Source organism: Oncorhynchus mykiss, chromosome 3 (assembly GCF_057628025.1).
Source record: "Oncorhynchus mykiss isolate SJ-2025 chromosome 3, ASM5762802v1, whole genome shotgun sequence".
NCBI lineage: Eukaryota > Metazoa > Chordata > Actinopteri > Salmoniformes > Salmonidae > Oncorhynchus > Oncorhynchus mykiss.
This window is the reverse complement of record NC_143024.1, coordinates 45,731,580-45,874,875: the sequence shown is the minus strand read 5'-3', so window position 1 is coordinate 45,874,875 and position 143,296 is coordinate 45,731,580. Positions and strand designations below refer to the sequence as shown.

The 143,296-nt window shown below is 44.3% G+C and overlaps 5 protein-coding genes and 1 pseudogene across 13 annotated transcripts; 2 read left to right on the top strand and 4 right to left on the bottom strand.

Moving 5' to 3' along the window:
* Window positions 1–4,559: 4,559 nt before the first annotated feature.
* On the top strand, window positions 4,560–24,311 carry LOC110519284 (fasciculation and elongation protein zeta-2-like). Its single transcript, XM_090229353.1, has 8 exons — window positions 4,560–5,025; window positions 5,944–6,052; window positions 6,277–6,390; window positions 6,731–6,866; window positions 7,054–7,325; window positions 7,655–7,735; window positions 23,750–23,825; window positions 24,035–24,311. Exons 1-8 carry the CDS (start codon window positions 4,655–4,657, stop codon window positions 24,241–24,243), a joined length of 1,368 nt encoding a protein of 455 aa, XP_090085479.1. The 5' UTR covers window positions 4,560–4,654; the 3' UTR covers window positions 24,244–24,311.
* Window positions 24,312–29,219: 4,908 nt separating this feature from the next.
* On the bottom strand, window positions 29,220–32,907 carry LOC110519270 (calcium homeostasis modulator protein 5). Its single transcript, XM_021596437.3, has 2 exons — window positions 30,747–32,907; window positions 29,220–30,489 (listed from the first exon to the last, which is right to left on the bottom strand). The coding sequence occupies exons 1-2, from the start codon at window positions 31,287–31,289 to the stop codon at window positions 30,145–30,147; spliced, it is 888 nt and encodes a 295-aa protein (XP_021452112.1). The 5' UTR covers window positions 31,290–32,907; the 3' UTR covers window positions 29,220–30,144.
* Window positions 32,908–34,482: 1,575 nt separating this feature from the next.
* Window positions 34,483–40,808, bottom strand: LOC110519256 (calcium homeostasis modulator protein 6-like). The gene is made up of 2 exons (XM_021596433.3): window positions 39,100–40,808; window positions 34,483–37,864 (listed from the first exon to the last, which is right to left on the bottom strand). The coding sequence occupies exons 1-2, from the start codon at window positions 39,640–39,642 to the stop codon at window positions 37,427–37,429; spliced, it is 981 nt and encodes a 326-aa protein (XP_021452108.2). The 5' UTR covers window positions 39,643–40,808; the 3' UTR covers window positions 34,483–37,426.
* A 19,071-nt stretch (window positions 40,809–59,879) lies between these two features.
* klhl32 (kelch-like family member 32) lies at window positions 59,880–97,121 on the top strand. Of its 4 annotated transcripts, XM_036973915.2 has the most exons (11): window positions 59,880–60,139; window positions 73,147–73,244; window positions 74,262–74,442; window positions 87,891–87,998; window positions 89,534–89,632; window positions 91,252–91,467; window positions 93,144–93,870; window positions 93,992–94,050; window positions 95,113–95,305; window positions 95,593–95,687; window positions 95,901–97,121. In XM_036973915.2, exons 2-11 carry the CDS (start codon window positions 73,222–73,224, stop codon window positions 96,060–96,062), a joined length of 1,863 nt encoding a protein of 620 aa, XP_036829810.1. In that variant the 5' UTR covers window positions 59,880–60,139; window positions 73,147–73,221; the 3' UTR covers window positions 96,063–97,121. The 4 variants fall into 4 exon arrangements, with proteins under 4 accessions (XP_036829810.1, XP_036829811.1, XP_036829813.1 ...); XM_036973916.2 differs by lacking the exon at window positions 89,534–89,632 and having other exon boundaries at window positions 59,909–60,139; XM_036973918.2 differs by lacking the exons at window positions 59,880–60,139; window positions 73,147–73,244; window positions 74,262–74,442 and adding an exon at window positions 87,041–87,374.
* Window positions 97,122–99,931: 2,810 nt separating this feature from the next.
* Window positions 99,932–131,334, bottom strand: mms22l (MMS22-like, DNA repair protein). Of its 6 annotated transcripts, none has more exons than XM_090229350.1 (25): window positions 131,030–131,334; window positions 130,522–130,705; window positions 129,218–129,343; window positions 129,041–129,093; window positions 128,765–128,852; window positions 128,390–128,567; window positions 127,319–127,412; window positions 126,956–127,086; window positions 123,685–123,798; window positions 123,320–123,549; window positions 123,061–123,123; window positions 122,843–122,962; window positions 122,447–122,682; window positions 114,526–115,032; window positions 107,814–108,010; window positions 107,349–107,499; window positions 105,190–105,329; window positions 104,488–104,633; window positions 103,743–103,902; window positions 103,304–103,449; window positions 102,906–103,117; window positions 102,512–102,678; window positions 102,252–102,348; window positions 101,767–101,934; window positions 99,932–100,199 (listed from the first exon to the last, which is right to left on the bottom strand). In XM_090229350.1, the coding sequence occupies exons 12-25, from the start codon at window positions 122,933–122,935 to the stop codon at window positions 100,124–100,126; spliced, it is 2,496 nt and encodes an 831-aa protein (XP_090085476.1). In that variant the 5' UTR covers window positions 122,936–122,962; window positions 123,061–123,123; window positions 123,320–123,549; window positions 123,685–123,798; window positions 126,956–127,086; window positions 127,319–127,412; window positions 128,390–128,567; window positions 128,765–128,852; window positions 129,041–129,093; window positions 129,218–129,343; window positions 130,522–130,705; window positions 131,030–131,334; the 3' UTR covers window positions 99,932–100,123. The 6 variants fall into 6 exon arrangements, with proteins under 6 accessions (XP_090085476.1, XP_021452086.3, XP_021452090.3 ...); XM_021596411.3 differs by having other exon boundaries at window positions 123,373–123,549; window positions 131,030–131,312; XM_021596415.3 differs by having other exon boundaries at window positions 123,373–123,549; window positions 131,134–131,312.
* Window positions 131,335–139,876: 8,542 nt separating this feature from the next.
* Window positions 139,877–140,756, bottom strand: LOC149984561 (delta-type opioid receptor-like; annotated as a pseudogene).
* Between the last annotated feature and the right edge of the window lie 2,540 nt (window positions 140,757–143,296).

The following is a 143,296-nucleotide window of genomic DNA, read 5'->3' as shown; positions in this document are numbered from 1 at the left end:
AGCAAGGGCATTGAAGATGAAACGTGGCTGGGTCTTTCAGCATGACAATGATCCCAAACACACCGCCCGGGCAATGGAGTGGCTTCGTAAGAAGCATTTCAAGGTCCTGGAGTGGCCTAGCCAGTCTCCAGATCTCAACCCCATAGAAAATCTTTGGAGGGAGTTGAAAGTCCGTGTTGCCCAGCAACAGCCCCAAAACATCACTGCTCTAGAGGAGATGATCTGCATGGAGGAATGGGCCAAAATACCAGCAACAGTGTGTGGAAACCTTGTGAAGACTTACAGAAATGTTTGACCTCTGTCATTGCCAACAAAGGGTATATTACAAAGTATTGAGAAACTTTTGTTATTGACCAAATACTTATTTTCCACCATTTGCAAATAAATTCATAAAAAATCCTACAATGTGATTTTCTGGATTTCTTTTTTCTCATTTTGTCTGTCATAATTTAAGTGTACCTATGATGACAATTACAGGCCTCTCTCATCTTTTTAAGTGGGAGAACTTGCACAATTTGTGGCTGACTAAATACTTTTTTGCCCCACTGTATATGTATATCTCTATATATATAAACTCAGCACAAAAATTAAGGTCCCCTTTTCAGGACCCTGTCTTTCAAAGATAATTTGTAAAAATCCAAATAACTTCACAGATCTTCATTGTAAAGGGTTTAAACACTGTTTCCCATGCTTGTTCAATAAACCATAAACAGTTAATGAACACTCACCAGTGGAACGGTTGTTAAGACACTAACAGCTTAGGCAATTAAGGTCACAGTTATGAAAACTTAGGACACTGAAGAGACCTTTCTACTGACTCTGAAAAACACCAAAAGAAAGATGCCCAGGGTCCCTGCTCATCTGCGTGAACATGCCTTAGGCATGCTGTAAGGAGGCATGAGGACTGCAGATGTGGCCAAATAAATTGCAAATGTCCGTACAGTGAGACGCCTAAGACAGCGCTACAGGGAGACAGAACGGACAGCTGATCGTCCTCGCAGTGTAACAACACCTGCACAGGATCGGTACATCCAAACATCACACCTGCGGGACAGGTACAGGATAGCAACAACAACTGCCCGAGTTACACTAGGAATGCACAATCCCTCCATCAGTGCTCCGACTGAGAGAGGCTGGACTGAGGGCTTGTAGGCCTGTTGTAAAGCAGGTCCTCACCAGACATCACCGGCAACAGCGTTGCCTATGGGGAAAACCCACTGTCGCTGGACCAGACAGGACTAGCAAAAAGTGCTCTTCACTGACGAGTCGCGTTTAAGTTTTTGATGGTCGGATTCACTTTTATCGTCAAAGGAATGAGCGTTATACCATGCATTACTCTGGAGCAGGATCGATATGAAGGTGGAGGGTCCGTCATGGTTTGAGGCGGTGTGTCACAGCATCATCGGACTGAGCCTGTTGTCATTGCAGACAATCTCAACGCTGTGCGTTACAGGGAAGACAACTTCCTCACTCGTGTGGTACCCTTCCTGTAGGCTCATCATGATATGACCCTCCATCATGACAATTCCACCAGCCATACTGTTAATTCTGTGAGTGATTTCCTGCAAGACAGGAATGTCAGTGTTCTGCCATGGCCGCGAAGAGCCCGGATCTCAATCCCATTGAGCATGTCTTGGACCTATTGGATCAGAGGGTGAGGGCTACGGCCATTCCCCCTAGAAATGTCTGGGAACTTGCAGGTGCCTTGGTGGAAGAGTGGGGTAACATCTCACAGCAAGAACTGGCAAATCTGGTGCAGTCCATGAGGAGGAGATGCACTGCAGTACTTAATGCACCTGGTGGCTTCACCAGATACTGACTGTTACTTTTGATTTTGACCCCCCCTTTGTTCAGGGACACATTTTTTCATTTCTGTTAGTCACATGTCTGTGGAACTTGTTCAGTTTATGTCTCAGTTGTTGAATCTTGTTATGTTCATACAAATATTTACACATGTTATGTTTGCTGAAAATAAACGCAGTTGACAGTGAGAGGATGTTTCTTTTTTTGCCAAGTTAACATATCCTAAATATATATCCTAAATATAGTTTCAGCTTTGTGAACAAGGAAAGACAGAGTTTGCTCTCTGAAAGGTTTCTTCAGTCATTACCCGTATATTGGTCTCAAAACACTGGCTGGCCACGCAATCTTTCTATTTCCCACACTCTATCTAGACAAGTCTCTCAGTCATATTGTTTGGCTACTTTTCACTCTCATATGCATCACAAATGCCATTGTAACATTTATATCAACCAACACCTGTCGCAGTAGTACAAATATTAGACCGTGATTGCATTGTTTGATTAAAATGTTTTATTAAGAGAGTGAACGGTGAAACTTCCTGCCCCCACACCCATTCTCTATTACTCTTTAGTGTATTTCGGAGGTCAGAGATTCCATTGCAGAGTAGTATGCAGCCCTGCTTGAGTTACAAAGTAAAGGTGACTTGAGAATAGAAATGACACATAGCACGGCCAAAGTACCAGATATTGGTACTGCTTTGTTTAGTGTTGGCAACTATATGCGTACTGGGGTATAATGTCCAGCTGGCCTTTGCTCTGGGCTCATTCAACCAAAAATCTAATGAGGAGTATCTCTACAAAGTTCTGAGCACACACTGAGCACACAACTTTTGGTTGTATTGTTATATAAATTCTCTAAGGTTCTGCTGTTTGTGTTTTCCATTGGTCACGTTGTAATGACAATGGTTGTCAGGGATCACTGTAACCTACTGTATGTTGTTGTTAATTGTATGATTGTTACTGAACCAGTGAACTTGTTCTTGCCATTACAGATCATCATTGGAAAGGAATTCATCTTGAATGCACGAATCAGACTAACCAATTGCAAAAAGGGAGAGGTGCAGAAAGATAGTCCCTCTGGCACTGATAAAGCAATGGTGAAAACGAAGGTAAAGTGTTTATCACTGCAAAGATTACTCAATTATAATAGCACCAGACTAACACAGTAATAGCCTATAGGACAACATAAATAACAATAGGTAACACTTAACGTGGAACCCAGCCTCATAACACGTTATGACACGGTCATAACCATGTCATAACAGCTGAGTCCTAAACTGTCATAATATGGTCAAAACACTGTCAGGACACATATATTGAAATCTGTTGTGACATATATTGCGTTGTTTCATGGCTGGTTATGACACCTACATAAGAGTGTTAAAACCCACAAAACCTGCCACGGTAGTTATTTTATGGCTGCTTATGACACCTACATAAAGGTTTCAAAACTCACTAAACCTACCACACAAGACAAAACATTCCATTTACATTTGACATTTGAGTCATTTAGCAGATGCTCTTATCCAGAGCGACTTCCTTTACACCATAGCCGACTTTTCAACATGATGTTTATGTTATGAAACATTTACTGAACTTGACCATATTCAATTATTTGTGTAATTGCGCACAAATTGATGTCAGACATGCACCGACCCCAATGCTCTGTTGCTGATGACTGGGATGAATGCCGGAGAAGATTTCAGAAGCAGGACAAGACTTCCTTTTTTTTGACTGATGACTGACATAACGGCATGTATGTGATAGGCCTATATGATTATGATGGTCATAATGCTTCTTGACAGTATCATAAAGTGCATTTTCTTAGTCCAAGTAAAGTTGCACAGGATGGTCATAATGCTTCATGACAGTGTCATAAAGTGTATTTTCTACAAGTTATTTAGAATATGATGAGAAAAAAAACATGACTTTAAAGAATTCATTACAACAACAACGGACTTAAGAAACACATTTTCAAACGAAAGGAAACTTCTTGACAGGGAAAAAAGACATTTGAATAAATGTGGGTTTTCACACTCTTATGTAGGTGTCATAGCCAAACATAAAATAACTCAATATATGTCAAAACAGGTGTAAATATATGGGTCATGACAGTGTTATGACCATAATGACAGGATATGACAAGTTATGTCAGCTGTTATGACATATTATGACAGGGTTATGACTGTCATAACGTGTTATGAAGCTGGGTGTCAAGGAAAGTGTTAGTATGAAAGAATTATGTTTTGTGCAGTTGAACATTCTGTTATTTTTTCTAAGGAAACCTATTTATTCTGTTTCAAATGTTGGGGTGCCGCTTTGTAGTGTTGCTATACAAGAGCAAAATGGTGTTGACCCAGAATGTTTGCAAACCAATGTAAAATGAGTCCCTGAAGCATCAAAATGTCTAGTCATTCTCTGGTGACTGGTCTGAATTTGATTGTAGCCTAGCTAAACTACTATTATTGTGTAAATGTCATTAAATGCCATAGTTTGGGTCTTGGGACTACAAATGATTTAATGTTCTAGATTATTGAAAACAAATCTCTGTGAATACATTTGGTTACGCTTTCTTTTGTGTCAAAGGGTCATTTTGTGAGAGGGGAGCCCAGGCCTGAAAGGAACCCCTGGCACCATTTTGCGTTGACCTTTAGTGTTCAGTGATTGCAGATCTGTAAAACGCAGAAAGGTGTAAGCAATAAGGCGTAGTCTCCCCGAATCTTGTTATATTACCATATTGCTTGCGCCTATCCCGTTTTAATAGATGTGCAAACCTCAAGAGATTAGGACATTGGAAGTGGTGACAAAATAGTGTTCGGACCGGTCCAAAGAGACACAGCTCCCACCGGAGGATGCTGTGTCCTGACATTCCGTCGTCGCATACATCATTCATCAGAGGCACTTTGGGTGCAGCCATGGCGGCGCTCCTTTCACATTTCGATGACGAGTGGCACGATTTTAAGGAATTTGAGCCGGTCTCAGAGCAGGGGACTCGGATGGACCGAGTAAACTTGGTTGCCGAGCAGTTGACAGGCGTTCTGAGGGTCCTTCCAGAGCTCAACAACAGCTTTTCGGGCGAAATAGGCAGCTTCAAGTCCATGGAAGATCTGGTGACTGATTTCGACGAGAAATTGGCAGTGTGTTTCCGAAATGTCAACACCCAAACGGAGAACATTGCCCCTGTAAACATTATCGCCGAGGACACAACGTTGAGGAACGACGAGTGAGTATGCGAAGTGACTCCGGGCCAAAGTTAGTTTGTAACAACACCGTTCCTCCCTTGCAACACACTATCAAATGTCAATGTCGTGCCCTGCACAATAAATAGCGTCCAACTCATAAATGCTGTCACGAGTATTGATGGTTGATGCAAGCTGCCGGCATTCAACATTGTATCAGATAAGCTTATCATATTTACACCTATTCGAGAATATTGCTATAGGCTTACAGTTATGCTACGTTCACTTCACTAGAAGTTTACGTTTATAATGATGCTTTTTCCCCCATGCATTATTGTTGCTCTGCACGTACTGTCAGTTGCGCTGATGACTTGTCAATAAACAATGTTATCAATGGTCATGTGACTGCTCCATCACACTAGATCTTAGAGCTCACATAATCTCAGGTTGACATGTCAGTGCATGGTTTCCCAAATGTGCCTAACAACGACATCCCATTAAACTCTAGATTAGAATGTTGACCCAAATACCCTTCCCTGGAGTTCAGAATAAATCGGACAATTCACATTTATCCCCTCCTAAAAGATGAAAGATTTGGCTCATGTCTTGGGTAGAGATAGTTGATCCCACTAACCTGTTTGTGGTTAATAAATAGTTAGCCCAATACTATTCTGTTTATAAATGATAGATTAGTTATTAATGTCTCGCCCTTCCCCTTTTCACTATTCATAATACCGTTTTAAAGCGGTGCGGCTGTAGCATTATCAACAGCCCAAACGTATCGCACAGCTGGCCGATTAGTTCTCGTTACATCTTACTGCTTCCAAGTGCAGTGTCAATATGACAAATATAACCACTGTTGACCATTATTAGAAGTTAGCTATCACTTATCTACATGAGCTTTTGGTCCTACAGGTGGTTGTGTTCACTTTTATGTGTCTCTCATCTCATTTCCCCCACAGGATCTGGGATGCTCTCGCAGATAATTATGGTAATGTCATGGCAGTGGATTGGAAACAGTCTCGAACGCGCTCCCTCCATCTCCCCACTCTAATCCTCAAAGACGAACCAGTGAGTCAAGTTCTTGCTTCATAGAGGGCTCTTTCTTTGCCCCTTTCATTTCATCCCCAGTCTCTGTCTCTCTCTCTCTTTCTCCCTCTATCCCTATTCCCTACCACTCCCCCTCTCCCTGCCCCTACCGTCCTGTCCAATCTGTTTATCGCTCCAATCTAAAATTCAGAATTCATTGTGCCAGGATTTAGTTTTGATTAAATCCCCTCCCCCTGACCTGTCAGAGGGTGGATGATGTAACACTGGAGCTGTCCGACGATGAGCTGAGGGAACAGATGGACATGCACACCATCATCGTCTCCTGCCTCAATGACGAACCCCTCTTCACCGCAGAACAGGTAGGGCTACCCACCAATTTACCAAAGTTCCAACCCACAGCTCTGCCTGGAATAGCCCAAGACTGACCTGCACTTTATCAAAGATAGAATACAGTGTAGCAGAGCTGGGTATGGGGCTTGTGCCTGTTGCTTGAATGTGCTTCACATAGACAGATGACAGGTGAACTGAGCCGGTGTTTGTGTGTTAACCAGAGTTGGGGTCTATTCGATTGACATTTCCAGTCAATTCAGGAATACAATTTAATTCCAAGGATTGGAATTGCACTACAGGTCCAATGCAACAGACAGGAATAGAAATGGAACTGATCCCAAATGTGTGGTGTTACCGTGTGTATTGTAGGTTATTGAGGAGATAGAGGAGATGATGCAGGACTCTCCTGACTTGGGGGCAGAGAAGAACCACCCCTCTCAGTCAGATCTCTCCATGCTCTCTCTGGACATCCAGCGCCCCAGAACAAACCACAGCTATGAAGAGCGTGAGTATATCTCTGTCAGTTAGGTGTGTGTGTGTGCACGTGTGTGTGTGTGTGTGTGTGTGTAAATAGTGTGAGGGAGGGGAGGTTGAAAGTGTGTTTGCATCGTTATGCTACATTTCTGTGTGGTGTGTGTGTGTGTGTGTGTGTGTGTGTGTGTGTGTGTGTGTGTGTGTGTGTGTGTGTGCAGGAGAGATGACCCTGTGTGTAGCAGAGCTGAATGAGCGACTAGAGGAGGTGGAGATGGCCATCAGACATTACAGTGAGGAGCTGATTCAACACCTGGCCCTCAGGGACGAGCTGGACTTTGAAAAAGAGGTGAAGAACAGCTTCATCTCTATCCTGATAGATGTGCAAAACAGACAGAAGGAACACAGGGAACTACTGAAGAAAAATAAAAAACTCAAGAGTGGTGCCGGGGCCCCGCAGGGCCGACCAGAGAGAACACAAGCACTAGGATCAGTGAGTGACACCATCCATGCTGTGCGTGCACACACACAAACACACACACACAATTCCTGCTGATTCACTGTTTAATGGCATTGCTTAGTAACCTTTTAATGTATTCAAACCTTATCAAACGTATTTCTTGCTTGTACAGATGTCCCCCTGCAAGACTATCTTGATACCTTATTACTTCACTCTTTTTACAAACTAATTTACTGGTTTATTGTTTTGGGAAATATTGACCTTTTAAACCTTGGACATGGTTCCTTCGATTTTCATCTGCTTGTTTCCTGTTTGTGTGCCTCTTACTTCCCATATCTCTACTTCACTTCCTTCCTCTCTAGCGCTTTAGCATGGTGGGGCTCTCCTCTGCCATTCAAAATGGCTTCCGGCAAACTTTTGGGAGTGGTGGGAGTGAAAGACAGGTGCCTATATTTCTCTCTTTCTCTCTGTCTGTTGCCCTCTTCATTGGTGCTGTGTGTGTGTGTTTTTGTTGGTCAACTAGATGGTAATTGTACATGAAGTACAATAGGTGGATATAAAGTATTTGTGTGGTAGTGGTAGAAGTTTAAAACATTTTACTTTACTATTTAAAGCAAAGCAGTTGCATATAGTCAAAGTTTATTGTAGTAAAATAATGATTTTTGATGAACTACTATATCAACCATATTAATTTAGATTATGGGGCAGTTAGATCACAAAAATGTCTCAACTACAGTTGTTGCGTGTGAAAACTAAAAGAAGAAAGACAAAGAACAAAGCAATCTTTTGTTAGAAGATGGGAATAAAAAGCAGGATCAAGTGGACAACACTCTTAGGAAAGCAAAGAAACTCGGAATCAATCACGCTATGGGTTTCAGATAAATAGATGCACGATTTACATTTGTAAAACGTTCAGTGGGAAGGAAGTTTGATTTTAGGTGAATGATGATGTAATGATTAGAAAGTTGTAAGCTATTCTTTTTGGAGAGAAATATCTAGTGGTGACAACTCTTTAAAAGTATTTGTGTGGTAGTTGATGAACTACAGTGCCTTAAGAACGTATTCACACCCCTTGACTTTTTCCATATTTTGTTGTGTTACAGCCTGAATTTCACATGGATTAAATTGAGATTTTGTGTCACTGGTCTACACACAATACTAGTTACTCCACAGTACTAACCTAAACGACAGAGTGAAAAGAAGGAAGCCTGTACAGAATACAAATATTCCAAAACATGAATCATGTTTGCAAATAAGGCACTAAAGTAAACCTGCAAAAAATGTGGCAAAGAAATTAACTTTATGTCCTTAGTACACAGAGTTATGTTTGGGGCATAATTTTTAAGCATCAGGGTGGTGCATCATGTTATGGGTATGCTTGTCATCAGCAAGGACTAGGGAGTTTTTTAGGATAAAAATAAACAGAACAGAGCTAAGCACAGGCAAAATCTTAGAGGAATACCTGGTTCAGTCTGCTTTCCTACAGACACTGGGAGACAAATTCACCTTTCAGCAGGACAAGGCCAAATCTACACTGGAGGTGCTTGCCAAGACGACATTGAATGTTCTTGAGTGGCCTAATTACAATTTTGATTGAAATATTTTTGAAAACCTATGGCAAGACTTGAACATTGCTGTCTAGCAATGATCAACAACCAACTTGACGGAGCTTGAAGAATTTAAAAAATAATAATTGTACAGTCCAGGTGTGCAGAGCTCTTAGAGACTTACTTAGATAGACTTGCAGCTGTAATCTCTGCCAAAGGGGTTCTAACATGTATTGACTCAGGGGTGTGAGTACTTATTTATGTAAATGAGATATGTCTGTATTTCATTTAACATTGTTTTACTAACATTTCCAGAAACATGTTTTCACTTTGTTGTTATGGGGTATTGTGTGTAGAATTCAGAATCCATTTTGAATTCAGGCTGTAACACAACATAATGTGGACTAAGTCAAGGGGTATGAATAACACTGTATATAACTGCCCCTGAACAGGCAGTTAACCCACTGTTCCTAGGCCGTCATTGAAAATAAGAATTTGTTCTTAACTGACTTGCCTAGTTAAATAAAGGTAAAATAAAATAGGGCTGACCCTAGTAAGTCGACTGGTTGATTGTTTGGTTGATAGGCTGTTGGTCGACCGAGATTTACTTAGTCGAGCTGTGGCAAATATACACTACACAACCAAAACTATGTGAATACCTGCTCGTTGAACATCTCTCATTCAAAAATCATGGGTATTAATATGGAGTTGGTCCCCCCTTTGCTGCTATAACAGCCTCTTACACTTCTGGGAAGGCTTAGGGCTGGGTGAAATGGCCTAAAACTCATATCTCGATTTTCTCAGCTTATGGGAGATTCACAATATATACAGTTGAAGTCAGAAGTATGCATACATCTTTGCCAAATACATTTAAACTCAGTTCTAGTAACAATTCCCTTTAAACTAATCCTAGTAACAATTCCCTGTCTTAGGTCAGTTAGGATCACCACTTTATTTTAAGAATGTGAAATGTCGGAATAATAGTAGAGAGAAGGATTTATTTCAGCTTTTATTTCTTTCATCACATTCCCAGTGGGTTAGAAGTTTACATTCACTCAATTAGTATTTGGTAGCATTGCCTTTAAATTGTTTAACTTGGGTCAAACGTTTCGGGTAGCCTTCCACAAGCTTCCCACAATAAGCCAACACATAATTTGGCCGCCTTTCCTTCCAGTTCTCTGCTGCCTATGACTGGAACAAATTGCAAAAATCGTTGAAGTTGGAGACTTTTATCTCCCTCACCAACTTTAAACATCTGCTATCTGAGCAGCTAACCGATCGCTGCAGCTGTACATAGTCCATCGGTAAATAGCCCACCCAATTTACCTACCTCATCCCCATACTGTTTTTATTTATATACTTTTCTGCTCTTTTGCACACCAGTGCAACTACCAGTGCAGTGCACCAGTGCAACCAGTGCTCTACCTGCACATGACCATCTGATCATTTATCACTCCAGTGTTAATCTGCTAAAATTGTAATTATTCGCCTACCTCCTCATGCCTTTTGCACACAATGTAGATAGACTCTTTTTGTCATGTACTGTCATGTTGTGTCTTGTCTCTGTCCTTTCCCTTCACCCTGTCTCCCTTTGCTGGTCGTTGTTAGGTTACCTTTTCTCCCCCGCTTTCCCCCAGCTGTTCCTTGTCTCCTCTTGACTACCTCGTCACCCCTTCTCCCACCTGTTCCCCTTTTCCCTCTGATTAGGTCCCTATATCTCTCTCTGTTTTTGTTCCTGTCCTTGTCGGATTCTTGTTTGTTGTGTTTCATGCCTGAACCAGACTGTCGTCATGTTTGCTGTAACCATGTCTTGTCCTGTCGGAATCTGCCGGTCCGTCTGAGCCTACCTATGTTTGGTAATTAAAGAAGCTCTGTTTAAGTTAATTCGCTTTTGGGTCCTCATTCACGCACCGTAACAGAAGAATCCGACCAAGAATGGACCCAGCGACTTCGGATCCTCTCCACTCAGCCGTCGGGATCCAGGGAGCGATGCTAGGCAGACACGAGCAGGAAGTGTCTGCTGCTCGACATGCCGTTGAGACCCTGGCCACCCAAGTCTCCAACCTCACAGAACAGGTTCACCATCTCCGCCTCGATCCACCGGCCACTTCCAGGGCTTTCGAATCTCCGGAGCCCAGAATCAATAACCCGCCGTGTTACTCTGGGGAGCCCACTGAATGCCGCTCGTTCCTCACCCAGTGTGATATTGTGTTTTCTCTCCAGCCCAACACTTACTCCAGGAGCACTGCTCGTGTCGCCTACGTCATATCTCTCCTTATTGGACGGGCTCGTGAGTGGGGCACGGCAATCTGGGAGGCAAGGGCTGAGTGTACTAACCAGTATCAGGACTTTAAGGAGGAGATGATACGGGTTTTTGATCGATCTGTTTTTGGGGAGGAGGCTTCCAGGGCCCTGTCTTCCCTATGTCAAGGCAATCGATCCATAACAGACTACTCTATTGAGTTTCGCACTCTTGCTGTCTCCAGTGGCTGGAACGAGCCGGCCTTGCTCGCTCGTCTTCTGGAGGGTCTCCGCGCAGAGGTAAAGGATGAGATTCTCTCCCGGGAGGTTCCTTCCAGCGTGGATTCCTTGATTGAACTCGCTATTCGCATTGAGCGACGGGTTGATCTTCGTCACCGAGCTCGTGGAAAGGAGCTCGCGCTCTCCGTCGCCCCCCTCTCCGCATCACTACCATCTTCCTCTGCCGGCTCGGGTGCTGAGCCCATGCAGCTGGGAGGTATCCGCATCTCGACTAAGGAGAGGGAACGGAGAATCACCAACCGCCTCTGTCTCTATTGCGGTTCCGCTGGTCATTTTGTCACTTCATGTCCAGTAAAAGGCCAGAGCTCGTCAGTAAGCGGAGGGCTACTGGTGAGCGCTACTACTCCTGTCTCTCCTTCAAGATCCTGCACTACCTTGTCGGTCCATCTACGCTGGACCGGTTCGTCAGCTTCCTGCAGTGCCTTAATAGACTCTGGGGCGGAGGGCTGTTTTATGGACGAGACCTGGGCTCGGGAACATGACATTCCTCTCAGACAGTTAAAGGAGCCCACGGCCTTGTTCGCCCTGGATGGTAGTCCTCTCCCCAGGATTCAGCGTGAGACGCTACCTTTAACCCTCACTGTTTCTGGTAATCATAGTGAAACCATTTCTTTTTTAATTTTTCGTTCACCTTTTACACCTGTTGTTTTGGGCCATCCCTGGCTAGTTTGTCATAATCCTTCCATTAATTGGTCTAGTAATTCTATCCTCTCCTGGAACGTCTCTTGTCATGTGAAATGTTTAATGTCTGCTATCCCTCCTGTTTCCTCTGTCTCTTCTTCACAGGAGGAGCCTGGTGATTTGACAGGGGTGCCGGAGGAATATCACGATCTGCGCACGGTGTTCAGTCGGTCCAGGGCCACCTCTCTTCCTCCACACCGGTCGTATGATTGTAGTATTGATCTCCTTCCGGGAACCACCCCCCCCCCGGGGTAGACTATACTCTCTGTCGGCTCCCGAACGTAAGGCTCTCGAAGATTATTTGTCTGTAGCTCTTGACGCCGGTACCATAGTCCCCTCCTCCTCTCCCGCCGGAGCGGGGTTTTTTTTTGTCAAGAAGAAGGACGGGTCTCTGCGCCCCTGCATAGATTATCGAGAGCTGAATGACATAACAGTGAAGAATCGTTATCCGCTTCCTCTTATGTCTTCAGCCTTCGAGATCCTGCAGGGAGCCAGGTTTTTCACTAAGTTGGACCTTCGTAACGCTTACCATCTCGTGCGCATCAGGGAGGGGGACGAGTGGAAGACGGCGTTTAACACTCCGTTAGGGCACTTTGAATACCGGGTTCTTCCTTTCGGCCTCGCTAACGCTCCAGCTGTCTTTCAGGCATTAGTCAATGATGTCCTGAGAGACATGCTGAACATCTTTGTTTTCGTTTACCTTGACGATATCCTGATTTTTTCACCGTCACTCCAGATTCATCTTCAGCACGTTCGACGTGTCCTCCAGCGCCTTTTAGAGAATTGTCTTTTTGTGAAGGCTGAGAAGTGCACTTTTCATGCCTCCTCCGTCACATTTCTCGGTTCTGTTATTTCCGCTGAAGGCATTAAGATGGATCCCGCTAAGGTCCAAGCTGTCATTGATTGGCCCGTCCCTAAGTCACGCGTCGAGCTGCAGCGCTTTCTCGGCTTCGCGAACTTCTATCGTCGTTTCATCCGTAATTTCGGTCAGGTGGCAGCTCCTCTCACAGCCCTTACTTCTGTCAAGACGTGCTTTAAGTGGTCCGTTTCCGCCCAGGGAGCTTTTGATCTCCTCAAGAATCGTTTTACATCCGCTCCTATCCTTGTTACACCTGACGTCTCTAGACAGTTCGTTGTCGAGGTTGACGCGTCAGAGGTGGGCGTGGGAGCCATTCTTTCTCAGCGCTCCCTCTCTGACGACAAGGTCCACCCATGCGCGTATTTTTCTCATCGCCTGTCGCCGTCGGAACGTAACTATGATGTGGGTAACCGCGAACTGCTCGCCATCCGGTTAGCCCTAGGCGAATGGCGACAGTGGTTGGAGGGGGCGACCGTTCCTTTTGTCGTTTGGACTGACCATAGGAACCTTGAGTACATCCGTTCTGCCAAACGACTTAATGCGCGTCAGGCGCGTTGGGCGCTGTTTTTCGCTCGTTTCGAGTTCGTGATTTCTTATCGTCCGGGCTCTAAGAACACCAAGCCTGATGCTTTGTCTCGTCTCTTCAGTTCTTCAGTAGCCTCCACTGACCCCGAGGGGATTCTCCCTGAGGGGCGTGTTGTCGGGTTGACTGTCTGGGGAATTGAGAGGCAGGTAAAACAAGCGCTCACTCACACTCCGTCGCCGCACGCTTGTCCTAGGAACCTTCTTTTCGTTCCCGTTCCTACTCGTCTGGCCGTTCTTCAGTGGGCTCACTCTGCCAAGTTAGCCGGCCACCCTGGCGTTCGGGGTACGCTTGCTTCCATTCGCCAGCGTTTTTGGTGGCCCACCCGGGAGCATGACACGCGTCGTTTCGTGGCTGCTTGTTCGGTCTGCGCGCAGACTAAGTCCGGTAACTCTCCTCCTGCCGGCCGTCTCAGGCCGCTTCCTATTCCCTCTCGACCGTGGTCTCACATTGCCTTAGATTTTGTCACCGGACTGCCTTCGTCAGCGGGGAAGACTGTTATTCTTACGGTTGTCGATAGGTTCTCTAAGGCGGCTCATTTCATTCCCCTTGCTAAGCTTCCTTCTGCTAAAGAGACGGCACAAATCATCATCGAGAATGTTTTCAGAATTCATGGCCTTCCGTCAGACGTCGTTTCGGACAGAGGTCCGCAATTCACGTCTCAATTTTGGAGGGAGTTTTGCCGTTTGATTGGGGCTTCAGTCAGTCTCTCTTCCGGCTTTCACCCCCAGTCTAACGGTCAAGCAGAACGGGCCAATCAGACTATTGGTCGCATCTTACGCAGTCTTTCTTTTCGCAACCCTTCGTCTTGGTCAGAACAGCTCCCCTGGGCAGAATACGCCCACAACTCGCTTCCTTCGTCTGCGACCGGGCTATCTCCTTTTCAGAGTAGCCTCGGGTACCAGCCTCCGCTGTTCTCATCTCAGTTCGCCGAGTCCAGCGTCCCCTCCGCTCAGGCTTTTGTCCAACGTTGCGAGCGCACCTGGAAGAGGGTCAGGTCTGCACTTTGCCGTTATAGGACGCAGACTGTGAGGGCTGCTAATAAGCGTAGAACTAAGAGTCCTAGATATTGTCGCGGTCAGAGAGTTTGGCTCTCCACTCAGAACCTTCCCCTTAAGACGGCTTCTCGCAAGTTGACCCCGCGGTTCATTGGTCCGTTCCGTATTTCTCGGGTCATTAATCCTGTCGCAGTTCGACTTCTTCTTCCGCGATACCTTCGTCGCGTCCACCCGGTCTTCCATGTCTCCTGCATCAAGCCCGTCCTTCGCGCCCCCGCTCGTCTTCCCCCCCACCCCCCATCCTTGTCGAGGGCGCACCCATCTACAGGGTCCGTAGAATTTTGGACATGCGTCCTCGGGGCCGTGGTCACCAGTACCTCGTTGATTGGGAGGGGTACGGTCCTGAGGAGAGGAGTTGGGTTCCCTCTCGGGACGTGCTGGACCGTGCGCTGATCGAGGATTTCCTCCGTTGCCGCCAGGTTTCCTCCTCGAGTGCGCCAGGAGGCGCTCGGTGAGTGGGGGGGTACTGTCATGTACTGTCATGTTGTGTCTTGTCTCTGTCCTTTCCCTTCACCCTGTCTCCCTCTGCTGGTCGTTGTTAGGTTACCTTTTCTCCCCCGCTTTCCCCCAGCTGTTCCTTGTCTCCTCTTGACTACCTCGTCACCCCTTCTCCCACCTGTTCCCCTTTTCCCTCTGATTAGGTCCCTATATCTCTCTCTGTTTTTGTTCCTGTCCTTGTCGGATTCTTGTTTGTTGTGTTTCATGCCTGAACCAGACTGTCGTCATGTTTGCTGTAACCATGTCTTGTCCTGTCGGAATCTGCCGGTCCGTCTGAGCCTACCTATGTTTGGTAATTAAAGAAGCTCTGTTTAAGTTAATTCGCTTTTGGGTCCTCATTCACGCACCGTAACACTTTTTTAAATGTTTTTTTTTCTACTGTGTTATTGTCTTGTTTATTGTTTACTCCATTTGTAACTGTGTTGCTGTCTGTTCACACTGCTATGCTTTATCTTGGCCAGGTCGCAGTTGTAAATGAGAACTTGTTCTCAACTAGTCTACCTGGTTAAATAAAGGTGAAATCAAATAAAAAAAAATAAAAAAAACAGGCAACTCAGTGTATGTTAACTTCTGACCCACTGGAATTGTGATATGGTGAATTATAAATTAAATAATCTGTCTGTAAACAATTGTTGGACAAATTACTTGTGTCGTGCACAAAGTAGATGTCCTAACCGACTTGCCAAAACTATAGTTTGTTAACAAGAAATTTGTGGAGTGGTTGAAAAACGAGTTTTAATGACTCCAACCTAAGTGTATGTAAACTTCCGACTTCAACTGTACATATAGATTTTACAAAATGTTTTCTCTAAATAAGCTTTGTTGTACAATTTAAAGAAAAATTACGCTGCATTTAAAACAGTCAGCAATAATCTAATGAATTCAGAGCTTGTGAAATTATACCTAGGCTAAATATATGCCTTCAACAGCCATAAGACCAGACCCACTAATAATTTAATTATTTTATCAAAATACTTGTACCTGCTTTTTTTTGTAATAATCACTGATCTGGCTTTCAGGTCTGTCTATGAAAATGATATTTTTGTTACAAATTTACCAGAACCATGCATAATGCACATCAACTAATAATGTATCAGGCATAGAAAATGAACACCGGTCTCATAAACAATCTCTCAAGCACAAGCACACGTGCTAGTAAGTAGCCAGCTAATGTTTATTTTTTAAGTTTAGCCAACTTGGATCTAGGTATAATTTCACAAGCTCTGAATTCAGTCAGCAAAGCAAAACAGTTGCATTTTACTGAACACATTCTTCTGTCATTCTCCAACTGTTTGAACAGATGTTGAAATCAAGTGGCCTACCTTATTTATCAGAATGAGAACGAGTTGCCAATTCCTTTATATAATTGTTTTATGCTTATTGCACATTTATAAAACACAGCCTAAACAGCTAGTATAACTATCTTTATTCAACAAAAATGCTGCCAACGATACATTGCGTGCACTACAAACTGATCATTCATTTTCCAGAATGAATGTTCATTGGGACATCCGTTTTAGTAGTGTCTGCTCTGCTTGAAATTTGAGGAGTTAAAACATAAACAGGGTATGGTTCGAAAGGTTAACTTCTCCTCTATTACAGTAAAATAATGTCTCCATGTGTTTCGGTGTCCATATGATCAATTCTGTTGGACCAAACCTCAAATGCAAATAGCATATTGAAACCGTTTGTCAGAGAAGAAGAAGTGATCTCTCATCTTTTTTTTGTGAGTTGTAGGGGGAGGGTCTTGGGAGAAAGAGGCGAAGTGCGTTTCTATGTGCTTATTTTGAACCTAAGCTTGTTGCCTGCCTGCCCGCCTTTCGAACAACGACACCCGTTGTTATGGCGAAGACATGAGCACCTTGTCATTATATACAGATCTCTGGTGTAAATGGGAAGGTGCACAGCACAGAAGGAGCGAACGAGACGAGACCAAAAAGACAACATGAGAACAAGCAGACATAAATGCGCATAAAAACAAAAAAAATACAAAAACCTTGATTCTGCGATACAGGCATTTGGAATATTGTTCAAAAACATTCATTCAAATTAATTCTATATATCGCCCAGCCCTACTTTCCACTAGATGTTGGAACATTGCTGCAGGGACTTGCTTCCATTCAGACACAGGAGCATTAGTGAGGTCGGGCACTGATGTTGGGTGATTAGGCCTTGCTCGCAGTCTGCATTCCAATTCATCCCAAAGGTGTTTAATGGGCTTGAGGTCAGGGCTCTGTTCAGACCAGTAAAGCTATTCCAAACCGTTCTTAACCGATTGTTTCTGTGTGGACCTTGGTTTGTGCATAGGGCATTGCCATGCTGAAACAGGGAATTGCCATCCCCAAACTGTTGCCACAAAGTTGGAAGCACATAATCATCTTGAATGGTATTGTATGCTGTAGCGTTAAGATTTCCCTTCACTGGAATTAAGGGGCCATTAAAAACAGCCCCAGACCATTATTCCTCCTCCACTGAACTTTACAGTTGGCACTGCATTCGGGCAGGTAGCATTGTCCTGGCATCAGTCAAAACCAGATTTGTCTGTCAAACTGCCAGATGGTGAAGCATGATTCGTCGCTCCAGAGTCCAATGGCAGCGAGCTTTACACTCTAGCCGATGCTTGGCATTGCGCATGAGGATCTTAAGCTTCTGTGCGGCTGCTCGGCCATGGAAACCCATTTACATGAAGCTCCCGATGAACAGTTCTGGTGCTGATGTTGCTTCCAGAGGCAGTTTGGAACTCGGTAGTGAGTGTTGCAACCCAGGACAGAGGATTTTTACGTGCTACGCACTTCAGAACTCGGCTTTGTTCACGGTTGTTCCTAGACGTTTCCACTTCACTTACAGTTGACCGGGGCAGCTCTAGCAGGGCAGAAATTTGTTGAATTGACTTGTTGGGAAAGTGGCATGCTATAACGGTGCCACGTTGAAAGTCACTGAGCTCTTCATTCTACTGTCAATGTTTATCTATGGAGATTGTATGGCTGTGTGCTCGATTTTATACACCTGTCAGCAACGGGTATGGCTGAAATAGCTGAATCCACTCATTTGAGGGGGTGTCCGCATACTATTGGCCATGTAGCGTGCATTAATAACTTATGTCACACAAGACACCTGTCTGATTCACGCTTGTCTGTGGACTAATCCATTGCGGAGGCCGCAGGGAAGGCACAGCAGTATCTCCAGTAGTACATTTAGTGTTAATTCCCATCATTTCTAATCTTGTTTGTTACGGTAATTTCTGTTAATGCCCTCAATATATTATTATTACAGTCTTACTGTGTCACTGTAGGATCTGACACGTTTGCAGAGCACACAACCTAGGCTGTGAGAAAAAAAAGTTTGGGTTTATTTCATTCCATTTACAAGTTGTCAATTTATGAATTGTCTTTTGTTTGGAGCACTCCTGTCAATCTTGAGTAAAGGACACGCAACTGATTACGCATATAGAAGTAGGACTAGTCTACTTAGTCTGCGAGCAAATGTAGGCCTATAATTGTGCCCATTTGAGGATCTAATACTATTTATTATTGTCTTAATTTACCGTCACTGTGGAATTTCTGAAAGTTATTTTTTCTTCACCTCAAGCAGCGAGTAGACAAAGTCTGTTTTTACATCCATTGAAAATTATAGTTGTTCCTCAACGGAGCCTATTTGAAAAATCTTTACAGCTCGCTCCCTTTTGATTAAACGCTCAGCATGAAAGGGGGAAGGAATGTCATGCTCTGATCCGGTGGAAGCGTCATAAAATAGGTCTACCTGATTGCGTCTTATCCCTTGCAAAATAGCCTGCAGCTGTGTCTGTCTGTCTGTCTAGAGCTCACTGGAGCTGAAAACTCTGAGGATCCAGAATATTTTATACAATGTTGCAAGTTAGCTAGCAGGAGCTTCAGGCCAGACCAAGTTAATATAATAGTTTCTTCCAGACAGGTCATGCATAGACAATGTGATTTAGATTATATTTATTTTCTACCTGCAGGTTGCAATGTTCAAAATGTTTGGCTTTATGTAGTTATGTAGAGACTATTTGTACATATTGGCAATGAAAATAAAAGTTACTTTTAGATTTGTATCATTTTCATTTACATATCATTTAGATTTACCACATAACATTGATTTTGAGATATGAAGGCTTTATTATAAATTAAATTCAACTGTTCCATGAAAATGTGCATATGAAAATCATAACTGACATGCAGATCAGTAGAAATGGTATGATAACATGGCACTCCAAATGGAAAAGGTTGCCATCCGCTGGTTTAGCCTATTACCTGCAAATTCAGGAGCTTAACAGCCGAGGCAAATCTGTGAAAGCCAGCAGCAGCGGGCAGCGGGAGGAGGAAGGTCGGGAGCAGGTGTTTTTCTTCTGGTTAGGCTATATTGATCTCTGGCTCTCTCTTTAGTAATTTATGTGTCTTCATTTTTAATCGCAGTCCTTAAAGCATCAGACAAGCTCAGTAGCCTACATATAGGTGATTTTATTCAAACATAGGACGTGGAAAAATACAAGTACATTTTATTCGACCAATCAGAAGACTCTTGGTCAACTAAGATTAGTTTTATTCGGAGACAGCCCTACACTGTATGTAGAATAGATTTGTTTGTAGACCTACTGATAGCTAGCTTTAAGTCCTAGCTGATAAATGAACTCTTTATTGCTAAAAGTACATTTCCTGAAGTAAATGTGGTTTGTTTGCTAACTTGTTTTAAAGTATGTATGGTTTTGAAATATGTTATAGTAGTGGTAGTGCCTGCAGTATTAATGGTGGTGACTGGTTATAGTTGAAAAAGTAGGTAGTTGAAAAGCTAAGATAGTCTGAAAATATGAAAGTTGGTTTGGAGTATCTAGCTTGAACGGTTCAAGAGTTACAATTATTGTTGGTGGGTATTATATGCTAACTTATGCTCATTTAAGTTTTTCAAATTTATAGTGCAGACCAAAGCTCGTGCGAACCAGAGTACACCCAGGGCCAGAGCTGTACCAGAGCTAGTGCAGACAAGAGCAGTAGTTGTGGTCAGTAGTTGTGTGGTTGTGGTCAGTGTCTAAACTACAGTTGTTGCATGTGAAAACTGAAAGAAGTGCTATGAGAAGCAGGGTTGCCAGGTCTAGCTTAAATTTCTAGCCCAATGACCTCTCAAAACCCGCCCAAAAGGCCTGAAAACTAGCCCAATTGTTTTTTTAAATCAGGCAAGAGAGGAGTTGCCATACATAGACAATAAAAAAAATTCCATAACGTTATCGAGACAAGAAGGAATATCATACTTACTTGTAAAATGCAGGTTTCCTCAAAATAATAATTATTGCAAGCTATGACATGACGTAATAAAGGAATAGGAATTTGTGACAAAAGAAAAGAAAAGTCCGTTAGCTGTGGTATAGTGGCCATATTGTCATTATAAACTGTTTACCAATGTAATTAGAACAGTACAAAGTAATGTTTTGTCATACCGTTGGTATATGGTCTGATATACCACGGCTTTCAGCCAATCAGCATTCAGCCAATCAGCGTTCAGGGCTCAAATCAGGTTTATAATTGTAAATAAATCTCCTTTGTGCATGTGCATAACAATAGATAACTCCTACAGGAGAGTTTGAGTGATGAAAGTTGGACAGAGGATCTCGAAATCTCTGAGCAAGAAACACTTGGACAAACATGAAAAAACTAATGTTAGGCTCTTTTCCGGCAATTGGGCTGTTATTGTGTGACAGATGTTAAGACTACAATCTGTCATTGACTTGTCATTTCAATAGACATAGGCTTTAGACTAAAATCAGGGTTTTTGATTCTAATTCAATTTTACCATAGTTTGCTGAGATAAAGGCAGGTAGCCTATAGCACCTGATAGGCCTACATCTCATTTCAGATAGTCTACAGTATCCTAGACAAGATGTAGGCAAGATGTAAACTGAATGATTGAGCAGCTCGCTTAGTTCAAATTAAGACACATTTATTCAACATGAATAGCGAGGCGATATCGCAATAAGAAGTAACTTGTTTCCCCAATAGCCGACTGGAATAAGGCTACTGAGAATGTGGTCATAATTTCCATCACTGAATTAAATATTCATAATATATATATGAACTTAATATGCTTGTCAACAACAGCCTGTCACGTTCTGACCTTTATTTCTGTTTTGTATTTATTTAGTATGGTCAGGGCGTGAGTTGGGTGGGCAGTCTATGTTTGTTTTTCTATGTTTTGGGGCAGTTCTATGTTTTCGGCCTAGTATGGTTCTCAATCAGAGGCAGGTGTCATTAGTTGTCTCTGATTGAGAATCATACTTAGGTAGCCTGGGTTGCACTGTTTGTTTGTGGGTGATTGTCTATGTTGATGGCTTGTTTCAGCACAGGTCTCATTTTGTAGCTTCACGGTCGAATTTGGTTTATTGTTTTTGTTACTCGTTTGTATAGTGTTCAGTCTTTCTTGATTAAAGATTTGCCATGGACACTTACCACGCCGCGTATTGGTCCTCAGATCCATCTCGTCTCTCCTCTTCAGATGAAGAGGAGGACGGCCGTGACACAGCCAGTGTTTATTTTTTTGAATGGGTTTTTACCTGTAGCCTAATCTGACGATAATAACACAAGGCTACACCAACAAAGTTATAGGCTATTTATTAAATTGGTTTGCCAGCTCCACACGCGGGACAAAGGCTATACAAGGCTACACAAGCGGCACAAATTAATTTGCAATGACTCCAGTGATATCGTCATTTCAACAACAATTATTGTATCAAATGGTAGCCTCCAATGTCATATAAATGAATAGGTTTACTTGATGGCCAACAGAGGCACATGTATAATTCTCCACATTTAGCCTAATGTCAGTTTCATTGAGGACTTTTCCCCGTAAAAAAGAACCAGGCGAGGGAGTTCCATAACTTCCATTTAACATTTCTACTCGGGCAGCTCCTGAGACCCAAGAACTGGGCATGCATGAAGCACTTTGCTTGATACCTAAGCAGTCAACATTAGAATGCAGTTTAAACCACCTCCAAGCAGATTTATGTAATGCGTTCCAGTGCGTTCCCAAAGTCATTTTCCAGTGCTTTGTCAATTATTTATTGATGTGCATCAGTTCTAGAGTATTAATATGTTTTATGGAAAAAAATGTTTGGAAAAAGGTGTCTCCATAATGACATTCTAAATAGCCTACCTACAACTGGTGAAAAGTTGTCACAACGTACCCGTGTGCTGCTCTCGCTCCTCTCGCTCACCTGACTCAGCCAATAACTGTAGTGCTCTCTCAACACACACACACACACACACACACACATACATACACCCCTCTGGCTCTCCCCACTAGTCAATCACTCAGGACCAGTCTGTCTCACTGCCTGACAGTCAGGAACAGGTCACAGTGAAATATATATGTTTTAAGAGAAATGCTATGGCGGTTGCGGTGCAACTTAGAAATAGCCCAAAAACCTGCAACCTGTGACCAGTACATTTTCACCCGCAACATCGTTTTCAAAGTAGCCCGATTTGGCCTGAAAACCGCGAACAGCAGGTGATGGGTTACTAAAACAGCTCTATCAATTGATTGGTAGAAGGTATTCATAATCCGTTGCCAGATTTGAATAGCAGAGAAGTAGACGAATATATCACACCCTTTTAACTTTTTGTCTAAAGTGGTACAAATTTCAGTTTATAAAATGTTACAGAAAATGTTGTTGATGCTGTTACTAAAACAACTTTTCAGAACAAGATATTTTTGTTCCGCATTCAGATTTGAAAAGCAGAGAAGTAGAGGAAGATTTCATATGCTCTTTTTGTGATAGTTGTTGACCAAGTGGTTAAATTAGATGATTTGTGTAAAAAGTTGCATTGTTTCATTTACAGTGAATGGAATGTTGAGAAAATTGCCATGAAAGTGGATGGAGAACAAAAAAACATAATTAAAAAAGGTTGTCTACATGTTGTAATGTTTCCACGGCGTTTCTAGCTTGAACGGTGCTAAATAATAATAATAACAAGTCTGAAGTATGACGAAGATTTAAAGTCTGGACTTTTGCTTCGCAAGTCCCACCTAAAAATGCTGATCCACCCAGCTTCACATTTCCATAAACTGAACAGAATTTACTTGCTGTCTTACCTCTCCATTACCCCCCCCACAGTTTTCTAAATGTTCTGCCGTAAAATGAAATGTAAATGCAAATTACATTAGATTTTTTCCCCCGACCAGTCTACACAACCTGCTACACAATTTCAATGTAAAGGAAAATTCTAGAAAATGTTCTTAATTAATTAGAACACAAAACAAAGATGCCTTGATTGCATATGTCTTCACACACCATAGTTAATACTTGGTGGAAGAACTTTTGACAGCCATTGCATCTGTGAAAGGAGCATTTGTGTAAAGTTGGTAGGATCTCATTCAAAACGATTCACAGCTGTAATGGCTGCCAATGGTGGTTGCACCAGGTATTAACTCTGGGGTGTGAAGACATATGCAATCAAGACTGTTTTTTTTATTAGTATTAATTTGTAAAATGTTCTATATTTCTTCTTTCACTTTGAAAATGTGGGATAGGCTGTGTAGATCAGTAGGAAAACAATATAACGTGTAATTGAATTAAGGCAGACAAATGTGAAAAAGTGTACAAGGGGTGTTTACACTATCACTAGGCACTGTACTTATACTCTCTCTCTTTTTCTCTGTTGTTTCTACCCCATGGTCTCTCTTAGTATCTGACCACAGTCATTCCATATGAGAAGAAAGGAGGCCCTCCATCGGTGGAAGATCTTCAGATCCTTACCCAAAGTAAGTGGCACCTTAGTAAGTGGCACCTCTCAGGTGCAGAGCATTTATCCCCCGCCCATCAAATGAGTCTTGAATAAATAAAAACATTTGTGCTACTTGAAGTACAGGGTACAGTTGTTTATCTGGTGTTATAGATGGTTGACATACCGTGGTCAAATAAATTCCTGGAATAAATATATTTTTCTGATTGGTTTGTGTTTCTGTTGCAGTCCTGCAAGCTATGAGAGACGACAGTGACAAGGTGCCCAGGCTTCTGACAGACTACATTCTCAAAGGTGAATACACTCAGCCTCTCTCTATGTACATTTTAACATTAGTAGGCTATATTACAGGGATGTATGTGTTATTGGCATACTGTTGTCTTTGCATTTTTGTAGAATTCAAGAGCACAACGGTTATTGATAACCGGCTATTTTAGGCTATTTTAAGATAGGCTTTTCTACTGTTTAAGTTGTTGTGCCTTTTCTTTTGTGTGTATGGTACAGGGCAATTTACAGTTGAGTGATCTCCTTTTTCATTTCTTTAAAAACATGTCTCTCCATTCTTCATTTTCTGTTCAATGTCTCGCTGCATTGTACTTGCCAGCTCTGGTGTGAGAGCTGTGGACAGAGAGGTTTGTGGCACACATTCACAGACACTGTACTGTGTAGTGTAGTTCACTCATTGCGGGGAGAGCTTTAGTGTAATGTAACCGTACCCTGCCCTTGTGTCCTGTCACTGCCCCCCCCCCCCCCCTCCCCTCCCCTCCCCTCCCCTCACTGTCACACTGCTGCTGTTTAGGGTATGGTAGACCCCATTGCAGCTCCCGTTGGTGTCACAAAGTTATCCCTGACCCATGACCTTGCATTGCGTATCCCTTCACATCCTCAAGTGATCCCAAATGGACCTGATGGGTTCCCCTGAAACGCTCCCTGGGAATCCCTGCTCTTACAACCATTGGAACCTATCTCTCTTTCTGGGCTCACTGAATACTAAATGGCTGTATTGTCATATTTTTGCCGTTGCTGTTTCAAGTGTGTTTGGATTCCTTGAGACTGTTTTCCTGATCAAACCTAGATAGATACAGGTATTTTATTTTACAGGTATTTTATTTCTCCAGTTTTACTATTTCATTCCTTTTTCTCCACCCAAGCCTGTTCTATTTCTTACTTTGTATTTTCCCGTAGTTGCCTAACTGGCATTCACACATAGTCTCAGCCATACTCATTAATATGTGTTTTTTCCACAGTGCTTTGCCCAACATAGAGACTGGAAGGACGATAATGGACATTTTGGAAACGAGGTGAGGGATCTGGTTTCAATGTCAACAAGCAAAATGAAGAGGACTCGGTGTATAAAAAGTAAAAACATAAGCACACTGAATTGATTCTTTAGGATGCATGGTATTTTACCTCAAGTTGCTCCTTTTTGTGTAACACCCCATAGATGTTTTATACCTCATTCAGTTTTATTTTCTCTGTGTTGAGCATGGTGATTTCAGGTATTGTTTTATTGTTTTTACTTTAAGTGCAGTGTAAAATACAGTACTCAAAGTCATAAGAAAGATACTCATACATTCTAGTGTAGCATCTACTATATGTGGCTGATTTCAACAGACTTTTGGACGATAGGGGAACTTACTTCTTTTGGCCCTGAAGTAAGATCGAAGCTACTCATATCCAAAGGGTTGTGTCTTAATATGATTAACCTAAATCTGAAGGTCTCAGAAACGACTGAGCACGTGTAATATCAGGGATATAGATTTGTTTAAAAGTGCTTCATTAATAAAATAAACCTTGAACTAAATACTAACATTGTTCTACACAACTCAGTCCACCATTTGGCCTCCCTAAAAGCACTGCACATACAGTGCCTTGCGAAAGTATTTGGCCCCCTTGAACTTTGCGACCTTTTGCCACATTTCAGGCTTCAAATATAAAGATATAAAACTGTATTTTTTTGTGAAGAATCAACAACAAGTGGGACACAATCATGAAGTGGAACGACATTTATTGGATATTTCAAACTTTTTTAACAAATCAAAAACTGAAAAATTGGGCGTGCAAAATTATTCAGCCCCTTTACTTTCAGTGCAGCAAACTCTCTCCAGAAGTTCAGTGAGGATCTCTGAATGATCCAATGTTGACCTAAATGACTAATGATGATAAATACAATCCACCTGTGTGTAATCAAGTCTCCGTATAAATGCACCTGCACTGTGATAGTCTCAGAGGTCCGTTAAAAGCGCAGAGAGCATCATGAAGAACAAGGAACACACCAGGCAGGTCCGAGATACTGTTGTGAAGAAGTTTAAACCCGGATTTGGATACAAAAAGATTTCCCAAGCTTTAAACATCCCAATGAGCACTGTGCAAGCGATAATATTGAAATGGAAGGAGTATCAGACCACTGCAAATCTACCAAGACCTGGCCGTCCCTCTAAACTTTCAGCTCATACAAGGAGAAGACTGATCAGAGATGCAGCCAAGAGGCCCATGATCACTCTGGATGAACTGCAGAGATCTACAGCTGAGGTGGGAGACTCTGTCCATAGGACAACAATCAGTCGTATATTGCACAAATCTGGACTTTATGGAAGAGTGGCAAGAAGAAAGCCATTTCTTAAAGATATCCATAAAAAGTGTTGTTTAAAGTTTGCCACAAGCCACCTGGGAGACACACCAAACATGTGGAAGAAGGTGCTCTGGTCAGATTAAACCAAAATGTAACTTTTTGGCAACAATGCAAAACGTTATGTTTGGCGTAAAAGCAACACAGCTGAACACACCATCCCCACTGTCAAACATGGTGGTGGCAGCATCATGGTTTGGGCCTGATTTTCTTCAGCAGGGACAGGGAAGATGGTTAATATTGATGGGAAGATGGATGGAGCCAAATACAGGACCATTCTGGAAGAAAACCTGATGGAGTCTGCAAAAGACCTGAGACTGGGACGGAGATTTGTCTTCCAACAAGACAATGATCCAAAACATAAAGCAAAATCTACAATGGAATGGTTCAAAAATAAACATATCCAGGTGTTAGAATGGCCAAGTCAAAGTCCAGACCTGAATCCAATCGAGAATCTGTGGAAAGAACTGAAAACTGCTGTTCACAAATGTTCTCTATCCAACCTCACTGAGCTCGAGCTGTTTTGCAAGGAGGAATGGGAAAAAATGTCAGTCTCTCGATGTGCAAAACTGATAGAGACATACCCCAAGCGACTTACAGCTGTAATCGCAGCAAAAGGTGGCGCTACAAAGTATTAACTTAAGGGGGCTGAATAATTTTGCACGCCCAATTTTTCAGTTTTTGATTTGTTAAAAAAGTTTGAAATATCCAATAAATGTCATTCCACTTCATGATTGTGTCCCACTTGTTGTTGATTCTTCAAACAAATACAGTTTTATATATTTATGTTTGAAGCCTGAAATGTGGCAAAAGGTCGCAAAGTTCAAGGGGGCCGAATACTTTCGCAAGGCACTGTATATGTTTTAGTCATAGCTAAATACTGTAGTAGTACCATTGTTGTCATACTTAGAAGGAATTGCGAAGGTAATGTGAACAGAACTATAATTAATTACAGAGCACTGATGTGACTACTAGCTATGCATTTGAGTAAACAATGACTCACTGAATCAGAGGCACCATGCAGCCCAGACCTGGCCAGTCTATGAAGGCTGTGCACACAAGCTGGGCATTATTATATTTCTATACACAAGAAATGAAGATGCCTTTTTATTTGCAAAAAACATTTGTACATTTGTAAATTAATTTTTAACCAAATGTTATTATACTGAGCTACTTATCTGCTAAATGTATAAAGTCAATGGTAAACCCAATTGAATCTGTTTTTGTTTCATTACTGAGTCAACTCCCTTTTTTTTCCTCTCCTTGCTCACACAGCATACTCCAGCTATCCGTCAACGACAATGATATGGAACAACAACTTATTTAGTTATGCAAACGCAGCCCTGGTTTTAACAGGCAGCCATGCTCTGTCAATGCCACTTTACTCTAATCCTCATTGGAACATGGGGAAATCATGAAGCTAGTGTTATATTGAACACAAAACATTGACAACTCATTTATCCAACTCCAACTAGGAGAAAAACATTAGAGAGAGGAACAGCTTATATGGATCCAATGGTTTGTGCAAATGTGAGAGAGATGGCTCCTTCAGTACCAGTGCCCTTCACTTCACCAGTAGGCTTATAGATACTTGAGGATAAGAGTAACTCGCACGTGCATATAATACACGTGAAATACAAAAACAAACACTCCAAAACACACTGTTGTTTTATAATCAGCTGACCACGTGTCAGCCGAACCATATCCAGCTAGGTGAGAGGAACCAGATGAACTAAATGAAAGGGTATTTTGGCAGCTAGGCCAAGCCAGTAGGTAGCTACCAGTGGGAACATGATTGCGTGTTGAGTGAGATGAAAAATACCAAATCAGGCCATGTGACAACCAAACCAACACATGGCACCCCATGAAGAACTTAAAGATACCACAAGAATATCACTCTTGTTTGGAATGAGAATGAAACACAAAGATCATGTCTAGAGATAATATCACTGCTTCATATTATATTCAAATGGAGTTACATTTCAAGATAGGAAACTGATATTGATATCTGAGATGATCAAATTCTCATCATGGACACACAACGTAAACTGAGATAAACTCATTCACTATTGCTAAATGGAGTATATAAATAAATGGAGACATGTCAGGACAGAATATCTCATAGCGGCCTCATCTGCAAAAAGCATATGACGAGTTTCATACCAAGATTATATACAGTTGAAGTCGGAAGTTTACATATACATAGGTTGGAGTCATTAAAACTAGTTTTTCAACCACTCCACAAATTTCTTGTTAACAAACTATAGTTTTGGCAAGTCGGTTAGGTTAGGTTATTTTGTGCATGACACAAGTAATTTGTCCAACAATTGTTTACAGACAGATTATTTCATTTATAATTCACTGTAACACAAATCCAGTGGGTCAGAAGTTTACATACACTAAGTTGACTGTGCCTTTAAACAGCTTGGAAAATTTCAGAAAATGATGTCATGGCTTTAGAAGCTTCTGATAGGCTGATAGCTTCTGACATCATCTATCGTTGTCTCTGATTGAGAACCATACTTAGGTACCCTTTTCCCCCACCTGTTTTGTGGGAAGTTAACTTTGACTTTGTTCAGGGCACATAGCCCAAAGCTTCGCGGTTGTTTTTTTGTTCTTCGTTTTGTCGGCGTCATTTTTAAATAAAGTTAAAATGTACGCTCACCATGCTGCACCTTGGTTCAGTCCTTCAGCCAGCCGTGACAGAAGGTTTTCACACACCTTGACTTTTTCCACATTGTTGGTTTACAGCCTGAATTGACCTATACACAATACTCCATCGTGTCAAAGCGGAATAATGTTTTTATTACATTTTTTACAAATCAATTCAAAATGAAAAGCTGAAATGTCTTCGAGTCAATAAATATTCAACCACTTTGTTATGGAAAGCCTAAATAAGTTCAGGAGTGAAAATGTACTTAAACAAGTCACATAAGTTGCATGGACTAATAGATGCAATAATAGAGTTTAACAATACTTTTTAATGACTTCCTCATTTCTGTTCCCCACACACACAATTATCTGTAAGGTCCCTCAGTTGAGCAGTGAATTTCAAACACAGATACAACCACAAACACCAAGGAGATTTCCCAATGCCTCGCAAAGAAGGGCACCTATTGATAGATGGGTACAAAATAATGACAAATATCCCTTTGAGCATGGTGAAGTTGTTAATTACACTTTGTATGGTGTAGAAATACACCCAGTCACTGTGGCTGTGATAGGATAAAACTGAGGATGTATCAACAACATTGTATTTACTCCACAATACTAGCCTAAGTGACAGAGTAAAAAGAAGGAAGCCTCTACAGAAAATAAATATTCTTAACATGCATCCTTGTCCACATCAGACAAGAAGCCCTGCTGTTTCACCACTTCTGCAATGGCTGCATTCTTTGGTAATAACTGCTGTGTCACTGGTAGTAACCTTCTGAATGGTGTTCTGTGTAGATCTCAGTGCTTTGGGGGAAATGCAGGAAACAACGCCTCTCCTCAGTCTGTGAGTTAAACCTATAGTATATACTGCATGTCATTTATAAAAGGTAAAACAAATAGGATATACTATCATTCATACACTGTCAATAGAAAAAGTGTCAAACAATGTCCCAATCTAGTGTTCGTGAAATATGGATATGCATTTATATGCCATTATCCACCGCTCTCTCAGCTCATCTCTGTGCCGTGGTCCAGCTCCATGACTGGTCTTTTGTCAGGGCAGTAGTCTCTGGTCATCACGCTCCACATACCTCTGCAGGGTGCTGTAGTACTGCTCACTCTTGGAGAAGGTGTAGAGGGCTGAGATCTCCTCCCAGGCCTTGTGGTTGGGGAAAGGGAATATTTCCGGTTCACGGTTCTCAAAAAAGCTCTTCAGGTTCCTCTCGGCCAGCTTGGATGCGTACTCCATAGAGAATGTGTCGAACTGCTCCTTCTCCTTTTCTACGTAGTGCTTCCAGAAGGTGAGCTGCAGGTAGCTGACTTTCGAGCGGCAGTTGGTGTAGCAGGTCCCGAGGAGCCCTAGAACGGCTGAAATGATGATGATACACCAGCCCAGTATCTGCGAATGTACAACCAGGAACCAAAACTCACGCTCACATAAAATGAATAAAGAATGCCAACAGTTTTTTTTTAAATAATAATAATAATTGTTTAGAATAAACTTCAATAGTGCTGCTTACAGTCAACTGAATTACAGAGAGTAAAGTATATCAACGACTCGCACCAGCATTTGCAGCTGTACAATATGACATTGAAAAATATGACATTCCACCGTACAAAAGTCACAAACAGGGTCTGACTGCTGCTTGCACTCACCTGTGACTGAGCCCGGAACATAAGCAACAGTTCCATGTTCAAGTCGCTGGGCAGCTTGGACTTGCTGCAGGGCACACGGGCCAGCTCCTCCCGGCACATCAAAGTCCTGTTCTTACAGAACATATCCAGCACCAGGTTATTATCCAGCCCGCTGACGGCACACTCGTAGAAGGTCCCGTTCAACAGTGCCACACACAGCCACATGATAGGGGCCACACAGGCACCGAAGAAGATTTTGACAAACACCTTGAGGCAGGTGAAACAGTTGCCACCGGGGCAGAGCTTAACGGGGTTGAGGCAACAGCCAGTGTAGAGGCGCCACAGCCTGCTGCTGAAGAAAAGACCCAGCACCAGAAGCACCAGGCCTGGGCCCAACAGGAAGGTCAGGCCGTATGCAAAGTTCTGGTCGTGGTTGCAAGGGCACTGGAAGGAGACCATGGAAAAGATCCGCTCTCCCCCGATGGTCAGGAGGGCCATGAAGCTGTAGCCAATGGTGGCCTTCTGGTTCATGAAAAAGCGCAGGACGGTCTGGAAGTTATCCATGGTGTCGACAAGGAGTTTTCACGCACGCTCAGCAAAAACCGAAATAACTCACAGAGAATGAAGATTTAGAAGAGGAAAAATAAGGCAGTGAAATAGTTTTGACGCAAAGGGTTGCGTCTCCAACACTCACTCCACTTCCTGTGCTGTCTGAGCACAAACACACTGAAGCTCTTCAGAGCCTATTTCTGCCCCTCCCTTTCCCTCCCTCCTGTTCTTTCTCTTTCAATCTTCCTCTCTCACCAACTCCTCCCTCTTTTCCTCACTTTATCTCTCTTTCCTACCCTTGTCCGAACTCTTAATCCAATGAGATTGTATTCTCCAACTCTCAAACCCCACCTTGATTCTTCCTTCTAAATTTCCTTCTCTCCCACTCCCCCCTCCTTTCCTAGGCGTAGGTAATAAAACAAAAGTGACTAAACTGGCTGAGATCCTGCAGATCTGGTTTTTTACTTCAGGCCATGCAGCTGCCTTTGTCCTCTCAGAGTGATGTCATATGACAAGCAGCCACAGGGTCATGCAGTCTGTCAAAAAAACAACAACTTCACTTTAACCAGATTCCCTTGGATAGTTATTTGAGCAGTTCAGCATAGAGATTTCAGCACCATGATGTATTGTCTGTATTAAATGCACATACAGCTTGACCCAGTTACAACATTATACAGTATATGAAATCACTCTTTGCTCTCTCTCGCCCTCTTTTTCCCTTTCATGCACAAAACACCACACACGCCACGCAACGTGGTATTTCGGCACAAAAGCTGCAGTGCATTCATAAGCAGTTGCAAAAATTTTCATACTGAGCTATGCAAGCTCACGTAGATGCGTGTCGTGCAATACCCAAAAATATAACACGGAGCACGACAGTTTTATAGGCAATCATATATAGCTAGCTAGACATTACATTAGACTTGCATAAGACCTACTAGTGTTTCAGAAAAAGGAGAAAAGGGCAGATCAAACATGTGTTCTGAGTTAGTGGTTGGTAAAGAGAAGGGTTTCCTCTCCCACTTCCTATAGAAGCCTGTGATGAGTTTCTGTGCTCTACAATTCACACAGGATGAAGCTATAGTCTCCTCACCCTAAAAGGCCTCTGAGTGCTATAAGGGCACAAGGCGAGACCCAAATGCAGGCGCAGGAGGCAAACGGCAGCGCTCCGATTTTTATTACAACAAAGGGTGTAGGCAAAGGCAGGTTGGGGACAGGCGAGAGTTCATAAACCAGGTCAGAGTCCAAACAGTACCAGGCGATAGGCGGTCTCGAGGTCAGGCCAGGCAGTGGTCAGAAACCAGATCCGAGTCCAAAACAGTACAAGGGGATAAGGCAGGCTGGAAGTCAGAACAGGTAGAAGGGTCAGGCAGGCGGGTTCGGAGTCAGGACAGGCTAGGGTCTTAACCAGGAGGACTAGAAACAAACAGCAGGGGGGGGGGGGGGGGGGATTGGAGCAAGGAAAACCACTTGACAAACTTGACAAACAAGACGAACTGGCACAGAGAGACAGGAAACACAGGGATATATACACCAGGGAAAATAAGCGACACCTGGAGGGGTGGTGGAGACAATCACAAGGACAGGTGAACCAGATCAGGAAGTGCATTGATTTCTCCCACAGACAGGCTTGTAACAGGGCTGTACTAGCCACACCAGGCACATCAGGAATATCAGGAATAATATGTCCTCTTCATAGACTGCACCAGATTTGCCAGTTCTTGCTGTGAGATGTTACCCCACTTTTCCACCAAGGCAAGTTCCCAGACATTTCTGGGGGGAATGGCCCTAGCCCTAGCCCTCACCCTTCGATCCAACAGGTCCCAGACGTGCTCAATGGGATTTAGATCCGGGCTCTTCGCTGGCCATGGCAGAACACTGACATTCCTGTCTTGCAGGAAATCACGCACAGAACGAGCAGTGAGGGAGGAGGATGTCTTCCCTGTAACGCACAGCGTTGAGATTGCCTGCAATGACAACAAGCTCAGTCCGATGATGCTGTGACACACCGCACCATGACGGACCCTCCACCTCCAAATCGATCCCGCTCCAGAGTACAGGCCTCGGCGTCACCCTCATTCCTTTGACGATAAACTCTAATCCGACCATCACCCCTGGTGAGACAAAACCGCGACTCGTCAGTGAAGAGCACTTTTTGCCAGTCCTGTCTGGTCCAGCGACAGTGGGTTTGTGCCCATAGGTGATGTTGTCGCCGGTGATGTTTGGTGAGGACCTGCCTTACAACAGGCCTACAAGCCCTCAGTCCAGCCTCTCTCAGCCCATTGCGGACAGTCTGAGCAACAACGGAGAGATTGTGCGTTCCTGGTGTAACTCGGCAGTTGTTGTTGCCATCCTGTACCTGTCCCGCAGGTGTGATGTTCGGATGTACCGATCCTGTGCAGGTGTTGTTACACATGATCTGCCACTGCGAGGACAATCAGCTGTCCGTCCTGTCTCCCTGTAGCGCTGTCTTAAGCATCTCACAGTACAGACATTATAATTCATTGCCCTGGCCACATCTACAGTCCTCATGACTCCTTGCAGCATGCCTAAGGCCCGTTCACGCAGATGAGCAGGGACCCTGGGCATCTTTCTTCTGGTGTTTTTCAGAGTCAGTAGAAAGGCCTCTTTAGTGTCCTAAGTTTCATAACTGTGACCTTAATTGCATACCGTCTGTAAGCTGTTAATGTCTTAACGACCGTTCCACAGGTGCATGTTCATTAATTGTTTATGGGTCATTGAACAAGCATGGGAAACAGTGTTTAAACCCTTTACAATGAAGATCTGTGAAGTTATTTCGATTTTTCCGAATTATCTTCATAGTTTATATGTTTGTCTTCAGAACTTTGTGGCCCCGTTACCTCAAATACTGTGAGCGTGACGTAATCAGATGTGCTGGAGGAGGTGAAAAGGTGTTTGAAAGAAAGTCGAGACACAGGACCCACTTCCTGAATGAGAGTGAGTGCAGTGACAGTGTGGCAATAACATAGTGTGTTTGTTCCCTTTCGAAGTCAAGTTTACTATCCCCTTTTGGACCAAATTCACTGCACTATCCTCATACTTAAAGTGAATACTTGTGCTTCAACTTTCTTTCAAGTTCTTCCACTCATCCAACAAGAGCTCCCATGGTCTCACACCATAAGACTTCTGATACCAATGCAGCAAATTTGGGGTGATATTGGGCCACAAAACTGTGAACCACTACACATTTTTTTTGAAGAAAAAGTATTTTTATTATTTTGAAAATACAAAATACCATTCTATGAAGTATCTTGTTACAAATAAAAATGTATATACAGTGGGGCAAAAAAGTATTTAGTCAGCCACCAATTGTGCAAGTTCTCCAACTTAAAAAGATGAGAGGCCTGTAATTTTCATCATAGTTGAAGTGTACCTATGACAGACAAAATGAGAATGTATTTTCCAGAAATTCACATTGTAGGATTTTTTATGAATTTATTTGCAAATTATGGTGGAAAATAAGTATTTGGTCACCTACAAACAAGCAAGATTTCTGGCTCTCACAGACCTGTAACTTATTCTTTAAGAGGCTGCTCTGTCCTCCACTCGTTACCTGTATTAATGGCACCTGTTTGAACTTGTTATCAGTATAAAAGACACCTGTCCACAACCTCAAACAGTCACACTCCAAACTCCACTATGGCCAAGACCAAAGAGCTGTCAAAGGACACCAGAAACCAAAATTGTAGACCTGCACCAGGCTGGGAAGACTGAATCTGCAATAGGTAAGCAGCTTGGTTTGAAGAAATCAACTGTGGGAGCAATTATTAGGAAATGGAAGACATACAAGACCACTGATAATCTCCCTCAATCTGGGGCTCCACGCAAGATCTCACCCCGTGGGGTCAAAATGATCACAAGAACAGTGAGCAAAAATCCCAAAACCACACAGGGGGAATCTAGTGAATGACCTGCAGAGAGCTGGGACCAAAGTAACAAAGCATACCATCAGTAACACACTTCGCCGCCAGGGACTCAAATCCTGCAGTGCCAGACGTGTCCCCCTGCTTAAGCCAGTACATGTCCAGGCCCGTCTGAAGTTTGCTAGAGAGCATTTGGATGATCCAGAAGAAGATTGGGAGAATGTCATATGGTCAGATGAAACCAAAATAGAACTTTTGGTAAAAACTCAACTCTTCGTGTTTGGAGGACAAAGAATGCTGAGTTGCATACAAAGAACACCATACCTAATGTGAAGCATGGGGGTGGAAACATCATGCTTTGGGGCTGTTTGTCTGCAAAGGGACCAGGACGACTGATCCGTGTAAAGGAAAGAATGAATGGGGCCATGTATCGTGAGATTGAGTGAAAACCTTATCAACAATGGCATTGAAGATTAAACGTGGCTGTCAGGACCCGGTTACGAACCCGGGTCTCCGGTGTGAAAAACAGTCACTTAGCAAACTGAGTCACGAATAGTCGGCAGAACCCAGAAGATGAGGCAGACACAGCAGTACTTGAGACGGTGTTTTAATAGAGTAAAAGGAAAGTTCTTCAGGCAAAAATAAAAATCCACAACATCAAAAGTAATTCCAAGAGAACAAAGGTAATCCTCCAAGTCAAAAAGGTAAATCCACAAGGTGGTAGGCACAGCAGAAAAAAGCCTCAAAAGCTAATCAAAAACAAACAAACACAGAGTACCACAAGAGCGTCCAACTGGCGCAACAAATGATCACAGCATCACTGGGCTGCGTGCTAACATTCAAACACAGAGCAAAGAACTGAGGAAAACTAAGGGTTTAAATACAATCAAGGGAAACGAGGCACAGGTGCAAATAATAACTGGGAACAAGGGGAAAACAAAAGGGTCAAAAAGCACAATGGGGGCATCTAGTGACCAAAACCGGAACAACCCTGGCCAAATCCTGACAGTGGCTGGGTCTTTCAGCATGACAATGATCCCAAACACACTGCCCGGGCAACGAAGGAGTGGCTTCATAAGAAGCATTTCAAGGTCCTGGAGTGGCCTAGCCAGTCTCCTGATCTCAACCCCATAGAAAATCTTTGGAGGGAGTTGAAAGTCCGTGTTGCCCAGCAACAGCCCCAAAACATCATTGCTCTAGAGGAGATCTGCATGGAGGAATGGGCCAAAATACCAGCAACAGTGTGTGAAAACCTTGTGAAGACTTACAGAAAACGTTTGACCTCTGTCATTGCCAACAAAGGGTATATAACAAAGTATTGAGATAAACTTTTGTTATTGACCAAATACTTATTTTCCAACATCATTTGCAAATAAATTACAATGTGATTTTCGGGATTTTTTTTTCTCATTTTGTCTGTCATAGTTGAAGTGTACCTATGATGAAAATTACAGGCCTCTCTCATCTTTTTAAGTGGGAGAACTTGCACAATTGGTGGCTGACTAAATACTTTTTTGCCCCACTGTAATACACAAATCTAATTGAAATATGTATGTCAAATACATGAAACAGAAATACTGCCGATCTCTGACTAGTACTACTTAAGCTTTACACAGAGATACGAATCTAACAATTACGCTAAGTTTGCATTCAATTCAGAGCTGATGTTCATCGCAGTTCACTTGTGGCAACGGTCGGTCTACAGTGCAATAATATAAAGAACAATAACGCATAAATACTTTGGAGACCAAGCTTGTAAGGTCAAACTGAATATTATAGTGGGTTACCGTCATAAAGATGCTACATATACACTGGTAACAGGCTTTTATTGAAAGTATTTTGCAGTGCACAAACTAGCTCCTTATTTAGTAGAACCAGACCATGCGTTTTCTGTTTAATGCCACTACCTGTATGTCGGCCAAGTCTGAGGAGCATAAAAATACTAAACAGAAAAGTAAAAGAGAAAGAAAGTACGATCAACTATTTAAAAAATAAATAAAAATCCCTTCTGAGCACAATATAAAATTGGGAAGCATTTTTATTGAAGCAAAGACCTGAGAGTGGTTAATCAGATGTGATTGGTCTTTCTACTGAAAAATCCCCTGACGCACAGCGATAATCATGATGATGACGACGAAGAGTATAATCATGACAACAATCCTCTATAATGAGTCATAACTTTGACGCTAAAAGTAATGAGGATGTTTACAGATAGGGTCATGATAGTGATGCTGTCACCGCTGTTCCTATGATCATATGCATGCCCATTCACAGCATCATCTTGCCCTCATCCACAAAGGTGAGCACAGACGGATTAGCAGTGTCTGGACCGTCTGACCTGACAGATGACATCCTGTGGTCCCTGGCCTCTGCAGGGTCCTGGCACTTCTCCACGTACTTGTGCAGGATGCTGTAGTAGTGGTCTCTGGTGCTGAACCTGTAGAGGGACGAGATCTTCTCCCAGGCCTGATTAGGTGGGGTCGTGACAGGCTCTGGAGGCATCTGCTGGAAGAAGCTCTTCAGGTTCCTCTCTGCAAGCTTTTCGGCGTGATCTGCCGTGTAGCTTTCCAGCAGGTCGCTCTCCCGCTGGGCATAGACCCTCCAGAACTTCAGCTGCAGGTAGCTGACTGGGGAGTTACACCGGGCAACACAGGTCAGCAGGAGGTTGAAGACCATGATGGAGGCGATCAGTAGCCAACCCAGGACCTGAAATCAAAACCAAAACATTCAACACAATATTCAACTATTCTGCTTAACCCCTTACCTGGAATACCTGAGTAAATGTCACAGTTATAATTGCCCACATACAGTATTCTGCTCAAACTCAAACCATATCAATAAATATAGCAGGAGAATGTATTTGGGAAGCATATTGGGGCGGCAAGGTAGCCTAGTGGTTAGAGTGTTGGACTAGTAACTGGAAGGTTGCAATATATGGGAAACACTGGGAAGTTTTGTACATTAAGGAGAACAAGTCATACAGAAACTGAGTCAGACTGAAGAAGAACTGCTATTTTAGAACAATGGAAGTAGCCTATGCTTTGGGGAACTTTTGCTTTGGGGAATTTTAATGTTGGAATTTCCAAATGAAATGTGATGCAACAAATGCCTTCAAAGCAAAAATGTGTACTTCATAATGTCAGAGGCTCAGTTTAAAAATATACAACTCCCTCGCTGTACTGCAGCGCCAGCTGTGCCATCAGAGACTCTGGGTTCGCGCTCAGGCTCTGTCGTAACCGGCCGCGACTGGGAGGTCCGTGGGGCGACGCACAATTGGCCTAGCGTCGTCCGGGTTAGGGAGGGCTTGGTCGGTAGGGATGTCCTTGTCTCATCGCGCACCAGCGACTCCTGTGGCGGGCCGGGCGCAGTGCGCGCTAACCAAGGTTGCCAGGTGCACGGTGTTTCCTCCGACACATTGGTGCGGCTGGCTTCCGGGTTGGATGCCGCTGTGTTAAGAAGCAGTGCGGCTTGGTTGTGTTGTGTATCGGAGGACGCATGACTTTCAACCTTCGTCTCTCCCGAGCCCGTACGGGAGTTGTAGCGATGAGACAAGATAGTAACTACTACAACAATTGGATACCACGAAATTGGGGAGAAAAAGGGGTAAAATTTAAAAAAAAAAATATATATATATATATATATATATATATATATATATATATATATATATATATATATATATATATATATATATATATATATATATATACATACATACATACAACTCCTTTAGCTGGCAGAACACATCCAGGGGTGTCAATTACTGTTAGCAGAAACCTGATACCTGTCAGTCTAATCACCTACACTCCAACAGGCAGTCGACAAAAACAAATATAGCCCATTAAAACATATTGAAGTGTGTAAAGTGGGGCAAAGAAGATATGATCAAAAATGATAAATCAAACCATAACTTGGCTCTATTAGTGTGAATATTATCTCACCTGCGACTCAGCGTGGAGGGTTGCCAGCACATCATTGCTGTCAGATTGTGGCACGTGGGTGGCTCTCCCACAGGGGAATTTATAAAGTTCATCCTGGCACTGCGGACTCTTCCCATCGCAAAGGTGGTTGGTGAAAACAGTTACATTGATACCAGTTATGGCGCATTCAAAGTAATTGCCATTGAGCAAAGCGACTGCAATCCAACTCACAGGTGCAACGACTGCTGTTGTGGTGATCTGAAAGAAGACCACCCCACAGGCGCAAAAATATTTAAAACGACACAATTTGGATTTGCGTAAACACAAACCTGTAAACAATTTCCATGTTTTATTGCTCATGACGTAACCTAACACCAACAGCGCCAGAGCAGGCACTAAGAGAAACACCATGCCGTATGAAAAGTTCCAGCCACTGCAAGGACATTTGAACACCACTGACGAGAATATCTGTTCCCCGCCTGCAGTTAACAACGCAACTAAACCAAACCCGAGACTAGTCTGCTGTTTCTGAACAATTTTAAGAACAGTTTTGAACATATCCATCTTTCCAGACGCACAGGACTCACAGGCACTTCTGCTGAAAGCAAGTCATGGGAACCATATAAATTGACGTGACAGCTATACTTTCAGTTCCCCTGTCCTCTCTGGCGCGCCCCCAAATCAGAGTGTGGCTCGCTTCACTAGGCTACAGTTTATTGATGGACGATACTGTTGCATCCTAAGATGCTGGGGTATTTTACTGAAGACTCCGAAGCGTACTTAAAATAAACGGAACAGATTTACTTAATGTTCTCCTTAACACATTAGTCGACTACTCTCTACAGTGTCTTCAGCCCAACTCTCCAATACATCATTGAATTTTTACCGCCCTTTCATCTCCTAATCCAAACACTTCAATGCAAGACCGGAAACCCCATTATAATTTGTTCATTCAAATAACTCAACCCCTGCATACAAATCCCATTGACTATTTGCAACCATTTTTACATCTAAACTCATTATTAAGCTATCAAAATAAAGAAATTCGCACACTCCACGTGTCATCTCCCAGCAATTTAATGGATATTTACCATCACTGTGACTTCCTCTAAACTCATTAACACATTTCTCAATACACCACACTTCTCCACAAATTTTCACTTCCTCTGAAAACATCCTTGATGAACATCATGGGTTTTCTAAAACAGTTTTTCACTTATCAACTCATATACAACCTGTTTACAGATCCAAATTGGTCCAGAGGCCTTCTTACTCTTGGCCTCTCGGCGCTCTGGGCCCTCAGGCTCATGGCCTGGCACAATCGGTGTCTCTGTATGTGTGCCTGTCACAGTCGTAGTTCCCAAGTCCCAATCAGAAACATTCCACTCTGACACATTCAGGTCTTCTCTTTCATTGTGTTGCATCATCATTTGACCCACATGCGTCTTACACAGTTTCCCCTCAGTCTGCACTAAGTAGGTTACAGGACCAAGTACCCTTTTCACAACCCCGGGTACCCATTTCTCTCTACTCCCAAGTAATCTCGGACAAGCACTGTTTGTCCCAACGACTGCATGCCAGCTGAAAAACTGTGTTTAACCAGTGATAACCTTGTTCTAACCTGTCGTTTTAGGAACAACTCTGCTGGAATTTTTCCATTTGTGGCATGTGGCGTATTCCTGTAGGCAAACAGAAAGTTGTCCACACTATGCTGTACAGACCGTCCTGATGACTTGTCCTTCTCTAGAGCCTGTTTTAGATTCTGTAAAAGTCTCACTGGGCGCCATCTGAAGCTGCATGATACAGAGCCTACTGGATGTGTTTCACCACATTCAACTGGAAGAATGTCTCCATCTCTTTTGAAACCAGCTGTGGCCCATTGTCTGAAACACACTCCTCAACTAACCCGTAGGCTGAGAACATTCCCTGGAGTGTCTCTGCCGTGGCTGTAGCTGAAGTACCGTAATTTCTGGACTATTAAGTGCACCTGAATATAAGCCGCACCCACTGAATTTTAAAAAATATGTATTTTGTACATAAATAAGCCGCACATGTCTATAAGCCGCAGGTGCCTACTGGTACATTGAAACAAATGAACTTTACACAGCCTTTAAACGAAACACGGCTTGTTACAACAATTAATAGGCCTTTAAACGAAACATGGCTTGTTACAAAAATTAATAGGCCTTTAAACGAAACACGGCTTGTAACAAAAATGAAAAAAAATAGCAGTAAACAGTAGCCTACCAAGAAAGTCATTGGTCACTATCTTCCTCCTCCTGTGCACTGAAACCACTGAAGTCATCTCCTTCGGTGTTGGAGTTGAATAGCCTCAGAATTGAAAATCCACCTCTAAAATCCTCAAACTTCATTGCGGTGGCGATTGTTTTGGCTTTCAGTCGGATCTGCACAGTTGAAACACCTCGGCCGTCACGCTGCTGTTTCTCTGTGTGTTGACCCAGTCTTCAAGCTCACTTTCTAGTTCGGGCCATCTGCTTTTCTTCCCTCTGATAGCTTTTGTTGTCTTTTTGCACTGAGTCAGTTCCTCACGCTGCTGTTTCCAACGTCTTATCATCGACTCATTAAGGCCAAGCTCCCGTGCAGCAGCTCTATTTCCTTTTCCAACAGCCAGATCGATCTCCTTCAACTTGAAAGCTGCATCATATGCATTTCTCTGTGTCTTTGCCATGATGAGGGTGACAAAATTACTACCGTAATCAGAATGATGGGAAGTTTGAGGGCGCGCTCGATTTACGTCACATTATGTGACGGTGCTCAGTTTTTTGGCGGCATGATTTTTGTGAAAGCGGGAAAAATCCATAAATTAGCCGCGTCATTGTATAAGCGTGGGAAAAAGTAGCGGCTTATAGTCCGGAAATTACGGTACTACTCATACACTTTACTTCTGGCCAGCGTGAGCATGCATCCGTAACTACTAAGAACTGGGTGGTTTCCCTTTTGAGAAAATATATATGGATGCGCTGCCAGGGCCCCTCTCAGGCCACTTCCAAGGATGCACTGGTGCAAGGTTCTGCATATGTCCATTAGACTGACACACCTGGCATCCCCTTACCATGTCTTCTATGTCGGAGTCTAACCTGGGCCACCAAAAGTGGCTCCTTGCAGGAGCTTTCATTTTGACCATGCACCAGTGGTTTTCATGTAGCTCCTTCAGTAGCTCCTTCAGTAGCCAGCACCACCGCTCTCATACCCCATAACCCACAATCTCTTTCTACAGTGAGCACATCCCTTCTCACCCAATAATGGTTAGGCCACTCTGTAAGTGCGAAGTGCTTCACTTTTGCCAAACCCTTGTCCTTGGTAGTTTCCCTGGCTATGTCCTTAGCTAAAATGGAAAGTACATCTAAAAATGACACTTGATAGTTTGGATTGGTCTTATGACCATATAGGTAGTCAGGGAACTTCCTTACCCCAAATATGATCCCTAAGGCCTTCTTCTCTATTTGGACACACTTCAACTCTGTGTGTCGTGAACTTAGTGAGTGTCGTGAACATATGCAATAGGCCTCTCACTACCGTCAGGCATTGTGTGTGAGATGACAGCACCCACCCCATATTGTGAGGCACCACAAGCCAATATTACTGGCATGTGTGGGTCGGAGTGCACTAACACTGTGGAGGAAGACAGCCGTGTCTTTGTTCTTTCAAATGCCTGCTGACATTGTTCTGATCACACCCAAGGTCTCTCTTTCTGTAAGAGCTCTGTCATAGGTTTGATGAGAGTAAGAGAGATTCTCCATGAACTTTCCATAGTGGGTAAGTAAAGGCAGATATGCTCTGAGCTGTGTCACGTTAGTTGGCACTAGGGATGAAACAGTTACCGGTTTCTAGATAAACCACAGAAAAATTCCAGACGATTAGTATTACCGTTTCAAATTTTTATTATCATTAAAAGTCATGGTAAAAATACTGTCCAGCAGCAACCAAAGTTAGCAACAGTCTGATGCAGGCGCAGCATGCTACGTGCGTTTTGTTTTGTGTGAAAACATGGCAGTGACAGCGCTCAGGAGATTTTTCAGCCTTCTGAGAGGACCAAATCTGAAGTGTGGTCGTATTTTGGGTTTTACAAGAGTGCTGAGGGAAACTTAATCGAAGATGGTCACCCTGTCTGCAGAACATGCAAAAAATACAAAAATAATTTTCAGAAATCGCTGTGAAAGGGGGCAACACTTCAAATCTCTTGAGTCATCTTTGTGACCACCACCCACTACTTTATAGCGAATGCAAGGTAAGTGCATCATGTGGGAACTTCGGAATGGGGGAAAACGTCATGATTTGACTGTCTTACTTGCTAATAGCTTGTCAGTAATGTAAACTGAGGCTTTCAGTGTTATCTACTCTTGTAAAAACACCACACGTTGTTCTGATGCTGTACTGTGTCTGCAGACTCTATTCGCCCATTGCACACGTTATGTAGTTTAGTCACACAACCAACATATTTTGTGTGTGTGTGTGTGTGTGTGTGTGAGAGAAATTATTCTAATGTAACACCACCAATAATAATAATAATAATAATACATTTGCTATTCCTTTGTTTACAGAGTGGGCGTGCAGCAGGCAAACCCAGTGATGCTACTGGTCCCTCCTCATCTACAGTTGTGACACAGACACTCCAGCAAGCATTTAAAAAGCCAGGCTGCTTATGGACCCACATCAACACAAGCTGATGTAGGGGTGGACAACCCTACATCAGCTTCACTATCCATTTCCTCACCCCAAACTGGCAACTGGAATCAAACTGCTTGGAAACACAGTTCTTCCCAGAAGATCAATCGGCTCACAACATCAGAGAGTTTTTTGAGAATATGCTGGAAGAGTGGGGGATCAACAAGAAAGACCTGGTCTGCATAACCACAGACAACGCAACAAACATGATCAAGGCTTTTGAAGAGTTCCCAGATCTGTGCTTTATCCATAATTTGATGATCGCACGATATCCATTTATGTTTTTTGTATGCTATTTTAATATATGAGAATTAACCAATGATATCAGGCCACACCCGGCCATGATTACAGATACCTGTGTGTGTCTTTGTTAAGGTTTTCTTCCGGTGATGGAGAGGCGGACCAAAATGCAGCGTGGTTATTTTGATACATGTTTAATAAAAGATAAACATGAACAATACAAAACAAATAAACGTAACGTGAAAACCTAAACAGCCTTATCTTGTGCAAACAAACACTGAGACAGGAACAATCACCCACGAAACACTCAAAGAATATGGCTGCCTAAATATGGTTCCCAATCAGAGACAACGATAAACACCTGCCTCTTGATTGAGAACCACTCCAGGCAACCATATACTTTTCTAGACAACCCTACTAACCACAATCCCATAACCTACAACAAACCCCTAGACAAAACACACCACATATATAACCCATGTCACACCCTGGCCTGACCAAAATAATAAAGAAAACACAAAATACTAAGACCAGGGCGTGACAGAACCCCCCCCCCCCCCCTCCAAGGTGCGGACTCCCGGCCGCACACCTAAACCCATAGGGGAGGTTCCGGGTGGGCTCTTGTACGTGGACCCCACTTCAACAAAGTCTTAGTCCGCTTAATACGCGTCCTTAGATATGCGACCCTCGCCGCCAACCTTGGCCTAGTAACCCTCACCAAGGGCCCCACTGGACTGAGGGGTAGCTCGGGACTGACGGGTAGCTCGGGACTGAGAGGAAGCTCAGGCAGGTTGATGGCTCTGGCAGATCCTGGCTGACTGGCGGATCCTGGCTGACTGGTGGCTCTGGCGGATCCTGGCAGACTGGCAGCTCTGGCGGATCCTGGCAGAGTGGTGGATCCTGGCAGACTGGCAGCTCTGGCGGCTCCTTGCAGACTGGCGGCTCTGGCGGCTCCTTGCAGACTGGCGGCTCTGGCGGCTCCTTGCAGACTAGCAGCTCTGGCGGCTCCTTGCAGACTGGCAGCTCTGGCGGCTCCTTGCAGACTGGCAGCTCTGACAGCGCTGGACAGGCGGGAGACTCCGGCAGCGCTGAAGAGGAGGAAGGCTCTGACAGCGCTGGACAGGCGGGAGACTCCGGCAGCGCTGGAGAGGAGGAAGGCTCTGGCAGCCCTGGATAGGCGAAGCGCACTGAAGGCCTGGTGCGTGGTGCTGGCACTGGTGGTACTGGGCCGATGACACGCACAGGAAGCCTGGTGCGGGGAGCTGCCACCGGAGGGCTGGTGCGTGGAGGTGGTACTGGATAGACCGGACCGTGCAGGCGCACTGGAGCTCTTGAGCACCGAGCCTGCCCAACCTTACCTGGTTGAATACTCCCGGTCGCCCTGCCAGTGCGGCGAGGTGGAATAGTCCGCACTGGGCTATGCAGGCGAACCGGGGACACCATGCGCAAGGCTGGTGCCATGTAAGCCGGCCCAAGGAGACGCACTGGAGACCAGATGTGTAGAGCCGGCTTCATGACACTTGGCTCGATGCTTACTCTAGCCCGGCCGATACGAGGAGCTGGTATGTACCGCACCGGGCTATGCACCCGCACTGGAGACACCGTGCGCTCCACAGCATAACACGGTGCCTGCCCGGTCTCTCTAGCCCCCCGGTAAGCATAGCCGATATGTTCGTCAATAGAGAGATTAGGGTCCAGAGTAACGCCGAGGTCCTTCACAGTTTTATTTGAGACGACTGTACAACCATCAAGATTAATTGTCAGATTCAACAGAAGATCTCTTTGTTTCTTGGGACCTAAAACAAGCATCTCTGTTTTGTCCAAGTTTAAAAGTAGAAAGTTTGCAGCCATCCACTTCCTTATGTCTGAAACACAGGCTTCTAGCGAGGGCAATTTTGGGGCTTCACCATGTGTGTTTCATTGAAATGTACAGCTGTGTGTCATCCGCATAGCAGTGAAAGTTAATATTATGTTTTCAAATGACATCTACAAGAGTTAAAATATATAGTGAAAACAATAGTGGTCCTAAAACAGAATCTTGAGGAACACCGAAATTTACAGTTGATTTGTCAGAGGACAAACCATTCACAGAGACAAATTGATATCTTTCCGACAGATGAGATCTAAACCAGGCCAGAACTTGTGTTGTGTAGACCAATTTGAGTTTCCAATCTCTCCAAAAGAATGTGGTGATCGATAGTATCAAAAGCAGCACTAAGGTCTAGGAGCACGAGGACAGATGCAGAGCCTCTGTCTGACGCCATTAAAAGGTAATTTACCACCTTCACAAGTGCAGTCTCAGTGCTATGATGGGGTTTAAAACCAGATGGAAGCATTCCGTATCCATTGTTTAGGGCCCAGTATGCAGCTTGAAGGTTTAGAGGCCATGATTATTTTCATCATTGTGTCAAGAGATATAGTACTAAAACACTTGAGTGTCTCTCTTGATCCTAGGTCCTGGCAGAGTTGTGCAGACTCAGGACAACTGAGCTTTGTAATTTGCTTTTTAATGATCATTATCTTTTCCTAAAAGAAGTTCATGAATTTATTACGGCTGAAATGAAAGCCATCCTCACTTGGGGAATGCTGCTTTTTAGTTAGCTTTGCGACAGTATCAAAAATACATTTCGCATTGTTCTTATTTTCCTCAGCGAAGTTAGAAAAATAGGATGATCGAGCAGCAGTGAGGGCTCTTCGATACTGCACGGTATTGTCTTCCAAGCTAGTTGGAAGACTTCCAGTTTGGTGTGGCGCCATTTCCGTTCCAATTTTCCGGAAGCTTGCTTCAGAGCTCGGGTATTTTCTGTATACCAGGTAGCTAGTTTCTTATGACAAATGTTTTTTGTTTTTTAGGGGGTGCAACTGCATCTAGGGTATTGCGCAAGGTTAAATTCAAATCAAATCAAATCAAATTTTATTTGTCACATACACATGGTTAGCAGATGTTAATGCGAGTGTAGCGAAATGCTTGTGCTGAGTTCCTCAGTTAGGTGGTTAACTGATTTTTGTCCTCTGACTTCCTTGGGTAGGCAGAGGGAGTCTGGAAGGGCATCAAGGAATCTTTGTGTTGCCTGAGAATTTATAGCACTTTTGATGCTCCTTGGTTGGGGTCTGAGCAGATTATTTGTTGCGATTGCAATCGTAATAAAATGGTGGTCCGTAGTCCAGGATTATGAGGAAAAACTTTAAGATCCACAACATTCATTCCATGGGACAAAACTAGGTCCAGAGTATGACTGTGACAGTGTGTAGGTCCAGAGACATGTTGGACAAAACCCACTGAGTCGATGATGGCTCCGAAAGCCTTTTGGAGTGGGTCTGTGGACTTTTCCATGTGAATATTAAAATCACCAAAAATTTGAATATTATCTGCTATGATTACAAGGTCCAATAGGATTTCATGCAACTCAGTGAGGAACGCTGTATATGGCCCAGGAGGCCTGTAAACAGCAGCTATAAAAAGTGATTGAGTAGGCTGCATAGATTTCATGACTAGAAGCTCAAAAGACGGAAACAGCTTTTTTTTTTGTAAATTTAAATTTGCTATCGTAAATGTTAGCAACACCTCCGCTTTTGCGGGTTGCACGGTGGATATGGTCACTAGTGTAACCAGGAGTTGAGGCCTCATTTAACACAGTAAATTCAATCAGGCTTAAGCCATGTTTCAGTCAGGCCAATCACATCAAGATTATGATCAGTGACTATAACTGCCTTTGAAGTGAGGGATCTAACATTAAGTAGCCCTATTTTGAGGTGTGAGGTATCAAGACGGGGGCGGCAGGGTAGCCTAGTGGTTAGAGCGTTGGACTAGTAACCGAGTTCAAACCCCCGAGCTGAGAAGGTACAAATCTGTCGTTCTGCCCCTGAACAGGCAGCTAACCCACTGTTCCTAGGCCGTCATTGAAAATAAGAATTTGTTCTTAACTGACTTGCCTAGTAAAATAAATAAAATAAAAAGATCTCTTTCAATAATGTCAGGAATGGAGGAGGTCTTTATCCTAGTGAGATTGCTAAGGCGAGCACCGCCATGTTTAGTTTTAACCAACCTAGGTAAAAAATAAAATAAAAACATTTACACTGACAGCTGTGTCCAGGAGGCCTTGAAGCTGGTAGCTGCACAAGTCAGGGAAGAACCACAAAGCTCCACCACCAACACCCCCACAGCGGCATCGGAAGGGAAAGGCCTGGCTGGGTTGTTGAGAAAGATGACCTCAACAAGGCAGGTGAAGAGGGTCAGATTCCGACCACCCCAGAAGACAGAGTGAAAGAAGAGACAAGGTCTACCTGTCTCTGCCTCCCATTCCAGCAGAAGAGGATCCACTGGTGTGGTGGAGGGGCCATGCATCAGAGCTGTCTCACCTTGCCAGGGTTGCCAGGAAGCTTTTGTGCATCCCAGCAACCAGCGTGCCATCAAAGAGAGTGTTCAGTGCCAGCGGGCACATTGTCCCACCTTGCAGATCACTACTTAAACCAGACAAAGTAAATATGATGACATTTTTACATTTATATCTCAAGTGAACAAAGATGCATCCATACAGGATGTTAGGCCAGCAGCACCTTGTTTCTTTATGAAGGAGAGAACGGACATACAATCAGTGCTGTTCATTTGATTTGTTTATATATTTAATTGTTGTTACTTTAATGGCAACACCTGCACTTTGGATTTGTTTACATATGGTTGGATTTTATTTAAATGTTTTATTTAATTTTATTTCACCTTTATTTAACCAGGTAGGCTGGTTGAGAACAAGTTTTCATTTGCAACTGCGACCTGGCCAAGACAAAGCAAAGCAGTTTGACACACAACAACACAGAGTTACACATAAACACATAAACAACAAACATACAGTCAATAACAAAAAAAGAAAAAAATAGAAAAATCGATCTACAGTGTGTGCAAATGTATAAGAGCAGGGAGGTAGGCAATAAATAGGCCCTAGAGGCAAAAATAATTACAATTTAGCATTACTACTGGAGTGATGTATGTGCAGATGATGATGTGCAAGTAGAGATACTGGGGTGCAAGAGGGTAAGTAATAATATGGGGATGAGGTTGTGCTATTTACAGATAAGCTGTGTACAGGTACAGTAAGCTGCTCAGACAGCTAATGCTTAAAATTTGAGGGGGAGATATAAGACTCCAGCTTCAGAGATTTTTGCAATTCATTCCAGTCATTGGCAGCAGAGAACTGGAAGGAAAGGAGGACAAAGGAAGTGTTGGCTTTGGGGATGACCAGTGCATTATACCTTTTGGAGTGAGTGCTACGGGTGGGTGTTGCTATGGTGACCAGTGAGCTGAGATAAGGCGGGGCTTTACCTAGCAAAGACATAGATGACCTGGAGCCAGTGGGTTTGGTGACGGACATGTAGTGAGGGCCAGCCAACGAGAGCATACAGGTCGCAGTGGTGGGTAATATATGGGGCTTTGGTGATAAAACAGATGTCACTGTGATAGACTACTTCCAGTTTGCTGAGTAGAGTGTTGGGGGCTATTTTGTAAATGACATTGCCGAAGTCAAGGATAGGTAGGATAGTCAGTTTTACGAGGGTATGTTTGGCAGCATGAGTGAAGGAAACTTTGTTGCAAAATAGGAAACCGATTCTAGATTTAACTTTGGATTGGAGATGCTTAATGTGAGTCTGGAAGGAGAGTTAACAGTCTAACCAGACACCTAGGTATTTGTAGCTGTCCACATATTCTAGGTCAGAACAGTCCAGAGTAGTGATGCTAGTCGGGCGGGAGGGTGTGGGCAGCAATCGGTTGAAGAGCATGCACTTAGTTTTAGCATTTAAAAGCAGTTGGAGGCCACGGAAGGAGTGTTGTATGGTGTTGAAGCTCATTTGGAGGTTTGTTAACACAGTGTCCAAAGAAGGGCCAGATGTATACAGAATGGTGTCGTCTGCATAGAGGTGGATCAGAGAATCACCAGCAGCAAGAGCAACATCATATTTATATACAAAGAAAAGAGTCTGCCCGAGAATTGAAGCCTGTGGCACCTCCATAGAGACTGCTAGAGGCCCGGGCAACAGGCTAGTATTAGGGTTGCAACAATTTTGGCAGATCATTTCAGAAAGAGACGGTCCAGATTGTCTAGCCCAGCTGATTTGTAGGGTCCAGATTTTTTTTTGGGGGGGGGGGGGGGGGGGGTGATGAGATGTTGGCCAGGGTAGCCAGGTGGAAAGCATGGCCGGCCGTGGAAAAATGCTTATTGAAATGATCAATTATCGTAGATTTATCTGTGGTAACAGTGTTTCCTATCCTCAGTGCAGTGGGCAGCTGGGCGGAGGTGCTCTTATTCTCCATGGACTTTACAGTGTCCCAAAACATTTTGGAATTAGTGCTACAGGAAGCAAATTTCTGTTTGAAAAAAGTAGCCTTTGCTTTCCTAACTGACTGAGTATATTGGTTCCTGACTTTCCTGAAAAGTTGCATATCGCGGGGGCTATTCGATGCTAATGCAGAATGCCACAGGATGTTTTTGTGCTGGTCAAGGGCAGTCAAGTCTGGGGTGAACCAAGGGCTATATCCTTTTCCTAGTTCTACATTTTTTTAATGGGGCATGCTTATTTGGGAACCTATCTGAGTTAGCGAAAGCCAACTTCATAAAATTGGTAGGTGACTAGTAGTATTACAGAGAAACAAAACAATATATACAGTGTCTTCGGAAAGTATTCAGACCCCTTGACTTTTTCCACATTTTGTGGGAAAAAATGGACAATTCCTTCGACCTCTTTGTTTGGGTTTTGCTCTGACATGCACTGTCAACTGAGTGACCTTACATAGACAGGTGTGTGCCCTTCAAATCATGTGGACTCATGGACTCATCAGACAAAAGGACATATTCTTCCCCTGTTTAATGTCCATTATTCGTGTTTCTTTGCCCAAGCAAGTCTCTTCTTATTATTGGTGTCCTTTAGTAGTTACTTCTTTGCAGCAATTCTCCCATGAAGGCCTGATTCCCCCTGTCTCCGCCGAACAGTTGATGTTGAGATGTGTCTGTTACTTGAACTCCGTGAAGCATTTATTTGGGCTGCAAATTCTGAGGCTGGTAACTCTAACGGACTTATCCTCTGCACCAGAGGTAACTCGGGGTCTTCCTTTTCCTGTGGTCATCCTCACAAGACGAAGAAGAAACTCGAAGAAACTTTCAAGTTCTTGAAATCTTCCGGATTGACTGACCTTCATGTCTTAAAGTAATGATGGGCTGTCATTTTAATTTGCTTATTTGAGCTGTTCTTGGTATTTTACCAAATAGGGATATCTTCTGTATACCACCCCTACCTTCTCGCAACACAAGTCAAACGCATTAAGAAGGAAAGAAATTCCACAAAATGAACCTTTAACACGGTACACCTGTTAATTCAAATAACATTTTATTTGTCACATGCAAATAGTTAGCAGATGTTATTGTGAGTGGAGTGAAATGCTTATGCTTCAAGATCTGACAGTGCAGCAGTATCTAACAGGTAAGATCCTTATTATTCTCTGTTTGGTTAGATCAGAGTGTGACTCGGGTGGGAAAGTCTATGTGTTCTATTTCTTTGTTTTTGGCCGAGTATGGTTCCCAATCAGAGGCAGCTGCCTATCGTTGTCTCTGATTGGGGATCATATATAGGTTGTCATTTTCTTTTTGGGTTTTTGTGGGATGTTTTTCACCTGACAGAACTGTGCGCTTTCATTTTCACTTTTGTTATTTTGTTTGAGTGTTTTTGGATTTTAAAATTATGAACACTTTCCACGCTGCGCCTTGGTATACTCATTCTACCACCAACGAGAGCCGTTACAGAAGATCCCACCAAAAACGGACCAAGCAGCGTGGCCAGGAGGAGTGGACATGGGAAGAAATCCTGGATGGAGAAGGACCCTGGATGAGGGCCAGGGAGAATAGCCATTCAAGGAAGCAGATGGAGGCAGCGAGAGAGGAACGGCGACGATACGAGGAATTAAGTCATCGACGGAAGCCCAAGAGGCAGCTACAAAAATATTTTTGGGGGGGCCACACGGGAGATTGGCGGAGTCAGGGTTTAGACCTGAGCCAACTCCCCGTGCTTACCGTGGGGAGCGTGTGACCGGTCAGGCACCGTGTTATGCGGTGATGTGCACTGTGTCTCCAGTGCGCATTCACAGCCCGGTGCGCTCTGTGCCAGCTCCCAGCAGTTGCGGTGCTACAGTGGGCATTCAGCCAGGACAGGTTGTGCCAGCTCTACCTCCAGTGCGCCTCCACGGCCCAGTATATCCTGCGCTGGCTCTACGCACTATGCCTCCAGTGCGCCTTCATAGCCCAGTGCGTCCTTTGCCAGCTCTCCACACTCACCGAGCTAAAGTGGATATCCAGCCAGGATGCGTTGTGGCAGCTCCACGTATCAGGCTTCCAGTACGTCTTCTCAGTCCGGTGAGACCTGTTCCGGCTCCACGTACGAAGCCTCCAGTGATGATCCATGGCACGAAGCCTCCAGTGATGATCCATGACCCGGAGCCTGCAGTGATAATCCATGGCACGGAGCCTGCAGTGATGATCCATGGCACGGAGCCTGCAGTGATGAGCCAGGGAAAGAAGCCGCCAGCGACGGTCCCCAGTCCGGAGCCTCCAGCGACGGTCCCCAGTCCGGAGCCTGCAGCGACAGTCCCCAGTCTGGAGCCTCCAGCGACGGTCCCCAGTCAAGAGCCTCCAGCGACGATCTACAGTCCGGAGGTCCCGGAGACGATCACTGCACCAGAACGGGGTCTGCGTCCCGCACCGGAGCCCCCACCGAGAGTAGATGCCCACCCGGACCCTCCCCTACAGGTTCAGGTTTGTGGCCAGAGTTCGCACCTTTGGGGGGGGGGGGGGGTACTGTCACGCCCTGACATTAGAGATCCAACGAGAGCCGTTACACTAACAATTCCACAACAAAACCTGATATCTAGGCCTCCCGGGTGGCGCAGTGGTTAAGGGCGCTGTACTGCAGCGCCAGCTGTGCCATCAGAGTCCCTGGGTTCGCGCCCAGGCTCTGTCGTAACTGGCCGCGACGGGAGGTCCATGGGGCGACGCACAATTGGCCTAGCGTCGTTCGGGTTAGGGAGGGCTTGGTCGGTAGGGATGTCCTTGTCTCATCGCACACCAGCGGCTCCTGTGGCGGGCCGGGCGCAATGCGCGCTAACCAAGGTTGCCAGGTGCACGGTGTAGCCTCCGACACATTGGTGCGGCTGGCTTCCGGGTTGGATGCGCGCTGTGTTAAGAAGCAGTGCGGCTGGTTGGGTTGTGTATCGGAGGACGCATGACTTTCAACCTTCGTCTCTCCCGAGCCAGTACGGGAGTTGTAGAGATGAGACAAGTAGGTAGCTACTACAACAATTGGATACCACGAAATTGGGGAGAAAAGGGGTAAAAATTCACAAAAAAAAATGTACAAAAAATATGACATTAACAAATTCCACAACAAAACCTAATACACACAATCTAGGGAATGGGATGAGAATATATATTGTATAAAATATATGGATGCGCAGTGATAGAGCGGCTAAGATGCAATAGATAGTGAAGGATACAGTATATGCATATGAGATGAGTAATGTGAGATATGTAAATGTTCTTTAAAGTAGCATTATTAAAGTGTCTAGTCATTTATTAAAATGGCCAATGATCTTGTCATATCTGGAATATCATTAAATGTGAAGACTGTATATCACTGTAAATCAATAATCAATGTGTATTTTAATTATGCCATTAAACTAAACATGTAACTTTTATTAACTAGGAAGTCGGGGCACCACGGAAAATTTGTTTATAGTGACAATTTCCCAGAATATAACTCTTCAGATGTTCTTATCTTATCAAAACAGTTGCTTATTAATGAATTGTATTACCTCATCAGTGTCATTACTGAACGTCGCAAACCCTTGGATATCTGCACGAACCCTTGCATAAAATCATGAACCAGCAAAAAACAAATTGGCCTCATTTATTTATTTTCTAACTAACTTAATCAATCACGGATTTACTTAAAACACACACAATTAGTTCATACATGGTTTACTTAACATGACGCAAAGAAAAAGTCCCGTAGCGGACAAAACTGATATGACTGATATGACGACAAAGGAAAGGGGGTGTGGACCACTCTAGAGCGGGAAACTCATAGCCGATACAGTTGAAGTCGGAAGTTTACATACAGTTAGATTGTAGTCATTAAAACTCGTTTTTCAACCACTCCACAAATTTCTTGTTAACAAACTATAGTTTTGGCAGGTTGGTTAGGATGTATACTTTGTGCATGACACAAGTAATTTTTTGAACAATTGTTTACAGACAGATTATTTCACTTACAATTCACTGTATCACAATTCCAGTGGGTCAGAAATGTACATACACTAGGTTGATTGTACCTTTAAACATCTTGGAAAATTCCGGAAAATTATGTCATGGCTTTATAAGCTTCTGATAGGCTAACTGACATCATTTGAGTCAATTGGAGGTGTACCTGTGGATGTATTTCAAGGCCTACCTTCAAACTCAGTGCCTCTTTGCTTGACATCATGGGAAAATCAAAAGAAATCAGCCAAGACCTCAGACAAAAAATTGTAGACCTCCACAAGTCTGGTTCATCCTTGGGAGCAATTTCCAAACGCCTGAAGGTACCACGTTCATCTGTACAAACAATAGTACGCAAGTTTAAACACTATGGGACGACACAGCCATCATAACGCTCAGGAAGGAGATGTGTTCTGTCTCCTAGAGATGAACGTACTTTGGTGCGAAAAGTGCAAATCAATCCCAGAACAACAGCAAAGGACCTTGTGAAGAAGCTGGAGGAAACACCTGATAGCTGGGAAATGTACACATTAAGAGATATAGTTATGTGTGTTTCCTGTCCTTCATGAGATCACCAAATGAAACACACTCGACATGACTGTCCCTTAAGTGTCCACGGACCGTTCCCACATTCTCAAAAATAGAAATAATTCTCCCATTTTTGGGGATTAGGAGACTCTCTCCCTCAATACTGCGACGAGACCCGTAATCATCTGCGCAATACACTTGGCACGAAAGCCAAAACAACACAGCACAGGTACTCACACAACCAACGGGCATTGGAACAATAATCGACAACCCAATGGTGAAACAAAGGGCACATTTATGCAAATACATTCAGTGGGAATGGGGACCAGGTGTGCGTAATGACACAGTTCCGGAGGGATCCGTGATAGACATTTCTAAGTGACCCTAAACTTTTGAATGGTAGTGTATGTAAAGATGTGTAGTAAGCAAGGCTAGTATTACTAAAGCATCGTTTTAGGTGAACAAAAAAAACTCCATACCAGCAGTGTCCAACATGGCTCTACTGATGCCTGATCTACTGGGTGAGCAATCAATCAGTCAAATGTATTTATAAAGCCATTTCTTTAAATTTAACTAGACAAGTCAGTTAAGAACAAATTCTTGTTCACATCAGTAGATGTCACAAAGTGCTTTACAGAATCCCAGCCTAAAACCCAAACAGCAAGCAATGCAGATGTAGAAACACGGTGGCTAGAAAAAACTCTCTAGAAAGACAGGAACCTAGGAAGAAGCCTAGAGAGGAACCAGGCTCTGAGGGGTGGCCAGTCCTCTTCTGGCTGTGCCGGGTAGAGATTTAAAAGAGTACATAGCCATTAATTCCAGATTATTCTTCAATATGTTCAGAAGGTTAATAGATGACCAGCAGGGTCAATTAATAATCACAGTAGTTGTAGAGGATGCAACCTTAGTTGGCTTTTCATAGCCGAGCATTAAAGATGGTCGAGACAGAAGGTACGGTAGAGAGAGGGAGAGCGAGTCGAAAATAGCAGGTCAGGGACAAGGTAGCACGTCTGGTGAACAGGTCAGGGTTCCATAGCCGCAGGCAGACAATTGAAACTGGAGCAGCAGCACAAATGGGTGGACTGGGGACAGCCAGGAGTCATCAGGCCAGGTATTCATGAGGCATGGTCCTAGGTCTCAGGACCTCCGGGAGTGGAGGGAGAGAGGGAGAGAGAGAGAATTCAAGGGAGCATACTTACATTTACACAGGACACCAGATAAGACAGGATAATTACACCAGATATAACAGACTGACTCTAGCCCCGGCACATAAACTATTGCAGCATAGTGGGAGGAGGGGGACACTGTGGCGCTATCCCGACGATACCCCCGGAAAGGGCCAACCAGGCATGATATAACCCCACCCACTTTGCCAAAGCACAGCCCCCATACCACTAGAGCGATATCAACAGACCACCAATTTACTACCTGAGACGAGGCTGAGAATAGCCCACGAAGATCTCCTCCACCGCACGAGCCCGATGGGTTGCAATACCAGACAGGAAGATCACATCAGTGACTCAACCCACTGAAGTGACGCACCCCTCCTAGGGACGGCATGGAAGAGCATTAGTAAGCCAGTGACTATGCACTGTAATAGGGTCAGAGGCAGAGAATCCCAGTGGAGAGAGGGGTGCCAGCCAGTCAGAGACAGCAAGGGTGGTTTGTCACTCCAGTGCCTTGCCCTTCACCTTCGCACCCTAACAGGACAACGAGTCTCTCACATTGATGGGCAGACCATTCCATAAAAATGTAGCTCTATAGGAGAAAGCTCTGCCTCCAACTGTTTGCTTAGAAATTCTAGGGACAATAAGGAGCAGACTTATGTTCCACCCCAGCAATAGCACACTTGATGATAAACTCATTAGGTTTGATGAATTGAATCAGGTGTGTTATTGCTGGTCTAAAACAGAACCCTGCACACCCAGCAGATCTCCAGCAGGATTGGCCTGCTACAACTGTAATAGGTTTATTTATACATTGTGTGATGTTTAACTGTATTTTTGTATACAATATGTGCTAACATGAAAGACTCAATCATGGACACTCTTACTGACAGTTGTGGCTGCTCAGCAAGGAAGAAGCCACTGCTCCAAAACAACCATAAAAAAGCCAGACTACGGTTTGCAACTGCACATGGGGACAAAGATCGTACTTTTTGGAGAAATGTCCTCTGTTCTGACGAAACAAAAATAGAACTGTTTGGCCATAATGACCATGGTTATGTTTGGAGGAAAAAGGGGGATGCTTGCAAGTTGAAGAACACCATTACAACCATGAAGCACAGGGGTGGCAGCATCATGTTGTGGGGGTGCTTTGGTGCAGGAGGGACTGGTGCACTTCACAAAATAGATGGCTGCATGAGGAATTGAAAAATTACGCTGATATATTGAAGCAACATCTCAAGACGTCAGTTAAAGTTAAAGCTTGGTCGCAAATGGGTCTTCCAAATGGACAATGACCCCAAGCATACTTCCAAAGTTGTGGCAAAATGGCTTAAGGACAACAAAGTCAAGGTATTGGAGTGGCCATCACAAAGCGCGTACCTCAAATCCTATAGAAAATATGTGGGCAGAACTGAAAAAGCGTGTGCGAGCAAGGAGGCTTACAAACCTGACTCAGTTACACCAGCTCTGTCAGGAGGAATGGGCCAAAATTCACCCAACTTATTGTAGGAAGCTTCTACCTGAAATCTACCTGAAATGTTTGACCCAAGTTAAACTATTTAAAGGCAATGCTACCAACTACTAATTGAGTGTATGTAAACTTCTGACCCACTGGGAATGTGATGAAATAAATAAAAGCTGAAGTAAATCCTCCTCTCTACTATTATTCTGACATTTCACATTCTTAAAATAAAGTGGTGATCCTAACTGACTTAAGACAGGGAATTTTTAACAGGATTAAATGTCAGGAATTGTGAAAAACTGAGTTTAAATGTATTTGGCTAAGGTGTATGTAAACTTCCGACTTCAACTGCATGTACAAGAAATGTAATTAAATGCATTTCAAATGCAATGGAAAGTGGCAGGTTATGTTAATTAGGTTAGGGTAAAGCTACAATGCACACCGACCAAATCAGGTAGCCTAACCTAATCAGGTCGTGACAAATAATCATGAACATCAAATTGCTACTTACAATGCAGATTCCTTAACTTCCTGTGTCCAGACTCACAAATTGACAGTTACCCTGTGGATAATGCAGAGACAGAGTCAGTAAAACAATTCCACACCAGATGAAGAATAAGGTGTTAATGTTCAGGAACTAGCTAGCTAAATTATTTGAAAGACTAACTTACATTGGCTGGGGTCTGTCCATAGGGAGTTCATATTTTCCCTGCTGTGGATCCTTATTATTTTTTAACTATAAATAATCTAGCTAGCTAGCCTAGCTACAGTGCATTCTAAAAGTATTCAGACCACTTGACGTTTTCCATATTTTGTTAAGTTACAGCCTTATTTTAAAACGGATTAAATTGTTTTTTCCTCGTCAATCTACACACAACACCCCATAATGACAAAGCAAAAACAGTTTTTTAGACATTTTTGCAAATGTATTAAAATAAAAAAAACTGATATCAGTTTACTTTGTTGAAGCACCTTTGGCAGGGATTACAGCCTTGAGTCTTCTTCGGTATGACTCTTCAAGCTTGGCACACCTGTATTTGGGGAGATTCTCCCATTCTTCTCTGCAGATCCTCTCAAGCTCTGTCAGGTTTAATGGGGAGCGTCGCTGCACAGCTATTTTCAGGTCTCTCCAGAGATGTCCAATCGGGTTCAAGTCCAGGCTCTGGCTGGGCCACTCAAGGACATTCAGAGGCTTGTCCCAAAGCCAAAGCCAATCCTGCATTGTCTTGGTTTTGTGCTTAGGGTTGTTATTTCCCCCCCTCTGAGGTCTTGAGCGCTCTGGAAAGGTTTTAATCAATGATCTCTCTGTACTTTGCTCTGTTCATCTTTCCCTCGATCCTGACTAGTCTCCCTGCTGCCACCACCGTGCTTCACTGTAGGAATGGTATTGGCCAGGTGATGAGTGGTGCCTGGTTTTCTCTGGACGTGACGCTTGGCATTTAGGCCAAAGAGTTCAATCTTGGTTTCATCAGACCAGGGAATCTTGTTTCTCATGGTCTGAGAGTCCAATAGGTGCCTTTTGGCAAACTCCAAGCAGGCTTTCATGTGCCTTTTACTGAGGGTGGCTTCCGTCTGGCCACTCTACCATAATGGCCTGATTGGTGGAGTGCTGCAGAGATGGTTGTCCTTCTGGAAGGTTCTTCCAACTCCACAGAGGAGCTTCGGAACTCTGTCAGAGTGACCATCAGGTTCTTGGTTACCTCCCTGACCAAGGCCCTTCTCCCCCGATTTCTCAGTTTCGCCAGGAGGCCAGTGCTAGGTTGGGCTGTCAGCTCATTCTCCAAACACAGAGTTCTAGGCTAAATAAGTAAATGGGTTGACATTATTTTGTAAACTGGTAATTAGCATAGGCCTTACTATTCAAACACACTGCAGTGAATGTTGTATTGGACATAAAGACTTACCAATTTCGATAGGCCCCATTTCTTAGCCTGGTTTCCAGTCTGTTTCTGCTCTCTTGCCAACTCTGTATGGAATGTTTAGCTTCACAATGACAACAGAGTAGGCTAGAGGACCACAATGGAAACAACTTGACTAACCTGTTCCCCGCACATTGACTCGGTACCTGTACCCCCTGTACATAGCCTCCTTACTGTTATGTCATTTTCTTATTTTTTTATTTTTTTTTGTTTATTTAGTAAATATTTTCTTAACTCTATTTCTTGAACTGCATTGTTGGTTAAGGGCTTGTAATGGGCATTCCACGGTAAGCTCTACTACACCTGTTGTATTCGGCACATTTGAAATGCCTGGTTTAACATTTTCATGTATTTTAAATGGTAAAATCAAATTAAAAAATCGATTCAAATCAAGAGCACAAACTGGGACCATTTCTCGATTGGGCCCATAGACTATCACTAGCCTATAAAATATAACGGCTAAGCCCCATAACCTACTAGACGTACTCATACAGCAATTTCACCACTTGATGGCGCTGTATACCACATGACCGAATGCATGTGACCACATCAAGAGGAGGGGTTTGAATGTGACAATTTAGCTAATACAATGTAACCATCTCAAGTGTCCAAGACAACTGACTGTAAAACCGCAGACCAACTTGTTTACCAGCACTCGTTTCAACTGCTCACCACAAATGCAACACGAACGGATATCAAATGGGAGAAAACAGATTGTCAACAAAACGGAACCGCTGAGGGGACAGGGCCAGAGAACAGTCGTATGAGGTGCGTAAGCTCGTTGGGTGTGCATCATCAGGAGAATCTTACTGCATACGTGGTTTGGGTGGTTATTAAATTTGAGAAGTGCATATTTATACCGGGAAATATGTTTTGGGTTCAATTCGGAGACTAGGTTTATGCGGTCAGGACACTTTGGTGAGACCGGGGTTTATCCCAAATACCCCGTGTTTTTTTCTCTCTCGGCCGAACGATCCGCTGCCTTGTTGCTAGGAAACGTTTGACAGCTCTGATATTTAAGAGGGGATGACCAAGGCCTGCGGACTCCTCGGCTGAAACGGGCTCAAGCGGCACTGATTAAATACTCACCACCGCCGGCCTGCTTCTATTTAATCTACCAGCGCGTACTTTTTCATGCGATGTCAATTGTAGGCTACGTTATCCATGTATAAACATGGCCATATCGTGTTAACCATCAAACATCGTTCAATTCGCGAGTCATGTATGGACATTATGTTTGGCAATAAAATATGGTACAGCAAAGTAGGTTAGCATATATCCAACCTAGGCTACTTGTCCAAAGCTTGAAAAACGAGAAGTGGCATTTTCACTGGAGCAGCATAAAAGGCAGGTATTGGACAGGACAGATGTGTAATGTGGTATCCCGTCACTCTCTCTCGTTCTCTTGATTCCTATGGTCATGCATCTGAAGGTCACTCCGTGAACCAGTGGTGTAGACAGAAATCTATTGGTGGCAGGGCCAGCAAAAAAATGTAGGTGGGCCAAAATTGAGGCACTCAGATAATCATTAAATTATCACAAATGCATAGCGTATCCTACCTTAATGTAATCGATCGCACACAACAAGCCATCTGACGTGATTTCACATTACAGGCCAAATAGTATTGTAGGCCTTTGTAAATCCATGACTCTTGCATTTTAACATGATTTATCAATGATTTGATGGCAATGCAAGGACATGTACCTCCTGCAATGCAGCATGTGGCAGCCAAAATTACTATGTCCACCCTGTTGCCACATGGAGATGTGCCCTTCCACATTATTCCGAGCAACAAAGCTGAGCTCTCTTGGACAATGTTTCCCTAAAGAACAATCCCTTTGATATTCACCCCCAGCTGATGTACGACCCAGTACACTTGAAAAAAACAGGTGTCAACATCTTTGCTAGGAAACTGAAAGAAACTGCTCTGGGACAAAGCAAAAACCAAAATAAGAGGAACTCTGCCATATATGCTCCAAGATCATGACCATCAGCCACCCAGAGAGACCAGCACCACTCCACCCTACACCATTGGGCCCCTTCCAGAGTGGACAGCATCCCTTACCTCACTACCCACCCATGCTAACAGGAAAACACCCTAGTCAGAAGAGACCAACAGTCCAGCAAGACATCTATGCAGAAGTGTCACCCTGCTGCAGCTGAACTCAACCAGATAAGGCATCTGCTGAACATTATCTGCAATAAAATCAGAAAAAGAATTTGTTATGAGAAATACAATGATTAGAAATACAGCGTATTATAATGATATCAGTTTTATATAAGCTACCCAGGAAAGGGTTTTATATATATTTATTACTACACAAACAACACAAGAGGATTAAAAAACAAAAGAATAACAAGAAAAATGAGCAAACTGAATAATAAAAATAAATTAAAAAGTACCCTAAGTAAAAGCAAAGCTAAAAAGGTGTCTCTTTTAAATGTGTCCACAGTTTCAGCCCCCATCAGATTCTCTGGCAGGCTAATCCAGAGGCTGGGGGCATAGTAACTAAGGGCTACCTTTCCATGCCTCTTGGTCCTAGGCTTTGGGATAGCTAAAATGCCAGTGCCAGAGGACCTGAGCTACCTACTGGGTACATAACTCAAAAGCATGACTGATATGTATTGGGGTGCACAATTGTGGGATGATTTAAAAACCAATAGAATAATCTTAAAATGTATTCTAAAATGCACAGGCAGCCAGTGCAGAGACTTTGAAACCAGTGTAATGTGTGTAGCATTCTGTATGTTTTGCAGTTAACCAATGGCTTTCTTGGTTAGACCAGACAGGAAAGCATTAACGTACTCAAGCCTGCTTGTAATAAAATCATGATGGGTCAGAAATGGCTCTGGTGATACAGAAATGTAAAGCTGTGTATCGTCTAGGTAGCAGTGAAAATCAATGCCATGCTTTCTGATAACGCTGCCAAGGGGTAACATACAGTTGAAGTTAGAAGTTTACATACAGCTTAGCCAAATACATTTAAACTCAGTTTTTCACAATTCCTGACATTTAATCCTAGTAAAACTTCCCTGTCTTAGGTCAGTTAGGATCACCACTTTATTTTAAGAAAGTGAAATGTCAGAATAATAGCAGATTGAATTATTTATTTCAGCTTTTATTTCTTTCATCACATTCCCAGTGGGTCAGAAGTTTACATACACTCAATTAGTATTTGGTAGAATTGCCTTCAAATAGTTTGACTCAAACGTTTCAGGTAGCCTTCCACAAGCTTCCCACAATAAGTTGGGTGAATTTTGGCCCATTCCTCCTGACAGAGCTGCTGTAACTGAGTCAGGTTTGTAGGCCTCCTTGCTCGCACACACTTTCTCAGTTCTGCCCACATATTTTCTATAGGATTGAGGTATGCGCTTTGTGATGGCCACTCCAATAACTTGACTTTGTTGTCCTTAAGCCATTTTGCCACAACTTTGGAAGTATGCTTGGGGTCATTGTCCATTTGGAAGACCCATTTGCAACCAAGCTTTAACTTCTGTATTGAGATGTTGCTTCAATATATCCGCATAATTTTCCTTCTCATGATGCCATTTATTTTGTGAAGTGCACCAAACCCTCCTGTAGCAAAGCACCCCCACAACATGATGCTGCCAACCCCGTGCTTCACGGTTAGGATGGTGTTATTCGGCTTGCAAGCCTCCGCCTTTTTTCTCAGAACATAACGATGGTCATTATGGCCAAACAGTTCTATTTTTGTTTCGTCAGACCAGAGGACATTTCTCCAAAAAGTACGATCTTTGTCCCCAAACCTTTAAAAGTTTCTTCAGGTATTTGTTTAGAGCAACGAGTCGGCTGAAATGTTCCCGACTCCTTCCGATAGCATGGGAGGGGGCATGTGCCTCCCGAGTGGCGCAGCTGTCTAAGGCACTGCATCGGCATTACTATAGTCCGGGTTCAATCCCAGGCTGTGCCATTACCGACCGGGAGTCCCATAGGGTGGCGCACAATTGGCCCAGCGTCGTCCGAGGGTTTGACAGGGGGAGCTTTACTTGGCTCATCGTGCTCTAGCAACTCCTTGTGGCAAGCCGGGCTTTTGCAGGCTGACCTCGTCGTCAGTTGAACAGTGTTTCCTCCGACACATTGTTGCAGCTGGCTTCTGGGATTAGCGAGCAGGTGTTAAGAAGCTCAGTTTTGCAGGTCATATTTCGGAGGACGCATCACTTGACTTTCGCCTGTCCCGAGCCCATTGGGGAGTTGCAGCGACGAGACCGTAATCACGAAATTCCGATGGCGTCGGAAACACCAGGAAGGTTGAAGATGGCCCAAGACCCTTCTGTATTGAGTCAGCAACCTCCTGAACTGTGGTGGCCATGGGGGAAGGGTGCCACTAGGTGGCCACGGGCTGGTGGTATACTCCCAGGATCCGTGCTGACTCCCAGGGGTGGTAGGTCCGTCTCAAGTGGGCCAAAACTTTGATAGCTAGATTGGATCTTCTCGGATAGATGAAGGGTGGCCAGACTGTCTTTACCTATCTCCTATGCCTTGAGTGTCCAGTCTCACATGAGCTGCAGAGTTGAGCTTAACATCTGTCCGTTGGATTGGGGCAGATCAACTCCACCCGACTCATGCTTGCTTGCTTTTACCCGCAAGCATTTATAACTGAGATTCGGTTTGTCTGGGCTCTCAAGGTTGTGTACTTAGAAAGCAGGTTATCCTTTTCTTGCAGCCCAGCGAGCAGTCGGAGGATCTCTTCCTTAAGCTGCTTGATGGTGGTGCATTTACCATCACCATTAATTTTGCTGATGACACAACAGTGGTAGGCCTGATTACCGACAACGATGAGACGGCCTATAGGGAGGAGGTCAGAGAACTGGCAGTGGGGTGCCAGGACAACAACCTCTCCCTCAACGTGATCAAGACAAAGGAGATGATTATGGACTACAGGAAAAAGAGGACCGAGCACGCCCCCATTCTCATCGACGAGGCTGCAGTGGAGCAGGTTGAGAGCTTCAAGTTCCTTGGTGTCCACATAACCAACAAACTAACATGGTCCAAGCACACCATGACAGTTGTGAAGAGGGCATGACAAAACCTTTTCCCCCTCAGGAGACTGAAAAGATTTGGCATGGGTCCTCAGATCCTCAAAAGAGCATCTGGTTGCATCACCGACTGGTATGGAAACTGCTCGGCCTCAGACTGCAAAGCACCACAGAGGGTAATGTGTATGGCCCAGTACATAACTGGAGCCAAGCTTCCTGTCATCCAGGACCTCTATACCAGGCGGTGTCAGAGAAAGGCCCAAAAAATTGTCAGTCTCGAGCCACCCTAGTTATAGACTGTTCTTTCTGCTACCACACGGCAAGAGGTATCGTAGTGCCAAGTCTAGGTCCAAGAGGCTTCTAAACAGCTTTTACCCGCAAGCAATAAGATTCCTGAACAGCTAATCAAATGGCTACTATTTGCATTTCCCCCCCCCCCCTTCTACGCTGGTGCTACTCTCTGTTATTATCTATGCATAGTCACTTGAATAACTCTACCTACATGTACATATTACCTCAATTACATTGACTTTGTACCGGTACCCCCTGTATATAGCCCCGCTAGTGTTATTTACTGCTGCTCTTTAATTATTTGTTATTCTTATCTCTTACTTTTTTTGTGTTGGTTTTTTCTTAAAACTGCATTGTTGGTTAAGGGCTTGTAAGTAAGCAATTTCACTGTTCACTGTTGTATTCAGCGCATGTGACAAATACAATTTGATTTGATTTAGTGCTGACAAATCCCTGTCCAGTTTTCAGTTACACCTCATCTCCATCTTGTGATTGTGTGGAAATCATCTCACACTAAAGCATTTGTGCCCAGCCGTGGATAAAAACACCAGTGGGCTAGCACTGCTAGTGTTAGCCTGCTTCATTTTCATGATGGCTAGCAACTACCTGGTACTTAACAGGAATCCGGAACACAAACATGCAGTCCCAGCCTTAAAGGCTAACCGCGTCTCAGAATTCATAGCAATAACTTTAGCTATGATTTAAAAGAGAACTATTTCATAAAAACTACAAACCGATTGTAGACAGTACACTGTTCTGTTGCGTGCACTGATTATGTATGTAGCCTCAAACAAAGTTAATGAAATTAGTCATTTGCTAATCTTAGATAATATCGATAATTAGTATGAGACATTTCCGGAACTCACTTTTACAGCACCTTCGATGATACAGCAGTAGGAATACAAGGATATAGCATCTATAAAATCTCTACGGGGGAGGTGTTGCTGTATATATTCCGAGCCATATTCCTGTAAAGCTCAGAGAGGATCTCATGACAAAATTTAAGTAGAAGTGCTGTGGTTGCAGGTTCACCTGCCTCATCTGAAGCCTCTTCTTTCAGGGTGCTGCTATAGGCCACCAAGTGCACCAAGCGCTCAAGAGGAACTGTGACTAATACCTGTAACATGACCCAGGTTAATCACTCAACCAACTAGAGTCTATTCTAATAGTGTTGGATCTGTGATATGATCAAGCGGATATCTTCACCAATGCTACAGAGCTTTGCTCCAAAGTGTGTGATAGTGCACAAGTTCAAACACCACAGGGAACTGTTTCTGAGGAACAGGGGCATTCAGCGGCTCCAGGAGAGGGTGATGGACTCTCTTTCAAACACCCGACCCACTCCTGTGCCCTCAGAGCCAGCTCCACTGGGACACGCCTCACCTGTGTCTCGTGGGACACCAGGAGTACGGCGCAGATCCCGGCGTAGTCACACGGCTCCTGACAGACCGACGCTGTAGTTGAGACTCGGCGACTCATGGTGTTTTTGAAAAGCAGACATAGTTGAAAGAAAAAGGTCTTGTCTTTGTTTACAGTTGCAGTCACACTAGCACCAGTTCTAAAGTATTGTGAGGAAAAGAAAAGGAAACACTGTTGTTGTTGACTTGTATGCTTCATTTCAATCCCCCTGCGAGTAAAAAATACATTAAGGGGAGAGTAGTGTTATGGTGTGGACACTATATAAATAATTCCCACTGAATAGGTGGTGTACTTAACTGAAGTATAGTAGTATTACTATTCATGGGAGCATGGCTATTATGGACATTGGTGTTTACCTGGCTGTGATGTCATCACCCAGAGTTGGCACAGCATTAACCTCATGTTGTGTTGGGTATATCGCTCTCCCGTTTTCTACCATTTGTACACGGCTGTACCCCTTTATTTTGTAGTTTGCAAGAAAAGGCAATGAACATTGAAATGCGTGTGGATAATCCTTGCAATTTACCACAATTACTATCCGGTTATATGGTCAGGTGCAGCAAAGGAAGACCTAGCAAAGATGCAGCTGTCTCAAAACAAATCAGCACACCATGCCCTTAACTGCACACACAGAACTAACATCAACTGCACACACAGAACTAACATCAACTGCACACACAGAACTAACATCAACATGCATGATAGTCTTTCATGGTTGTAGAGAAATTGACTACTTCTATTCTAGTCTTTTTAAGAAACATTTGTGAGTTCTAAAATGCCTATAATCTATTTACGTACACTTCAAACATATTTACGTTACATTCGGAAAGCATTTGTTACGTTACAGCCGTATTCTGAAATGTACTAAAACACTATTTTTTCCTTATCAATCTTCACACAATACCCCATAATGACAAAGCAAAACAAATGTTTGCTAATTTATTTAATAAAAAAAACTGAAATATCACATTTACATAAGTATTCAGATCCTTTACTCAGTACTTTGTTGAAGCACCTTTGCCAGTGATTACAGCCTCAAGTCTTCTTGGGTATGACGCTACAAGCTTGGCACACCTGTATTTGGGGAGTTTCTCTCATTCTTCTCATCAGATCCTCTCAAGCTCTGTCAGGTTGGATGGGGAGCATTGGTGCACAGCTATTTTCCGGTCTCTCCAGAGGTGTTCAAGTCCAGGCTCTGGCTGAGCCACTCAATGACATTCAGAGACTTGTACCGAAGCCACTCCTGCGTTGTCTTGGCTGTGTGCTTAGGGTCATTGTCCTGTTGGAAGGTGAACCTTCACCCCCAGTCTGAGATCCTGCTTCAGAGAACTCAGGACTTCATCATAGATCTCTCTCTACTTTGCTCTGTTCATCTTTTCCTCGATCCTGACTAGACCCCCCGTCCCGTCCCTGTCGCTGAAAAACATTCCCACAGCATGAATCTGCCACCACCATGCTTCACCGTAGGGATGGTGCCAGGTTTCCTCCAGATGTGACGCTTGGCATTCAGGCCAAAGAGCTCAATCTTGGTTTCATCAGACCAAATAATCTTGTTTCTCATGTTCTGAGTCCTTTAGGTGCATTTTGGCGATCTCCAAGCGGGCTGTCATGTGCTTTTTTTCCCTGAGGAGTGGCTTCCGTCTGGCCACTCTACCATAAAGTTCTGATTGGTGGAGTGCTGCAGAGATAGTTGTTCTCCCATCTCCACAGAGGAACTCTGGAGCTCTGTCAGTGACCATCGGGTTCTTAGTCACCTCCCTGACCAAGGCCCTTCTTTCTCCCCCAATTGCTCAGTTTGGTAATGTGGCCAGCTCTAGGAAGATTCTTGGTGGTTCCAAACTTTTTCCATTTAAGAATGATGGAGGCCACTATGTTCTTGGGGACCTTAAATGCTGCAGACATTTTTTAGTACCAATCCCCAGATCGGTAACCTTAAGCATTTTTTTGTTGATGATGATAGGTTATACTCTAAGGCTGGATTTATGTATTTTTTTTTTTGCAGTGCTACAATCATTTGGCAGACCTAACTTGATTGACCCTCTTTCTACAAGGCCTAGTCTGAGTGGCCTAATCATTAATCACATTTGTATGAACATTTTGTTAACTCCTAGGCTATAGAGATGCATTCAGGTAATGAACTCTTTATTATGCGTCAACATTTTAATTTGATTACAATTATTTGTCAATCATTCTTGAATTTGTTAGGCTATACAATTAAGTAGATTAATGAACTGATACATTACTTGTATTTTCTAAATGTTTTAATATGATAGGATGTATAATAGAATGACATTTCTATGTGAATGTTTATGAATGTTAATTTGTGTATTAATAATAATAAAATGAAAATCAGTCTGAAATCGAATATTTCTCCTATTGTTCATATCCATATAGCCTAGGACAATGTGGTAAAGTACTGTTATTCCTTATCCACTTAATGTATTATTTAAAATAAAAAAAATTGCCTCACATTTCTGGGGGGGAATTCCGTTAAACAGTGAATCAATTTTGTCTGGCCTTATTTAACTAGGCAAGTCAGTTAAGAACAAATTCTTATTTACAAAGACTGCCTACTCCGGCCAAACCCTAGTCCAGACGACGCTGGGCTAATTCTGTGCCCCCCTATGGTACTCCCAATCACGGACGGTGGTGATACAGCTTGGAATTGAACCAGGTTATGTAGTGACGCCTCTAGCACTGAGATGCAGGGCCTCAGATCGCTACGCCACACCACTCTAGAGCCCTATACTTTTTTTTTCTTTACATAGTTGAATGTGCTGACAACAAAATCACACAAAAATGATCAATGGAAATCAAATTTATCAACCCATGGAGGTCTGGATTTGGAGTCACACTCAAAATTAAAGTGGAAAACCACACTACAGGCTGATCCAACTTTGATGTAATGTCCTTAAAACAAGTCAAAATTAGGCTTAGTAGTGTGTGTGGCCTCCCTACAATGCCTGGGCATGCTCCTGATGAGGACAACTCCTGGACAGTCTATGGTGCAACGTGGCGTTGGTGGATGGAGCGAGACATGATGTCCCAGATGTGCTCAATTGGATTCAGGTCTGGGGAACGGGCGGGCCAGTCCATAGCATCAATGCCTTCCTCTTGCAGGAACTGCTGACACACTCCAGCCACATGAGGTCTAGCATTGTCTTGCATTAGGAGGAACCCAGGGCCAACCGCACCAGCATATAGTCTCACAAGGGGTCTGAGGATCTCATCTCGGTACCTAATGGCAGTCAGGCTACCTCTGGCGAGCACATGGAGGGCTGTGCGGCCCCCCAAAGAAAAATGCCACCCCACACCATGACTGACCCACCGCCAAACCGGTCATGCTGGAGGATGTTGCAGGCAGCAGAACGTTCTCCACGGCGTCTCCAGACTCAGACTGTCACGTCTGTCACATGTGCTCAGTGTGAACCTGCTTTAATCTGTGAAGAGCACAGGGCGCTAGTGGCGAATTTGCAAATCTCGGTGTTCTCTGGCAAATGCCAAATGTCCTGCATGGTGTTGGGCTGTAAGCACAACCCCCACCTGTGGACGTCGGGCCCTCATTACCACCCTCATGGAGTCTGTTTCTGACCGTTTGAGCAGACACATGCACATTTGTGGCCCTGCTCCTCCTTGCACAAAGGTGGAGGTAGCGGTCCTGCTGCTGGGTTGTTGCCCTCCTACGGCCTCCTCCACGTCTCCTGATGTACTGGGCTGTCTCCTGGTAGAGCCTCCATGCTCTGGACACTACGCTGACAGACACAGCAAACCTTCTTGCACCAGCTCGCATTGATGTGCCATCCTGGATGAGCTGCACTACCTGAGCCACTTGTGTGGGTTGTAGACTCCGTCTCATGCTACCACTAGAGTGAAAGCACCGCCAGCATTCAAAAGTGACCAAAACATCAGCCAGGAAGCATAGGAACTGAGAAGTGGTCTGTGGTCACCACCTGCAGAACCACTCCTTTATTGAGGGTGTCTTGCTAATTGCCTATAATTTCCACCTGTTGTCTATTCCATTTGCACAACAGCATGTGAAATGTATTGTCAATCAATGTTGCTTCCTAAGTGGACAGTTTGATTTCACAGAAGTGTGATTGACTTGGAGTTACATCGTGTTGTTGAAGTGTTCCCTTTTATTTTTTTGAGCAGTATATATATATATATATATTTAATGCATCGCTTAGTTATGTATTGAGCCATATCATCGTGGAATGCTCTGCCACAAGAGGTTACTTGGGCAAAAAGCAAGTTTAGCTTAAAAAAACTGATAAAAACATGCATCACAGTGCCTTTTTCTAAATATCTAATTTAACTGTACTGCATATAAGAATATGTGTATACACTGAGTGTACAAAATATTAAGACACCTTCCTAATTTTGAGTTTTTCCCTCAGAACAGCCTACATTCTTCGGAGCATGTACTCAACAAGGTGTCGAAACCATTCCACACAGAATGGGATACTGGCCCATGTTGACTCCAATGCTTCCTACAGTTGTGCCAAGTTGGCTGGACTTCCTTTGGGTTGTGAACCATTCTTGATACACACAGGAAACTGTTGAGCATGAAAAACCTAGCAGCGATGAAGTTCTTGACACAATCAAACCGGTGTGCCTGGCATCTTCTACCATACCCTGTTTAAAGGCAGTTAAATCTTTTGTCTTACCCATTCACCCTCTGAATGGCACACATACACAATCCATGTCTCAATTGTCTCAAGACTTAAAAATCCTTCTTTACCCTGTCTTCTCCCCTTCATATACACTGATTGAAGTGTATTTAACAAGGGACATTAATAAGGGATCATAGCTTTCACCTGGATTCACCTGGTCAGTCTAAGTCATGGTAAGAGCAGGTGTTCATAATGTTTTGCACACTCAGTGTATATGAGTAGTGTGTACATTTTATTTTTGTTGTCTCTTGGTGACTTTCTTGCAACTCTCTTTTTTTAAATTTAAATGTTTATCTCTTTTGTTCTTGTCCATTACTGCTCTGTAGTTTGTCATGTATTTGTATGTTTTATGTGGTCCCCAGGAAGAGTAGCTGCTGCATGTGCAGTAGCTCATGGGAGTCTTACTAAACTAATCTAAACATGCAACTAGACACATAATAAACCATAGGCCTAGTTTAATTAATGAGACTGAGACTAGAACATAATGCCCTGATATGACTTGGCAACCTATCAGATCACTGGCTCGGCGACCACAAACGTAACCATTTAATCACTGTCACGGAGGCCAATCAAAGTAGATCAGGTTTGCATTAGGTTACATGCTGCATATTAAACAACATCAAATGAACCGCTAATTAATACGTATAATAGGTCATACTGTATAGACTACAACAGTGGCCAACAACCTTTTCTTAGTTAAGATCACTTTCTTAGTCAAAAATGCAAGACCAGTGCAATTCTCTGCTGGGCGCAGGAGATCAAGTGCGCCTACAATGTATTGTGTGACATCAATGAAATGATCAATGGCCTAACTATGGTGCATGGGCAGAGAACCACAGGGAAAAGTTATATTTCCAATCAAATTTGCTGTGGGCTTGTGGTAGCTGCTGTAGACACGGCGATCTAAGCTATCTGATTGGCCAGCGATATGCCTACAGGTGCACCTGATTTAGCTCTCTGGGGAGATGAAATGGGAAATGGGAACACTTCACCTCCCCGGGATGCAGGGAAACTGAATCAAGTGCATCACATCGCATTTGGCGAATAGGCTACTAAAAACATTGTTTTATATATTTTGAATCTAAAATAGCCCTGCCAGGCCCTGCAGTGGCTTTATTGGGACAGTAAAGCATTTTTAAAATCTTTTGGCTCTATACTTGAAATCAAACAATGACTAAGTTAAAGTGCAGACTGTCAACTTTAATTTGAGGGTATTTTCATCCATTTCGTGTGAACCGTCTAGAAATTATAGTCCCCCCACTTTAGGGGACCAAAAGTATTGGGACAAATTCACTTATGTGTATTAAAGTAGTAAAAAGTGAAGTATTTGGTCCCATATTCTTAGCACGCATTGACTACATCAAGCTTGTGACCACACATTTGTTGGATGCATTTTCTGTTTGTTTTGGTTGTGTTTCAGATAATTTTGTACCCAATGGAAATGAATGGTAAATTATATATTGTGTGATTTTTGGAGTCACTTTCATTGTAAATAAGAATAGAATATGTTTGTAAACCCTTCTACATGAATGTGGACGCTACCATTGTTACAGGTAATGCTGAATGAATTGAATTGAAGTGAAATAATGAGAAAGTTGGACAGCACAAATATTATACTGGCACACAGCTCGGACACCCATGCATACCCTACAAGACATGCCACAAGAGGTCTCTTCACAGTCCCCAAGTCCAGGACAGACTATGGGAGTCACGCAGAACTATATGGAACTCTATTCCATATCAAGTAACTGATGCAAGCAGTAAAATTTTGTAAAAAACAGATTTAAAAAACTCCTTATGAAACAGCGGGGACTGTGAAACAACACAAATATTGGCACACACACACACACACACACACGATAACATACGCACTATACATACACATGGATTTAGTACTGTAGATATGTGGTAGTGGATGGAGTAGGGGCCTGAGGGCACACAGTGTGTTGTGAAATCTGTGAATGTATTGTAATGTTTTAAAATTGTATAAACTGCCTTAATTTTGCTGGACCCCAGGAAGAGTAGCTGGGGATCCATAATAAATACAAATACAAAAATTATCCAATGGAACTCTAACCTCTCACCATTGATATTTGTGCGTCTAACTTTCTCACTCATCCTTATTCACGATTCATTCAGGACTATCCGTAATCGTGGTAGCATCCACATTAACGTAGAAGTGTTTAGAAACATATTCTATTCTTAGCCACAGAGTGTCAGTTGGAAGCCCAGGTTGTGGTCTTTCTTGGCCGATGGCTAATTCACGAAGCGTCTTCGTCATTCTATTCATTATGCTGAAGTGCCTCTCAGTTTCAGGTGGACTTTCAGTCTGCTTTGTATTAGGGGTTAGCAGTTAGTTGATTGAAATGTGCCTTCTCTGTTTCTCTTTCCAGGCTAATGCAGGAAGTAACTGCAGCCCTCAGGAATCACAGAATACTGTTCCACCTCTTCTCTCCTTTTCCGGGAGCATGCCATCTGAACCTTGTGTCAGGTAAATCTGTAAGCTGGTGAATCTGTACACACACATGACCACAAGTGAAACACACACACACACACACACACACACACACACACACACACAGCTCTACAACTGTTTCCAGCATTTTGTAATCGGGTGTGAGACTCATTTTGCCCTTCGAGAGTTTGCAATGCCATCTGCAGTGTTAGCTCACCCCATATACTACAGTTAAGTAACCACTGACCAACCTTAGTTTGGCATGGCTGGTCTAAGCTTCAGTGGGGCAGCATGTTGGCAGGTGTGGTAAGAGCAGTCAACCCCCCCCCCCCCCCCCCCCTCCACACACCTACTTCTCTGTCAGATTAGAATCGTGACTCTGCCTCTCAGCCTGTGGCGACCTGTTCCTCATTCCTGGGCTATTACTCTGTCAGGCCACACACACTGTAGGTAGAAGGGCAGGCTGTTCCTCGGGGCCTTGTCCAGCCTGGACAGAGAGTTAGGGAGGAGCAGCCCGTTGACAATCTTGAACTACAGCTGCTGGGCCTTAGAGGTGGCCAGCAGGGGGCTCCAGTGCTTCACCACGAACCCTGATAACACACACACACACACACCAGACTTGTGTTCGCATACCTTCAGTAGTATTTAGTTATTTGTAGTGACAGACCAAACTGCAGACAGGCAGAAAAAAGGACTGACAGCTAGTTGACTAATAAACAGACATATGAAATGGACAGCTAGGAGAACAAGAAACACAAACAAGGAGATGCGGCAGGTAGCCTAGCGATTAAGAGTGTTGGGCCAGTAACGAACGGGTCGCTGGTTTGAATCCCTCACTTGAATAGGTGAAAAATATGTCCATGTTCCCTTGAGCAAGGCACTTAACCCTAATTGCTCCTGTAAATCGCTCTGAATTAGAGCATCTGCTAAATGACTAAAATGAGATGAGCAGAGAGACGAGAGACAGAGATATTCCCACAGCCTTGACTGATATCTCTCCCTTTCCCTCACTCTCTCTCCCGCTCCTTTCTTCCCTCTGTCCCTCCCTCCCAGTGGGCAGGAGCTGGTAACAGACCAGAGGCTATGCCAGTCCAAGTCTCACCAGGACTCCGTCCTCTCCGCCCTCAACCAGCAGAGGAAGGATGGCCTACTCTGTGATGTCACCCTGGTCGCCGGCGACCAGAAGTTCCACGCCCATAAAGCAGTGCTGGCGGCGTGCAGCGATTACTTCCGGGTGAGTTTGGGACTGGGGAGGACACTACACTCTTAGAAAAAATTGTTATTTGTCTGTCCCCATAGGGGAACCCTTTGAAGAACTCTTTAGCTTCTAGGTAGAACCTTTCCACAGAGGGTTCTACATGGAACCAAAAAGTGTTCTACCTGGAACCAAAAAGGGTTCTCCTATGGGGACAGCCGAATAACCCTTTTTGGAACCCTGTTTTCTAAGAGTGTAGTTTCAAGTTGTATTGTCACGTGCACAAGTACAGTGAGATGCCTGTCTTGCAAGCTCTTTCCCAACAAAGAAATAATCAATATCACTAGTACTATAAATTAGAACAAAAACACACGAGAAATATAAATGATAAGAACAGGAGAAAGTGAGTAAGCTATATACAGGCTCAGTTCCAGGGTCAGTGCCAATACCATACAATGTACTGGATACTGGAGTTGTAGGGGTAGATATGTATAGTGTGTCAGGTGACTAGGCATCAGGATATATGATAAACAGAGTAGCAGCGGCGTATTTGATGATTGTTTGTGTGTGTAATGTGCACGTGTGTGTGTGAGCAAATGAAGCGTGTGTGTGTGTGTGTGTGCATAGAGTCTATGCAAAAATAAAAAATAAAATATAAGGGTCAATGCAGAAAGTCCGTGTAGCCATTTTGTTAGCTATTTAGCAGTCTTATGGCTTGGAGATAGGAGATAGAAGCTGGTCAGGAGCCTGTTGAGGTCAGACTTGTTGCTCCGGTACCGATTGCCGTGCGGAAGCAGAGTGAACAGTCTATGGCTTGGGTATCTGGAGTCTCTATCAGTTTTCCGGGCCTCCCTTTCACACACCGCCTGATATAGAGGTCCTGAATCTCAGGGAGCTCGGCCCCTGAGTGATGTACTGTTCTGCACCACCCTATATAGCACCATGCGATCGAGGGTGGTGCAATTGCCATAACAAGCAGTGATGCAGCCAGTCAAGATGCTCTCAGTTTCGCAGCTGTATAACTCTTTAAGGATTTGAGGGCCCACGCCAAACCTTTTCAACCTCCGGAGGGGGAGGTGGCACAGTCGTTCCATCTTCTTGACTGTGTGTGTGGACCATTTTAAGTCCTTTTGGACACAGAGGAACTTGAAGCTCTCGACCTGCTCCACTAGTGCCCTGTTGATGTGGATAGGAGCGTACTCGCCCCCTGTTTTCTGTAGTCCACGATCAACTCCTTGGTCTTACCGTCATTGAGGGAGAGGTTGTTCTGGCACCACACTGCCAGCTCACTGACCTCCTCCCTGTTGGCCTTCCCATTTTCGCCGGTGATCAGGCCTAACCCCGTCATGTCGTCAACCAACTTGATGATGGTGTTGGAGTTGTGCATGACCACGCAGTTGTGGGTGAACATGGTGTACAGGAGGGGAGTAAGCACACACCCCCTCCTTTACTCCGTGTTCACCCACAACTGTTGTGGGTCAGCGTGGCGGAGGTGATGTTGCCTACCTTCACCACCTGGGGTCGGCCCGTCAGAAAGTCCAGGATCCAGTTGCAGAGGGAGGTGTTCAGTCCTAGGGTCCCATGCTTGGTGATGAGCTTGAAGTGGACTATGGTGTTGAACGCTGTAGTCAATGAACAGCATTCTCACGTATTCCTCTTATCTAGGTGGGTGAGGGCAGTGTGGAGTGTAGTTGAGATTGCGTCTTTGGATCTGTTGTGGCGGTATGCAAATTGGAGTGGGTCAGGGGTGTCTGGGATGATGGAGTTGATGCGTGCCATAACCAGCCTTTAAAAGTACTTGGACTTCAGGAAACAGCAGAGGGAACACCCCCCTATCCACATCAATGGAACAGTAGTGGAGAGGGTAGTAATTTTTAAGTTCCTCGGCGTACACATCACAGACAAACTGAATTGGTCCACCCACACAGACAGCATTGTGAAGAAGGCGCAGCAGCGCCTCTTCAACCTCAGGAGGCTGAAGAAATTTGGCTTGTCACCAAAAGCACTCACAAACTTCTACAGATGCACAATCGAGAGCATCCTGTCGGGCTGTATCACCGCCTGGTACGGCAACTGCTCCGCCCACAACCGTAAGGCTCTCCAGAGGGTAGTGAGGTCTGCACAACGCATCACCGGGGGCAAACTACCTGCCCTCCAGGACACCTACACCACCCGATGTCACAGGAAGGCCATAAAGATCATCAAGGACAACAACCACCCGAGCCACTGCCTGTTCACCCCGCTATCATCCAGAAGGCGAGGTCAGTACAGGTGCATCAAAGCTGGGACCGAGAGACTGAAAAACAGCTTCTATCTCAAGGCCATCAGACTGTTAAACAGCCACCACTAACATTGAGTGGCTGCAGACAACACACTGACTCAACTCCAGCCACTTTAATAATGGGATTTGATGGGAAATGATGTAAAATATATCACTAGCCACTTTAAACAATGCTACCTAATATAATGTTTACATACCCTACATTATTCATCTCATATGTATACGTATATACTGTACTCTATATCATCTACTGCATCTTTATGTAATACATGTATCACTAGCCACTTTAACTATGCCACTTTGTTTACATACTCATCTCATATCTATATACTGTACTCAATACCATCTACTGTATCTTGCCTATGCCGCTCTGTACCATCACTCATTCATATATCTTTATGTACATATTCTTTATCCCCTTACACTTGTGTCTATAAGGTAGTAGTTTTGGAATTGTTAGCTAGATTACTTGTTGGTTATTACTGCATTGTCGGAACTAGAAGCACAAGCATTTCGCTACACTCGCATTAACATCTGCTAACCATGTGTATGTGACAAATAAAATTTGATTTGATTTGAAATCAAATTGTATTGGTCACATACAAGTCTTTAGCAGATGTTATTGCAGGTGGTGATTGTGATACAGGGTGGTCGTCTTTGTGGAAGGTAGCCTTAGAGTTCTTAAGAACAGGAATATTGGCGGTCAGCTTGATGTGGGGGTTACAGACTGGGACAAGGAGAGGTTGAACATGACCGTAAATATGCCTGCCAGCTGTTCTGTGCATGCTCTGAGAACACGTCCTGCAATACTGTCCGGCCTGCGATCTTGGTGATCGAGATCACCTAGTCCTCTGGGTGGGCGGGGGCCCTCATGCACGGCTTGGTGTTTTGGTCGAAGTATGTATAATATGCATTGTGTTCGTCTGGTAAAGAGGCATCGTTGGGCAGATCCGTAATCCGTAATGGACTGTACAGTCGTGGCCAAAAGTTTTGAGAATGACAAATATAAATATACACAAATATAAATTTTCACAAAGTCTGCTGCCTCAGTTTGGATGATGGCAATTTGCATATACTCCAAAATGTTATGAAGAGTGATCAGATGAATTGCAATTAATTGCAAAGTCCCTCTATGCCATGCAAATGAACTGTATCCCAAAAAAACATTTCCACTGCATTTCAACCCTGCCACAAAAGGACCAGCTGACATCATGCCAGTGATTCTCTCGTTAACACAGGTGTGAGTGTTAACGAGGACAAACCTGGAGATCACCCTGTCATGCTGATTGAGTTCGAATAACAGACTGGAAGCTTCAAATGGAGGGTGGTGCATGGAATCATTGTTTTTCCTCTGTCAAACATGGTTACCTGCAAGGAAACACGTGCCGTCATCATTGCTTTGCACAAAAAGGGCTTCACAGGCAAGGATATTGCTGCCAGTGAGATTGCACCTAAATCAACCATTTATCGGATCATCAAGAACTTCAAGGAGAGCGGTTCAATTGTTGTGAAGAAGGCTTCAGGGCACCCAAGAAAGTCCACTAAGCGCCAGGACCGTCTCCTAAAGTTGATTCAGCTGCAGGATCATGGCACCACCAGTACAGAGCTTGCTCAGGAATGGCAGCAGGTTGGTGTGAGTGCATCTGCACGCACAGTGAGGCAAAGACTTTTGGAGGATGGCCTGGTGTCAAGAAGGGCAGCAAAGAAGCCACTTCTCTCTAGGAAAAACATTGGGGATAGACTGATATTCTGCAAAAGGTACAGGGATTGGACTGCTGAGGACTGGGGTAATAAGTAATTTTCTCTGATGAATCCCCTTTCCGATTGTTTGGGGCATCCGGAAAAAAGCTTGTCCGAAGAAGATGAGGTGAGCGCTAGCCTCAGTCCTGTGTCATGCCAACAGTAAAGCATCCTGAGACCATTCATGTGTGGGGTTGCTTCTCAGCAAAGGGAGAAAGAGCAACTTCTCCCAACCATCCAGGAACAGTTTGGTGACAAACAATGCCTTTTCCAGCATGATGGAGCACCTTGCCATAAGGCAAAAGCGATAACTAAGTGGCTCGGGGAACAAAACATCGATATTATGGGTCCATGGCCAGGAAACTCTCCAGACCTTAATGCCATTGAGAACTTGTGATCAAGAGGCGGGTGGACAAACAAAAACCCACAAATTCTGACCAACTCCAAGCATTGATTGTGCAAGAATGGGCTGCCATCAGTCAGGATGTGGCCCAGAAGTTAATTGACAGCATGCCGGGGCAGATTGCAGAGGTCTTGAAAAAGAAGGGTCAACACTGCAAATATTGACTCTTTGCATCAACTTCATGTAATTGTCAATAAAAGCCTTTGACACTTATAAAATGCTTGTAATTATACTTCAGCATTCCATAGTAACATCTGACAAAAAATATCTAAAGACACTGAAGCCGCAAACTTTGTGGAAATTAATATTTGTGTCATTCTCAAAACTTTTGGCCACGACTGTAGCCCCTGCCACATGCGGTGGGTGTTGGAACCTGTCTAATAGGATTCCACCTTGTTTTTATTTTGTCCTGTTGCTGGTTTGATGGTTCTGTGGAGGTCATAGCAGGATTTCTTGTCCTCAGCCATAGTCTCTGGGTTCGCTGCAACCTTGGTGTTAATCTAGGGCTTTTGATTGGGGAAGCAGCGAACCTTCACTGCGGGGACAACATTGGTGATGCATTTCCTAATGAAGCCGGTGGCGGAGGTGGTTAGTTGTCGACGCTATCTGCGGAGTCCGGGTACAGTCAGCGCTAGCAAAACAGTCCTGTAGCATAACCTCTGATTCAGAGGACCATTTATCTACGGAGCACGTCACGGGTACTTCCTGTTTGAGCTTCTGCTTGTAGGCAGGAGTATAGAGTCATGATCTGATTGCCAAACGGGGGATGAGGGAGGGCCTTGTATGCTTGCTTGTGAGTAGAGTAACCGTGGTCTAGGACTTTATCAGCCCGAGTGGCAAAGGAGACGTTTTTTTCCTTCTTAATGCATTTGAGACAATCAGTTGTGTTGTAGATAGCCCTAAATGGTAAAAGAATAGCTCAAATAAGCAAAGACAAATGGCCGTCCATTACTTAAAGACATGAAGGTCAGTCAATCTGGAAAATTCCAAAAACTATTAACGTTTCTTCAAGTGCAGTTGCAAAAACCATGAAGCGCTATGATGAAACAGTCTCTCATGAGGACTGCCACAGGAGAGGAAGACCCAGAGTTACCTCTGCTGCAGAGGATAAATTAATTAGAGTTACCTGCACCTCAGATTGCAGCCCAAATAAATTATTCACTCAGTTCATGTAACAGACACATCTCAACATCAACTGTTCAGAGGAGACTGCGTGAATCAGGCCTTAATAGTCAAAATGCTGCAAAGAAACCATTACTAAAGGGGCACCAATAAGAAGAATAGACTTGCTTGGGCCAAGAAACACGAGCAATGGACATTAGACCAGTGGCTTTTTTGAAGAATATAAAATATATTTTGATTTGTTTTAACACTTTTTTGGTTACTACATGATTCCATACGTGTTATTTCATAGTTTTGATGTCTTCGCTATTGTTCTACAATGTAAAAGTTCAAACTTTTTGACTGGTACTGTATATTTTTTAAATGATCTGAGAAAAACAACAATGCATTGGCAGGGCAATTCAAGCAAAGCCAATATGCAGTGATAAGCTTTTGGGCCTATAGCCTACTGTGAAAACCTCGTTACGAGGGAACTGTGTTGAATGGATTCATGTTGAAAATCACATTTGCCGTTTCACATGTAAAAAATTTAAAAAATAAAAATAATAATCCCCATGTGAAAATCGTAGGGCCGGCCCCATTTAGTTGTTTGGTCGATAGGCTGTTTGGTCGACCGAGATTTCTTTAGTCAAGACATCTGTCTGATTCGTGCATGTCTCAGTGGACTACTCCATTGCGGAGGCCACAGGGAAGGCACAGTCCATCACTTCATAAACGTGTATGGTTATATTATAAATAATGGTGTAACACTAATAAACCGAAATAATATTATTTTTTATAACATGAGCTTTCTGCCGCGGTGGATATGGTCGTTGTCCGTGGTTATGAAACATAGTCTTCAGTGCGCCGTAGAATTGGCGCCGATCCCTATGTTGCTATGTGCATAATAGCAAAATGAACCAGCATATTTGAATTGAGGACAATGGCAGAGGCATCAGCGTCAGAGACGAGGAAACAGCCCTTGCCTTAAACCCTATTCATATGGGATTAGTTTTACTGGGGGTGGTCGGGTAATGTAATTATATACACAAGCACAAAACACCACATCTGTCATTTTCTTTGGTCTACAATAACTGATTTGATCAATTGAACAAAGTTGCTCTGCATAGCCTATATATGAAGGGCCCACATGTATCAACTTTCTCAGTGAATGCTTTAGTTAATATATTTTTTGTGCGTATGAATTGAATACTGCATCAATAAAAAAAGATATAGCGCCTGTAGCGCCTATTTAATATCCTAATGATAATGCTGTTAATAGATCGCAAATCAGCATACAACTGACTTAAACGTTTGGAAATGATGAAAGTTCACTTTCGCATCCATAAGCCTTAAAGCTCATCTCAAGTGCAAGTGCACTGTTTAGCTCACATCTGAAGGCTGGGGGTCATTTAGGACGTCTACTGGGGATCGCTAAAATATTTGAATGATTATCACATTTCCTCAATTCAAATATTTAGGCAACACTATACCGAAGATGGTTTGGTAGGGTTTAGAAACTTGGGAACCAAGCTCGAGTTATCACTGTAGCTCTGTTATCGCCTGGACTTGTTGAAATATCTTAGCCTAGAAAAAAACCCACCAGGGTATAATAATATGTAATGTCATTAACAATAGTAGGCTTTGTATAGTAGCCTTGTATAACCACCATCGAGCTGTAGGCCTAAGAGCATGTCCTGTTTAGACGAAATACCGTAACTTACTTATTACTCTTATATTTCAATATATAGGCTACTGTATTAATAAATCAGTCATTCGTTCATGGCATCACACAGCATAGGAGACATTCATGCTTTGAAATGCAATCGAGCATTTTAGTTTTCAAATTAATAACAAAGGGAGCTTTGGATAATTAGCCTAGACAATGAATGCTTTGCAATTCACGAATGCATGCAACTGTTTTTAGTCTTCTGTAATAAAGCCGCACATATGCCCAGGCCTTGAGCAGAGCAACAGGCCCAACCCCCACTAAAACACCCGCCCAAGCCCCATCCTAAGAGATATATATATCAGATGCTCAGCATGCTCTGCTCACACCTACTGTAATGGTCCGAGCCTAAACCACACGAAAACAACACTAGACACTGTTGAACACAAAGCTTTTACTATCTCATCCTGGAATATACAAGGTCTGAGGTCATCTGCTTTTGGCCTAAAGAGCAGGAACCCAGACTTCATCAAAGAAAATGGAAATACAGACATTGTCATCCTAAAAGAAACATGGTATTTTACATCTGGCTAAAAGGAAATTTTCTCAACAGAGAAAAATCTCCTTGTGTGCTACCTATATCCCCCCAATAGAATCCCCATACTTTAACGACAACAGCTTCTCCATCCTAGAGGGGGAGATAAACCATTTGCAGGCCCAGGTACTAGTCTGTGGCGACCTAAATACCAGAACTGGACAAGAGCCTGACACCCTCAACACACGGGGACAAACACCTCCCTCATATGCCCCCCTAGACACAACGACAACAACAAAAACGGGTCACAACTCCTGCAGCTCTGTCAGACTCTGGGTATATACATAGTCAAAGGTAGGCTTCGAAGGGACTCCTATGGTAGGTACACATATAGCTCATCTCTTGGCAGTAGTACTGTAGACTACTTTATCACTGACCTCAGCCCAGAGTCTCTGACTGAACGCTCTCAGGTCACAGCAAAATCATACTCTACTTGAACAGAGCTTTGCTCAATCATGAGGCATCAAAGCCAAAGGAACTGAATAATATTAAGAAATGCTATAGATGGAAGGAAAGTTAGGCAACAACAAATTCAATCCCTTCTAGACAATTTCCTGGACAAAATGTTTTACTGTAATAGTGAAGGTGTAGACTTGGCAGTAGAAAATCTAAACAGTATGTTTGACCTCTCAGCTTCCCTATCAAATCTAAAAATGTCAAGCAGACATCCTGAGAAAATGAACAACAATGACAAATGGTTTGATGAAGAATGCAAAATCCTAAGAAAGAAATTGAGAAACCTATCCAACCAAAAACAGAGACCCAGAAAACCTGAGCCTTCACTATGGTGAATCACTAAAACTTTACAGAAATATACTACGGAAAAAGAAGGAACAGCACGTCAGAAATCAGCTCAATGTAATTGAAGAATCCATATAATCTAACCACCACTGGGGAAAACTCTAAACAAAGAGTTATCTGTCTAAAACGGAGATGTATGGATAAACCACTTCTCCAATCTTTTTGGCTCTATAACAAAGAGCAAACATCAAACACATATACATGAACAAATACAAATCTCAGAATCAACTATTAAAGACTACCAGAACCAACTGGATTCTCCAATTACATGTTATGAACTACAGGACAAAATACCCTCCAACCCAAAAAGGCCTGTGGGGTGGATGGTATCCTGAATGAAATGATAAAACATAGAGACCACAAATTCCAATTGGCTATACTTAAACTCTCTAATATCAGCCTCAGCTCTGGCATATTTTGGAACCAAAGACTAATCATCCCAATCCACACAAGTGGAGACAAATTTGACCCCAATAACTTCTGTGGGATATGCGTCAACAGCTACCTTGGGAAAATCCATTGCATTATCATTAACAGCAGACTCGTACATTTCCTCAGCAAAAACAATGTAATGATCAAATGTCAAATTGGCTTTTTACCAAATTACCGTACAACAGACCACGTAGTCACCCTGTTCAACCTAATTGACAAACTAACAAAGCAAAACAAAGGCAAAGTCTTCTCATGCTTTGTTGATTTCAAAAAGGCTTTCAACTCAATTTGGCACGAGGGCCTGCTGTACAAATTGATGGAAAGTGGTGTTGGGGGAAAAACACATGACATTATAAAATCCATGTACACAAACAACAAGTGTGAGGTTAAAATTGGCAAAAACCACACACATTTCTTTCCACAGGGCTGGGGGATGAGATAGGGATGCAGCTTAAGCCCCACCCTCTTCAACATATATACCAACGAATTGGCGAGGGCACTAGAACAGTCTGCACCATCTGACCTCACCCTACTAGAATCTGAAGTCAAATGTCTACTGTTTGCTAATGATCTGGTGCTTCTGTCTCCAACCAAGGAGGGCCTACAGCAGCACCTAGATCTTCTGCACAGATTCTGTCAGACCTGGGCAATGACAGTAAATATCAGTAAGACAAAAATAATAATGGTGTTCCAAAAAAGGTCCAGTTCCCAGAATCACAAATACAAATTCCATCTAGACACCGTTGCCCTAGAGCACACAAAAAACAAAACATACCTCGGCCTAAACATCAGAGCCACAGGTAACTTCCACAAAGCTGTGAATGATCTGAGAGACAAGGCAAGAACGGCCTTCTATGCCATCAAATGGAACATACAATTTGACATGCCAATTAGGCTAAAGATACTTGAATCAGTTATAGAACCCATTGCTCTGTATGGTTATGAGGTCTGGGGTCCGCTCACCAACCAAGAATTCACAAAATGGGACGAACACCACATTGACACTCTGCATGCAGAATTCTGCAAAAATATCCTCTGTATAACGTAAAACACCAAATAATGCATGCAGATCAGAATTAGGCCGATACCCACTAATTATCAAAATCCAGAAAAGAGCTGTTCAATTCTACAACCACCTGAAAGGAAGCAATTCCCCAAACTTCCATAACAAAGCCAACACCTACAGAGAAATACACCTGGAGAAGAGCCCCCTAAGCAAGCTGGTCTTGGGGCTCTGTTCACAAATGGACCCTACAGAGCCCCGGGACAACAACACAATTATACTCAACCAAATCATAAGAAAACGCATAGATTTTCACAAAATGAAATTAACTCAAATCAAACTTTGTCACGTGCCGAATACAACAAGTGTAGAATGTACCTTGAAATGCTTACTTACAAGCCCTTAACTCTCCTTAAACTGCACTGTTGGTTAAGAAAATATTTACCAAGTAGACTAAAATAAAAAGTAACATAATAACAATAACGAGGCTATATACAGGGGGCACCAGTACAGAGTCAGTGTTTGGGGGTACAGGTTAGTTGAGGTAATTTGTACATGTAGATGGGGGTGAAGTGACTATGCATAGATAGCAGTGTACAAAAAGGGGGAGGGGGTCAATGTAAATTGTCTGGCGGCGATTTTATTAATTGTTCAGCAGTCTTACGGCTTGGGGGTAGAAGCTGTTGAGGAAACTTTTGGGCCTAGACTTGGCACTCCGGTACCGCTTGCCGTGCGGTAGCAGAGAAAACAGTCTATATACTGAAGTCTCTGACAATTTTATGGGCTTTCATCTGACAACGCCTATTATATAGGTCCTGGATGTGAGGAAGCTTGGCCCCAGTGATGTACTGGGCCATTCACACCACTCTCTGTAGCGCCTTAGTCAGATGCCGAGCAGTTGCCGTACCAGGCGGTGATACAAACGTTCAGGATGCTCTCGATGGTGCAGCTGTAGAAACATTTGAGGATCTGGAAACCCATGCCAAGTCTTTTCTGTCCCCCGAGGGGGAAAAGGTTTTGTCGTGCCCTCTTCACGACTGTCTTGGTATGTTTGGACCATGACAGTTTGTTGGTGATGGACACCAAGGAACTTGAAACTCTCGACCCGCTCCACTACAGCCCTGTCGATGTTAATGGGGGCCTGTTCGGCCCACCTTTTCCTGTAGTCCATGATCAGCTCCTTTCTTTTGCTCACATTGAGGGAGAGGTTGTTGTCCTGGCACCACACTGCCAGTTCTCTGACCTCCTCCCTATGGGCCGTCTCATCGTTGTCGGTTATCAGCAAACTTAATGATGGTGTTGGAGTCGTGTTTGCCACTCAGTCGTGGGTGAACAGGGAATACAGGAGGGTCTACTGAGGGGCCCCAGTGTTAAGGATCAGCTTGGCAGATGTGTTGTTGCCTACTCTTACCACCTGGGGGCGGTCCGTCAGGAAGTCCAGGATCCAGTTTGAGGGAGGTGTTTAGTCCCAGAGTCCTTAGCCTAGTGATGAGCTTCGTGGGCACTATTGTGTTGAACGCTGAGCTGTAGTCAATGAACAGCATTCTCACATAGGTGTTCCTTTTGTCCAGGTTAGAAAGGGCAGTGTGGAGTGCGATTGAGATTGCTTCATCTGTTGGGGCTGCGAATTGGAGTGGGCCTAGGGTGTCCAGGAGGATGCTGTTGATGTGAGCCATGACCAGCCTTTCAAGCACTTCATAGCTACCGACGTGAGTGCCACGGGGCGGTAATCATTTAGGCAGGTTACCTTCGCTTCCTTGGGCACAGGGACTATGGTGGTCTGCTTGAAACATGTAGATATTACAGACTCGGTCAGGGAGAGGTTGAAAATGTCAGTGAAGACACTTGACAGTTGTTCCGCGCATGCTTTGACGACACGTCCTGGTAATCCGTCTGGCCCAGAGGCTTTTGTACATGACAAGTGGTTGTCCCAATCCCCTATAGAGTAGAGACTGCGTTAGCTATGGAAACACAATTTACCTAGAACAACACTAGTGCTTACACCCAAAAAATACCAGTCCTAATCAAAAAAAAGGGGCAGGAGTATCCTCTGCTCTGAGGTTGTAGTGGTGATGACTGTAGCCTGGTCCCATCATGTCAACTCCTTCGCATGACAAGGTGTGGCATGAAGGCGCAAACAAATTGGTACCCAGGCTAGTGTGATTTAGGAGTCCTTGATTATTTTAGTTGTGAATTAAAGACATGACTAATCCATCACCCTGCCGCTTCCCCTGTTCCTCCATCCCTGATCAATGGCTCTGCCAACATCTCATACTGTGACACCAATCAATTGCTTTGATTGGGGAGCACCCGGCATCAGGCACAGCACAGCAGGCTCAGGGCCAGGCGACTGCTCTCTCTGGGGCTTCGATTTCACTTTGTGTGTGTGTGTGTGTGTGTGTGTGTGTGTGTGTGTGTGTGTGTTAATGCAGTGTTTCCCAGAAAAAGATCAGGACCAGGAAGTAACCAGTCTGTGTGTCGGATAGTGATAAATATAGCTTGTAAAATGGGTGTCAAAGAAACACATGTTCTCTATGTTCTCTATGTCCAATGAGCTCTATGGATAGGCCAAGAGTGAGCTTTCAACTGGAGGGCAGTTGCTGTGTGAAATCACATGGTAGTCCTTGTGCTTTCAACCCCTTGGGGGGGGTTGTCTCCTGTCTGTGTAACGGATGTGAAACGGCTAGCTTAGTAAATAGCGTTTCAATCGGTGACGCCACTTGCTCTGAGACCTTGAAGTAGTAGTTCCCCTTGCTCTGCAAGGGCTGCGGCTTTTGTGGAGCGATGGGTAACGATGCTTCGTGGGTGACTGTTGTTGATGTGTGCAGAGGGTCCCTGGTTCGCGCCCGGGTATGGGCGAGGGGACGGTCTAAAGTTATACTGTTACATTGATGCTGTTGACCCGGATCACTGGTTGCTGCGGAAAAGGAGGAGGTCAAAAGGGGGGTGAGTGTAATGGATGTGAAACGGCTAGCTTAGTTAGCGGTGGTGCGCGCTAAATAGCGTTTCAATCGGTGACGCCACTTGCTCTGAGACCTTGAAGTAGTAGTTCCCCTTGCTCTGCAAGGGCCGCGGCTTTTGTGGAGCGATGGGTAACGAATGATGCTTCGAGGGTGACTGTTGTTGATGTGCGCAGAGGGTCCCTGGTTCGCGCCCGGGTATGGGCGAGGGGACGGTCTAAAGTTATACTGTTACATCTGTCTCTCTGTTCGTTTGTGTGTGCTGATCAAGCAAAATAACTTCTGTTCTCTCTAAGACAATTGGCAATAAAGTATTTTTTTTTGCGGAACAGATGGGGGTGGTTCAGCACCCCTACTTCCCGCATCTATTTAGGCTGTTTTTGTAATTCAGTTGTGCTGTAGCCTATTTATAGCTCAGGTTTGCTGTGCCTATGTCTCAGAGGTGTGTGTGTCTCTCTCTCTCTCTCTCTGTCTGTCTCTGTCTGTCTGTGTGTGTTCTCAGGCCATGTTCAGTCTGTGCATGGTGGAGAGTGAGGCAGATGAGGTGACTCTTCAGGGAGTGACCAGTGTGGGACTGAAACATGCACTAGACTTCGCCTACACAGGACAGGTGAGTCTACAGTAGCACCTTCATCTACAGCTAGCCACCCCACACATGTCCTCAAGTCACACACAGGCACTGTACACACAAACATAACTGTACACACAAACATATCCCACAACTATCCAGGCTTACACTAAGAGTGACAGTTTCCAGCTTTTCGTTAGCTGATTAAAGCTATAGCCCAGCCATACTGGAGGATCGCGGTCCTGATAATTGACCCCTAGGGTGCCCCCATTTGATTTTGTTGAGTCACTCAGGTATCATATGAACGCGCATAAAACATGACAAAATGTGTAGAATTTCAGGAAATTTTCTTTAAAATGCTGAAGTTTTCTCTCCGCCAAGGAAATGGATGTGAACAGTTTGAGCATTTTGGGGTCATGTGAGTTGCAATGTGGGGGTTTGTTACTTATGCTGATAAATGACAATATCCTCCCGGACCGTTGCCATCTAGTACATTTGTGTGACTGGACCTTCTTAAATAGTGGTTGAGTCCACCTGCTATAGCCTATACATGGATGTGATATCTAACCTAGCCTGATCCTACAGTATGCCAGTGACCCCCCCCCCCCCCCCCCCCCACTCTTTCTCCCTCTCTCTTGCCTATCTCTCTTCCCCCCCCCCCCCATCTTTCTCTCCCTCTCTCTCTCTCTGCGGTGAGGAGTCAGGAGATCTATGCCCTGTGGCCCAGCAGTGAAAGGCTGGCTAGCTCGTAATTATTCCTAATTGCATTTCCACAGTGGAAATGAGCAGGGGGGAGTTGTGTTGATGTAGGTCAGCAGCCGGCTGCCGGTCCGTTTCCGTCTGCTGAGATGATGAGACGTGAGCAATATGCTTATTTCAGTAAACAACCACAGAGCTAGTTGCTGAAATCCACGGGCCACATGTCAGGGACCATGGGGTTAGCAGACATGCTGTTGCTATATAGTCTACACTGAGAGGACGCACAAACGCATATTATAAATATTAGTCTTACTTTTTTATTTGATGTTGCTAAAATCATGTATTTTGCATGGCAATTACATGGAAATGTGGTATGTATCACAACTGTAAGAAGAATAACTGTGTGTGTGTGTGTAACAATGTATAATACCACTCTAACTGCAATGTAATGACCCATTTTAAATTCATGTTTTATAGACATGGAATATAAAGTGGGACACACACATGTAGTCTTTTGAAGAGCACACAGCGCAAAGAATGCCTCTCAAATGCTTTCAGTAGCACATGAGTGAAATCACATTAGTGTGAAATGCTATTGCACACAAAAAAAACACGCCTGGCCCGAGACCACAGTCACACACCCACACACATGAATCAGCAGCATTATATAAAGTGACCACTGGTCCCTGAGGGCTTCTGTCATTTGGTTGCGTCCCAAATGGCACCCTATTCCATACATAGTGCACTACTTTTGACCAGAACCCTATGGGCACTATACAGGGAATATGGTGTAATTTGGGATGGGAACCTGTCTGTCTGGGGAGGTGAGCAGTGTGTGAGGTGGACAGGACGTGGTCTCACTCAGGTCCTCTCCTCAGATAATGCTGGAGCCAGGGGTGATTCAGGATGTTCTGTCGGCAGGAAGTCACCTACAGCTGCTGGAGCTGCTCAGTCTTTGCTCACACTACCTCGTCCAGGTGAGGAGTCAAGACAGACATGGACACACACACACACACACACACACTCACATATATTACATACTCGCACATAGTCATATACAGTAGTACAGTCAAATAAGCACATACGTATCACACACCCACACCTACACTGGAATTTCTTGTGTATATGGAGGGTCTACTCTCCACATGTCCAAGGTACTTCCTAACAACACAAGACCACACATTAACCCCCCCCCCCCCCCCCCCCTGTCACTACCAGTAAGATACATTAGCATGGCAGTGGGCAAACTGTTACATCACCTTATGGTAAACAGTGCTCTCATACACCGTCTGCTGGTAGAGAGAGAAATGGACACTGTGTTGCACACCATTGATTTCACTGCACTGTCCCTATAGACATACTCCCTGCTCACTGTAAACACTGTATTATACAATTAGATAGCAGCTGAAGATGCAGAGAAAAGACCCAGGTTAACATAAAATATAGATTCACTAGCTTTCTATATGTATTTTGTCTGTATGAAATTGGGTATTGAACAGGTAATTTTTTTTGTGTGCGAGTGTTTGTTTGAGGCGATTACTCAGAGCCGTGCAGTATATTGCACGTGGTCCTGCTTACTGCCAGCAGATGGCAGTCTTATTCCACTCTCGATCTCCATGTTCTGTTCTCTTGCCTCCTCTCCTGTTCTCTCTCTTACTCTCTTACTCTGTGTTCTGCTTGAATAGCAATGTGGTCTCATCTCCAATAGATTCAGTGGTATATAAACTGCAGTTCAAAAACACCCCAAGGAAAGTGTGTGACCCAGAGTGTGTGTGTGTGTGTGTGTGTGTGTGTGTGTGTGTGTGTGTGCGTGCGTGTGAGGGATACTCAACTGTATGTCTGTGTGTGTTACTGTATGTATTAACTTAAACCCTACACCCCAACCTCTGGTCTCTTGGCCCTCCCACCACTACTGGATGTCAGCTCCTGCTCAAAGCTCTTCTCTGTCCTGGCACCCCAACGGTGGAACATACTTTCACCTAATGTCAGGACAGCGGAGTCCCTGCTCATCTTCTGAAATCTTTTCAAACCCTTCCTCCTCAAAGAGTATCTTAAATATATCCCACGCCCCCCCCGCCCCCCCCAAAAAAAATGTGTAAATAAATGAACAAAAAACCTGCACTTGTCTTTTCCTGCTACTTTATTGTGGGAAGATCACGGTCCCACGGCTGTGATATGTTGTTGTCTCACCTAGCTATCCTTACAAAATTGTAAGTCGCTCTGGATAAGAGCGTCTGCTAAAATGACTAGCTGGGTTTCTCAACTCCACGACTTGGAGATCTCGGAGTTGGGCTGCGACGACTGTCAGTTGATACGAGGAAACAGTCGGTGGTTGTATTAGAAAAAAAGTTTTATTGAAAAGTATGGATTTCAGCAAAGAAAAGGCCCGCTTTTACACAGGACAAACATATGTTTAAGAAAAGTGTCGACTGACAGTGACTCGATGTAGTCGGAGGTTCAGTCCGCCCGCAGTCGTCTCTGCTCAACTCCACTGAGGTGGTATATATCTTGGCGTTTTAGAAACTCTGCTACGAAATGACTCAAATGTAAATGTATTTACCTTGTGAGTCTGTGCCTGCCAATGTGTCCACAACAGGAGCTGAACAGTGTTAACTACCTGGACCTGTACCGTGTGGCCGATCTGTTCCACCTCCCTGCTCTGGAGGAGGCTGTGGTCAGCTTCCTGGTAGAACACCTGTGTGAGCTGCAGCAGAGCCGCCAGGAGGAGGTGCTGCTGCTCCCCTACCGCCTCCTCAGGGAGGTGCTGAAGAGCGACCGCCTCACCTCCCTCAACGAGGAGGAGATCTGGCAGGTACACTGCACTGGCTCCTCACAGTCACACACGCGCGCACACAATGGAAGGAACACACATGTTCGCAAATGCATGCACATATACAGACACATGCACACACACACACACACTATATATGCACACCATAAACCCACGCAGACTTTGATATACTACATCACACAGTGTGTCATAAAACGTCAACTGGGCAGCATTCATAGCCTTCACCAAAATACACTCTTTATATTTATGTATAGGAGTGAATAGGAAAGGAAGGCGTGTGTGTGTGTATATATGGAGGGGGGGGGGGGGGGGGCGCTATGCGTTTTGACTGTTCATTTGCACCAATCAGGCCCCCCTCTCCACCTCTTCTCTCTCTCCCCCCTCTCTGATTAGGCCCACCGCGGCTTCATCAGCGCCCCAATCACCCAGCTGTCACTCCGGCCGCCCGTCTGATTGAAAACAATCAGGCCTCTGATGGCACAATTACCCTGACCCTTTAGCCGGGCGATGCTGCCATAATCAGACCCCGATTAGGCTGCTTTGGGCCTCCTTCACTCTGCCGAGGAAGGTTAATTTGGGCATCCGCCCGAAAAAACGCGAGGGCACCAATACACAGCCGATATAGTTTGCCCGTCAATCATCGTCACACCAACTTCTCTCTGAGTCTCACGCTCTGGAAATCACATTTTCTTGGGTCTTTGTTTTTTTTTTTCCCCCTTTTTTGCGCGTTTGTCTTTTCTCTGGTTGCTCTCTCCCTCTCTCTCTATCTGTCTCCCTCTTTGGGGAAGAGGGGAGGGAGGGGAAGTTGATTTATTCTCTGCCCCGAGGAAGTTCTCTGATCCAGCGTGACCTTCACAGTCAGCCTACCGGAGCGCACACACACACCCCTCTGCCACTTCAGAGGTGGGAGGAGGAGGAGGGGGGAGAAAGCGGGAAAGAGAGAGAAAGGAGGAGAGGGGTGTAGATAGCAAGACTGAGAATAGGACAAAGCAGAGAGTGGAAAGGGGGGGGGGGGTGTAAATACTGTTGTGTTGGCATCATTTTAGGATGTATTTAAGAAGGAAGAGAAAAAGGAGTGGCATTGACAGTAGTAGGACAATATATACAGTGCATGTGGGAATATGTCTGCGTCTATGTAAATGGTGTTCTGGTGTGCTGTTTGTACAGAATATGGTTTGAACGCATCTACGAGCCAGTGCAATGTTTGAATAGGATTTCAGTGTGTATCCAGTGTGCCTGCGAGTCAGGAGGAGGTGCTGACAGTGAACCGCTCCAGCTCAGTAATCTTGCTGTGCTGTAATAAGTTCCCTGTCTCTGTACTGATTGTGTTGAAAGCCACTTTGTTTCCCTGATAATGGTATCAGTGATCTTCAGCCATCTCGCCCACATTCACACGCCACCGCCGTAGCTAAACAGCCTCCGATTGCTCTCAAGTTCAATTAAATCCCCCCTCTGCTTCTCTCCTCTCCCGGTCCTCAACAAAGGAATGTACCGGTGGATATTCATGATGTGTGTGCATTTGTATAGGTGTGTGTGTGTGTACGCGCGTTTTGTATAGGTATGCGTTTTGTATAAGTGTGTTTGTGTATACAGTAACACACTCGTCTTGATCTTGCAACACTGCTCTGTAGGCATTTAGAATACTAATAATTATGAATCGCTTCCCTCTGTCTTCCTCTTCCCCCTCTCCTCTTTAGCTGGTGGTGTGCTGGTTAGAGCATGACTGTCGGTACCAGTACACCGAGGACCTGATACAGCACGTTCGTTACGGCCTTATGGATGTGGCCGCCCTGCACCACGTGGCACAGTGCCACCCGCTGGTCCAGTCCAGTGCCACCGCCGCCGCCCTAGTGGACGAGGCTCTAGAGTACCACCGTGCCACCTACGCCCAACCCCTCCGCCAGACCGCCCACACCAAGCCCCGCTTCCAGTCTCTCACCCTCTACATCGCCGGCGGGCGCAAGCGCGAGGTGAGCCGCGTGCGGGAGCTGCGCTACTTCAACCCGGCCGCCCAGGAGACCGTGCGCGTGGCCGGGTGCTCCAACTGGAGCGAGCTGGCGCCCATGCCCGCCGGGCGCAGCCACCACTGCGTGGCCGTCATGGGTCACTTCCTGTTTGTGGCAGGCGGCGAGGTGGAGCATTCCACGGGGAGAACGTGTGCGGTGAGGACCGCTTGTCGGTATGACCCCCGGGGGAACCGCTGGACGGAGATAGCCTCCATGAAGGCTTGCAGGGAACACTTTGTCCTGGGGGCTCTGGGCCAGTACCTGTACGCGGTGGGGGGGAGGAACGAGCTGAGACAGGTGCTGCCCACCGTGGAACGCTACTGTCCGAAGAGGAACAAGTGGACCTTCGTCCAGTCCTTTGACCGCTCGCTGTCCTGCCACGCCGGCTGTGTGGCTGACGACCTGCTCTGGGTCTCAGGTACACACACACCCAGATGGAGAATAGAGCATAACAGATTGAACACACACACACACACACACACACACACACACACACACGCCCGCCCGCCACCTGTGTGTAATACTCTTCTCTGTTACAGGTGGAGTCACAAACACAGCTCAGTACCAGAATAGACTGATGGTGTACGATCCAGAACAGGTAACTGAAGAACAGATCGTACAGAGAAATAAGCCAAAAGTGAGACAAATGCCATCAAAACATTTAAAAGCGTGGTTTCAGAACAGTTTCTGTGATAGCTGAGTAATACGCTTGTTTACGGCAACTTTGAGGATGTGTGTTTGCGTGCACGCGAGACAGGGGGCCCGCACGCAAGGGGGAAGAGAAGGAGAGCAAGAGGGAGAGAAGGAGAGCAAGAGGGAGAGAAGGAGAGCAAGAGGGAGAGAAGGAGAGCAAGAGGGAGAGAAGGAGAGCAAGAGGGAGAGAAGGAGAGGGAGAGAGCGAGAGGGAGAGAAGGAGAGCGAGAGGGAGAGAGGGAGAGAAGGAGAGCGAGAGGGAGAGAAGGAGAGCGAGAGGGAGAGAAGGAGAGCGAGAGGAAGAGAAGGAGAGCGAGAAGGAGAGAAGGAGGGAGAGAAGGAGAGCGAGAAGGAGAGCGAGAAGGAGAGCGAGAAGGAGAGCAAGAGGGAGAGAAGGAGAGCAAGAAGAAGAGAAAGAGCGAGGAAGGAAGGAAGGAAGGGAGAGCAAGAGAGAGCGAGCAGGAGACCGAGAAAGTCTCATTTGTATTCACCGTGGAGCTACATTCACCTGCCAGGAACACCAACCCCCCCCACCCACACTACCCTCAACAGATGGCCACCCGTCAGCTCCTACCAGACATACGCAACCGCGCACACACACACACACACAATCGCTCACGTACACACACAAACATGGTCACGTATGCTCTCACACACACACACATACATACAAAACAACCAGACACACTTAGTCAAATGTGCACAGTCGGATACATCCGTGTAAAATGGAGAGGGTGAAGTATATTATTAGGAAGGGGGGTGAAATCATGAGGAGAAATCATAGCCCTGGTGTCACATTATTTATCCAGCACTGAACATACATCAATTACCCAAGCAGGGATACGCTAAAATATTAATCCATCTATTCAACATCTTCCCACTGTCCTTTTCCCTCCCCACCTTCTCTTTCTCTCACTCTCTGCCCCCCCCCCCCCCCCCCCCCCCTTCCCCTCTCTCTCTCTGACAGAACCAGTGGCTGGCCCGCAGTCCCATGCTACAGAGGCGAGTGTACCATGTCATGGCCGTGGCGAGAAGGCAGCTGTATGTGCTGGGAGGAAATGACCTGGACTACAACAACGACCGCATTCTGGTCCGCCACATCGACTCCTACGACATAGACATGGACCAGTGGACCCGCTGCACCTTCAGCCTACTCACGGGTGGGTGGGCTGCGCATACACACGCTCATGCATACGCATGCACGTGCACACGCAGGCAGGCAGACACACACACACACGTACTAGATAAGATCACTGTCCTCCTTTTTTTCCCTTGTGACTCTCCACCCCTCCCGACTTGATTCCCCGTGAAGTTGTCAAATAAGTTCAAGGTGAAGTCGGAAGTTATTTTCTGAACTTTCCCAACGCACCCTGTGTCTCAGATGACATCGAGTCATCTGGCCTCTCTTTGGCACAGTGAATCATTATTTTCGCTCTATCCTCCGCAGGTCAGAATGAATCTGGAGTGGCAGTCCATGATGACCGAATCTATGTTGTCGGTGGATATTCTATCTGGACCAATGAGCCCCTAGCGTGTATTCAGGTGAGTGACCTTGACCGATTTAAGTAACCTGAAAAATTGCCTTGTTAAACTATGTTGTACATAAATCATTTATGCATCGTTTTTTAGGTATTTTGAATGCTCTTATAATCCATGATGAGGAAAGAGGGTATTCATAGCAAATGTTATCTTACTAAAATCTCTTATTATTTCATGTATTTGACTTTTTTTTTTATTTCACTTCCTGTTGTCCAGGTGTTGGATGTGAGCACGGAGGGGAAGGAGGAAGTGTTCTATGGACCAACTCTACCGTTCGCCTCCAATGGAATAGCAACGTGTTTCCTCCCTGCCCCATACTTCACCTGCCCCAACCTCCAGACTCTACAAGTGCCCCATCACAGGATAGGGCCTGTCTAACACACTAATATAGACTACAGTAAATGTCTACATAGATATATCATGCAGCTCTTATGGACATACAACTATGTAACACAAAATAACTAATTTACAACACCCCCCTCTTCCTCTAAATGCATTCACACACTATTGCCACCCAGATAAGATTACCCACGTCTTCCCCAGTTTCAGGATCCCAACCTAACCACTCCCAAGTGCAGGTGTCACTGCCCATCCTTGACATTACCCATAAACTGAACAAAAACGTGGCCCTGTATGAAAGGAGGATCCTCGAGGACATTGAGGAGGTTCCCTATTCAGCTCCCCTGTGATGATGGACTGATCTTTCATCAGCTGCAGGGTTTGGGTCAATTCCATTTCAATTCAGTCAATTCAGGAAGTAAAACAGAAATTCTGACGACAATTTTGCTCCTTGAAAAGCATTGAGAATAATATATCCCGAACTGCCATAGAATTGACCCCAAACCCTGCTCAGATGACTGGTTGAAATAAAGGGGCTGCACTAGTCAATGGTGCAGAACAGGAGATCGCAATGCTGGAGCACTCAAGGGGAGCAGAGCTCTCTACGGAGTGAAATGGCTCCCTCTTTTACTAATGCACTCTAGGGCTATTGGCACTCTAACTAGCTGTACTTACTTACTACTTACCATAACCCATCTACTCCATACAAAGCCAATGGACCCATCCAAGGTCATTTCAACTGAAACCGGTTATGTGTGAACGAACTGTGGACCCAATCTTACTCTTTCTTGAGCGTGTGTTTTCTATTCAAGCTCAGGATTTAAGACTGTTTAACAGTTCAATGAATGTCTGACCACTGTTATCATACAGTGCATATACTCAACATACTGTGTGTAGGAGAACCTAAGCTATGTGTTGCCACTGTCTTATGCCATTTTCAAAACGTCTTGTTTTACTTTGAGCAAAAAAAATAAGACAAAAGTAAATCTGTAACTCCACCAGCCTCCAGCAGTGAGAGGAAGTGTGAGAAAAAAAAAACATGTCTTGTTTTCAGAATAAAGAGGTACAGTACTGTATCAATAAAGCCCATAAATTGAATCGAGCAAGTTAATCTGCTGTATTTTCTTAGTATGAAATAGGGGAGTGTTGTCTAAAAAAAATGTTTTGCTTTTGGGAGGGTTGTTTTTCTTTCTATTGGGCACAGGGGAGTGTAGTGTGCTTTTTCCCTGGTTTACATTCTCCCCTTTGCAGGATTTACTATATCATTTATTCTATCCTTAGGAAATGGTCTCATCTGCTTGCATGCACATCCCCTATTTCGAGGTGTTTTGGTACTTCCCTTATGCAGTACGCTTTTCCACACACTAACTATTATTATAAACTGGGTGGTTCGAGCCCTGAATTCTGTTTGACTGACAGCCATGGTATATCAGACCCTATACCACGAGTATGACAAAACATGTATTTGTATTGCTCTAATTACTTGGAAAGCGGTGTATAATAGCAGTACGGCACTTCGGGGTTTGTGGTATATGGCAAATATACCACGGCTAAGGGCTGTATCCAGGCACTCTGCGTTGTCGTGCGTAAGAACAGCCCTTAGCCGTGGTATATTTGCCATTTACCACACCCCTTATTGCTTAACTATACCACAGGTATACAAAACACGACGGATACCTGCTCTTTCCATGACAGACTGACCATGTGAATCCAGGTGAAAGCTAGGATCCCTTATTGATGTCACTTGTTAAATCCACTTCAATCAGTGTAGATGAAGGGGAGGAGACAGGTTAAATAAGGATGTTTAAGCCTTGAGATATGGATTGTGTATGTGTGCGATTCAGATGGTGAATGGGCAAGACAAAAGATTTAAGTGCCTGTGAAAGGGTTAGGTGCCAGGCGCAGCGGTTTGTGTCAAGAACTGTGATGCTGCTGGGTATGAACAATGGTCCCCTACCCAACTTGACAACTGTGAGAAGCACATAATACCCATAAAAAATGGAACGTTTATTCCGCCATTTATTTGTCATATCGTGAAGTTTACAATTAAATGCAATTAATTGTGAGGTTTTGAGAGCCGTATAATTATCGGACAAGGAGAGATTTATCAATATATTCGCCTTAATCTAATTATTGATTAACGTGACCTCGGTCAGAGATTTGCGCGGTTATCAAAACGCCACGTCACGTCACGTAAGCCTACACGAAACAAAGACCTTATATGAAGTAGTTCTAAAATCCCAGATGGAAAAAGGGATGGTGAAAAAAACGATTGGAACCATTTCCTGGGATTTATGACTCAGCCTATTGTGTACCACAGTATAACTAGCCATCATGGCACACATATAATCATTCAAAGCTGCACCAATATCCAATATAAATCCACATGAAGAGGAAGAGCTGATAGGAAGTGGATAGGCCAGGTGCATCAATAAGCATGAAAGACGAGACACGCAGCTCATAAAGCACCCCTATTGATCTTGTTAAGGGACAATACAATTAGCCTACAACACCACAATGCAATTAATATTTGTTTTCAGGTAGGTACAAAATTCTACCCTAGGCTGCGGTGAAAATGTCATTTGAATAATGGCGCAAAAGCCCTGTGATTTGAATGTTTCATTCCATTTGGATAAGTTGTGAGTCTACTCTCGACAGTTTATAAGGTCGAAAGAGACTGACCTGCTACTGTACGTCTGTATTTCTACTTCTGATACTGAGATGCGCTGTCTTGTTGCGGATCATCGTTCTCGCATATCGTCCTATAATAATGGGACTCTCAGCAGGCCCAGTTATTCAGGAAGGCTCAACACATGCTCTGCCTCCTCTCTGATCTGAGCAGCTATTCTAGGCTCGTCTAGAATCTTAACGCTTCAGTATAGCCTAAATGTTTGTCATTTTACTTTTAAAATTAATTAAATTACCTTTTATATGTGGCATGAACACACAACCACTGACAATGTTTCAATCTGATTACTTCAACGTGGTGCATTGGCACAGAAACCTGTTGGTGGATCATTCGTTGCATATATTTAATAGAATAATAGCATCACAATTTTTTAAAATCAGATTTCCAGGCCTCTCGAATGGCGCAGCGGTCTAAGGCACTGCTTCGCAGGGCTTGAGGTGTCACTACAGACCCGGGTTTGATCACAGGATGTGTCACAGCCGAGCGTGACCGGGACACTCATGGAGGCAACGCACAATTGGCCCAGCGTCACTCGGGTTAGGGGAGGGTTTGGCCCATTGGAATTTCCTTCTCCCATCACGTTCTAGCGACTCCTCTGTTGGCGGACCGGGCGCCTGCAAGATGATTTAGATCGCCAGCTTGACAGGGAGAATGAGTGGTCGGCGAACCCTCAACCTTCTGTCCCGTAGCCCTGCGTGGCATCAACTGTGCCACAAAAGCATGCTGAAATGGAAAAAGTCAATATGCACATTTATAAACACATGGTTGTTATAGTTATTTGATTTGTGGTTTCTAAACATTATTTTGAGTTAATTCTATGAGGGAGGGTCATGTGAAACTATGTTTTATGTTGGGGGAGTGCATTTTTTTTATGACAAGATCGACCAGGCGTGAAATTCTGACTGACAAAATGAAGCCTGATTGCATGAAGATTGCAAAGGAAAAAGGGAATGGAAAGAGCAGAAGTAATCTTTCGGACTCTGGCTGTATCTTGATGAGGGATACAGTGTCAGGAAAGGAGGCGGGTTTCTGCCTGTAAAGTTGGGCCAACAAAAGAGTGCATGAGCATAAAGAGATCCTATTTGTCTACTATCGGTAGTTACTATCACAACATGGAAGAACAAAATATTATACATTTATCTATATGCATCACAAACTCGTTCCATGCCTGTGAAATTAGGAAACAGAAATACAACACTAGCACTTCCACATTATCTTATTTCATCACATTTACTTTATTTCGTAACACCTTTTTTGAAAAATATTTCAACATGAAGACGGAAACTTGACCATAAATTATGATCTATATCACCAACAGGACAATTTCTATACATGATGTATATCTATCTATACATGAAGCCCAGTGGTGTTGAGGTCAACAGCATGGTGACCTGGTCCTGGGGGTCAACAGTCAGTCCTCCTCCAGGCTGATGATCTCCGCCTGACCACCGTCCCCCAGCAGAGTCAGCAAATTCCTGTATGCATTCCTGTCACACATGCAGAGATATTGAGTGAGTGATGTCACAGCACAAGATCTAGTATATTTCATACAGAGTTGACTGTGTCACTGAACACTGTATAAATACAGTGCATTCAGAAAGTATTCAGACCCCTTGACTTCTCCCGACAAAAAATTACATTACAGCCTTATTCTAAAATGGATTAAATAAAAAAAATTCTCATTAATGTACACACAATTCCCCGTAATGACTAAAAAAAAACAGGTTTAGACATTTTTGTAGATAAAAAAAGAAAGAAAAATATGAGTACTTTGTTGACACACCTGAGTGGGAGGCCCCGTGCACAATTGAGCAAGAGGACAAGTACAGTAGAGTGTCTAGTTTGAGAAACAGACGCCTCAAGTCCACACAAGTGGCTTTTTCTTTGCAACTCTGCCTAGAAGGCCAGCATCCCGGAGTCGCCTCTTCACAGTTGACAAAACACTGAGACTGGTGTTTTGCTAGTACTATTTAATGAAGCTGCCAGTTGAGGACTTGTGAGGTGTCTTTCTCAAACTAGACTTTCTAATGTACATGTCCTCTTGCTCAGTTGTGCACCGGGGCCTCCCACTCATCGTTCTATTCTGGTTAGGGACAGTTTGTGCTGTTCTGTGAAGGGAGAAGTACACAGCGTTGTACGAGATCTTCAGTTTCTTTGGCAATTTCTCACATGGAATAGCCTTCATTTCTCAGAACAAGAACAGAAGAAACCCACAAATGCTGATGCTCCAGATACTCAACTAGTCTAAAGAAGGACAGTTTTATTGCTTCTTTAATCAGACAACAATTGCAAAAGGGTTCTAATGATCAATTAGCCTTTTAAAATGATTACATTGGATTAGCTAACACAATGTGCCATTGGAACACAGGAGTGATGGTTGCTGATAATGGGCCTATGTAGATATTCCATTTTAAAAATCTGCTGTTTCCAGCTACAATAGACATTTACAACATTAACACTATTTCTGATCAATTTGATGTTATTATAAAAATGGACAACAAAAAAAAGTTTTTCTTTCAAAAACAAGGACATATCTAAGTGACACCAAACTTTTGAACGGTACACACACACACTGCATTCAGAAAGTATCCAGACCCTTTCCCTTTTTCGACATTGTTACGTTACAGCCTTACTCTAAAATTGACTAAATCATTTTTGTGTTGGGGGGGGGGTTTATTAGTGATGTGGTTTGACATCTGGCATGTCGCACACTGGCTTCATGGTTTTATGACTACTGTAAAGCATTTCAATAGAATCAACATTTGGATGAAAGTCCCATTCCCTATACTTCAGATGTTTTCCCCACGTAGGTCAACACGCAATTTATACCGTGCGATAAAGATTCCTCGTGGTGTGTGTAGACGTAGCGTTATATCAGGTCGGGTGACAAGATTCTCTGAGGAGAAACTGATTTTTTAAAAAGGCATCCAAAAAAAGGCAACAGTACTTAGTTGTTCCGCATCTCTCCAAATATAAATTAACCTTAACAAATAGGATTATGTCTAGGTTAGGTTAGACTAGAGACTGGGATTACGGTCAGGTTTAAAACTCTACCTCAGTGTGGTGTTCTTGCCCAGTCCTCTCTTGTGTTCTGTGTTCCTCAGACTCAGCGACAGAACAGGGATCAGGACCTGGACCACATGACTGTCCAGAACAGCTATCGTCTCCAGAACACTGTACACCTGTCTGTCATACAACCCCTCGTTCTCCTCCACAAAGGACCTGAACACACAGAACACAGTAAGACAGAGATACTGTAACACCAATGTACATGCTTTATACACACAAAGCGTCGCAGGATATGTACATTTCTAACCGCGACGGTTCAAAAAAAGCATGGCTGCCCTAGAACAGCGTCGCGTTCAGCCGACACGAAGCGGAAGGAAATGTTCTGAACAGAGTGAAACAGGGAAGCATTCCACGAACTTGTCCGACGTCTGAAAAACGGTTTTGCTACGGTGTACATTAATAGACACCACCCCAAGCGCTGAATGCAGAGAGAAGGAAGAGTAAAGGCCACGGCAGTTGGTGTCGCTCACCGTAGGACAGTGACGGTCTGGTCACATGGTGCACCCCCTGCGGCGGACGAACATCTCTCCACCACCAGCTGCAGGGCCTCTGTACTGGTCCTCCTCACTGTGAACGCACAGCTGCTTTTAGACTAGTTACCACACACACATTGCACACACGAAAAACCTAGAAGAACCCCCACCCCCACCCATAGCAGCAAGCTCGTTCAGCATATTGTTCACAAATAGGATTACTGCGCGTACGCGTCTTTCTGTGTGTGGACTCTCACCGTGAGGCTCGTTGACCAGCTTCAGGCAGCGGAGCAGAGAGGGGAGGGGCATGGTGAGCAGGGCGGGGTCACTGTCATTGTTCCGTCTCAGCAACTCCAATAGGAAGGCCAGGACCGTGACCAGGCGGGGAGGAGGGGCGTTGCCTTTGAAATGCAAGAAGTTCTCACTATGGAGACAGAGACAGACGAAGGTATGACACAGAGCCATGTCATGTCTGGCCATTTGGTAGATGTTCTTAGGAGGCTGTCAAGGTGGATTAGGATGAAGTTATCCTGAGACACTGCTCCAAGGTCAGTTTGTCTTCGCATTCCCTTACCTAATTATGTGGGCAGGGTTTACTCCTCCTGGATCTGTGCCTAAGAGCAATCTCTACCCAGAGCGTCAGAACCCTACCTGATCACCTGCAGGATGCTCCTTCTCAGTGCCGCCCCACGCGGGGTGGGCGTGGCCTCACAGGCCGCCAGCAGCACCGGGTGATTGGTTATGGCTCCAACCGATGGCGTGGCAGGCAGGAAATGGTCGAGGTACTTGGAGATGACATCCCGGAGCTGCTTCTTCAGGTAGGCACCCTGAGACTGAGACATACTGGTTGCTATAGACAGACCCTGGAGGGGAGGAAAGGAGAGACGGAGAGAGAGGTCAGTTCGTATACTTTTCTTTCCTCCCCTCCAACCCTGCTAGTACGTTCAGAAGTATCAAAACAATTATTTTTGTCAGAAGTATCAAAAGTGGGAGTGTGTGTGTGTTGGCGGGTGTGTGTGTGTGTGCGGGTGTCTGTGCATGCGGCCCACCTGCAGGTAGAGGGGCAGGCTGTCCCTCAAGGCCTTGTCCAGTCCGGACAGAGAGTTAGGGAGGAGCAGCCCGTTGACAATGTTGAAGAGCAGATGCTGGGCCTTGGAGGTGGCCAGCAGGGGACTCCAGTGCTTCACAACGTACCCTGAGAACACACACACACACACACATGTTTGAGGCGATAGGCTCGAAGCAAGTCGCTGGGCAGAATTGCTAACCCTGATCATATCCTGATCCTCGTAAACACGCCGATTCCTTCTCACCCAATACCAAATTGACCTCTAGCAAATATATCTTCTATGCACTTGTAGAGATCTGAAATGATTGCATAGGTATAAGCAATATGGCCATAGCGCCATCTTACACCTATCCAGTCCTTAGAGATTCACACAACAGCCTAAGGGGATAGGGGCAGACCTCAGTGATGCAAACACCCACCCACAGCCCAGTAGGCCAGCAGCAGCCCCTCCTGAGGACTCTTATTGACCAGGTAGTGTTTGATATACTTCATGATGTCCCCTGTGTAGTCCAGAGCACGGGTGACCATGGCAGAACGCTCAGACAACACCTGCAGCCCACTGTACACACGCCCCACAGCCTGAGAGAGGAAAATACAAAACGACAACGTATTTAAGCTGTATTTATTTGTATGGAAATGCGGACTTGCCTTTCAGCGTATGCTGTTGATATACATGTTAATGCCAAAATAAAGGAAACACCAACATAAAATGTCTCAATAGGGCATTGGGCCACCACAAGCCAGAACAGCTTCAATACTTCTTGGCATAGATTCTACAAGTGTCTGGAATTCTATTGCAAGGATGAGACATCATTCTTCCATGAGAAATTCCATTTTGGAAACCGCTGTATTTTGCAAATAAATTCATTAAAAATCCTACATTTTGATTTTCTGGATTTTTTTTCTCATTTTGTCTGTCATAGTTGAGGTGTACCTATGATAAATTACAGGCCTCTCTCATCTTTTTAAGTGGGAGAACCTGCACAATTGGTGGCGGACTAAATACTTTTTTGCCCCACTGTACTTTGTATCCCTCATTTACTAAAGTGTTCCCTTTATTTTGGCAGTTACCTGTATGTATCGTGCATGTTGCAAATATCTTTGTGCACATGCGTGTGTGAGATGACAAGCTACCCTGTGTGTGTGACGAGGTGTGTGTAGTACCTTGATAAACATCTCCAGAGCAGACCTGGGCACTAGCTTGCTGCCGGCTCCAGGCTGCAGCCCGGCCCTCTGCAGTAGGGAGTCCACCTCAGGGAGCCTTAATACGAGCCTAGTGAGCTCCGACAACTGCTCCTCCAGAGCCCTGCCTGGAAAAAGTCATAAATAATCATAAATAATCACACATGCCACTTAGCAGACGTGTAAATGCAGTCTTTGGATAAACATGTTTCCCAATTTTGATCCTTTGCCCGATTTATTGGCAAAATATCTGATCTGATTGGGCAAAATATCAAAATTGGGCTGCCTGTGTAAATGCTGGTCATTTTTAGAATGTGTATTAATTCCTTATGGGAACTGAACCCACGACCTTAAGTGTTTCTAGCGCCACTCTTTCCAACTGAGCCACACATATACACACTTACATCTCCATAACAAAACACATAACAAAACACTGAAATAAACTTAGAAATACACGTACTTAAAGGGGAAACTAATGGGAAATTATCATAATATGGTAATAGACAAGAAATGTAAGTGTAGTGTTTTAATGTGGCCTAACTAACTGAGGATGTCTTTCCATACCTGACTGCTGAACAGAAACCAGTGAGGCCTGGCCAGTGTGTGCACGCATGACTACGTATCTTCGCAAAAGAGCGTTTGATAAATGGCGGATGTCCAGGGTTCTAGGTTGAGGTTCTGTACCTGCTCTGCTGTCCGTGCCATCTGGGTTCTTGTGGATGTGCTGCTGCAGAACACAGCGGAACCAGGCTCTCACAGACAGGGTCTGGGCTGAGCCCGACACGGAACCTCCACAGCCGGAGCTCACTGAATACACCAGCTCACTGTGGAAGAGAGGTCAGCTTGACGTAGAACAAACAACAAATATGTTTAAGGGAATCACAAGTTAGAGAAAGGTGAGGCACAGAATTTATAATCTTGATCGAATAATTAGTTATTGTTTGGGATGTGAGGTGATTTGAGGATCAGTGATTCTGTGCAGTCTGACCGCAATCTCTACAGTCGTGGCCAAAAGTTGAGAATTACACAAATATTAATTTTCACAAAGTCTGCTGCCTCAGGTTGTATGATGGCAATTTGCATATTCTCCAGAATGTTATGAAGAGTGATCAGATGAACTGCAATGCAATTAATTGCAAAGTCCCTCTTTGCCATGCAAATGAACTGAATCCCCAAAAAACATTTCCACTGCATTTCAACCCTGCCACAAAAGGACCAGCTGACATCATGTCAGTGATTATCTCGTTAACACAGGTGTAAGTGTTGACGAGGACAAGGCTGGAGATCACTCTGTCATGCTGATTTGAGTTCGAATAACAGACTGGAAGCTTCAAAAGGAGGGTGGTGCTTGGAATCATTGTTCTTCCTCTGTCAAACATGGTTACCTGCAAGGAAACACGTGCCGTCATCATTGCTTTGCACAAAAAGGGCTTCACAGGCAAGGATATTGCTGCCAGTGAGATTGCACCTAAATCAACCATTTATCGGATCATCAAGAACTTCAAGGAGAGCGGTTCAATTGTTGTGAAGGCGGCTTCAGGGCTCCCAAGAAAGTCCAGCAAGCGCCAGGACCGTCTCCTAAAGTTGATTCAGCTGCGGGATCAGGGCACCACCAGTACAGAGCTTGCTCAGGAATGGCTGCAGGCAGGTGTGCGTTCATCTGCACGCACAGTGAGGCAAAGACTTTTGGAGGATGGCCCAGTGTCAAGAAGGGCAGCAGAGAAGGGCACCACTTCCCTCTAGGAAAAACATCTGGGATAGACTGATATTCTGCAAAAGGTACAGGGATTGGACTGCTGAGGACTGGGGTAAAGTCATTTTCTCTGGTGAATCCCCTTTCCGATTGTTTGGGGCATCCGGAAAAAAGCTTGTCCGGAGAAGATAAGGTGAGCGCTAGCCTCAGTCCTGTGTCATGCCAACAGTAAAGCATCCAGAGACCATTCATGTGTGGGGTTGCTTCTCAGCCAAGGGAGTGGACTCACTCACTATTTTGCCTAAGACACAGCCATGAATAAAGAATGGTATCAACACATCCTCCGAGAGCAACTTCTCCCAACCTTCCAGGAACAGTTTGGTGACAAACAATGCATTTTCCAGCATGATGGAGCACCTTGCCATAAGGCAAAAGTGATAACTAAGTGGCTCAGGAAACAAAACATCAATATTTTGGGTCCATGGCCAGGAAACTCCCCAGACCTTAATCCCATTGAGAATTTGTGATCAACACTCAAGGAGGCGGGTGGACAAACAAAAACCCACAAATTCTGACAAACTCCAAGCATTGATTGTGCAAGAATGGGCTGCCATCAGTCAGGATGTGGCCCAGAAGTTAATCGACAGCATGCCAGGGCGGATTGCAGAGGTCTTGAAAAAGAAGGGTCAACACTGCAAATATTGACTCCTTCCATCAACTTCATGTATTGCCAATAAAAGCCTTTGCCACTTATGAAATGCTTGTAATTATACTTCACTATTCCATAGTAACATCTAACAAAAATATCTAAAGACACCGAAGCAGCAAACTATGTGAAAATGTATATTTGTGTCATTCTCAAAACTTTTGGCCACGACTGTATGTTCCACCGGAGCAAGGCTCTGCACAGATGTGCTAATCTGTATAAAGGGAGACTCACATGATGGATAGTAGCTTGGAATGCAAAGGTGATTTGTAGATCAATGATTTTGTGCAGCACCTTGCTCAGAATGATCCTTTCGGATGTGTGCCACCATATTCATTAGTGCACTCCGTAGCAAAGTGTTTTGCAACAGAAAATAAAAACAAGCATTCCTATTGGACAAGTTCAGACTCTGCTTACTAGGGTAATGTACTGGAGTAATGTTACCTGTTCTGGAGCAGGTGGGGTAAGTAGCGAGTCACTAGCAGGGGGTGAAGCATGTCGTCCCAGCTGAAGCACTGCATGATGGACTGGATGGGGTTGGGCTGGAGGTCTTGGGGGGCAGAGCTAGGAAGGTCAAAGGCCAGCAGTGTAAATCCTGGAAAAGAGAGTCAACATTCATACCATGATACGGTAACTACCATGGAAAATACGTTTGAGAGAGTCATACTATAATGGAAAGATTTTTCACTGCATGGTCAAGACAAAGCAAAGATGCAAGATGTTGAGATTAAAAGAGCTGACAAGAGAGCACGAGAGCGAGAAACAGTGAGACAAAGGCAGACAGTGTATATTATCTTATGAGAAAGACAACTGTTTGTGTGTGCAACCCACAGTGTGAAATTGTTGTACACAGTGAACATTTATCCTCCTCCCTCCCACTCTCTCCCTCTCTCAGTGTGAGCCTCTGACCTGCGGCAGCATCAGCCAGTTGGGCAGGAGGGGTGTTGGAAAGGCGCAGGCTGCGGAGGAAGGGGAAAAAGTGGGCCCAGAGAGCTGCTGCAACCGCTAGGTGGCGGTCTTTACCCACGCTGGCACTGGGAGGAGGCAGCCAGGCACCGGGGGGACATGCCGAGTGGCCAGGCTGGACATTGCGCTGATGGACCCTCCTGTAGGACACACATACACCAATAACATCATTATTCAACAGAACCACAGCATCTCCCTCTCTTTCACACCACCTCTCCACCTCCATCCCTATCTATACTCCACTTCCTTCCTCTTTCACATTCTCTCCTCCCTCTTCTTCGCTCTCTCACTCTTCCCATCTCTGGGGGGATTAGGTCATGCGGTGCAGTGCCGGGTAGAGAGGAGCAGGGCAGGGCAGATCCCCTGTACACAGACTGGGCTCTGGCTGCTGTGTCTGCCTGGCCCCACGGCGGCTGGCATTAGCCCAGATAAGCAGCTGAAGGAGCTGTAATCTCATTTAGACTGAAGATGATCCTCCTGTCCCCTCATTCGCCCGGATGGAGCGAGGGAGTGAGGGATGGAGGGGAGGGAGGCAGGGGTGAGTACTGGCACTCCCTCAGCTCCCCACTCGTCTCTCTCACACACACAGACACACACCTCTGCCTGCGCCTTCTAGCAAGGTTGCATCTAATCCAGAGAGAGCCGAGACAATCGATTAGAGTCTGAATTCATTAGCCTCGTTACTACGGCGGAATGGGCCTTTCACACCCATCAAGGCTCATTGTACAAGACATAGTCAGAGACCCCACTTAATCCTCCCCACTGCCGCTTCTTATAGCTGTACACACACACCATTAGAGACCCCACTTAACCCCTCTCCCAAATGCAGCCACTATCACACACACACACAGACTGACTTGCCACTCGGACAGCTGATGAAACTGTGGGTTTGCACAACCGATGAATGTCTGCACAAACTCTCAGAAAACGTCTCAGGGAAGCCCATCTACATGCTCGTCGTCCTCACCAGGGTCTTGACCCGACTACAGTTCGGAGTCATAACCGACTTCAGTGTGCAAATGCTCACCTTCGATGGCCACTGGCACGCTGGAGTGTTCTTCACAGATTAATCCCGGTTTCAACTGTACCGGGCAGATGGCAAACAGCGTGTATGGCGTCGTACGGGCGAGCGGTTTGCTGATGTCAATGTTGTAAACAGATTGCCACATGGTGGCGGTGGGGTTATGGTATGGGGTTATGGCAATTTGAATGCACAGAGATACCGTGTCAGGATCCTGAGGCCCGTTGTTGTGCCATTACTTCATATTTCAGCATGATAAAGCACCCCCCTATGTCGCAAGGATCTGTACACAATTCCTGGAAACGGAAAATGTCCCAGTTCTTCCATGGCCTGCATACTCAGACATTGAGCATGTTTGGGATGCTCTGGATCAACGTGTATCACAGCGTATTCCAGTTCCCAACAACAACCTCTGGCAGTCTATGGGGGTGCCACAGGGTTCAATTCTCGGGCCGACTTTTCTCTGTATATATCAATGATGTCGCTCTTGCTGCGGGTGATTCTTTGATTAACCTCTACGCAGACGACACCATTCTGTATACATCTGGCCCTTCTTTGGACACTGTGTTAACAAACCTCCAAACGAGCTTCAATGCCATACAACACTCCTTCCGTTGCCTCCAACTGCTCTTAATTGCTAGTAGAACGAAATGCATGCTCTTCAACCAATCACTGCCCGCACCCGCCCGCCCGACTAACATCACTACTCTGGAAGGTTCCGACTTAGAATATGCGGACAACTATAAATACCTAGGTGTCTGGCTAGACTGGAAACTCTCCTTCCAGACTCACATTAAGCATCTCCAATCCAAAGTTAAATCTAGAATCGGCTTGAATATTTCACAACAAAGCCTCCTTCACTCATGCTGCCAAACATACCTTCATAAAACTGACTATCCTACCGATCCTTGACTTCAGCAATGTCATTTACAAAATAGCCTCCAACACTCTACTCAGCAAATTGGATGCAGTCTAACACAGTGCCATCCGTTTTGTCTCCAAAGCCCCATATACTACCCAACACTGCGACCTGTATGCTCTCATTGGATGGTCCTCGCTACATATTCGTCGCCAAACCCACTGGCTTCAGGTCACCTTTAAGTCTTTGCAAGGTAAAGCTCCGCCTTATCTCAGCTCACTGGTCACAATAGCAACACCCACCCGTAGCACGCGCTCCAGCAGGTATATTTCACTGGTCATCCCCAAAGCCGCCTTTCCTTCCAGGTCTCTGCTACCAATGACTGAATCACTGAAGTTGGAGACTTATATCTCCCTCACTAACTTTAAGAGTCAGCTGTCAGAGCAGCTTACCGATCGCTGCAGCTGTACACAGCCAATCTGTAAATAGCCCATGCAACCAACCACCTACCTACCTCATCCCCATATTTGTTTTTCTGCACACCATTATTTCTACTTGCACATCCTCATCTGCACATATACAGTTGAAGTCAGAACTTTACATACACCTTAGCCAAATACATTTAAACTCAGTTTATCACAATTCCTGACATTTAATCCTAGTAATAATTGCCTGTCTTAGGTCAGTTAGGATCACCACTATATTTTAAGAATATAAAATGTCAGAATAATAGTAGAGAGAATGACTTATTTCAGCTTTAATTTCTTTCATCACATTCCCAGTGGGTCAGAAGTTTAGATACACTCAATTAGTATTTGGTAGCATTGCCTTTAATTTGTTTAACTTGGGTCAAATGTTTCAGGTAGCCTTCCACAAGCTTCCCACAATAAGTTGGGTGAATTTTGGCCCATTCCTCCTGACAGAGCTGGTGTAACTGAGTCAGGTTTGTAGGCCTCCTTGCTCACACACGCTTTTTCAGTTCTGCCCACAAATGTTCTGTAGGATTGAGGTCAGGGCTTTCATGGCCACTCCAATACCTTGACTTTGTTGTGCTTAAGACTTTTTGCCACAACTTTGGAAATATGCTTCAGGTCATTGTCCATTTAGAAGACCCATTTGCAACCAAGCTGATGTCTTGAGATGTCGCTCCAATATATCCACATCATTTTCCTTTCATCTCTAGGAGACAGAACGTGTCTCCTTACTGAGCTGTATGAGATCAGGTCTTGGCTGATTTCTCTTGATTTTCCCATGATGTCAAGCAAAAAGGCACTGAGTTTGAAAGTAGGCCTTGAAATACATCCACAGGTACATCTCCAATTGACTCAAATGATGCCTAACAGAAGCTTCTAAAGCCATTACATCATTTTCTGGATTTTTCAAGCTGTTTAAAGGCCCACTAAACTTAGTGTATGTAAACTTCTGACTTATACAGTGAAATAAGTGATAAGTGAAATAATCTGTATGCAAACAATTGTTGGAAAAATGACTTGTGTCATGCACAAAGTAGATGTCCTTACAGACCTGCCAAAACTATAGTTTGTTAACAAGACATTTGTGGAGTCCAACCTAAGTGTATGTAAACTTCCGACTTCAACCGTATCTCTCCAGTGTAAATTGCTAAATTGTAATTACTTCGCCACTATTGGCCTATTTATTGCTTTACCTCCTTACTTCATTTGCACACACTGTATACAGATTTTTCAATTGTGTTATTGACTAAGAATGTTTATCCCATGTGTAACTCTGTTGTTTTTGTCGCACTGCTTTGCTTCGTCTTCGCCAGATCACAGTTGAAAATGAGAACTTGTTCTCAACTGGCCTACCTTGTTAAATAAAAGTGAAGTAAATAAAAAAAAACATTAAAAAAATATCCAGCAACTTTGCACAGCCATTGAATGAGAGTAGGGCAACATTTCACAGCCTGATCAACTATATGTGAAGGAGATGTGTTGCACTGCATGAGGCAAATGGTGGTCACACCAGATACTGACTGGTTTTCTGATCCAGCCCCCACTTTTTTTTTTTAAAGGCATCCGTGAGAAACACATGCATATCTGTATCCCCAGTCATGTGAAATCCATAGATTAGGGTCTAATGAATTTAAATAAATTAACTGATTTCCTTATTTGAACTGTAACTCAGTAAAAATCCTTTTAAATGTTTGCATGTCGCGTTTCTATTTTTGTTCGGTGTAGGCATACCGTAACCTACACCGGTTGAATGTGTTTGTTGTTATTGTCGGCTAATCAAAGGGGCACTGTCTACAGTGGCTCCATGTGTAGCAAACAACGCAGATCTTTAAATCAATGCAAAGTTGAATTAGAATTATGGAAATAAGTTAGTTAAATGATAAGGAGTAGGCTACAATGAGCAACCATCAGGTAGGCTGTTGTTTAATCTAAATGGAGTTGAAGACAGCAAGCCAGTTCCCAAGTTTTTTCTCCCCAATTTCGTGGTATCCAATTGGTAGTTATAGTCTTGTCCCATCGCTGCAACTCCCGTACGGACTCGGGAGAGGCGAAGGTCGAGAGCCGCACATCCTCCGAAACCCAACCCAGCCAAGCCACACTGCTTCTTGACACAATTCCCGCTTAACGCGGAAGCCAGAGGGTACACCTGACGACCGTGTCAGTGTGCATCGCGCCCAGCCGGCCACAAGAGTCGCTAGTGCGCGATGGGACAAGAACATCCCTACCGGCCAAACCCTCCTCTAACCCGGACGACGCTGGGCCAATTGTACGCCGCCCCATGGGTCTCCCGGTCGCGGCCGGCAGCGACAGACTCGAACCAGGATCTCTAGTGGCACAGCTAGCACTGTGATACAGTGCCTTAGACCACTGCACCACTTGGGAGGCCCAGTTACCAAGTTTTTAAAACATTTTTAGATATTTTAAAACGGGCTGAAATTTCAGGTGGTATCTTCAAACAGCTCTTACACTAAACGGGCATTTTCATTCTTTTCACAATTACACAGTATTTTCAAACCTCGGTGTGAAAATACATATAAAACACAGGAAAATGATGTTTATGATTGCACTGGGCCTTAAATAATGACAAGGGGAAAACAACTATTGCCTCCCACCACCTCCATAATGCCCATCCACTGCTCCTTAAGAGAGCAACTCAAGGTCCAATGGAGGGCCAAGGTGTAGGGGCGTAGGGTCTAGATACGGAGGAGAGCACTTCATTAAGATCTCAGATAATTGTCCACCACCCGCCCCCCAATATAATACTGAATGTGTACCACTGAGACCTCACACACCCCCTCTGGCGACACAGGGGTCTCAAGCTCCCACGCGCAGGATCATGGGAAGGAATGAAATGTGAGGAATTAGCCTCCTGATTGGCTGTTGGGCGGGCGGCTGGCCTTGGCGATGGCCATCCGAGTCAGTGGTTGTCACACACACACACCTCTCTCGGTCGCAGCCTCTGGCAGGATAATTCTCTTAATGTGTGCAGATTCCACTCTGCTCTTAATAAACATAATGACGGCGAGGCACAATTTGCCGGACTACATAATTACCTGTTAATTGTGTCACTGAAAACGCATTAAATCACAGAGATACCAAGTACTGCCAGGAAGGAGAATTAAGCTTCATTTGGCAGGACGAATTCGAGAAAGCGCTTTTTTATTTAGTTAAATGGGTCAGCATGATCTCAGCCATAACACTGTCCCCTTTGGGATTTTGTGCAAATGAGTGCCCTCCAACCCCGAGATATGAGATGGGGAAGTTTTTTGAATTAGTGAAGCTAACAAGATATGCCGCGTTACGGGAGCCTGGACTGAAATAAGAGAAGAGCACACTTTAGTGATGGTGGAATAATCTAGTTACATATCAGGATTTTTAAAAACGATATATATTGCATCGACAATATCGCAATATTACTTATACATCGTATATGCATTTAATTATCGTGAAACCGTATCGTGAGGCCCCTGGCAATTCCCAGCACTAGTGCACTTAGTGTTTATGGGAATGTGTGCATGCATACACAGGAGAGTCAAAGCAAGCACACACTCATATAAGTTATGAGTGAGGATTGTTGCAGGCTGGCAGCTTACTGCTACATTAGCGCTGACTCAGGGTAATCCAAACTGAACACTAACACAACACTGTAGTGGTCCGGTCCATTCAGACAGCACCAGACACCCTCTCCCTCCTGACGCCACTGTCCTACCCTTTCACTTCTTCTCTCACCAGACAGACACCTGTGCCTTTCTCTCTAAACCTTTGACCTCTGATCGGGTTGTCCGTGTAACACACACCCGTGTCCCGCTGATGAACTCACCCAGACTCGTCTCCACTCCACAAACTCACGACCTGCCGCTATACCCATGGTGACCGCACTGGGGCCCCTAGAGGCCGTAACTATACTCAAGCCTCTGCCAACACCTGCTGAAGGTGACCTGGGGGCCACGGGGTCCCAAGAGACAGAGAGGGGCCTCCATACACAATGGATGGGCTGGGTTTACCATAGGGATGGAGGGGGGACAGAGGACGGCACAATCCTGCCTTTGTAGGTGTCAGTACAGGGGCCTGACTGGCCCGTTTACTGCTTCTAGATCTCAGCATTGAAAGGTAGGGCCAGGAGTTTTTTCACGTGATCATGCCAGCAAAAACTCCAGGCTCTAGTTGTAGGGTCTAAGGCCAATGCCTGAAAACATGTCAGTCTGTCCGTCACTCCGTCTGTCTGCTCGTCAATGTGTAGAGTGTTAGAGTGTGTTAAGGGTGTCTCAGTGAGTTGCTGAGTGTTTGTCCCCCCTCTCTTACCGTAACTCCCTCAGCACGATCTGCAGAAAGCCCAGGGTAGAGCTCAGCTCCGACTGGCGGCAGGCAGGCAGCAGCAGACCGAACCCCTCGTTGAGTAGCTTCTCCTCCGACAGACCGAGACTTGCGCTCGTCTCAAAAACCTCGGCCACGCCCTCTAGGTAGGACCCCAGGGGGCCCCAGAGGGCCAGGCGGCGAGACGGTTCTGTGGTCTTCAGGTAGAACTCCCTGGCTGTCTGAGAGAAGGAGGCAGCCAGCCAGCTAGCTTGGGCCCCCACGTCAAGGCCCCTCTCCTGGAAGAGCAGTAAGAGAGCCAGTTGGCCCCTCCACACCAGGCTCCGCTGGGCAGGGGGGGAGTCCGGAGGGAGCAGGCCCAGCAACTCACAGGCCCGGCCGGCCACGTCCTCCAGCTCGGCCTGCCGGGCCACCACTACGAACAGCAGCAGGAAGTTCATCAGCCCAGCCTCGGATAGTTCCTGCATCCGCCGCTGGTGGAACTTAGAGTACACCCTGGAGAGGCGTGAGAGAGATGGATGAGAAATAAGGGACATGAGTTCCCATTGGTCATAGTAAGATGAAGAGATAGTAGTGTCACAGTTCAAATTGAGTGTGTGACATATTATTCATCTTTCACTGAGACTTTGCATTGCTCTAGACAAGATCAGACTGCACCGCCCAAACCAAAATTCAAGTCTTCAAATGTTTATTGGTAGATCTCCCCACCCGCACCTTCCTCCATCACTCCTTCTCTGGTGCTGATGAGAGGCATGCCAGGTGTGTGTGTGTATGAGAAAAACACCCAGCGCATCGTTGTTAGATCCTACGGGCACCGTGAACAAATGCCTTTAGAGATCATGTTAAATGTCAGACACTCAGCAGTAGGCACGCAGTCACCCACTCTGCAGTCAAACCAATCTACTGCAACACCAGTTAGAGATCAATAACTATCACACACACACCACCCGGGGCTGTGGCGGTCATGAAATTTTGGCAGCCGGTGGTTGTCAAGCAAATAACTGCTGGGCTCACGGTAATTGACCGTTAATTTAAATAAACACATTTAGCATCTCCTGGCTTTCATGCATAGCCTACAAGCCACTGATGCAGACCTTTGAAAAATCTACAGTACCAGTCAAAAGTGTGGACACACCTACTCATTCATTTCTACATTGTAGAATAATAGTGAAGACATCAAAACTATGAAATAACACATATGGAATCATGTAGTAACCCAAAAAAGTGTTAAACAAATCAAAATGTATTTTATATTTGAGATTCTTCAAAGTAGCCATCCTTTGCCTTGATGACAGCTCTGCAAACTCTTGGCATTCTCTCAACCAGCATTTTTTTATTTTTTATTGTACCTTTATTTAACTAGGCAAGTCAGTTACAACCTGTTTGGGATAGGGGGCAGTATTTTCATGTTCGGATGAAAAGCGTGCCCAGAGTAAACTGCCTGCTACTCAGGCCCAGAAGCTAATATATGCATATTATTAGTAGATTTGGATAGAAAACACTGAAGTTTCTAAAACTGTTTGAATGTCTGTGAGTATAACAGAACTCATATGGCAGGTGAAAACCTGAGAAAAATCCAACCAGCAAGTGGGAAATCTGAGGTTTGTAGTTTTTCCAAGTCATTGCCTTTCGAATATACAGTGTAAATGGGGTCATTTTGCACTTCCTAAGGCTACCACTAGATGTCAACAGTATTTGGAACCTTGTTTCAGGCTTCTACTATGAAGGGGGAGCAAAAAAGAGCTGTTTGACTAAGAGGTCTGGCAGAATGCCTTGAGCTAAGTCACGCTCGCAGCCGTGAGCGGCGTTCCTTTTCATTTCTAAAGACAAAGGAATTGTCCGGTTGAAACATGATTGAAGATTTATGATTAAAAGATCCTAAAGAAAGATTGATTCTATACATCGTTTGACATGTTTCTACGAACTGTAATAGAACCTTTTTTACTTTTCGTTTGGACTTTCGTCTTGCCCGCGCCTTGTGAATTTCGATTGGTGAACTAAACGGGCTAACAAAAAGGAGGTATTTGGACTTAAAGATTAACTTTATCGAACAAAAACATTTATTGTGGAACTGGGATACCTGGGAGAGCATTCTGACGAAGATCATCAAAGTGAATATTTATAACGCTATTTCTGACTTTTACTGACTCCATAACATGGTGGTATCTGTATGGCTTGTTTTTGTGGCTTAGAGCTGTACTCAAATTATTGCATGGTGTGCCTTTTCCGTAAAGCCTTTTTGCAATCTGACACAGCGGTTGCATTAAGGAGAAGTATTTCTTTAATTCTATGCATAACACATATCTTTTATCAAAGTTTATGATGAGTATTTCTGTAAATTGATGTTTTCGAGGCACAACATTACTGAACATAATTCGCCAATGTAAACAGATGTTTGGATATAAATATGAACTTTATCGAACAAAACATACATGTACTGTGTAACATGAAGTCCTATGAGTGCCATCTGATAAAGATCAAGTTTAGTGATTCATTTTAATCTCTATTTCTGCTTTTTGTGACTCCTCTCTTTGGCTGGAAAATGGCTGTATAATTTTCTGTGACTAGGCACTGACCTAACATAATCGTATGGTGTGTTTTTGCTGTAAAGCCTTTTAGAAATCGGACACGATGGCTAGATTAACAAGAAGTTAAGCTTTAATTTGGTGTATTGCACTTGTGGAAAATAAGTATTTGGTCACCTACAAACAAGCAAGATTTCTGGCTCTCACAGACCTGTAACTTCTTCTTTAAGAGGCTCCTCTGTCCTCCATTCGTTACCTGTATTAACGGCACCTGTTTGAACTTGTTATCAGTATAAAAGACCCCTGTCCACAGCCTCAAACAGTCACACTTCAAACTCCACTATGACCAAGACCAAAGAGCTGTCAAAGGACACCATAAACAAAATTGTAGACCTGCACCAGGCTGGGAAGACTGAATCTGCAATAGGTAAGCAGCTTGGTTTGAAGAAATCAACTGTGGGAGCAATTATTAGGAATTGGAAGACATACAAGACCACTGATAATCTCCCTCGATCTGGGGCTCCACGCAAGATCTCACCCCGTGGGGTCAAAATGATAACAAGAACGGTGAGCAAAAATCCCAGAACCACACGGGGGGACCTAGTGAATGACCTGCAGAGAGCTGGGACCAAAGTAACAAAGCCTACCATCAGTAACACACTACGCCGCCAGGGACTCAAATCCTGCAGTGCCAGACGTGTCCCCCTGCTTAAGCCAGTACATGTCCAGGCCCGTCTGAAGTTTGCTAGAAAGCATTTGGATGATCCAGAAGAAGATTGGGAGAATTTCATCTGGCCAGATGAAACCAAAATATAACTTTTTGGTAAAAACTCAACTCGTCGTGTTTGGAGGACAAAGAATGCTGAGTTGCATCCAAAGAATACCATACCTACTGTGAAGCATGGGGGTGGAAACATCATGCTTTGGGGCTGTTTTTCTGCAAAGGGACCAGGACGACTGATCCGTGTAAAGGAAAAAAATGAATGGGGCCATGTATCGTGAGATTTTGAGTGAAAACCTCCTTCCATCAGCAAGGGCATTGAAGATGAAACGTGGCTGGGTCTTTCAGCATGACAATGATCCCAAACACACCGCCCGGGCAACGAAGGAGTGGCTTCGTAAGAAGCATTTCAAGGTCCTGGAGTGGCCTAGCCAGTCTCCAGATCTCAACCCCATAGAAATGTTTTGGAGGGAGATGTTGCCGTGTTGCCCAGCAACAGCCCCAAAACATCACTGCTCTAGAGGAGATCTGCATGGAGGAATGGGCCAAAATACCAGCAACAGTGTGTGAAAACCTTTCATTGCCAACAAAGGGTATATAACAAAGTATTGAGATAAACTTTTGTTATTGACCAAATACTTATTTTCCACCATAATTTGCAAATAAATTCATTAAATATCCTACAATGTGATTTTCTGGATTTTTTTTCTCATTTTGTCTGTCGTAGTTGAAGTGTACCTATGATGAAAATTACAGGCCTCTCATCTTTTTAAGTGGGAGAACTTGCACAATTGGTGGCTGACTAAATATTTTTTTGTGTTATTTCAAAGTTTTGATGTCTTCACTATTATTCTACAATGTAGAAAATAGCAAAAATAAATAAAACGCTTGAATGAGTAGGTGTGTACAAACTTGACTGGTACTGTACATTTTTAAAAAAGTCTAATAAATTCATGGAATATAGCCTACATCATCACAAGTATCCATTATTTATTTTAGACAGGTCTAACACGATATGAAGAAAATGTAGTCTATTTCAGAACAGAATAGCATACTCCGAATTGTCCTTATGTTAGGCCCTGATATGGCTGTGTGCTACACTAGTTTATTTAGCAGACATGATTTGCTTAGAATTCCGTGGCATTATTTTATAGTATGAAGAATAAAATGTAACATAGCTGAATAAAATAGTAAGGATATTTACATAAGTATTCAGACCCTTTACTTAGTACTTTGTTGAAGCACCTTTGGCAGCAATTGACAGCCTAGAGTCTTCTTGGGGATGATACTACAAGCTTGGCACACCTGTATTTGAGGAGTTTTCCCATTCTTCTCTGCAGATCGTTGTCCTGTTGGAAGGTGAACCTTCTCCCCAGTCTGAGGTTGTTAGCACTCTAGAGCAAGTTTTCATCAAGGATCTCTCTGTACATTGCTCAGTCCATCTTCCCGTTGATCCCTTCTAGTCTCTCAGTCCCTACAGCTGAAAAACATCCCCAAAGCATGATGCTGCCACCACCATGCTTCACCATAGGGATGGTGCCAGGTTTCCTCCAGAAGTGATGCTTGGCATTCAGGCCAAAGAGTTCAATCTTGGTTTCATCAGGCCAGAGAATCTTGTTTCTCATGGTCTGAGAGTCCTTTAAGTGCCTTTTGGCAAACTCCAAGCAGGCTGTCATGTGCCTTTTACTGAGGAGTGGCTTCCGTCTGGCCAAACTACCATAAAAGGCCTGATTGGTGGAGTGCTGCAGAGATGGTTGTTCTTCTGGAAGGTTCTCCCATCTCCACAGAGGAACTCTGGAGCTCTGCAAGAGTGACCATCGGGTTCTTGGTCACGTCCCTGACCAAGGCCCTTCTCCCACGATTGTTCAGTTTGGTTGGGCGGCCAGCTCTTGGAAGAGTCTTGGTGGTTCCAAACTTCTTGCATTTAAGAATGATGGAGTCCACTGTTTTCCTGGGGACCTTCAATGCTACATAAATGTTTTACAGACAACTCTATGCTACAGAAATGTTTTATAGACAACTCCTTTGACCTCACGGCTTTGTTTTTGCTCTGACATGACTTGCTTGGGCCAAGAAACGCGAGCAATGGACATTAGACCAGTGGAAATCTGTCCTTTGGTATCATGAGTCCAAATTTGAGATTTTTGGTTCCAACAACTGTGTCTTTGTAAGACGCAGAGTCGGTGAACTGATGATCTCCGCATGTGTGGTTCCCACCGTGAAGCATGAAGGAGGTGTGATGGTGCTTTGCTGGTGACACTGTTGTGATTTATTTAGAATTTAAGGCACACTTAACCAGCATGGCTACCACAGCATTCTGCAGCGATACACCATCCCATCTGGTTTGCGCTTAGTGGGACTATCATTTGTTTTTCAACAGGAAAATGACCCAAAACACACCTCCAGGCTGTGTAAGGGCTATTTGACCAAGAAAGAGAGTGGGGATGGAGTGCTGCATCAGATGACCTGGCCTCCACAATCACCCGACCTCAACCCAATTGAGATGTCTTGGGATGAGTTGGACCGCAGAGTGAAGGAAAAGCAGCCAACAAGTGCTCAGCATATGTGGGAACTCCTTCAAGACTGGTGGAAAAGCACTCCTCATGAAGCTGGTTGAGAGAATGCCAAGAGTGTGCAAAGCTGTCATCAAGGCAAATGGTGACTACGTTGAAGGAGACTGGTACTGTATAAGTTTGATTTGTTTGACACTTTTTTGGTTACTACATGATTCCATGTGTGTTATTTCATAGTTTTGATGTCTTCACTATAATTCTACAGTGTAGAAAATAGTAAGAATAAAGAAAATCCTTGAATGAGTAGGTGTGTCCAAACTTTTGACTGGTACTGTATGTGTGAAATTAGTTTTGAATGACTATTATCACGCACCGGTCATCTATGCACTTAAATAGCGAATGGAGGACGCTTTTCCCATGGTTAATTTTCATGCCAGCAAGGACAGCTAAATTCATGTTGTAAAGTGAAGCGATGTGCTAAATATTAGGATAAGTTGAGAAATAAATAGAGGCCAAGCCTATAGAAAGCTGATGAGATCCTCCTTTTAAGAGGCCATCAAAACAATGTCCTCACGCAATTGCATAGCCTATTTTGAGCAACATGAGCTCTCATTAAGTGTTTGATTTGATTTTCAATCACTTTTGCATTGATGTCAGAGTGAATCGAGGTACAATAGAGTGCTGACGACCAGGCAGTTAGTAGCCTACCAAACTTGCTAATGACCATCAGAGCTTGGAGAAGCTTAGTTACCGTGACCGGAATTTGACTGCGGTCATGACTCGTGACGGTAATATGGTCACCGTAACAGCCCTAACCATGACTGGTTCTAAAGTTTTGCTACATGTTACACGGAGAGAGAGTGAGAGGAGAAGGAAAAAGGTGAGGAAGAGAGGTGTATGGATGATATACATGTGGCAAAAACCTAAGGCAGGAAGAGAGAGTGAGAAGAAGGGAAAGATGAGAAAGAGACATTTCTATTTTTTTATTTAACTAGGCAAGTCAGTTAAGAACAAATTCCTATTTACAACGATGACCTAGGAACAGTGGGTTAACTGCCTTGTTCAGGAGCAGCACGACAGATTTTTACCTTGTCAGCTCGGGGATTCGATCTAGCAACCTTTTGGTTTACTGGCCCAACGCTCTAACCACTAGGCTACCTGCCTAGTGGTTAGAGAAAAGAAAAACAGCAGTGGGAAATGGATTTATAGTTTGTCTGTAACAGGTTGGGAGGCTTTTTCCTGTGTTTTCTGTCTGTCAGACAAACAGTCCGTCTGTGTGTTTGTTTATCCTGGACAGCTTTTTCCGGAGGCAGGCAGATGCTCAAGACTCCCGGCATAAGAGATCAGCGCTCTCCCAGTCGATCCCATTAATGCAGCCACCACAGGCCTCCCACGGAGCCAACGGGAACGCTGCCGGAACGCCGTAAGCACGCCCGGCTCTTCTCGAGGGAACTGGAGCAGAGAGAGAGGGAGAGGGGGTGTTCTAATCTGGACCAGGCCCAGCCCAGTCCGGTCCCTGCCAGCAACCTTCCTGCCGCTGCCCACCCCCATCCGTGCTGGAAAGCAACACGGCTTCGTTAAGGGGAATTAACCGCCATGCTCGTTAGCTAATTAGCCTTCATGTCTGCGGAGCGGCTGAGCACGTTCCAGACAGAGGGAAGTCATTAGGCGGACTTATCCTCCTCGCTAGTGCCCAGCCGGGCTCGTCCCAGGCCACGTTCTGATGTTGGGACCATGGGCTTGGATGGGCTTATTGTCTTTGGTCTCCCCCAGAAAGAGGAGCCATAACTGGGGGAGTTTGGGAAACAGCTGTGGGCTTTATGTGGGGCTCAGTGGGACTAGGCTGGTCTCCACTGGGAGGAGAGGAGAGGCAGGTGGAGGTTCCTCCTGAGACACCTGCTCTCCCTGGGAGTCTGAGCAAATAGCAAAGCCTCAGAGAGGGGCTGTGCCACACCTGGCAGGCACACACACATGCACAGACACGTCAAGATCAAGGCACAGAGAGTCGTGTCTGTGAATGTGGACTCACCTGTATTTCGTATCAACATAATATTGAAGTAAACTAATTTAGCTCCATTTAAAGAGTACCTTAGGGGTTTAACTGGCCTCCTTTTCTGTACCCCATCCCTACAAACACACGCGCGCCTCACCTGCCCTTGATCTGCCTCCAAGGGGCGCCGCCTGCGTTCTCCTGGGCCAGGTAGAGAGCCAGCACTCTGAGGAAGATCTGAAAGGAGTTGGCTGAGCGGTACAGCTGGGTGTGGCCGGAGGAACGAAGGGGGGAGGGGGAGCAGCAGCTTCGGGCCTGGTCCAACAGGGCCAGTGGGGTTCTGCTCACGCTGCCGAGCCCCGACACCCCTAACCAGGGCACTGTGAACAAACCGCTCTGAAGAGAAGGGGAGACAGAGGGGAGAATGTAATTGGGATATTTGGGGGGGATTAATGGGCACATAACTCTGCTGTATATAATAGACATAACATCTCATATACATCAAACATACTGTACATGACATATAGTCCTATAGTGTGTTAGAGGTATTCTTTACCAGGTTTTTGCTGTAGTACTCCCAGAGTGTGGCGACAGTGCCATTGTTAGGTTTCCATAGTAGAGACAGACTCAGGCAGCAGTGGACGTGCATTCTGATCTGGTCCTCCTGTAGCGCTCTCTGCAACACACACAGATCAATCAACAAAACAAATGATAACTGTACACAGAAACCATGCACCCGTCCATAACCCATATCCCCTTTGCGCGAGAGCCTACCTTGGGGTTACAGGTGGACTTGAGCAGCTCACACACAAAACTCCAGTTGTCCTCCAGCTGTTTCTGTGAGACCAGAGCATACATTATATTACCAACAAAAACATACAGTCTAATACGCTTGGGCAAGAAGTTTATATTGCAGGGGATACGATCGGGACAAATCAGGATTTTGACCATTTCAACTATAAATGGAAGACACATTTCAGAAATTCAGCCATATCTGATTAATCAGGGGGGGGGGGGGGGGGAAATCACACACCTTTACAGTTTAGGACATCCCTCCTTATAGCCCCCTAATCTCAGGTAGATTACCCCGTTTTGGAAGGCTCCGTTGTGGCTGTATTGTCCCAGCTCAGCCAAGTGAGTGACAAGCCACCAGGTGAAGCCCAGAGGGTCTTTACAGTGTGTAGGGAGCACACCGTACTGCTCTGCTACAGGCTGGCCACTGATCAGAGACTGCAGCAGTGTGTTCATGTAGTTCCAGAAAGACTGGGGGAAACACACACACGTGCACACACACACAGTTGTAAATAAACACTATGTCAAATTTGATTAATTGCAGATAAAATCCAAATGGTCACCAAATCATAGAGTTACACCAAGTGTGAACGTGTGTATGTTCACCTGTGTGTGTAACACTTTGCTCCTGTGTTCCAGTAAGTGTATAAGTAGTATCCACAGCTCTTTGGTGCAGGTGCAGTAGTAGTGATAGCTGGTCAGGGCCTCAGTAGGCCTTACCTAGAACAGAGGAAAGAGTTAGGAATACCCTCGGAAGAGGCTACCAACTCTTACGGAGATGTAAATGTTGCCTGTAGGTTTTAAATTACCTGTAGGTTTTAAATTACCTATCGATTTCACCCTTTCCAGGCAGTATTATAACCATATGAAAAGTTGTTAGGAATTTTCTTTTTTTGTTTTTCTTCACACCCAACTCTTAGACACAACCGCATTGCTTACATCCGCCATGACAGGCTCATTGTCCACCCTTCCTCACAGAAGCCTGGAAGGGATGAGAAAGCCAAGCCTATGGGTTCGTAGCTTCAACCCCGCAGCACCCACACCAATTGATTAATGGACTGCTGAATGTATTTATTTTTTTTTTGTACCTTGCTTTGTTTGCTCTTTTCACTATTATGTCCATCTCTGATAAGCTGCCAAGGAAAGGGCTGAAAATAGCCTATATTATTATATGTAGCCGTAGGAATAAGGTTCAAGAAATCAATAACTTGCTAACATCAGATAACATTCATATACTAGCTATTTCTGAGAGTCACTTAGATAATTCATTTGATGATACAGCAGTAGCAATACAGGATATAATATTTATAGAAGAGGCAGAAATGCTTATGGGGGAGGTGTTGCTGTATATTCAGAGCCATATCCCTGTAATGCTTACAGATCTCATGTCAAGTGTTATTGAAGTGTTGTGGTTGCAGGTTCACTTGGCACATCTAAAGCATTTTCTTTTGGGGTGTTGCTATAGGCCACCAAGTGTGAACAGTCAGTATCTAAATAATATGTGTGAAATGCTTGATCGTGTATGTGATGTAAACAGAGAGGTCTACCTTCTTGGGGACTTGAGTATTGACTGGTTTTCATCAAGCTGTCCGCTCAAGAGGAAGCTTCTTACTGTAACTAGTGTCTGTAATCTGGTTCAGGTTGTTAATCAACCTACCAGGGTGTTTACAAACACTACAGGAACAAGATCATCCACATGTATCGATCACATTTTTACTAACACCGTAGAACTTTGTTCTAAAGCTGTATCCGTACCCATTGGATGCAGTGATCACAGTATAGTAGTTATATTCAGGAAAGCCAAAGTTCCAACAGCTGGGTCTAAAATAGTGTATAAGAGATCATACAAAAGATTTTGCTGTGACTCTTATGTGGATGATGTTAAAAAATAGTTGTTGGTCTGATGTGATTAATAAGGAGCATCCAGACCCTGCACTTGATGAATTTATGAAATTTCTTCTTCCAATTATTGATAAACATGCACCTATTAAGTGACGGACTGGTAGAACTGTTAAGGCTCCATAGATTGATGAGGAATTGGTTCAAAGAGATGGGGCAAAAGGAGTGGCTAATAAGTCTGGATGTACATCCGACTGGCAGACTTACTGCATATTGATTACTTAATTGGCAAAGTGGTCAACAACGAACTGTGAGCCAAGAAAACAATTAATGAAAGAAAATAATTGCATGTTTTAATTTTGTAAAGTTAGAGTGGGAGAGGTGGACAAATTATTGTTATCGATCAATAATGACAAAACCTGGCATTGACAACTTAGATGGAAAGCTCCTGAGGATGGTAGCTGACTCTATAGACACTCCTATCTGTCATGTCTTTAATCTGAGCCTAGAGGAAAGTCTGTCCTCAGGCCTGGAGGGAAGCCAAAGTAATTCAACTACCCAAGAGTGTTAAAGCAGCCTTTACTGGTTCTAACAGCAGACCTATAAACTTTCTGCTAGCTCTTAGCAAACTGTTGGAAAAAATTGTGTTTGACCAAATACAGTGCTATATCTCTGTAAACAAATTAACAACAGACTTTGAGAATGCTTATAGAGAAGGGCACTCAACATGTACTGCACTGACACAAATGACGATTGAAAGAAATTGATAATAAGAAGATTATGGGAACTGCACTGTTAGATTTCAAGCAGCCTTTGATATTATTGACCATAACCTGTTGTTGAAAAACAAACTTAAGTTATGGCTTTTCAACCTCTGTCATATCGTGGATTCAGAGCTATCTATCTAACAGAACTCAAATGGAAGCTTATCTAATGTCAAACATGTAACGTGTGGTGTACTGCAGGGCAGGTCTCTAAGCCCTCTAATCTTTTCTATTTCTACACATTACCTGCCACTAAACAAAGCATGCATGTCCATGTATGCTGATGATTCAACCATATAAGCATCAGCAACCCCAGCTAATAAAGTCACTGAAACCCTTAAAGAGTTGCAGTCTGTTTTGGAATGGGTGGCCAGTAATGAACTGGTCTTGAACATTTCTAAAACTAAGAGTATTGTATTTGGTAAAAAAATAATTCCCTACGTTCTAGACCTCAGCTGAATCTGGTAATGAATGGTGTGGCTGTTGAACAAGATAAGGAAACTAAATTACTTGGCATTAACTGTCATGGTCAAAACATATAGATGCAATGGTTGTAAAGATGGGGTGAGGTCTGTCCAAAATAAAGAGATGCTCTGCTTTTTTGACACCACACAGAAAAAAGCAAGTTCTGCAGGCTCTAGTTTTGTCTAATCTTGATTATTGTCCAGTCGTGTGGTCCAGTGCTGCACGGAAAGACCTAGTTAAGCTGCAGCTGGCCCAGAACAGAGTGGTACGTCTTGCTCGTAATCATTGTAATCAGAGGGCACAGTCCCCAAATCCAGAACAAATTCAAGAAAGCATACAATATTATAGAGAGACATTATTGCATGGAACTCCGTTCAATCTTATATTGCTCAAATAAACAGCAAACCTGGTTTCAAAAAACAGATGAAGCAACACTTCACGGCACAACGCCTCTCCCCTACTTGACCTAGATAGCTTGCGTGTATGCATTGATATGTAGGCTACATGTGCCTTAAACATTTTATTTTTTTTACGTAGTTTTGTCCTTGAGCTGCTCTTGTCTATTAATGTTCTGTATTATGTCATGTTTCATGTGTACCCCAGGAAGAGTAGCTGCTGCTTTTGCAACAGCTAAATGGGGATCCTAATAAAATACAACAATACACCACCCACCCACAGAGAGATGGGAGCACAGCGTCAGCCATAGTGTGGCGCCCCTGGAACATTCTTAAGGGGTTTGCCTCAAGGCTTACTCAATGGTTAGTGTTGTTAAGGAACACAACACACACGTATAACCCCAAGCACAGTACCTTGCTGTATTTGCTCATGGCCATGCCCGTGAGGTCAGAGAGCAGGTTGCAGAGATGCTCCTCAAACAGGCTGTTGTTGGTCAGGTTCTCCCCTGTCAGGTTCACAAACTGGTGAGCGTACACCACCTGACCTGCAAAGGTCAAACAGACAAATAAGAATGCAGTAGACCTACAATACACTGACAATACCAGCCTGACAACACCCGCCTCAACTTATTTTATTTTTCTCTCTCTTCATATTGTGTATTTCAGATCCGTTTTCGATTTTTACAGTACTGCATATGCAATTTGTTTTGCCTTGGAAGATTACCCTACGACAGGTTAGACGAGATCCTAAATAACAACAAGAAAATCAACACATACCTTGCATCCTCTGCCCCAGCAAGTGGAGAATCTCCAATACTGACCAGTGGATGTCCAGGTGGAGGTGTAACAAATGCCAGGAGGGAGGAAACAGCTGAGGGGAGATATACAGTAAAAGCATAACAGGGTGTATTCACCAGACCTGGGTTCAAATACTTTCAAATATCTAAATTATTTTCACATACTTACAAAATGTAAAGGAACATTTGATGTGTGTGCTTTTCTAATAATGTAACTAATTGAACGAATCCTCACTATCTGCAAGTTGGCAGTACGCCCAGGCCCTTGATTTGAGAACAAAATATCTCAGTTTCAAGGTTTCCGCCTAGACAAGAAGCCTCCTGGGGTGTTGGGTGTTGCCTCGTAGTGTCTGTCACATGCATGACACAGTATTGGTCAGTCACATGAATGAAGCAAATGTTAATGATTAATTAATTATGAATGATGAATAAGCTAAATCATGCAAATATAACTTGTCTGCAGTATATTAGAGAGCTAACGGGACTTCCCCAGGTAGAGCTCCTGATCGACATGTATACTTGGTGAATTGAGTTGGTTGGAACCTCTCCAGGGCGCTGATGATAAAAAATGATTAATTAAAGATTGACTTTGAGTGTCCCTGTGTAGAATTCCACAACAGAAGTAAGTATTGAGATATATTTGAATAGTTGAATAGTAGTTGAATATTTTCATGTATTTGGAAATACACTTGGAAAGTATTTGAAAAACTTAAATCCACCGACTCAAATACACTCTCATGCATTTAACCCAGGTATTTGAAAATAGCCTTTGAAATAAGTATTTGAACATACTGTCAAATTGAAATAAGTATTTGAACATACTGTCAAATACAATTTGGCAGACTATTTGTTTTTAACATTCAAATACTCAAATAAAAATAATAGTTTTTTTGGCTGTGTATTTGAATATTCTGTGTATTTGAATATTGAAATACACAGAAAAATTATATTAAATACCAGATACTCAAATACACATATTTGAACCCAGGTCTGGTATTCACTCACAATATTCATGCTGTGTGTGTGTGTGTGTGGGGGGGGGGGGGGCTACCTTGCCCTGGTGCTGTATGGTGAGGGCACTCTGGATGTTGGCTGGCAGGTCTTTGAGGCGCCCTATGAGGAGGGTGACCCCAAAGAGCTCCTCCAGCAGAGCAGAGGGTAGCTGAGCCTCCAGCTCCACATAGGGGTGACAGGGGCCCTCCTCCAGGGAACAGGTGGGCTCCAGGTACCTGCAGGGTGCAGAGGTCACATAGGGAATCACAGAAAAGTCAGGTGTCAGACCTGAATGCTGATCCTTTGACCTTTTAAACAAAAAACAAATCCTTACACTGTTTTACTGGAATATGTATATGCCTAGTAAATATAGCCTATGCCCTAGGCCAGGAACAGTCAGTGAGAATCAGTAATAACTGACCAGCAGCATTACCTGTATAGGAAGACTTTGACATATTGGAGAAACAGCACACATTGTTGCCTAAGGTCTTCTGCCTCATAATGGAGGCTGCTGGCTTGGCCTGAAACATAGCATTGTCAAGTACATACAGTACAACGAAAACAGTATAAGATTTCCCCATTACAACAACCCAGAAAAATAAAATCCAACCACCACCATACCAAATCTAATCACTTCACACTTGGTTATTACCACAAAGCTTTCTCAAATCAAACCATGAGCAGCAAGGTACACATTAAGTTAGCTTACCAAAGTCATGAGAGCTGGACTGCACCAGGGTCTCTAATTTAAGAAGCTTTTGCCTGAAAGGTGACAACAAATTGTGACATACTGACCTCAAAACCCTGAGAATGAGAGACAGTGAGGCAGTTCTACATAGTCTGAAATAAATGAATGACACTCCACATTATCTGTCTGTATTCCCACCTGAATAGGCCAAACAAAAGCTTGGTAGATTCCACCAGAGCGGTCTCTGTCACCCATGGGAAACCAAAGATATCCACTGTGTCATCTTCGTAGTCTGCAGGGGCTGGGGCCAGACGTAACAGCAGCCTATGGAAGACAATAGTAACTTAGATCTGCTGCAGCCTAAAAGACACTGAAGACAGGGAGTTTTCCCTCAAACAATATTGTCGGTAATGATTCTGTTGTATTATAACAAGGTCAACATATTATTATTTCTGTCCACTGTTGTCAGCTGTCCAATCTGACGATCGTTTGAGTTACTATGCGTCACATTCGGTATGCAAGTCCCACCTATTTCCTGGATCATGTCCTGTTATTGAATGGCCTTCAAGATTATATTGTCAAATTCATGAAAACTCAGTAATTTAAGATATATATTATATTTGTATTCTTGGAATAATTTACTCAATCAATCACAAATCTTCATGAAAGGCATCAGGTAGAAGTCAATTAATCTACAAATACTAATATAATTTTACATATCTTAAATTACTGCGTTTTCATGAATTTGACAATATAATCTTGACAATATAAATGCAACATGCAACAATTTCAAATATTTTACTGGGTACCAGTTCATATAAGGAAATCAGTCAATTTAAATAAATTATTACAGACAGAAATACTCCTCAGTACTTTTTTTATTCAGTGTATAATCTACTCTACTGTATAAGAGTAGAGACATTACATTAGGCACTTGCCATGACACGTGACAAAACACCGATCGATTCATGTATCATGTCCCAGTGTTTTTGAATGGCCTTCAAGAATACATAATACATTTTAAAAAGCAGTCATTTAAGATATGTAAAAAATTATATTTGTATTAGTGGATTAATTTACTCAAACAGAAATCTTAATGAAAGGCATCAGGTAGAAGTCAATTAATCCACAAATACTAATATAATTTTACATACATCTTAAACAACCACTTTTTTATTAATTCGATTTTATATTCTTGAAGTCCATTCAAAAACACTGTGGGACACAATCCATGAAGTAGGCGGGACTTTCCTTCTGTATTTACCATGACAAGTACCTAATGTAATGTCTCTGTACTCTTATACAGTAGATTATACACTGAATAAAGGAGTACTGAGGAGTATTTCTGAATGTAATAATTCATTTAAATTGACTGATTTCCTTATATGAACTGGTACTCTGTAAAATATTTTAAATTGTTGCATTGTTGCATTTATATTTTTGTTCAGTATAATATTAGCCTGCCAAGATATGCCTTAGCAGTGTGCTCATAGAGACGTTACCGTTTCAGGGAGCCCCTGCCAATATAACCGTCAGATGACAGTGGCCGGGTGTCATCCCGACCCGGGTCAGATGCACAGGAGAAACAGGGTGGCAGGGCTGGGGTCAGCTCACACTGGCTTTCCCCTGCGAAGGGTGACACCGGCGGGGTCAGCGACTGGCTGATGTCCTCTTCCATTGTCTTCACTTTAGAGAAGCGACATTAAAGACACAATCTGTCATTTCAACAGTCTGGCCATGGCACTTTGGTTGGGAAGATGAGAAATAGGGCTCGGGAAGTGTACAATTCATAGTTAGAGCTTACTGTTAGTAAGTTACGTGCAGGGAATGACAATCAATGTTTTATCAATATAATCGTTTTTGAAACGATACAAATGACAACATAAACAATTAAACAACACATCTATAAAAACGTACACGTAGTTAGCCAAGTTAGCCTTGTAATCTTACAGGGCTAATGTTGGCCAACTTCTAACGTTACTTAGCTAGCTAGTTCCCTGAAATACTAACGTTTGATTTGTATAACTAACTCCTTGTTCTATCTGCGCCGTGGTTCACTAGTACGAGTCTTGACTTTATGCCCTGTCGAGAATAACATCGTCAAAAACACCTACATTAGCAGCACTGTTGAATAAACTGCAGTTACACCATTAAATGAAAAGCCAAGTAAAAAAAAACAGCTTGGTGTGGTTAACGAGCTAGCTTAAATCCAGACGAAATCCTGGAATCCTTTCTGAACGCTCTGTCTGGTGTTTTCACTTCCGCCTGTCTCTCCCGCGCAAAAGGAGCACATGCGCAAAGTCGGCACTGCGACCGATATCTCCGGGATAATTGGTACGAAGTTCTGTCGAGAGGAGTGACGTAGCTGCTAAATTGTAGCAAATACGTTACAGTTATCATTCGATTGATTTAAAAAAACAAGATTACAAAATAATGATACGCATTTATTTTTTTACATTTTATTTCACCTTTATTTAACCAGGTAGGCAAGTTGAGGACAAGTTCTCGTTTACAATTGCGACACATACAACAACACAGAGTTACACATGGAGTAAAACAAACATGCAGTAGAAAACTAAGTCTATATACAATGTGAGCAAATAAGGTGAGATAAGGGAGGTAAAGGCAAAAAAAAGGCCATGGTGGCGAAGTAAATACAATATAGCATGTAAAACAATGGTAGATTTGCAGTGGAAGAATGTGCAAGGTAGAGATAGAAATAATGGGGTGCAAAAGAGCAAGATAAATGAATACATTATGGGGGGAGGTAGTTGTTTGGGCAAAATTATAGATGGGCTATGTACAGGTGCAGTAATATGTGAGCTGCTCTGACAGCTGGTGCTTAAAGCTAGTGAGGGAGATGTGTTTCCAGTTTAAGAGATTTTTGTAGTTCGTTCCAGTCATTGGCAGCAGAGAACTGGAAGGAGAAGGAATAATTGGTTTTTGGGGGTGACCAGAGAGATATACCTGCTGGAGCACGTGTCACAGGTGGGTGCTGCTATGGTGACCAGCGAGCTGAGATAAGGGGGGACTTTACCTCGCAGGGTCTTGTAGATGACCTGGAGCCAGTGGGTTTGGCGACGAGTATGAAGCGAGGGCCAGCCAACGAGAGCGTACAGGTCGCAGTGGTGGGTAGTATATGGGGCTTTGGTGACAAAATGGATGGCACTGTGATAGACTGCATCCAATTTATTGAGTAGGGTATTTGAGGCTATTTTGTGAATGACATTGCTGAAGTTGAGGATTGGTAGGATGGTCAGTTTTACAAGGGTATGTTTGGCAGCATGCGTGAAGGATGCTTTGTTGCGACTTTGGATTGGAGATGTTTGATGTGAGTCTGTGTAACAGTATAACTTTAAACCGTCCCCTCGCCCATACCCGGCCGTGAACCAGGGACCCTCTGCACACATCAACAACAGTCACCCACGATGCATCGTTACCCATCGCTCCACAAAAGCCGCGGCCCTTGCAGAGCAAGGGGAACCACTACTTCAAGGTCTCAGAGCGACATCACCGATTGACATCACCGATTGAAACGTTATTTAACGCGCACCACCGCTAACTAGCTAGCCGAGAGTTTACAGTCTGTCAGCTCAGATTTGAATTTGCAACCTTTCAGTTACTAGTCTAACGCTCTAACCACTAGGCTGCCCTGCTGCCCCAGCACTGAATTAGCCCATGTCATCTAACATTTTTATATTGGTAAATTAGTCTAGTGGCCAGCTATCTAAATGTAGTAATCATGGTCGAATTACCATCCGAGGGCCCCCATTGATTTTGTCAGTCAAACTCACTCAGATATCATATTAAAAACAACAAATATTTCTCTCCACCCTATGACAAAATGTGTAGAATTGCAGAGAAATTGCAAAAACATATCTGTCCCATGGCAAAATGTGTAGAATTGCACAAAATTAACTGAAACTTAAAAAACAACAACAGGGGGATGGTAATTGTTTTCTCGCAATGTGGTTTGGTGTGGTGGGGTCGGGGGTTATGCAGATGTGGGTACACACATCCTCGAGCAACTGCGGCCCTTCATGATGAGTTCATGTTTTTCTGGCCCCCACCTCCATCAAAGTTGACAATATCCCTGGTATAGTTGATGTAATGCATTTTATTTGTATGTCATTTGTAGCCTTGTATGAAAGTCACGTCCTATGCCCTTCCTTCCCCGACAGTCCGTCTCTTGGTGTCCCCGTCTCATTAAAAACAGTACAACAGTGAAATAAAACTGGACCCAGGTTAACCCTAATTTCCATATGCAGATCTGCCTGTGCGAAATGGTGTCTCGCCATCTCACCACGCTTGCATTCAAATGCATATTCACATATTTTCTAAAATAATTTTTGACAGGAGCAGAATGTTGTTGTTTGCTGGAGTAGTTTGTGACGGGATTTAATTCGCTTTCGTTTGGATACATGCTCGAGATCTAGGGAATCAATAGGCTAGATAAATCTACATACAACCGTGTGTTCATACCACTGGGCGAATTTGTATGAATATCCCCCTATACACCACAGGTAGAGACAATAAAGAAGACCGAGAGACATTGAATTGGATTTGTTTGCTTTGTTAGGCAACGAATATGTGTTACATAACATCAAGAGATCCAGACCCAAAAGCAAGCACACATAGTTGTCTTGGATGTGAAGGTAGGTTCCATCATTTCTGCTAACCTTTCTTTGGAGAGAGGGGAGGGCAATTTCAACGTGTGTATATTAATAAATCCCCTTCCTACAAGGGAGTGGGTAACTTAAGTCTTTCCAAATGGTTCATTATGTTCTGAGATGCTCAGTTGTGAGATGAATTCTGTAGTTTTATTGTGAGATCAATTCTGTCATTTTATTCAGGGACATTTCTGGCTATTTTTTGGTGTACCTAAGCGGAATTTGTTAAGGGGGGCCCACTTTCCGGGAAAAACATTAGGCAGCACTAGTAACATTTTACAGTTTTATTAAAGCTAATGTATGCAATTCCACACCTTTTTCCATGGGACAGAGAGAAAATGTTGCAGTTTTAATACTAATTTCCTGCAATTCTGCACATTTTTTATATGGGGTTGAGATAATTATTTTCAGTTTTTCATCAAATGTCTTGCAGTTCTATACGTTTTGCCATTGGATGGAGAAAACATGTTGCCATTTTAAAGCTCATTTCCTGCAGTTCTACATATTTTGCCATGACTTATGCCATGTTCATATGATGTCTGAGTGAGAATAACTAACAAAATCAATGGGGGCCCCCTTGAGTTCAGGGCTCCTGGGCACATGCGTGCCTTGCGTGCCCAGACAGTAATTTGGGCATGATTACTACAAGATTTTCACTGCTGGCTAGACTAACTTACCTAGCAATCTATCAAATGTTAGCTGACATGGACTAATTGAGTGACAGTGACTGACATAACTGCCCCCTAGCTGCCTCTTATTAACCCACCATAATATTGGCCTGGAAACGGCATTGATTTGATTATTATTAGTTATTATTATTGCATTATTTAGTCCAATTTATTATATAGGGCTACTGTATTGCCACCTTGGTGCAGGTCAGGGGAAGCTCGGCGGGTTGCTGGAGGCCTGGTGATGAGGCTGAGGCTGGAGCGAGAGGGGTTGAGACAGGGTAAGCAGGTCCGGAGGGAATCCAAGGGAGTAGTAGAGTGGGGAATCCAGGACAGAGTAGCAGGATGATGAGACATGGGACAGGAGACAGGGACCAGAGTCAGATCGGGCAGAACTGTAGCGGAGAATATATCAGCGTCAGGCAGGGAAACAGGATCTGAAAAGTAACAAATAGCTAGAAGCGTAGACTGACTGAGCAGAGATTACGATCTGGCAGCGTGGAAGTGGCAGGGCTGAGTATTTGTAGAGGTCTTGATTATGGAACAGGTTGCAGCTGGTGGGTGTCTGCTCTGACTCCAGCACACTTGTCTCTGCCCACACATTCACACACACACACACAGAGAGAGAGGGAGAGGGAGAGAGTACTGGGGGATGCATAGAGAAAATGCGTATTGATGTGGAAATTAGTTGAGGCAACTGATAAGAGTGTCTCCTGAGTGGAGGAAGCTAAACTGTTAGCAGCATGCTGACCCCCATTACGGCGCTGCTAACAGCTTAGCTTCCTCCACTGCTTAACTACCCTATGCTGGACTCGAACCAAGTAGCCTCTGTTTTACAAAACAGGTAACCGTCCTCCTTGGCACTGTGCAAACCAATTGAGCCATACAAAAGGGACCCCTTGGATGGCTCCATTGACGACATTTCAAGACAGGTGTGGAGGGAGCTTACGGTACATTCTTAACTCCGTTACATTCACCCCTTCTAAACTCGCTAGACAGCGAGCAACCCCGACCGTTGAGAGAAGGCCAACTGTCGATCCGGGTCACGTCACCACCGTAACGGGGCTCAGCGTGCTGCTAAAAGCATAGCTGCCGCCACTGTCTGACTGCCCCATACTGGGCTCGGTATCAGGTTTAAAGGTAAGACCCAGATGCAGACTGTGTCGGAGGAACAATGTTTATTACAGCAACAGGGCAGGCAAACAACTGGTCAAGGCAGGCAGGGGTCAGTAACCAGAGTAATGGGGGAAAGGTACTGGGTACTGAGGCCTGGGTCCAGGATGTCCCTGGCGGGGACCCAGCTCCTCTCCTCCGGGCCATAACCCTCCCAGTCAACCAGGTACTGGAATCCCCTGCCCCGAGGTTGAACCTTCAAGGGACGCCTCACCGTGTAAGCCGGTTGGCCCTCGATGAGATGAAAGAGAGGGGTGGACCTGGAAACAGGAGACAAAGGGCTGTGAGACATGGGTTTAACTCTGGACACATGAAAGGTGGGATGTATACAAAGGGTACGGGGCAACAGAAGATGAACAGCAGAGGGGCTAATCATTTTGGCAATGGGCAACAGGCCTATAAACCTGGGGGAGAGCTTGCGGGATTCCACCCGGAGGGGCAGATCCTGGGTGGATAGCCATACCATCTGCCCTTGTCGTCGATACCAGGAGGTGGTCTTGAGGAGGGCCGACCGGGCTCCTGGGCAAAAGGAACATCTGGGCAGAAGGAATGCCAACTTCTTCCTCCTGCTCGGGGAAGAGCAGGGGCTGGTACCCCAGGGAACACTCAAAAGGAGACAGGCCCGTGGCAGATCAGGGAAGGGTGTTGCGGGAGTATTCCGACCCACACCAGCGTTCCATAGATCCAGCTTGGAAAACACAGTGGCCCCCTGGAGCAGCTCGGATGCCGAGGAGATGAGTGAGAACGGGTAGCGGTTCTTCACCGTTATGTCACTGAGTCCCTGGTAGTCGATGCACGGGCGCAGGGTCTTGTCCTTCTTCTCCACAAAGATGAACCCTGCGCCGGAGGGAGAGGACAAAGGACGTATAAATCCTGCAGCTAAGGAGTCCACAATGTAGGTGTCCATGGCCTTGGTCTCCGGTCCTGACAGCAAGTACAGTCGTCCCCGGTCGGAGTGTTGAACACCTCCTGAAGGACCTGGTACTCCTCGGGAATGGCGGAGAGGTCCGGGGCACCTTCCGAGCCCCCAGGAAGACGCCCCAGGGCAGGTTGAGCTGACTTCAGACACTGGGCGTGGCAGAATGGCCTCCAGCCCATGATGCCACCAGTAAACCATTTGATGAGCAGGAATTGAATAGTCTCACTGTGATTCCCTGACATCGTAGTTTGATGGGAGTGGTAATATGAGTGACCAGGCATATTGAGCGCCTGTCCAGTGCTCTAATATCCATGGGAGTGGAGAGGGGCCAAGTGGGAATGTTCAGCTCGGAAGCCAGGATAGCATCCAAAAAACTCTCATCGGCCCCAGAGTCAATGAGAACCCAGAGAGATTTAGACTGGCTTCCCACAGCAGAATGGTATGAACAGGGGTGTGAGCAAGGGAAGAATATGGCCCACCAGAGTACTCGCTCCTACCAGTGAGCCTGATCTCTTTAAAGGACAATAGGACACAAAATGACCAAGAGTCCCGCAATACAGACAACTCTTTGTGTTGATCCTGTATTGCCATTCCCCTGGCGATAGCACAGCTTTACCTAGTTGCATAGGCTCGGGAAGCGGTGACTCAGCCGTCTTCGGCGACTCTCATGGAAGGTCGGGAAGCCTCGGGTTCTCTTGGCAACTGGGACTTCCCGGGATGACTCCTTGGGAGGAGATGGCGACGTGTATCTGGCCCGGGTCTGCTGGGTCAGGCATGGCTCATACTATCAGGTTTGAAGGTAAGAACAATGTTTATTACGGCAAAAGGGCAGGCAAACAACAGGTCAAGGCAGGCAGGGGTCAAAATCCAGAGTAGTCGGGAAAAAGAGAGACTGGGGAGAAGCATGAGCTGAGACAAAAACCGCTGGTTGACTTGACAAACAAGATGAACTGGCAACAGACAACAGAGAAGACATAAATACACAGGGGATAATGGGGAAGATCTGGGGTGACACCTGGAGTGGGGTGGAGACAATCACAAAGACAGGTGAAACAGATCAGGGTGTGACACTCGGGGGATCTACAGATACTGTTTGTCATGCTCAAGGAATGAGCAGCATTGTTTTTTTTTATGTTTACAGCAACAAGTCTGGTCTACAAGTTAACACCCTGGCAGTGCTGTGTGACCTATAGCCTGACCTGTGAAAATCATGTCCAATTCTACCATGAACTCTCTTTAAAAAAAAATGCTTTAAAAAAAAAAAGAGTCCCGTGTAGTTCGTACCTTATAATGACTTAATGAGCTATATTTTCCTTCAATTGGTCTGCACCGAAGAATATCTCCTCATTGTGTTGAGCATAGTGGTAGTCACTTTTATCTCTGCTTGATCAATTAACCTGGAATTTTGTGGAACTCTGCTTGATCAACTAACCTGGAATTGTGTCATGTTAAAGGGAAACAGTAACTGTTTCTTGGAAATAAAGTACTTTTTCACTTGTTAGTGAACTGACGTCCTCCTGCAACCAACATGGGAGACATGTGGACGCAAACGCATGTTGATGGAGAAATGAGTTGGGGCAACTGATGAGTGCGTTCTGATATAACCCTGTTTGTCTGCGTGACACATCTTACACAGGCTATGAAAACAACCTCATGCTATAGCTAGAACTGTGTGGGTGTGAGTGTGAATCCCAATATCCACAGTCATTTATGTGATCAGCATAAGCATAAAAGAGAAAATTAACCCACCATCATTTTGGCTTACTCCTCACCTTACCAAACAGTTATGTCAAACTGATGTGTAACAACACAACACCCCTGCCAAATACTCTCTCTTCTACTTTCAACGGAGAAGGAAGTGTTTGCAATGGAAGTCTGATTTAAATATCATGCCCAAATCATCTCAAAAATATTTTTGGGCATGAAAGCAATATCAATGAATCAATCAAGCCTATTTATAAAGCTCTTTTTACATCAGCCCGTTGTCACAAAGTGCTATACAGAAACCCAGCCTAAAACCTCAAACAGCAAGCAATACAGATGTAGAAACACGGTGGCTAGGAAAAACTCCCTAGAAAGGTAGGAACCTAGGAAGAAACCTAGAGAGGAACCAGGCTCTGAGAGGTGGCCAAGGTGGTCCTCTTCTGGCTGTGCCGGGTGGAGATTATAACAGAACATGGCCAAGATATTGAAACGTTCATAGATGACCTGCAGGGTCAAATAATAATAATCACATTGGTTGTAGAGGGTGCAACAGGTCAGCACTTCAGGAGTAAATGTCAGTTGGTTTTTCACAGCCGATCATTCAGAGTTAGAGACAGCAGGTGCGGTAGAGAGAGAGAGTCGAAACAGCAGGTCTGGGACAAGGTAGCACGTCCGGTGAACAGGTCAGGGTTCCATAGCCGGAGGCAGAACAGTTGAAACTGGAGCAGCAGCACGACCAAGTGGACTGGGGACAGCAAGGAGTCATCAGGCCAGGTAGTCCTGGTGCATGGTCCTAGGGCTCAGGTACTCTGAGAGAAGAGAAAGAGAAAGAGAATGAGAGAGATAATTAGGAGCCTACTTAAATTCACACAGGACACCGGATAAGACAGGTGAAATACTCCAGATATAACAGACTGACACTAGCCCCCTGACACAAACTATTGCAGCATAATTACTGGAGGCTGAAACAGGATGGGTCGGGAGACACTGTGGCCCCGTCCGACTATACCTACTTTGCCAAAGCACAGCCCCCACACCACTAGAGAGATATCTTCAACCACCAACTTATTACCCTTCGACAAGGCCGAGTATAGCCCACGAAGATCTTCCCCACGGCACGAACCAGAGGGGGGCGCCAACCCGGACAGGAAGATCACGTCAGAGACTCAAGTGACGCATCCCTCCTAGGGATGGAATGGAAGAGCACCAGTCAGCCAGAATCCCAGTGGAGTGAGGGGAACAGGCCAGGCAGAGACAGCAAGGGTGATTCGTTGCTCCAGTGCCTTTCCGTTCACCTTCACACCCCTGGGCCAGACTACACTCAATCATAGGACCTACCAAAGAGATGAGTCTTCAATAAAGACTTAAAGGTCGAGACCGAGTCTGCTTCTCTGATATAGATAGGCAGACCATTGCATAAAAATGTAGCTCTATAGGAGAAAGCCCTGCCTCCAGCTGTTTGCGTAGGAGGCCTGAGTCTTGTGACCGTAGCGTACGTGTACTGTAGGTACGTACGACAGGACCAAATATTAATATATTTAAACATGATTTTAAGCTTTACAAAAACATAAACAATGCGTACATGTCCTTTGTTTTCTGGGGTGGTTATTGTAATTTAGTACTGTTGTGCTAATCTCAATAAGGTACAGTATTTATATGTCATATTTGCCTTATCAAGGGGAATATTTCAATAATTGAAATTACTAATGAGTGACCTGAAATCTTACAGATTGTGACTACTCTTGGTCACTACCTGACTGTCACTTCTCTGTGCTCTCTGGGTGTTTCTGGGGGCAAAGGCATAGAGGAATGGATCCAAGCTGCTGTTGATGAAGACCAGAGATCCATCAATCCTACAATTTTCCTCCCAGAACACTCTCAGAGCCTTATTCTTTGCCAAGATGGCCGTCACTCCCAGCACATTCATGACACGGTGAGGAGTCCATAGAACGATGAAGGACCCAACGATGAGGCTCACTAATCGGGTCGTCCTGGGGCTTCTGAAGAAAGCAGTTTGGTTCCCCCTTTGCCGGAGGCGGATATAGGCTGTGGCCATGATGAAGAACGGAACTACAAACGCCAGGAGAGTCTACAGGAGCAACACAGCCACCAGCACAGCCACCATCGGACCCATCCATTTATCACCCTCCTTCTCATCCTGCACCATTACCCCATAAGGGATGGACCCCAGCTGCCCCAACACAGTACAACCAGTAGCCCCCTCTCCTTTGCCACTCCCAGTCTGGCCCAGCTGTAGAAATGCACTACCTGGAGGTAGCGCTGGATGCTCAGAAGTGTGACAGTCAGCAGACCGGTACAGATACTGCAGTAGAAAAAGTACATGTTGAGCTGACAGAGCACTAGACCCAGGCTCCAGGTGAAGACTAGGTTGTAGATTCGCAAAGGTAGGGTAAAGATGCAGCCGAGTTCAACATCAGTTTCCGGCTCAAACTGGATAGATCTTGGTCCGACGGAGGACGACTATAACTGCTGTTTCTGGGAATACCGAGCAGGCAGTACAAAGACAAGGCCACGCCAGGAGGCAGACCCCAGACGGAGGGATTAGAGGTGGAGTTAAAGGTGGAAGAGTTAACTTGTTCCATTTCAACCAGTAGGGCAAGCTGACCGGTCAACTGGCTCTCAGTAAAGTGAAACCCAGATATGTCACATGGGGTAAAAACCTAGCAATATTTTCTGAAAGTTCGCTAATTGTAATTGCAGAAGCTCGCTCGTCATGTTACAAGGAAAATAAGGAAGGAGGTCCTTAGAGGTTTACGGAACTCAACATTTTACTATGAAATACAGAGTTATTTTAAGGATGGAAGAACTGAATGTGGCACATTCAGAATTGATCAAACCACAGCTCCATGGGTTAAGGTTCTCCAACCCTATGTTCCATTAAGTACGTAAGATTCAGTGTTTTTAAATCTACCCACTGGTTCTGAAACGGTACAAAAATGCAAATGATTTGCTAATGCATAGGTCCCATCCCATTATCTTCAGAGCAATAAACAATGTAAGAATTCCCCCCCTATTTACCATGTTTTAAATGTCATGCCCTATCATCTAAAAATTATTGTATACTAAGTCAATCCATTTAAGAGATGATTTCGGAAAGAAAGCATGCTTAACAGGGGAGCTACAGATATGTTGTGCTCAAGGAATGAGCAGCATTGTTTTTTTTGTACTGAGTACAGTAACAAGTCTGGTCTACAAGTTAACATCCTGGCAGTGTTGCGTGACCTATAGCCTGACCTCTGGAAATCATGTTCAATTCTACTACAAACTCTCTTTAAAAACGCTCTTTAAAAAAATGAGTCCCATATAGTTAGTGCCTCATAATGACTTTGCATAATGAGCTATATTCTCCTTCTTCATTGGGTCTCCTCCAAAATAGATCTCCTCATTGTGCTGAGCATAGTGGTAGTCACTTTTATCTCTGGTAAAGCCCTGTGGCCTCTGCTTGATCAATTAAACGCCTGAAAGGCCTTTCTCCCCGGGCCCTTTCATCCTTCCGCCTAGGAGGGATAGAAAGAAATCAGTCTTTCCAAGCCGATATGCAGGACGGAAATAAGTAGTTTGCCTCTAAAAATGTACAGGTGCTTTACCAGCGTCGCAGTAGGCCCCCAGGCCGCATCTGCATTCGGTTTGCTGCTGCCGGTACGCCATTTGCTCCACGACCTATCTGGCCCCTTGTTCAGCCTGCCTGTGCCTGGGGCCTGCTGACATAGGGGGCGTACTGTACGGCTCGGCTCCTCCAGCTCCACACAGGGATTGACTAGGGCTAAGTCCCCTGGCGATGTTATTGATTTCAGCTAGGGTATTCTTACTGTAGATTGGGCCTGAGTGATGGTGTAGATTTGAACCACGATGGTCCTATTGCTGGGGTAGTTTGGGGAGCAGTGTGGGTAGCCGTTTTCATATGGCTGACTGTTGAGTGTTTTGAAGGGAGCTGATGTGAAAGAGGATGTGAAGGAGGAAGAGCATAACCCGAGCGATGTGTTCATCATCGCTCAGTGAATATAGAGGGATACATCGAAATGGCAGCGATAAAGAACAAACATTTGTTTTAAATGTAATAGTCTAAGTAAGCTACTAGGTAACCATTTCTTTCTAAGATGTTTTGTTTGTTAACGTGAGGCAGCAACAGTTCAGACTCGGTCAGAGGTTCAGATTCAGTCAGGTGCGAAACATCTGTATATATTTTACCGTGCAGGCGGTGAAGAAGGCTGGATCCAGATGGGTTATTTACAAAATATACAGTATGGACAGTATATGAAAAAGAATCACTTTTCTTGTTACCTCAAACACAGGGAAAAATGGGGAAAATGCCCATAAACACACATCTGAATTGTATATGGCAGAGCTGTATACATGCATGTTACCTTACAAGCAGCTCTCCCAAAATAAGGAGAACGAGGAAAGGACCTGCCTAACCTGGCATAAACCATTCACGCCTTTACAGGTGTATTCTCAATGAACAGGGCAGAAATTTGACGAACTGACTTGTTGGAAAGGTGGCATCCTATGACGGAGCCACGTTGAAAGTCACTGAGCTCTTCAGTAAGGCCATTCTACTGTCAATGGTTGATTGCATGGCTATGTGCTTGATTTTATAGCCGAATCCACTCATTTGAAGGGGTGTCCACATATTTCTGTATATATAGTTTATCATTCTTCCCTGGGAAGTCCTTATGGCTTCCCTGCAGTCAATACGTCTAAAGTCTCCTATACATCCTTTAAAGGCCTAGTGCAGTTAAAACACATGAATATCCTGTGTTTTATATATATTTCCCCTCTATGAGGTTGGAATAATACTGTGAAATTGTGAAAATTATTATAATGCCCTTCTTGTAAGAGCTGTTTGAAAAGGCTACGTGAAATTTCAGCCTGTTTAGGTGGGATGGAGTTTTGGCCTGCCTGGTGACAAAGGAGTTAATAGACCGATAAGAAAGAGAGTTCTTAACCTCTCTGCCAATAACAGCTAGTTTTCAGTTTTCCTCTCCCCACTCAGACCACTCCCAGACAGTCCTAGGGAAATTCTTGCTTGAGAAATTGCTCTTGAGAAAAGCGAGTTTCAAACAGTCACAGAAATGATTTGACATTGAAATAAAAATGTCTGCATTGGACCTTTTAGGCTCTG

What these genes read in the sequence shown, in the direction of transcription:
- mms22l (XM_021596411.3), bottom strand. Translation starts at nt 130,697, where the DNA reads ATGGAAGAGGACATCAGCCAGTCGCTGACCCCGCCGGTGTCACCCTTC. An exon ending in GCAAAGTGTTACACACACAG is followed by an intron (nt 123,550 to 123,684) that starts GTGAACATACAC and finishes TGTTTCCCCCAG; the next exon opens with TCTTTCTGGAACTACATGAA. An exon ending in CCCCACCTGCTCCAGAACAG is followed by an intron (nt 105,330 to 107,348) that starts GTAACATTACTC and finishes TCTCTTCCACAG; the next exon opens with TGAGCTGGTGTATTCAGTGA.
- LOC110519256 (XM_021596433.3), bottom strand. Translation starts at nt 39,642, where the DNA reads ATGGATATGTTCAAAACTGTTCTTAAAATTGTTCAGAAACAGCAGACT. An exon ending in CCCTCCACGCTGAGTCGCAG is followed by an intron (nt 37,865 to 39,099) that starts GTGAGATAATAT and finishes TTTTGATTTCAG; the next exon opens with GTCCTGGGTTGGCTACTGAT.
- klhl32 (XM_036973915.2), top strand. Translation starts at nt 73,222, where the DNA reads ATGCCATCTGAACCTTGTGTCAG. An exon ending in CCATCTGAACCTTGTGTCAG is followed by an intron (nt 73,245 to 74,261) that starts GTAAATCTGTAA and finishes CCTCCCTCCCAG; the next exon opens with TGGGCAGGAGCTGGTAACAG. An exon ending in TGGTGTACGATCCAGAACAG is followed by an intron (nt 94,051 to 95,112) that starts GTAACTGAAGAA and finishes TCTCTCTGACAG; the next exon opens with AACCAGTGGCTGGCCCGCAG.
- LOC110519284 (XM_090229353.1), top strand. Translation starts at nt 4,655, where the DNA reads ATGCTGTGTCCTGACATTCCGTCGTCGCATACATCATTCATCAGAGGC. An exon ending in AAACCACAGCTATGAAGAGC is followed by an intron (nt 6,867 to 7,053) that starts GTGAGTATATCT and finishes GTGTGTGTGCAG; the next exon opens with GAGAGATGACCCTGTGTGTA. An exon ending in GAACACAAGCACTAGGATCA is followed by an intron (nt 7,326 to 7,654) that starts GTGAGTGACACC and finishes CTTCCTCTCTAG; the next exon opens with CGCTTTAGCATGGTGGGGCT.
- LOC110519270 (XM_021596437.3), bottom strand. Translation starts at nt 31,289, where the DNA reads ATGGATAACTTCCAGACCGTCCTGCGCTTTTTCATGAACCAGAAGGCC. An exon ending in TGTTCCGGGCTCAGTCACAG is followed by an intron (nt 30,490 to 30,746) that starts GTGAGTGCAAGC and finishes GTACATTCGCAG; the next exon opens with ATACTGGGCTGGTGTATCAT.